This window comes from Mus musculus, chromosome 10 (assembly GCF_000001635.26).
Source record: "Mus musculus strain C57BL/6J chromosome 10, GRCm38.p6 C57BL/6J".
Classification (NCBI taxonomy): domain Eukaryota; kingdom Metazoa; phylum Chordata; class Mammalia; order Rodentia; family Muridae; genus Mus; species Mus musculus.
In genome coordinates this window covers 82,832,815-82,965,514 of record NC_000076.6, presented here as the reverse complement: position 1 = coordinate 82,965,514, position 132,700 = coordinate 82,832,815, and the positions used below count along the sequence as shown (strand labels likewise).

The 132,700-nt window shown below is 47.1% G+C and overlaps 2 protein-coding genes, 2 long non-coding RNA genes and 1 pseudogene across 7 annotated transcripts; 2 read left to right on the top strand and 3 right to left on the bottom strand.

Moving 5' to 3' along the window:
* Nucleotides 10,438-11,187, bottom strand: Gm4799 (predicted gene 4799; annotated as a pseudogene).
* Nucleotides 30,878-38,512, top strand: Gm33781. Its single transcript, XR_380633.3, has 4 exons — nucleotides 30,878-31,086; nucleotides 33,294-33,377; nucleotides 35,222-35,381; nucleotides 38,475-38,512. It is a non-coding gene; the product is annotated as a predicted gene, 33781 (long non-coding RNA).
* Nucleotides 38,513-67,790: 29,278 nt separating this feature from the next.
* On the bottom strand, nucleotides 67,791-131,564 carry Txnrd1 (thioredoxin reductase 1). 4 transcript variants are annotated; one of them, NM_001042523.1, is made up of 15 exons: nucleotides 131,484-131,564; nucleotides 92,240-92,577; nucleotides 90,780-90,902; nucleotides 89,819-89,891; nucleotides 88,130-88,249; nucleotides 86,167-86,309; nucleotides 85,650-85,765; nucleotides 83,567-83,792; nucleotides 81,509-81,601; nucleotides 80,954-81,030; nucleotides 80,417-80,573; nucleotides 80,222-80,329; nucleotides 78,247-78,342; nucleotides 74,997-75,131; nucleotides 67,791-69,538 (listed from the first exon to the last, which is right to left on the bottom strand). In NM_001042523.1, the coding sequence occupies exons 2-15, from the start codon at nucleotides 92,543-92,545 to the stop codon at nucleotides 69,470-69,472; spliced, it is 1,842 nt and encodes a 613-aa protein (NP_001035988.1). In that variant the 5' UTR covers nucleotides 92,546-92,577; nucleotides 131,484-131,564; the 3' UTR covers nucleotides 67,791-69,469. The 4 variants fall into 4 exon arrangements, with proteins under 4 accessions (NP_001035988.1, NP_001035978.1, NP_056577.2 ...); NM_001042513.1 differs by lacking the exons at nucleotides 92,240-92,577; nucleotides 131,484-131,564 and adding exons at nucleotides 104,885-104,991; nucleotides 106,215-106,309; NM_015762.2 differs by lacking the exons at nucleotides 92,240-92,577; nucleotides 131,484-131,564 and adding an exon at nucleotides 106,215-106,309.
* On the bottom strand, nucleotides 97,585-98,889 carry Eid3 (EP300 interacting inhibitor of differentiation 3). The gene has a single exon (NM_025499.2). It carries the CDS (start codon nucleotides 98,806-98,808, stop codon nucleotides 97,681-97,683), a length of 1,128 nt encoding a protein of 375 aa, NP_079775.2. The 5' UTR covers nucleotides 98,809-98,889; the 3' UTR covers nucleotides 97,585-97,680.
* On the top strand, nucleotides 106,507-120,300 carry Gm38560 (predicted gene, 38560). Its single transcript, NR_156010.1, has 4 exons — nucleotides 106,507-106,558; nucleotides 108,258-108,393; nucleotides 114,793-114,986; nucleotides 119,519-120,300. It is a non-coding gene; the product is annotated as a predicted gene, 38560 (long non-coding RNA).
* Nucleotides 131,565-132,700: the final 1,136 nt, after the last annotated feature.

Below are 132,700 nucleotides of genomic sequence, written 5' to 3'. Positions count from 1 at the left end.
GCTGGGGCCATAGCTGGGGCATCACTGACTGCATAAAGCTCATAGGTTCAGAAAGCGGCTTCTTCCAGGAAGACCCAGGAGATGGCTTCACTTCAGCTGCTGTGTGGCCATGCCATGAGCCCAGGGCTGAGAGATAGAGCAGCAGAGATGTGATGGCTGCACACACACAGCAACCCAGGTGTGGCAACATGCGTCTGACAACCCAGTGCTGGGGGGTGAGGATGGAAAGATCTCAGGGGCTCCGTGGCCAGAAATCTGTCTGCAATACTGAATCTCAGGTTTAATGGGAGACCTTGTCTCAAGAAGAAAGGAAAGAGAGAAAGAAAGAAAGAAAGAAAGAAAGAAAGAAAGAGAGAGAGAGAAAGAGAGAGAGAGAAAGAAAGAAAGAAAGAAAGAAAGAAAGAAAGAAAGAAAGAAAGAAAGAGAGAGAGAGAAAGAAAGGGAGGAGACAAAAAGAGGAGGTAAAAGAAGGAAGGAGGAAGAAGGAGGGAGGAAGAAGGAGAAGGAAGAGAAAAAGGAAGGAGGAAGAAGAGAAGGTAGAGAGTGATAGAGAACACCCTTATGTTGTTGACCTTTGGCCTGCACACTCAAATGCACACCTGTGCACACACACACACCATCCCCACAAACACATACACATAAAACAAAATCATAGACTGTCTGAATGGTTTAAACAACCCTATCCACCCGACAGTCTTGAGCTTGCTGTGCAGCCAAGGATAACTTTGAACTTGTGACCTTCCTGCCCCTACCTCCCACGGGATTACAGATCTGCACCACTGTGCCCCATTTGCGTGACACCTGGGACCAACCCGAGGCTTCTTGTGTACCAGGCAAGCATGCTACCAATCGGGTTACATCCCCAGCCTCAGCACGTCACGTGACACTGAAGACTGAAACCCCAAGACCAGGGGACCAGTATGATGAGTTCTGGGCAGGTTTCTCCTCTGCATTGGCAGAAGGATATTAATCCCATTCACAAGGGCTCCACTTTCCAACAACATCTGCTCAAAGGCTCTACCTACAATACCATCACACTAGGGACAAGGGCTTCAATAAACCCCTTTCAGGGTGGGACCCAGATACTCAGTCCATGGCAATTTTTATTACATATCATTGCCTGGACTATGTGTGAAGATTTATCACTAGCTCTTCAGAATGGTCTGGCTGCTTAGATCTAGAATTTTCTGCAAGGCCAGACTATCCTTCGAGGATGAGAAAATGACTCAGTGGGGAAAGGCATTTGCCTTTCCTGATGGGTTCAGTCTCTGAAACCCACATAGGAGAAGAAAAGAACCGGCTCTCCCAAGCTGCCCAATGTGCTCCGCCATGGGGTATGCGTGTGTGTGTGTGTGTGTGTGTGTGTGTGTGTGTGTGTGTATTAGGGTTCTCTAGAGTCATAGAACTTACAGGTTGTCTCTATATATTAAGGGAATTTATTATAATGATTTACAGTCTGCAGTCTAACTAACCCAACAATGGGCAGCTGTGAATGAAAGCCCAAGAATCTAGTAGTTGGTCAGTCCCACAAGGGTAGGTGTGGTCTTCTGTATAAGCTGGACTCCTGAAGAAGTAGGTTCCATCAGATATGCTGTCAAGGAAGTGCAAGCAGTAGAAGAAGAGAGATCCTTCTTCCAAAGTCCTTATGTAGGCTTCCAGCAGGTGTGGCCCAGATTAAAGCTGTGTACCACCATGCCTGGATCTGAAACTTGCTCTGTCCCAGGCTGGCCTTGAACTCAAAGATCTGCTTGCCTCAGTCTCCTGGGATTAAAGGTATGTACTACCTTATCTGGGCCTAAACTTTTCAAAGCCACTATGCCTCAAGATCTGGATCAAAAGTATGCATCATCCCATGGGGAGATCCAGGTCTGAAGCCTGTGTCTTCCAGCCTCAGACAGACCTGGGTCACAGGTGTGTCTTTCATTTCTGGATTGTAGTTCATTCCAGGTGTAGGCTAGCTGACAACCAGGAATAGCAACCCAATGTGTATCTCTGTCTGTGTGCGTGTGTCTCTGCATGTGCCTATGTATGTGTGCGTTTCTGTGTGTATATGTTTGTATATGTGTTTACTTATGTGTGAGTATCTGTTTGTGTATGCCTATATATGTGTGCATGTGTGTCTGTGTGTTTGTGTACATGTGTTTGTCTGTGTGCCTGTGTATGTGTGTCTGTGTATTTGTGTATGTATATCTATGTCTATGTGTGTATGTATGAATGTGTGTGTGCCTATGTGTACATGTGTATCTATGTCTGTGTATATGTGTGTGTGCGCCTGTGTATGTGTCTGTGTGTGTGTATGTGCATCTGTGTATGTGTGCACACTACTATATAAATAAATGTAATGAGACTCTTCTCTTTACACTTCCTCTTCAACTCCCCCGATAGGACCCTCAGAAGCATTTGTGAAACACACATGTTAAAAGAACACAAAACAGACAGGCCTGGGTGAGTTTTAGGAGAGCAAGACAATCAACGCTCCCAGCACCTCTCTCTCCTAGCCTATGCTCTGTTTCACAGCATTTAGAGTGACAGCAGGAAGACCGGTGAGGACAGTGAGGATGGCTGAGTCACAGTGGGCAAATTCCTTCTCCACCTTAACACATCTCTCCTATTTCACATCCCACCCGTGAGTTCCTTGACCCTCTCTGTGAGTTAGGAGTTAGCAGCCTCTAAGGGGAAGTTGAGAATATTGACCGAGTCATCAACCCACAACACCCCTCACCCCACACCCACAGGCAGAGGGAACTCACTAGTCATCAGCAGTTGGTGGCTTCATCTGAGAGCAGACCCCTCTGAGTAAGGGTGACTGTCCCTCACATGGGCGGGTGTTCAAAGCCTTGTCTGAATGTTCCCGTGGGCCTTCTTCTCCTTCTCCCAGGATTCTTCGGGCATTGCTCATCCTCTAGTGGAGTTGCTAAAATTCCTGTCTTGGGAGATATGAAAACAACATCTACCCCTCTTCCCAAGGCCCCAGTTACAAACCAAGGTGCAGGCATGATTCCACCAAAGCTTGACTGGGGGGAACCAATGACATCCTTAGCCTCACTCATAGAGCAGTGTGTGGGGGATTATGGGCAAGGGCACACATCCTCACAGGGGGCCACACTGGAAGGTCTGTACCCAGCAGGGATTGTTATAGCCGGGCTCACCCAAGGGAAGTAGACCAGGACAAGCTCTTTGTGAATTTGAAGTTTTTATGGAGTCACACAGACCCAGCTGCAGGCATGCACTCTTGTGATTACAAGTCTGGAGGTGGTCCTGAGCTGAGTGAGCAGGAGGGTGATAAAGATAAAAACCCACAAGTTTGGTGCATCCCATTGATGGAGCTGTGACAGCTGTCAGCAAGCATGACAGGATATGCACTCTTAATAAGAACAGGGCACAGTTGTGTCACTACGGTGTCTCTAATTGATTGGAGAGCAGAAAGCCTTACCGTTACCGAAGCAGAACAAAGCAGGTTAGCAAAAGCTCTCCTGTAAGTACCATATGTGCCTGAGGGTCAGTCGGACCAAAGTTTTAGCCTAAGGTTGGGTCAGGATTTAGCAAATAGGCTTTTCTCACTTCGCGATAATGACTTCCCCAGGGCTGTGTGGACAGAATCCCCCTTCAAGGCATCCTTCAACACCTTCCCGGAAGATCACGTGCACTTAGGGCAGAATTTTGAACAGCTGGCTGAGAAGACAACTGAGCACTCAGGGAGGCTCTTATGACCTGTGAGGAGAGTCAAAAAGTCAGCGGTCCCAGTTGTGATGGCCTTCCATGAACAGACCTAGCAGAACTCCAGATGATGGCGGCTGTCTGGCTCAGATAGTCCACAACACACTACTCTACTGAGCTGTGCCACGTGGATAGTTTCAAATAAACAACTTCACCAGGTGTGGTGGTTTGAATAGGGTTAGCCCCCATAGACTCCCGTGTTTGACTGCTTGGCCCATAGCAGAGTTGGCACTATTGGGAGGTGTGGCCTTACTGGAAGAGGTGTGGCCTTGTTGGAAGTGCGTCACTATGTGGGTGGGCTTTGAGACTCCTATGGTCAGGCTCCTCTCAGTGTGGAAGAGCGCCTCCTAGCTGCCTACAGAAGAGAATCTCCTGAAGGATCAAGGTGTAGAACTCGCAGCTGCCAGCACACCGCCATGCTTCCTGCCATGATGATAACGAATTGACCCTCTGAAACTTTAAGCCAGCCCCAATAAAATGCTTTCAGTTCTAAGAGTTTCCTTGGTCATGGTGTCTGTTCACAGATAAAACCCTAAGACACCAGGCCAGCATAGTTCTGGAGTCTTGTGCCCCCAACCCTTAAAGGCTGAGCTTCAAGGAGCTGTTTATTCATCTAGGAAATCCACATCTCTTTCACTTGTGGGGAAAATAAAGCTAACGATCTTTGTTGTTGTTGTTGTTTTTATCGTGTCTTGTTTTTTTGAAACAGGGGTTTCTCTGTGTATCCCTAGCTGTCCTAGAACTAGCTCTATAAACCAGACTGGCCTCAAAATTGAACTCAGAGATCCTTCTGCCTCTGCCTGGAGTGCTGGGATTAAAGGCATTGGCCACTGCCACTGATGCCACTGCCACCCAGCTGAGGATCCTTTTGTATTCCAACCTCCCTGTGAATCTGATGTTCTACAGGGTTCCCGAGACATGTGAGTCAGAAAGACAGGCGGATCACCACCATCTTTGTAGTTACCTTAATTATTGCTCTGATTCTACTTTATTATTATTTTTTTTTTTAATTATTACTCTGACTCTACCAAACCCACCTATTCGGCCCTTCTTATTGCACACCCCACCCCACCCCCACCCCGCTGCCGCCCATGCCCATGAAAATTCCCCTTTCTCCACAACCCAGACAGGTGTTAGAACAACACCGTTTGTGCCAAACGATGCAGGGGTAACAGGGAATTCTGGATTCTTCAAGACCTGGTTGTAATCCCACAACAGAATCTTTGAAGAGTTACTTTATTTACATTGCTTTATTTTATTTTATTTTGGCTCCCTGGGTTGTCAGCTTTAGAAACTTCAGCCACAGTGAATTAAGAAACAGAAACAGTTCCGTCAGTGAAGCATGGGGACTAGAGTATTGAGTCTCAGTACCCACACATGAAATGAGGACTAGAGTATTGAGTCTCAGTACCCACACATGAAATGAGGACTAGAGTATTGAGTCTCAGTACCCACACATGAAATGGGGACTAGAGTATTGAGTCTCAGTACCCACACATGAAATGGGGACTAGAGTATTGAGTCTCAGTACCCACACATGAAATGGGGACTAGAGTATTGAGTCTCAGTACCCACACATGAAATGAGGACTAGAGTATTGAGTCTCAGTACCCACACATGAAATGGGGACTAGAGTATTGAGTCTCAGTACCCACACATGAAATGAGGACTAGAGTATTGAGTCTCAGTACCCACACATGAAATGGGGACTAGAGTATTGAGTCTCAGTACCCACACATGAAACATGCAGATGAAAATACCAGGGGCAGGGGGAGATGCAAAACAACTGGGACAGGTGTAGTCTTTTCTTAGGTTAAGTTTGAGACAGAGGCTTCATATGCAGTCAGTCTGCCCTCAAAACTCTCAGTTCTCCTGCACCGGCCTCTGAGAGCTGGGATTACAGATGTTACCACTCTGCCTGAATGTATGACCATGTCTTGTTTAAGGTTTTGAGATCAAGGAGTCTGGAGGGCAGGATGGAAGCTCGTCACACCAGGCTTCCACCTTAGAACGGAAGCTTCCACTGTAGCTGCATTGTGCAGATATGGTGTTATGGGGGGTTTTACAGAAGGAGACCCTTCTTGTGCAGCTGGGCTCCCAGCTCTCTTCTCCAGTGTCCTCCATATTTGTCTCTTTCCAGAGCTTCCCTGACCTTATCTTTCCTAGTCAGCCAGTGGTCTGCTTACAGCATCCTTGACCTTGGGAGTTCTATTGCTGTCAGAGGGCCATTGAAACAGTGCCACAAGCCACATGACTTAAAGCAACAGAGATTCCAAGGCTGGATCCCAAAACCAAGGCTGTTGGCAGGACTGGTTCCTTCTGGAGGATCCAAGTGGGGCAAGGACTGATGCATGCTCTTCTCCCAGATTTTGAGCTCCTGGCCATGCTGGACTTTGCTTGGTTGCATCCCTCCATCTGCTTCCATGGTCATGTGACCTTCTTCATGTCTGCTGCTGTGTCCTCAGCCATACTGTCAAATACATGGTGCTCAGTGGACCCACCCCAACCCCAACTGACATCGCTGTAATTAATATGAGCAAAGACTTTATTCTCTCTCTGTGTGTCTGTCTGTCTCTGTCTCTGTGTCTGTGTGTGTCTGTCTGTCTGTCTCTCTCTCTCCCTCCCTCTCTTTAGTTTTTTAAGACAGGGTTTCTCTATGTAGCCTCTCCTGGAACTCAGAGAGATCCACCTGCCTCTGCCTCCCAAGTGCTGGGATTAAAGGTATGCTCCACCACTGATCTCATTTTCAATTAAAATTAGACTCTGTGGTCCCAGGTGGGCATGAATTTGAAGGGACATGATAATCTATGATGTTACCAGAGTTGTTAGGGTCAGAGCCTGGCCCTGGTAACCCTGCCAAGTCTGGTTCGGACAATAGCCAATTCAACAAACACGAAAATAGCAAGATGTCAAAGAAAAGAGATTTACTCAATGTGGCCTCACTGGGAAAAGGTCTCCAGTCCTAGCTCTATCTTCTGGGTCCTAACATAAGGTCAGGGTTTAAATAGAGGGCAAAAGACAGGAATAACTAAGTAGTCAAATTGCCACACACCCTAGTACATTCACAGTCTGGGCTCTAATCTCTCCTGCAAGGCAGCCTAATGAGTCAGAACTGTGTGGTCCCTTTTGAGAGAAAAGTTCTCCCTCTGCCTGGCAAAGGACCCAGCCTATTCCTTTTCCCAGAAAGAGTTTCTGGGGGAAAATTCTACTTCCTGTTTCAATACTCTGATCGCAAAGGGAGGGGTATGGTGCCTCTTTCAAACAGCTTCATTTCTGTCTCCGTGGTTGCCAAGACAGTGAGAAGTCTGACGTCACAGGCCTGAGAGGATGACCAGCAGGGTCAGGCAAGAGTGTAGCAAGTGACCTAGGTCATTCAGGCAGCTTGGCTTCAACAACAAGCAGTGCCAGAGAAGACACTGACCAATGCTGTGTGCAGCAGGCAGCAAACCCGTGTGCTACGTAAGAAGAAATGGGGAAGAAGGACTCTTTGAGGTTCCTTCCAAGCCCACAGCTCTCAGGTGGCCCCTAGGTCCTAGGAGGAGCTGAGAGTTCTACATCTTGATACACAGGCAGCAAAGCAAGATTGAAAACCAGCTGGGCAAGCCTCAAGCTTTGAATCTCCACGTCTGACGTCAAAACTCTTCAGATCACCAACTGTTTTCTGCTTTGTTGATGACAACAGGCTTCTTCCTCATGGGCTGGCTCTACTCCCTGTTAGCAGCTCTCTTTGGCAGACATCCCACAGATCTGACATCTCCAGCATCTTAGGGTCTCCAAGGAAACCCAGGCTTCACCTTCACAGCTTCACAAAGTGACCTTTCCGGGCCTCCATTGCAGAGCCACCCCTGCTACATGCCTGGCCTCTGACTTTCCTTAGTTATGGAGGGAGGACTTCATAGCCCTTTTCTTCTATCCTTGACTCGAAAGCTAGAACCACATGGCCGAAGCTGCCAGGTTCTGTTGCTTGTTGGGGCTGGAACATGGCCCTCTGTATTAGTCAGGGTTCTCTAGAGTCACAGAACTTACGGATAGTCTCTATATAGTAAAAGAATTTATTGATGACTTACAGTCGGCAGCCCAATTGAACCATTGTTGGGTTGGTTCAATCGCAGCTGTGAATGGAAGTCCAAGGATCTAGCAGTTACTCAGTCTCACACAGCAAGCAGGCGAAGGAGCAAGAGCTAGAGCTAGACTCCCTTCTTCCAATGTCCTTATTTTGTCTCCAGCAGAAGGTGTAGCCCAGATTAAAGGTGTGTTCCTTGAACTCGGAGATTTAATCTTCTGGAATCCATAGACACTAAGGCTCAAGATCTCCATACCAAGATCCAGATCAGAAACTTCTATCTCCAAGCCTCCAGATAAGGGTCACTGGTGAGCCTTCCAATTCTGGATTGTATTTCATTCCAGATATGGTCAAGTTGACAACCAGGAATAGCCACTACACCCTCCTATTTAATTATATTTTCAATAGCTTTAGACCAGACTGGGCTTGAACTCAGAGCTCTGCAGGCCTGTTTCCTGAGTACTGGGATTAAAGGCATGTATGTACCTTCAAGCCTGGACCTGAGCTTTTCTTAAAATTCCCTTTCATAAGATGGAAACTTAGCTGGATGGGTACTTTTCTGAGGTCACCACTTCCTTAATTCCATTTAATATCTTTAATCTGTTTATCTCCTTGAACAATGGATTTAGATTTATTGTACTTCCTGGTACTCTTTAACTCTTGAATAAAGTGGAAATTTCTGTTTGTGTCATGTGATGCAGACTCCTGTGATGTTTTACTGAGGCTAGACCCAAGAGAGAATGCTTGATGTTTGGAGAGGGTATCAGTAGGACACCAACTCTTCCTTGGTTTCTTGTCTTTCCTGATCTTCACTGAGAGAGGCACAGCAGAAAACTCCAGGCATAAATCCAGTTTCTGCTGGATCATGCCACCATTGCTAATTTGTGTTCAGTGACACTTTTAAACTGGACTGTTGTCATCCTGACAAACAGAGATTGGAATTGCCCCCAAAGAACTGCTTCTGAACAGGTCCACATCTCCTTGCCCTATTTACCATCTTTTCCCCCTACCTTTGGACAGTGGGCTAGAAGGGGGGTTGGAGCACTTGAGAATCCTTACTAAAGTAGGTTTTAAAAGAGTCAGCCTACACTAGACCCATACGTTTTGTATTTTTTCCTTGCTCCGCTTTCTTTATCTCATCAAAATGCTCTTCATAAGAGTGAACCACGGGTCAAGCCTATACTAGACTGTTTTGAGAATTCCTTTTCCAATGCAATTAATCCAAATCTCTTCACCTTAGCCTCAGCAGACTCTTTGGACAAGGGCAAAAAGCAGTCACATTCTTCACGGAAATATCACAAGAACTATTTCTAGGCAACAAACTAAAATTCTTCTCCTCTGAAACCTCTTGAGCCAGGCCTCCACAGTTCAAATCTCCCTCAGCACCACTGTCTTCCATGTTTCTACTAGGATGGCCCATTAAGTAGCACTTAAAACATTCCACTGTTTTCCTAATCCAGAGTCCCAAAGTCAGAATTCCTCCAAATAAAAACATGGTCAGACCTATCACAGCAATATCCCAGTCTTTGGTACCAACTTCTGCCTTAGTTAGGGTTCTATTGCTGTGAAGAGACACCATAACCAAGGCAACTCTTATAAAGGAAAACATCTCACTGGGACTGTAAGCCATTACAGCTTCAGAAGTTGAGTTCATTATGGTGGACCTTATGGCAGCATCAAGGCAGGCATGGTGCTGGAGACAGAGCTGAAATTCTACATTTTGATCCTCAGGCAACAGAAAGGGACTGTCCCTAGATGTAGCTTGAGCATAGAAGCCCTCAAAGCCCACCCACAGTGACACACTTCCTCCAACAAGGCCACATCTCCTTATAGTGCCATTCCCTATGGGGCCAAAGATTCAAACACATGAGTCTATGGGGGTCAAACCTATTCAAACCTCCATACCCTCATTCCTAGTACCTGTCTCAGGGGGCGTCTGTGTACTCTTCTCTGTAGACCTATTAAAGTGTCCTCAGGGTGGCAGCTGAATGACATTTCACCTCACGAGAACTCAGGATTGGCCTAGAAATCCCTATCCAGCTCCCTGCTTGGTGGAAGTTAGCCTAGTGTGTCTGTGTATCTGTGTGTCTGTGTGTCTGTCTGCACTGCAAAAGAATAGTCTCTGGAACCTCCTCCCTTCCACTTCACAAAGCCAGTCAATGCCTACAGCCAACTCAGACATCCCTATAAAGTGGCCATTTGGACCATGTATTTATTAGTCAGGGTTCTCTAGAGTCACAGAACTTATGCAATGTCTCTCTATATTGAGGGAATTTATTGTGAAAATACGAAAGCATTTGCCAAGAATGTTTTCATTAAACAAGAACGAAAGTCGGAGGTTCAAAGACGATCAGATACCGCCGACCATAAACGAAGCCGACTGGTGATGCGGCGGCGTTATTCCCATGACCCGCCGGGCAGCTTCCGGGAAACCAAAGTCTTTGGGTTCCGGGGAGAGTATGGTTGCAAAACTGAAACTTAAAGGAATTGATGGAAGGGCACCACCAGGAGTGGAGCCTGTGGCTTAATTTGACTCAACACAGGAAACCTCACCCGGCCCGGACACAGACAGGATTGACAGATTGATAGCTCTTTCTCGCTTCTGTGGGTGGTGGTGCCCTTCCGTCAATTCCTTTAAGTTTCACATACTTTTTTTTTGTCACAATAAAGTTTATTATGAAAACAGGCTCATGTGGGGACAGAGGGAAAGACAAATACATCTGGGTTGCGTGGCTCAGGTGAAGTAGTGCGGTTTCTTCACATTGATGCCATACTCGCTGAGGGCAGGGGTCAAGTCCTCCATGGTTAGGGTGTACTTGCGATCCTTGCTCTTGCTCCGGGAGCTGCCAGAGGCTGTGCCCTTCATTTTGCAGCGCTGTAGGGCATCATTGGCAATATCTGAGATGAATTTCTGGGCAGCTAGTGAGATGAGCCGAATTATGCGTGGGTCTGAAGCTTCAAAGCCAGCGCGGTTCAGGTAGTAACCAGTCACTGCATCTGGGATCGTAGGTGTGTAATCCTCCAACTGCATCAAGAAGTCCACTAGAGGTGTGCTGGACACTACGGGCTTCACTTCTCCGTTGGCCGCGCTCGGTAGGACATAAACCCCGTTAGACATTGCCCCCTCTGGGGGAGCCACGCCGCCCGCTGCCACCGAAGCTGGCCCGCGCAGCTCTGCCGGCTCCCCTGCCCGTGCCACTACCGGGCCCGTGCCCGCAGTGGCGACTCCAGCCACGGGGCCCCCTGCTGTCCCCGCCGGGCTGGCTTTGCTCTCCGCGGCCGTGCTAGTGGGCAGCGCAGGGGGGGCTGACACCGGGGGTGCCGGACCCGCGACCAAGGCGGCACAGGCGGGCGCCGCCTCAGGGTCCGCGCCAAAGCCACTGCAGCTCATGGGGCTGGTGGGAAAGTCTGTAGTCCAACTAACCCAAGGTTGGTCAGCTGTGAATGGGAAGTTCAAGGATCTAGTACTTGCTCAGTCCCACGAGACTGGTTGTTTCAGCTGGTCTTCTGTAGAAGTAGGTTCCAACAGTAAATTCAAGCAAGCAAAGAGCGAATCTTCCTTCTTCTAATGTCCTTATGTAGGCCTCCACAGAAGGTGTGGACCAGATTAAAGGTGTATGCCACCATACCTGGATCTGAGACTTGCTTTGTCCCTGGCTGACCTTGAACTCAGAGTTCTCCTTGCCTCAGTCTCCTGATTAAAGGATTAAAGGTATGTACTAACTTGCCTGGACCTATTTCATGGCCGATATGCCTCAAAATTTCCATCCCAAGTTCCAGGTAGGAAACTTCTGTCTTCCAGCCTCAAGATCTGGATTACAGGTGAGCCCTCTAATTCTAGATTGTAGTTCATTCCAGATATAGTCAAGTTGACAACCAGGAACAACCATTACAGTCCAGAACATTACACTTCTCCATTACACACCAATTTAAGAGCACAGCTGACCCTTGGTTACAGTGTCTCCAAAGGGCTCCTTAACATACCCAAGCATGACAAACATGGCACCCAAAGGTCTTGCCCTCCCCTTCGTTCCCTCTCCCTTGCTAAACCATCGGATTCCCTTATTTAGGCACTTCCACATTCCTGAAGCTAGTCACCGGGGTCCATCTCCTTATTTGGCCACTTCCTTATGTCTGACTCATTCTCTCGACTGATCAGCAAAGTCCAGTTACCAAAGTTCATGCTTTGGCTACAGGACACACATGTCCCATCAGGACTTACCAGCTCACCTCCCACAGGCTTTCCCTTTCCTTTTTTAAAAGCCACACCTGCAGAGACACCTGCTGCTGTCTGCCTGATCTAGAGGCAGTGCCCCTCCCGTCCTGCTCGGGGACCCTGGGGTAATATCTCCCGTGTGCTGAGAATTTGGTGTCTGGGTAAGTTCTGTGTTGACTCCCAGGTCCCTTCCAGTCTCTGCCCGGCTGTCCTGTGCAGGGACCTCTCATGAGCTCCAAAGCCATCTAAAGGTGAGATGTTTGAGGCACATTAGCAACTAACTAACTAAAGGTGTTGCTCTTCGGCTAACATGGTAGCAAGTATACTCGCCACGCCCATTCACAAGACTTTCACGGGGCTTGGCTGGGGGCCTGACTCTGCTCCACGCTGAGTCAATCAGGACTGTCGGAACAGTTGGAAGATGACACAGATCCAGGCTTGTTGTTCATCCTCTCCGTGTTGACCTGTCTGCAGGTACTGTGAGCTCCCTCGGGCTGCAGCGATGTGTATTTCAAGAGTGAGTAACCCAAGATGTGGGAAGTGAGATCTGACACATAAGCCTGGACACCAACTCGGTATCTGTTTACTATTTTTTTAATCCTACTTGGGGTGTATACATTTGAATATTTAAAAGTGGTCTCCAGTCTCATGGTTAACCATTCCATCTAAACATTAACACCCAAAGGCACAAGCTCATCCTTTCCCTACAAAATGTGGATGCAGTAAAGTTTGGTAGTTCTGGGGCCAGGGAGACGGCTCAGTGGCTGAGCTTCTGCTATTCTTGCACAAGCTGAGTTTAGTTCTCAGCAGTGACACTGGGCGAGGCACAGTCACCTGTGACTCCAGTTCCAGGGGATACAACGCCCTCTTCCTACCTCTAAGAGCACTCATATGCACACACACACACACACACACACACTAATAAATCAAAATAAAACTGGATTGTAAAGCACTGAAATTTTGTTGAGAGCTTTCATACCTTGATTTTGGCCGGAACAGTGGTGCATGCCAGTAATTCCAGAACTCCGAAGGCCATTGCAGAAGGATCGTGAGTGTGAGGTCATGGTTGAACAACTGCATAGACCAGACTCAAAACAGGAGACGTTGGGACCAGTTCTTCATGGAATGAATAGCTACTACATGTATGTGCTGTGTGTCAGGCTCAGGGAGATGGGAGGATAGAAAGCACCCATTGAGCACCAGCTGTGTACCGGCATGTGTGCCTGATCTCATTTAAACCTTAGACATGTACAGCATGAGGGATGCTAGACCTCAAAGGTGCTCATACCCAGCTGCCTGGGATCTGTGGCCAGGACACACTATTTATGAAGATGTCATGTTTTAGTTAGCCATGGAAATTAAGTTGCAGGGTATGTGTGAGATAGCTCGGTGGGTCAAAGCACTTGTCATATTACCAGGACATCCTGAGTCCAACCCCTGGAACATGTGTGTGGAGGTTTGAATGAGAAAGGTTCCCAAAGGCTCATATATTTAAATGCTTGGTCACCAGGGAGTGGGATTGTTTAAAAGATTTACAAAGATTAGGATGGTGGCTTTGGTGGAAGAAGTGTGTCATTGGGGATGGGCTTTGAGGTTTCAAAAGCCCATGCCAAGCCCAGTCTCGCTCTTTCTGCATGTGGATCAGGATGTAGCTCTCAATTACTTCTCCTGCACCTACCTCTGCCGTGCCTACCACCACGCTCCCAACCATGATGATAAATGGGCTAACCTCTGACACTGCAAGCAAACCCCCAATTAAATGCTTTCTCTCAGAAGAGTTGCCTTGGTGATGGTATCTTTTCACAGCAAAGGAACAGCGACAAAGACACCATGTTCACTTCTATAGCCCCAGCATTGATATGGCTAAAGATGGGGAATGGGCCAGAGTCTTTCAGACATAGCACAGTAGCAGAATAATAAGAGAGACCATGCCCCAACACACAGAAGGCAAAAGAACTTATTCTTACAAGTTGTCCCCTGAAGGTCAGGAGTGGTACATGCCTTTAGTGGAGCATTCAGAAGGCAGAGGTGGATTTCTGAGTTCAAGGCCAGCCTGTTCTACAAAGTGAGTTCCAGGACAGCCAGGGATATACAGAGAAACCCTGTCTCGAAAAACCAAAAGAAAAAAAAAAAAAGAAGAAGAAGAAGAAGAAGAAGAAGAAGAAGAAGAAGAAGAAGAAGAAGAAGAAGAAGAAGAAGAAGAAGAAGGCAGAGGCAGACAGGCATAGCTCTGTGAGTTTGAGGCCAGCCTGGTCTACATAGGACTGCATAGAGAGACCCTGTCTCAAAAGAAAAACAAAAAAACAAAACAAAACAAAACAAAAAAAAACCAACCAAACCAAACAAAACCAAACAACAACAAACAAAAACCAGGGGCTGGCTAGCCAGCCTGTGGTGGCCAGAAAAAAAAAAAGTACCCAATTGTTCACCGTGGCCACGTCACCGTGGCCACTCTGGCAGCTCAGCTGGAAGTAAGACACCCAAGTTCCTGCTCCCCAAGCTCTTGCCAGGGGCACAATGGGCAAATGTGTGGAGGAGGGTTGGGAGCAACAAAACACACGGGGAGAGATGGGAAAGGACATGGGGAATGTAAACTGGAGACTCACGGGAGTGACGAACAGGCAGATGTGAGGAGGCCCTGGTGAGATCCTGGCCTGGGCTGCCACGAAGGGCCATGTCCGGGCCTGTGGTCCTGCTGCGGCTGGGGTCTGTGTTGATGTCTGTGACCGGAGTTACCACTAAAGGTCTGGGCTGCCACCAGAGACCATGTGACTATCTGCAGGCTGTGCTGCCCTTGGGGTGCATGCTAATCTGAGTTGCCTATGCTGCCATCCCGGGGCCCTGGGGACATTGGGGCCCAGGCTGCTGCTGGGAGCCATGTCTGGATTCGTGGTCCTATGGCAGCCGGGATCTGTTTTGATGTCCCAGGCCTGTTTTAGCACCAAAGATCACACGGATGTTCCTGGTTCGGGCTGCCAACTGAAGCATTTGGGCTAAGCTGACATAGCCCCTTGCCTGGGCGCCACAGTAGAGCTGACCTTGGCAGCCCCACATGGGTAAGGGAGAAATGCCCACCTTCCACCTCCTATCCCTCACCTCTGGCAGACAGATGAACTGCAATGGAAGTCGGGAAAGTGAGAGAGCTGGCCCCGCCCCTCACTGTCTGCAGCACTTAGGCTCTGCTCCTCACCTCACACATCACCATAGAGCTGACCCTGGTGGCAAAGGCATGAGGGGTGGGAAGAGGTGAGCTAACCCGGAGGACCTGAAAGAAGGTCCGTCCCCTAGCTGGCTGCTGCCTTGGGTGAGCATTGTCCTGGCAACCTCGCCATGGTGATAAAGGCACACAGCTACCTCCCAGGCCCAGATGCAGGGCTTTGAGTTGGCCCACCCCAACATCGACCCCATCTATGATCTGCTGGAGCATTGTGTAAAAGCAGGTCCTGCAGATCCCAAAGCTGCATGATCTCCATGACACAGGTCAACAGCAAGATATCGGAGAGGAGTCTCAGTGAGGATTCAGTATTGATGTAGTCGAAGCTGGAGGCCTCAAACCAGACCAGTGTCTCATTGCAGTCAACATGTGCAAGTAAAGACGTGTGGCCAAAGGGTAGACTGTGGGACACACTGTGACACACTGCAGCTTCCAGAAAGACTCTTTCTTTTATTCTATCTTATTTTCTTTTCTTTTGGGGAATGGGTAGGAAGGCTGGAGGGTGGATATGAAGAGGAGAGATGAGTGAGATTGGGGTATGTGATGTGAAATTCACAAAGAACCAATAAAACATCTTTAAAAAAAAAACCCAAATCACCATCTGACCATCGCATAAATGCACACTCAAAGACACGTGGTAAATAAATTGTATTTTTACAATTGTAGAGCTTGTGAGATGGCTCAACGAGGAAGGGTAGTTGCTGCCAAACCTGGTGACCTAAGTTAGGTCCCTGGGACCCACAGAGCAGAAGGCAAGAACCTGCCCACAAATTACCCTCTGACCTCCATACACATGTGCCACATACGCACATATAAAATAAATAACTTTTTTATTTTAAGAAATGTTGCAGACAGAGTCTAGGTTGGCTCTCCTTGAGACAGGAGGATTATCCGGAGCAGGAAGAGGCAGAGAACACATGTGATCACGAGAGCAGGGTCACGGTGACCTGATAGAGAGAGAACAACTTGACCCATTCTGTCTGAAGATAGAGTCAGAGGGGTGTGAGCTAACATGCTGCCTTTCGAAGCTTCTCCTCAGAGTCTGGAGATGTAGCAGGCCTCCCTCCACCTTTACAGTCCTGTCAGAATGTGTCTGGCTGCGTGTCTGAAAGATACCTCAAGCTGGCCGGAACAATAAAGGCACTGAATTATCTGGAACAAGGACATGTTCAGTGGCAGCTCAAGGCAGGAGCCTGGAGAGACTTCCTGTCTCTTCCCTCAGTCACCCTCAGCACGTTGCTTCATGGTAGCAGTTCCAAGTGTCTTGTCGTTAAGCAACTACATTCTAAGAAAGAGATAGGGAAGGGATGGGAATAGAAAATTCATGGCTTTTGTCGGGATGCAAAAATTTGTCCCACATAGAATCTCCATGTCAGAACTCTGTCGTCGCTGCTCCTAACAGCAAAAGGGAGATGGGGAATACAGTCCTAGGCAAAGCGCCCTGCTCAGTTTAGCCCAATCACAGTTTAGGCCTGTGTTTGGGGAAGGACCCACTGTCCTCAGATCTAAGGACTTTCCTGGAGCAAACTCAGGTTCCATGTTCTGTTAGCAAAGAACTGGGGTAGGGAAGAGGACAAAAGCATATGTGCCACACATAATTACGTACACATCACATACGTGCTTTCTGATTTTGGGGGGGCCCTGCTTGATCATCTCCTGAGCGGGACTGCTCCATGGACGGCCACACAGTCCTGTGTCAACAGACCGTGGCTTTGGCCACCTTAAAGGAGAGCTGGCCCAGGGAGAGGAATACAGATCATGAAATGAGAGGCTTGGGTGCCCTTCAGCAACTTGATTCCAGGCGTGGCTCAACTACAACTCACCCTTAAGGGCTCGCCTTTCCAGGGTCTAGTGCTCATGGGCCACTCAGTCAGTTGGCTTTTGGTCTGCTACTCCAGCAGGAGTCCTAGGTTGCTTCCCATACCTCCCGCTGAAGAGAAGCCCACCCTCTCACCTTGAGTCTACTAATCATAGACAAACCCAGTCTTCACATCATCCCTGGTTTGCCTGGGCCTCCTTCGCTCTATGTATGCACCTGCCTCTGCGGCTGGGTTATGAAGGTCCTCGTAGCACAGGGCTCTGCATTACTGCCATTTCCTGGTAAATGCTCCCAAGCACTGGCACCTCCTCTGAGAAACAGGACAACAGTGTACCTTGGGTTCTCACAGCTGCTGTACCAGCTTACCAATTACACTAGTGGCTTTGAGAAAAATGCTCCTTTTCTTTGACCCTTACAGCGAAGTTAGAAATCTGACATGGGTCTCTGTTCACATTCAAGATGAAAGTCTGTCCTTAAGGCTCACAAGATCTCCAGACATCTCACCAACACCATCATCCCAGAAGCCCCTGCTGCTAGGATCCAGCCAGCCACTCACCTTCACCACTTCCTGTGGAGGCAGACCTGGCATCTGCGCCTACTGTTGATAAGCCACTCACCCTCTGACAGAAGGTCCGAACACTGACTGTATCACTGGCTGGGTACTGTTCCCTCTGCAGTACCCAAAGGAATGTGGCACAATTCGGTTACTTGGGGGATATTAAAGAAAAATGTCATGAGAGACTTTTTCCAAGTTCTCTAAACTCTTGTCTTGTTTTTAAGATTTGCTTATTTGTGTTGTATGTGTTTGGCTGTTTTTCCTGCATGTATGTCTGTATATTACATGTGTTCCTGGTACCCACTGATTCCAGGAGAGTTACAATTGTAAGCAGTCGTGTGGGTACTGGGACTAGAACCTGGGTCCTCTGGAAAAGCAGCCAGAGCTCCTAACCACCAAGCCACCTCTCCAGCCCTGGATTGTTTTGTTGTTGTTGTGTTGTTTTGTTTTGATACTGTAAACAAAAAATGGTTTTTGTTGTTTTGTTGTTTTATTTTTTTAAAGACAACCAAGAAGACAGACGTAGTGATGCATGCCTCTAATCCCAGTCCTTGGAAGGCTGAGGCAGGAGGATCTCTGTGAGTCCTAAGCCAGACTGGAGTGAGTTTCATGAGACTAGTCTAAAAAATAATAAAAAGAATAAAGATAACAAAGTCATGTGAGTCCAGCCTTGTACTGGGACAGTCACAGAGCTGGCTTCTGTTAAATGGAGGTAAATACAATTCTATCCAAGATTTATTTGGCAACTTGTAGAGATAGTCACGACTTAACAGATGCTCAAAGCTGATATTTCAGTGGTTTGATAGGGACATGTAATTAACTGATGGAGAGTGAGGTATTTACAAGTTATAACAGAATGGCAACCATTTTTTATCTGAGTGCATGGCTCATGGTACACACAGCCGTCTGGCCCATGTTTTCACTGTATTGATCTCTCTCTCTCTCTTTCTCTCTCTCTCTCTCTCTCACACACATACTCACACACACACACATACACACCGAGGAGATCATTCAGGTTCTCATTGCTTTGAGTTCACTCGTTAGGTAAGAGGAACTTGGAAGTCAGAACAGTGGGAATCTCGACAGTAGAGAAACCAACTGGGTGTGTCACGCCGCTAACCAGCACAACACTGGCCTAGCTAGAGTCTAGTGCCATGGAAATGCTAACATTTAACCATAACAACTAGGATTCCGATGACAGGAAAGAGAAGGCTAGGCATGTTGGACTGGAAAGTGGGTATGTTGAATTATTCTATAAGTCATGGGCTGACAAATTAGTTCATGAATAATAAACTAAATAATAATAGTGTGTGTGCAACAGGAGGGTTTTAAGGATGCAACTAAAACTACCTCTAAGTTTCACTACATCTCCAAATGGAAAGATGTCTGGACCTTAAAGTGCTATCAATGCCAAATCTGAGTTATACAAATATCAGAGACCAGAGACAGGCTAGTCCAGAATACATTTGCCAGAAGACACCTATTTTAAAGGCATTTGCACATGCATTTGGGGACCACTGTAAATCTTCCCCACGACAAAGCAGGAAAATTCAGTCCACCTAGAAGCCCAGAGGACAAGGATAACGGCAACGTTGCCACAGTGTTTAAAGTCCGAGGGCTATGGCTTGGTGTAATGCAGGGTAAGCCACACTCCAGCAATAAACAGGAACTGGATGCTCCTGTCAGGATCTCAGAGCCTCCCTTCTCTGACTCCCAGTCTGAGATGGTCTCTCCTTCTTTCAGTCAACACTTGGTGTGAAAGGAAAGCTTTTATTACTGAGCTGATAAGTCACATCCCTCCTTGTCCTTTACTCTGTGTGACTAAGGGAGAACCAGCCAATTTCTAGCATGTATTCAGCATCTCTCCCCCCCCCCCCAAAAAAAGATATAACAGGCTCGTACCCTGAGCTGTAAAAATCTCTAACCTGCCAATGAAGCTACTCCCAGGGGAGTTTGCTATTTTACACGTGCTACTTAAAATAGAGCAGCTCATCAAAACCAGCCGAATGTTCTAGAGAATGCTACAGAGCAGATATGTAGATCGTGTCTATAGCAGACCAGACTCAGTTCACACCATTTACCACCTCACTGGAGAGAGTGAAATACAGCAGATGTATTGATAAGCCTAGGGGCTGGGGGATAACTCTAGAGAGGTTGCCCAGGAGCAAAAGGGTATGGGTTTCTAAGTATCCCAGTGTCTTATGATTTCTATTGCTTCAATAAAACACCATGACCAAAAACTAAGTTGGGGGGAAATGGTTTATTCTGCTTATATTTCCATATTATTGCTCATTACCAAAGGAAGTCAGGACAGGAACTCAAACAGGGCAGGAACCTGGAGGCGGGAGCTGATGTATCAGCTATGGAGGGGTGCTGCTTACTGGCTTGCTTCCCCTGGCTTGCTCAGCCTATTTTCATATAGAACCCAGGACACCAGTCCAGGGATGGTATCACCTACAATAACTAATTAGGAAAATGCCCTACAGCTAGGTCTTAAGAAGACATTTTCTCAGAGGGAGATTACCTCCTTTTAGATAATCCTAGTTTGTGTGTAAGGTTGACACATGACCAGCCAGCACACCCATGAGGTCTCTTTGGGATGTTCACAAAATACCAGGTACTGCTTACATGGGTCTCCTGCTCCTCTGCTCAAAGCAAGCAGGACCGATACCTGTCCCGGAGACACAGCAGGCTGCCCTCTGCTGATGCTGCCCTTGGTGATGTCAGAGAGGCAGCACAGAGTTAGAAAATGGCTCCAGGGCCAGATGGTGGTGGCGTACTCCGGAAGCAGGAACAGGCAGATCTCTAAGTTGCAGGCCGGCCTGGTTTACAGGATGAGCGAGTTCTGGGATACCTAGGGCTACACAGAGAAACCCTGTCTCAAAAATCATACCACAAAAAGAAGAAAAAAGAAAGGAAGAAAGAAGGAAGGAAGGAAGGAAGGAAGGAAGGAAGGAAGGAAGGAAGAGAGGGAGAGAGGGGAGAGAAAGAGGGAGGGGGAGAAGGAGGAAGAAAATGGTTCAGGACCAGCCAACACCCTTCTCTAACTCTGGGATGGAGACTTTGGCTTTTGACCCTGACCACCGCAGGATGAGGAGGCACCATGCGGTTCCCCCTCCCATGTCCTTTGTTTTTCAACTGGGATCGAGGCTGCTTTTCTCCACCTCACTGTGTTACTCCCCACTGAAGTGGAAACTTAAGGATTCTTTGGAAAGTTGGTTGGATGGCGTTTTGCTGGAGCAAACACATGAAGGAGTGTTGCAATGAAGTAGACACAGTTGAAAGACCAAGGCAGACTCATGAAAGAATGGTTACCTGGAGCAGACACAAGAGAGATGTTCTGCTAAAGCAAGCACGTGAAAGGGCGCGATGAAGGATTCTTTGCTAACAGGACACATGTACTGGCCTGCCTTATATTGCGTAGTTGAGCTGCGTTTGTTGGGTCTCCATAGAGAGAAATGTGTTAAAAAACTTCTGGTGGTGTGCCACGGTTTCTTGCCGCTTCTGAGTACTCAGGCTGGTTGGCAGAATGATGTCAGCTGAGATAACTACCACACTGAGGCAAGACCCGTGGAGGGCACGTGATGTTTGGAGGGTATAACTAGGACCTGACAGAGAGTTACGAAGGCAGAATTTGGCTTGCTTATAGAGCTAGTTGTGCAATGCTTGTGGGTCTCGGGTGTTCACTAATCTTCAATGAGAGAGTGAGAATTTCTCCTGTCCTTTCTCCTGGTCCCTCCTGCTGACTTGTGCCAAGGCCTGACTGTCTCCGCCAGGTTGTGCCACCGCTGCCGATTCATGTTTGCTATCCTGACTCTACCGAACTGGACTGCTGATGTATCCATAAAGTGCTTTCAAGTAGATTGAGCTGCCACTGCCGGCTAACCTGTGAACTGATCTGCAGATTTCCAGACAACATAAACAGGAGTTGCCCTAAAGAACCTTTCTAAACAGGTCCACTTCCCCCACCCCTCACCCCCCACCCCATGTTCTTTCTTTCCCACTACTTCTGGTGGGCATTGGCTATAAAGCAGGTTAAAGCATTTGAGAACCATTGTTAAAAGTAGACATTGACAAAATTAAAGTCACACCCCACCTCCTCCAGAAAGCCTTCGCCAGGCAACCATCCTTTTAAAGCTAGGTCAGATGACTCTACACCAGACTGTGACTTAAATCTGTATTGCCACATAGATGCTTCCAGAAAGGGCTGAGTAAATCTTGAGTCGGGAAACAAATGGCTGGCTGTAAAGGGTGGCTAGGAGTTAAACAGACCGATAGTCACAGGAGGGCTTTCTGGGGATGAATCTACAGGTGGATAAAAGGTAATCTAGGGACCTAGGAAATGTTTTATTCTCTGGGGTTAGGGGTTTCATGGCTGTATACATTTGTAAACATTCATAAAACTACAATACTAGAGAGGGTATACTTGTATATGTTGTATGTAAATTATAGACAACAAAGATTATTATTGTTGTTATGGGGGGGGGCATAAATAAAGCAGCAGGCTCTATTTCACAAAACCCTGATCCAGTGGATGGGAGATGAGATTCAGGGACATTGCTATTTAAATAAAGTACCAGATGTGAGCCTATCTTGGTGGCTAGCCAAAGGCCACACCCAGAGATTCAAGACCTTAGAAGGTCTAAAGAAGACACTAGAAAAGGTGGTGTCCATCTGGTAACCTTTACTTCCTGCACCTGGCTTGCCTTTTCTTATCAGTCAATCAGTCAACAGGGGTTTATTGAACAGTAGAGGTGGTTGGATAAATGCTCTGCCCTGGGGTAGAAACAGAAAGACACTGTTTCAGACAGACCTGACAAGGGTCGGGTGTGGTGTGTGGGGGTGTAGGGGGGTGCTAGAGGAGGAGTGATTATTCAGTTGGTGATTTCCCTCAGCCTCAGCGCACAGGGTGCTTGGTTTGGAGAACCCTATCATTGGCCCACCAAAGTCACTTTTACTTATGCTAAAGCCTAATCTATTTATTTATTCTCTGTGTATCTGTGTGTTGCCCATATGTATGTCTGTTTGAGGGTGTCAGATCCCCCAGGAATTGGAGTTACAGACAGTTTGTGAGCTGCCATGTGAGTGGTGGGAATTGAACTCAGGTCCTCTGGGGGGCAGGGAGAACAGCCAGATCTCTTAACCCCTGAGCCATCTCTCCAGCCCATTATTTTAATATTAAGAATTTAAGCATTTAAAAAATACATGAGATTTTCAGGAAAAAATTTAGGTTAACTCAGTCCTGATTTCAGGAAAGGAAAAGAGTTTTCTTTAAGAAAGCATCACACCTACATGGGAAGGGCTGCCTTGTTTGGCCTCAGTGAGAAAGGATGGCCCTAATCCTATAGAGATTTGAGGCCCCTGGGAAGGGGGATGCACAGGTGGGGGAGCACCCTCTCAGAGGCAAAGGGGAGGAGGAATTGGATAAAGAACTGTGGGAGGGAGAACTGGGGGGAACAATGTCTGGAATGAAAATAAATAATTTTTTCAAAGATTCATTTATTTCACTTAAATGTGATTACACTGTCTTTGGTTTTCAGACATTTCAGAAGAGAGCATCCTGTTACAGATGGTAGTAAGCCACCATGTGGTTGCTGGGAATTGAACTCAGGACCTCTGGAAGAGCAGTCAGTGCTCTTAACCACTGAGCCATCTCTCCAGTCAAAATAATTAATTTTTTAAAAAACACTATAAATATTTTAAAAAAAAGAATGTCTTTTCACCTAAAATCAGTGCAAACCTAACAGGGTGGGAGAATAAATGTGCGGTGCACACATCTAACAGAAGATGGCTACAAGGATGTGTAAGGGACCCGAGATATGGATTTCCTACTTACCTTCTCAACAGTCTGTTTGCCATCTTAAGATTCTACGAGGCTCCTGGTTGTAATTGCCTCTTACACGTGTTCTCGCGACAGGCCAGGAAAGACGCAACAAACCGGAATCTTCTGCGGCAAAGCTTTATTGCTTACATTTTCAGGAGCCAGAGAGCAAGAGAGCAATAGTGCAAGAGAGCAAGAGCAAGAGAGAGCAAGAAAGCAAGAAAAAGAACAAGAACAAGAAAGCAAGAGAGAGAACAAGAAAGCAAGAGAGAGAAAACAAGAACAAGAGAGAGAGAGCGAGAAAGCAAGAACAAGAGAGAGAAAAAGAATGGCAAAACCCCGTCCCTTTTAAGGAGAATTATCCTCCGCCTAGGACGTATTACTCCCTGATTGGCTGCAGCCCATCGGCCCAGTTGTCATCATGAGAAAGGCAGAACACATGGCGGGAAAACTGCCCCTGCACGTGTGCAGATTATGTTTACCACTTAGAACACAGCTGTCAGCGCCATCTTATAATGGCAAATGTGAGGGCAGCTCCTCACAGATCCCCCTTTTCTTTTAATAAGAGCAATAGGCCACCCATATTAATGAGAGTGGAGATAGAGGTCAAATCCCCAGTGTGCAGGTAAAGGAGCCATGTACAGGATTAGCTCTTAGGCTCACAGGCTTTTACCCAGAGCAACCCTGACCTGCTCCCGTGTCGTTTTTCCTGGGGAGAAGGACACTTGGACACTCAACCTTCTTGAAAGATGACATGTCTCCCTAGAATAGGCTCATATGTGCCGCAGAGCCCTTCTACTGCAGTGCTTAGCCGTGCAACTCTCTCGGGCTGCTGAAGCACACTCACTCTATCCCGTGCAATGAGACTAGCCTCGTGGGGTGCAAGAGCTGAATGGCCAGCGACCTATTGCTTAAGCATAGATAACCATATATCAGGGGAAGCACCATGTTCTAGAGCTGCAAGTGCCTGGGCAATAACCACCTTGTCTCTCCTAGTTTGGGCCTTAAGCTTACAGACCAACCAAAGAAGCAACACTAATCCACAGCAAAGTATATCTCCAAATAATCCCACCCATACCCATTCTTTAAAGAAGGAAAATGCTGAGAAGATCCAATTGGGTAATCCTTTGGTCAGGGACAGGTCCAAGCGCGTGGAGTTGACCTGAATGATGGCAAGTCTCAATTCCCGAAGGGTCTGTTCAAATTCAGCCGTCCAATTCTGTAACATATACTGAGAAAGACTTTTTGACAAATTAGCTGCCCTAGTAAATTTTTCATACTGAATGGAAGTAACGCACAATCCCGGAAACTTTTATTCACATCCCAGCTGAGCTATTTGCCATAATACATCTAGTTGTTTCTGGACAAGATCTATGCGTTGATTAATTTCTGCCCATGGAGCATTTTTGGGATTGGAGGATGGCGGCCGCTAAGCCTGCATTGGTGAGAGGTCCCCCAAGCTCCCGACAAACCCTAAGCCAGTCTTGTAAACCTTTGTTCTTTCTTGGGGCTATGGCCGCTCTGCATTCCTGTGTGGCTTGCTCATAAATAAGCTATTCTACCAGAGGTGCGGCTTGCTCTGAATCTCCAAAAATACGCTCTGCTGCCTCTGTCATTCTGGCCACAAAATCTGAAAATGACTCCTGAGGTCTCTGGACGATCTTTGTTAGTTGTCCAGTGGCTTCACCTGCTCCGGAGAGCGCCTTCCAGGCCCTAATAGCCTTTTCATCTGATTCAGAACTATTAAGAACTGGCTCCTTGAGCTCACCTAGTGATGAGTATAGGCTCCTTCTCCTAGAAACCTCCGCTGATTGATCTTTTTTCTTTTCCTTCCTTCTAATCTCTCCCCAGGTATTCTTACCTGACCTAAACTTTTCCTCAGGTTCAAGACCCGTGGAAAGGCCTGTATACTTATTTTGTGTACCATATTTCCTCTTTGCTCCTACTCTCTCTCCCCGCTTTACTTCTGATAGATTGCCCTGAATTTCATCCAGAATTTTCAGCCCTGCCTTAACCACTTGATAACATGTGAAAAGGAACAAAAAGGCTCCTAACACTAGAGAAAGTTCAAGGCCAAACATACCTTGTAAAGCTATTTCCCACTTTACTTCAGATAGACTGTCTTGAATTTCGTTAGAAAGTTCAAGGCCAGGCGTACCTTGTAAAGCTATTCCCCACTTTACTTCTGATAGACTGTCTTGAATTTCGTTAGAAAGTTCAAGACCAGACTTACCTTGTAAAGCTATACTTACGGGTACCCTGTTCCCCAGCTGAAGAGTTCTGAATTCACGCAGTTGAATCCTTCTCAACAGTCTGTTTTACGGGAACACTTCATTACCACCATTCCCCAGCTGAAGAGTTCTGAATTCACGCAATTGAATCCTTCTCAACAGTCTGTTTTACGGGAACACTTCATTACCATGACCCGCAGTTCTGGTTCCGGAATGAGAGATCTTCCTTGCGCCGGTGATGGTAACCGTCCTGGGTTTTCTCGTCCCAGGATTTCTCGTCCTAGGTCTTCTCGTCCCAGGTTTCGGCACCAACTCTTACACGCGTTCTCGCGACCGGCCAGGAAGAACACAGCAAACCGGAATCTTTTGCGGCAAAGCTTTATTGCTTACATTTTCAGGAGCCAGAGAGCAAGAGAGCAATAGTGCAAGAGAGCAAGAGCAAGAGAGAGCAAGAAAGCAAGAAAAATAACAAGAACAAGAAAGCAAGAGAGAGAACAAGAAAGCAAGAGAGAGAAAACAAGAACAAGAGAGAGAGAGCGAGAAAGCAAGAACAAGAGAGAGAAAAAGAATGGCAAAACCCCGTCCCTTTTAAGGAGAATTATCCTCCGCCTAGGACGTATTACTCCCTGATTGGCTGCAGCCCATCGGCCCAGTTGTCATCATGAGAAAGGCAGAACACATGGCGGGAAAACTGCCCCTGCACGTGTGCAGATTATGTTTACCACTTAGAACACAGCTGTCAGCGCCATCTTATAATGGCAAATGTGAGGGCGGCTCCTCACAATTGCCGGCTCCTCTGGTTCATGGCAATGCCATCCGTCACTGTGGGGACAGCCAACGGCTTATGCATCTGCTCGGATCTGTGCTTCTTCTCCCATATGTGATCCCTCAGCAAAGCCTACTAAGCAATAAAGTTCACCATTCGCAGGTGCCTGCTCTGACCAGGCTACTCACAGCCTCTCCCTGAGATTACTGCAGTCAAACCTCTGGTCTTCCCCCTCTACAATTAAATCTCAGCGTAGCAGCCAAAATGATCTCTTTAAACCATAGTAGATTCTGTTTCTCCTCTCTAAAAGAAAAAAGAAAAAGAAAAAGAAAGAAAGAAAAGAAAAGAAAAAGAAAGGAAGGAAGGAAGGAAGGAAGGAAGCTAGCTCCTATGTATTTCCAACTTTCCCAAATGAACATCCAGCTCCCAGGATTGTCCACTGGACGGGATGATCAAACCCTCCCCCATAGACAACCGCTGCGAACCGCCATTCACCCTGTGGCACCCACGTGAGTCTTGAACAGTTGTAGACATGGTCCATTTCAGGGCCTTTGCACTCACTGTTCTCTTTCCCTCAGGATCTGTGGATGCCTTTCTCCCCGCTGTCCTTCAGTCTTGGTTCAGTGAGTCTTCCCTGGCCATTCAAATATCACAGTATCGATCTCACTGCATGACTGCTTCTTGACCCATTCCGACTTTATTGCTCTCTGTAGAACATACACCGCTGTTTAGAATGCATCCATTGTGCATGTAGAACCTATAGAATATCATATACCTATGCCTGATATTCCGTTTCAGATGTCTGTTTAGACGTCACCTCTGCTGGAATCCTTCCGTGACCACCTAGGCTGGGTTACAGGTCAACCCACCCTTGGGTCACACTCCCATTTCCTGCTACTTGGTTTCATAGGAAGAGGCAGACTCTGGTCCATCACTGCCGATCCTCTGAAGCTAATAATAATAATAATAATAATAATAATAATAATAATAATAATAATAAGCTGTAATGCACAGCACAGCAAGGAGCCAGGAGGCAACACCTCCTGCTCAGAGCCCAGTCCTGAACTCTGTCCAGAGCAGCCTAAGGGGACCTCTGCCCTCACTTGCTAAGGCTGGACTCCCCCAAAATAAGAACCGTCCATGACAGCCAGATAGAAACAAAGTCGACAGACCCTGTGTCTGGGGGAGGGGTGCAATTTGGACAAAGTTATACTTTCCTGGGACCCCCCTCCAGACTAACTATCCATCTCTTCCTTAGGCAATCGACGTCCTAACTCTGCCCAACTTTCCCTGAGACCTTTGACAGTCTTTTGCCTCCCCCTAAGTCTGTTGGTTTTTTTTCCGCTTTTGTTTTTGTTTCTGTTTGTTTGTTTGCTTGCTTGTTTGTTTTTCTATAGAAACGATTTTAGACCTAAAGAAGTGTTTTAGACACTTAGCTGCCACTGTAACACATCCTTCTAACTTAATACGGCAGCGCACAACATCTTGGATTTCTAGAATGCTCGCTGCGGGCAACAGTTAGCTACTCTTCTGCTGTCGTACTGCCTGACATTGAGAGTCACAGTTCTCCCAGTCGGCACAGACTTACTTATTGACAAGCACACCATTAATAAGCAGTTCACAACATGTAATTATCTGTCCCTTAGGGCTTCATTTCTCTGAATTTTTAGGTGATCCACTCATGCATGGTACAGTGAATGTTTTCTTGAATGTTAGACAACATTGAAAGATGCCTTTGTTTTGCATAGGGTGGGTATTGGAAAACAAGATTCTCTCCGAGTCTGTAGCTGGACTCATGAGAGAGGTGAATGAAGTCCCAGGTGTGCTCCGTAGGGGAGGAGAAGGCTTTACCGGCTTCTTGGTACCCACTCATCGAAGCATGCAGTGACTCAAAAGGTTCAGCAGGAGCTGGAGACATGGCTCAGCAGTCAAGAGCACTTCTTGCTTTCCAGAGAAGTTTGGTTCCCCCCTCGCCCCTCACACCCATGTCAGGAAGCTCCAGGGGACCTGACACTCTCTTCTGGGTGCACAAACACAATAAACATAATTAAAACAAAACTTTTAAAGTGCCAGCCAACTCACTTTGGGCATCACTAATTGAATAAACAAGAGCCCATTTCTAATAACAAGTAGGTATTAGCCACATGTATCACTTAATCAATTCCCTGCTGCTAATCTCTGGGCCAATTGGTGGCGATCAAGGTGAACAAGAACTTTCAGCCAGCACCTGTGGCCCAACCCGTCTGGTTGCCCAGTAATCATCCACCCCGGGCTTAGCCTACTGCAGTGGCTGTAAGAGCAACCGTAGTCTGTATGCTGTAAACAGCAAACACTTACTCGTCAAGGTCAAGGCTGAAGGGCAGCAGATCCGAGCTCTGGCGAACGCCTCCTTGATGGCTTGTACATTAAAATCTTCTATTCCCACGCAACAACCATCCAAGTACTAACCAGGGCTAACCCTGCTTAGCTTCTAAGACTGGGCACATTTCAGATGATGTCGCCCCCTTCCCCAGAGGCACTAACCTTGCCCACCAGGCTCCTCCCAAAGAGCTCTCTCCCAATACTCTCAATACTATGTCCTTGAAGATTAGGCTTCAACATTTGAATTTCAGGTGGATACTTTTCATTTATTTTCATGTATTTCACCCCATCTACAACTGAATGTCCTAAGGACAGAATACAGATTTTTAACATCAGGACTCCTTTTCAGATCCCTGGGAGTCCATGCATAGAATTCAGGGGTCTGGGATTTGAAGTGAAGAAAAATCACATCTTTTTTTTTTCCAGTGACTTTCATATCTGCAATGCCTTTGACTTTCTCCTCCTGTGTCCTTCATCATATTGCAACTGCCTTGTGTCTTGAGGCAGCACCAGCACTCACTGCTTCTACGTTATTGAACCCACTGACCTGTCTTTCACTAACCATATCACAGTCTCTCTGTAACGTATGTCAGTGCCAGGCTGTCTTAATACTAGCTTGATAGCTAGGCTTCAATAGCTCTGGCTCTATCTGCAATTCCGTGTGTGTGTGTGTGTGTGTGTGTGTGTGAGAGAGAGAGAGAGAGAGAGAGAGAGAGAGAGAGAGAGAGAGAGATTCTGGGCACCTATAAGCATTTATTGCCCAAAGAGTCCATAGTCCAAGAAAGGCTCTCTGACAGACTTGAGAATCCTCATGACTCACGGCTCAGCCTTAAGCACGCTGCCTTCTTTCCAAACTTCTGGGTAGAGAATTTGCAGTATAGTGTTTAAAATTCTGGCTCACCAGTAACACCTGATATTCTCGTGGCTTAAACCATCCTGCCACGATTGAATTGAGAGATGCAGATTTAAAGATGGAGATTCCCATTCAGGAAGTAGAGACTCTCCTGTAAGGGGCAGGATCCAGGGCATGGCATGGGATTGGAGACGAGTTGTGCGGTCACAGCTCAGCTCTTGGCCTTATGCAGACTCCTGGGAAGAAGGTATCCTGGGGTGAAGCATGGGTCTGCAGGATTCAGCCTCCAGTCAGCCCACTAGTGGACAAATGTTTTAATCCTATAGGGTCTTTGTGTCCTACACCCTGATGCTTGCCTCTGTGTCCTATGAATGGTGAACTCAGCCTCACTAGCTCTCTGCCATGCCTTCCTGTTCATTCTCCATCTAGACTCACTACCCAACCACAGAGCAAATCTGAGACTGGGAGCAACCAGAGAGTCAACAGCCAAGCCCAGCTCGGGGTGCTAACCAGGAGAGCTGAGGTCTGGGATTTCCCCGGGGTCTGTTCCCTTCCTGACACCTGCATTTGGCCGTCACAACCAGGCTCCAGGCTGATGCCTCCCTCACATCTCCAGCTACAGATCAAAAGCTTCACCTGGTCTCGACCTCAGACTCGCTGAAGCAAGGCCTTTCTCTATTCTCACCCCGTTTCTTCTCAGAATCTACTCCTTAATTTCACTTCCCATTTCTGATTCGAGCATTTCCCTTTGTAGGGCACCACAGATACTCAGTTCAACTCACTTGGACGCTCCCACCAGCGCAGACCCTCCCACCCCCTCAGGGCCTCCCACCTGTTCGATCCCTCCCACCTGCTCGGCCCCGCCCACCCACTCGGCCCTCCTACCCACTTGACCCCAGCCCAGCCCAGCCCCATATCCCCGCATCTTCTCACAGTCCTCACATCTATTCCTACCTGGTCCTTTTCCACTGTCACATCTACCCCGGACCCTGGTTAACTGTGACCCACGGGCTGCCGTCTCCCTCTTTCTCCCTGTCCCCACTGGCCAGGTAGACACACTGTCACCTGCTGGATCAAGTACCAGTTCCTCCCCAACAGCTCCCTGGGAGGCAGCCCAAGCTTCCACACCACCTCCTTCCTGCCCAGGGTTTCACTTTGCCATGATTTCACTTCCTATACTTTCCGTTACCTGAGCTCTGCAGTGGTTTGCAAACACCATACGGAAAATTCCAGAGCTAAATAATTCCGTTGACTGCCACGCTGAGCCATGTGATGGAGTCTATGAAGTCTTTCTTCCTAGGATGGAACCATGCCCCCACCCCTATCCAGGGTATCCCTATCCTATCTGCCACTTTGTCACTTAGTTGCCATCTCATTCATCATACTGACAGTTACAGTGTTTCATAGTCGGTTGTAGTAGCCTGATAGAGTGTCACACATGGTACTGACACCATCTAATAACAGGAAGGGTGAGTGCACACAGGAACTGGGGTGGGGGAGGAGAAAGAGAGAGAGAGCATATATATTGTTTATTACATTTTTATTTAAAATGACCGCGTGTTTATATGTGCACGCGTGCACGTGAGGTGGGGTCGGGGGAGGGGCACCTGTGCCACAGCACCCATGTGGACATCAGAGGACAACTTTGTAGAGTTGGATCTCTCCTTGCATCCTTCCCAGGATCTAATTCAGGTCATTCCGCTTGTGAAGCAAGTGCCTTTATCTGCTGTCCCTTTATCTGATGATCCATCTGGCCAGCCCTGGTTTGCTTTAAAATTCTATTTATCATTTTGTGTGTGGGCATGATGCGTGTGGGGGCACACATGACATAGTGACCATATAGAGATCAGAGGACAACTTGCCAAAAGTCAGTTCTCTCCTCTCACCTTTATGTGATATCTGAGGATTGAACTTGGGTTGCCAGGCTTAATCTACAGGTGCCTTTACCCGCTGAGACATCTCGCTGGCTCTTGTTTTAGAGACAAGTCTTATGTACCCCAGACGGGCCTTGAACTGAAGCTGACCTTGAACTTCCTGCCCTCCAGCTTTCACCTCCCGAGAGCTGGGATTTCAGACTTAAACTGGTGTAAGCAGTATTGAGGATGAAGCTCGGGGCCTCAGGATGCTAGGTGACCCCCTCTCCTAACTGAATTGCGTCCCCAGCCATACTGATAGAACTTTTTCAATTGTTGCTTTAACAGCAGTTACTGTTCATTTCTTCTGCACCTGCTCTATAAAGAAGGCTTCACTAAGTACGTGTGACTAAGAAACATCTCATATACAGACAGGGGTGAGCGCTGACTCAGCTTCAGACTTCTGCTGAGGTTGGGATGCGGTCCTCACGGAGAGGGCCATCGATGCTCTCTGCTCAAGACTCACATTATTCTCCCATTTTGGCTCCTGATCATTCTTCCTTCCACTCTATCTCACTGGACACACACTTGCACACAGGCACACACATGCTCACACACAGAGCTCACCTTCTCCATTTACGCCAGGGGTGGCTGCTGAGCACTCGTGACAGGGATGCTGGCTGAAGAAGGACACAGAAGTTCTGCCCCTCCCCCAGAACACACAGGGATAAATCAGCTTGAAGCATCAGAGGGCTGTGGGAAACAGTTTGGTGCCTCTTGGCAGAGCTCCTACCATGAGTGGACATAGGTTACAGATGTGCACATCTGGTGCCATGGGCAGCTTCCTGTCCCTTACTTCGTTGGTTCAGGAGGCCAAGGGCATCCTCTGCTTCTTGAGGGAAATGAATGCTGGGAACATCCTCTGTGAGACAGTGGGCGTTGGGACCTGCCTGGAGTTTGACACTGACCGAGAGGGCAGAAGGTCAAGGAGAGACGGAGTGTGAGGCAGGACAGCAGTGTACCAGGCTTCACCCACCCAACCTGTCTCATCTCACCCACATGCTCTCCTCCCTCCAGATCAGCTGAATGAGAGCATGCAAACTGACATGGTTCCCCCACCCCCTCCAGGGCACATGGCACCTGTAATCCTAGCAGTTGGGAGGTAGAGTCAGGCAGATCAGGAATTCAAGCTCAGCCTGGTTTGTACAGCAAGCCTCATTAGCCAGGGCTATCTACATAACACACACACACACACACACACACACACACACACACACACACACACACACACAGAGGCCGAGTTCAGCCCTACCTGCAAAGACCTTTCAGACTGTGAAAAGAAGCTGAAATTGGCTCACCCGCTCCCAGATCATGTCAAATGCTTATTCTTTGGGGGATCCTGTGAGTACCCACATAAGTGTCGAAGCTTTATAGCCCTGTGCACATCTGCCATGCAATTGGCCTTCCTGACGACAGGCTCCTTGATGTCAGGGAATATGTCTTAGTCATCTTCGAAATCTCCAACCTACCTGTGACATCTTAACTAGAACAATTAGGTGATCAGAAAACAAAACAAAAAACACAACACAGTTATGTGCTGGCCTACTTTCACAGAAGAATGTTGTATCAGACAGAATGATGAGCCCTTTCAGGGCAAAGTGACAACCAAACTCAACTGCTTAAGCTAGAGAAAAGACAATTTGTCATTTTCCATAAAAGTATAGGAGAGCTAAGTAAATGACTTCTGGTATGGCTGGATCCAGGTCCTCCAATAATGTGATCAAAAATCTATTTCTGCTTCCTCTTGGCTTTGCTGCGGCCAGTTTCATTTTCCAATTCGTTCCACACATTCGACGCAACAGTCTCCAGCAGTCCAGACCTACAGTGTGACACACTCCCAACTTGAGGTAAGAAACCTTTACAGCTTTCCCTTCAGATCAAAAGGAAGACCTTCCCTACCTTCCCCAAACAGGCTGGAAGTAGAGGGAGGAAAAGATGTCATAGAAGAAGAGAAGACAGGGCCCTAAGCAGGAGGCAAAGCCCTTTGCCACCTTCCTTGTGTGATGGCCCTGCTGTGCCAGCCTCAGCAGGCAGACTGTAGAGAGCTCTTACTTACCCGGGGAAATTTCCTGAAGCCCTCTGTGGAAACCGTGAAGTTGGAGCATTGGGTGTGATGACTCCTCTTGGAGACAAACACGCACTTTCTGACGCTTGTGTGCCTAGAATGAAGATACTGATATAGTGTTCAAACTTTTACGCTGCAAATTAATGGCCTTCAGTATTTTTAACATTATGTAAAAGGATAACATAATGTTTTTATGTGTCAGCTTGACTGTGCCCACCTGCTTGGCACAACATGATTCTGGATGCTTCCGTGACAAATTTTTGTTGTTATTGATGATCGTGGTATTAACACTCAAGTGGATGTACTCTGAGGGAAGCAGATGGCTCTCCTAACTTTAAGTGGACCTCACAGAGTCGTCTGAAGACTTGAGGGAACTAAGTCCCTGAGTGAGAAGGAACTCTGCCAACAGGCTGCCTTTGGAACTCAAGCTGTAACTATTCCCTGGGTCTCCCTTAGATTGGAGCCTTGTCAAGTCCTTACAGTCCTATGATCCAAATATGTATCTGGCCTCTCCAGGCTATACCACACACACACACACACACACACACACACACACACACACACACACACCCTGCCCTCCCCTGGCTCCATACTCCATACACATACATACATACATACATACATACACAACACACACGCACACACGCATGCACACACTGCCCTCCCCTGGCTCCATACTCCATACACATACATACATATATACATATATACATACATACATACATACATACATACATACATACATACACAACACACACACACACACACGCACACACCCTCTCCTGGCTCCACACATATCCATACACCATACATATAGCCCATTATGTTCATTTCCCTGAGACCCTTGTATAGTTCCTGCTTCCTCTCTGTACGAATGGAGCCAGAGGCCTGCATTTAAGCCCTGGACCGCCCCTAACCAGGCAGTCTTATATCAAGCAAACTCATTCATTCCTGAGGCTGGATCCCTTGTGTCTAACACAGATGAAGGACTCCAGTCTCCACCCCAGGATGAGGGTGTTGGAGCTTATGCTATGTTCCTGCTCGATGCTCCCAGAAAGCTTGCTCTCCACTGACCTACCAGCTGCTTCTGGAGGTAAAGCATTGCTGTGAGTTTTTCTATGAGAAATCTGTGTAAAATAAATAAAGAAAGAAAGTCGAACCCAGAGCCTTTGCCACAGATGAGAGACTAAAAGCAATGCCTACTTCATCCACACACTAAAGTACTAAAGTACCTGAGATGTATGCAGAGCTCCTAGCTCACAGTTAGTGTAGAGCTAGGGGTAAAAGCCAGCAGGCTTGACTCTGACAATCAGGGGGCCCTTCCTCTGGAGTTACTCCTCCTCTGGCTTTTTTTTTTTTTTTTCGAGACAGGGTTTCTCTGTATAGCCCTGGCTGTCCTGGAACTGACTCTGTAGACCAGGTTGGCCTCGAACTCAGAAATCCACCTGCCTCTGCCTCCCCAGTGCTGATATTAAAGGTGTGCGCCACCACGCCCAGCATTGCCTTCTTTTTGGTGTTCTTGGTTGGTTGGGTTGGGTTGGGCTGGGTTAGGTTGAAACGTGGTCTCACTATGTAGATTGGGCTAGCCTCGAACTCACAGAGATCCATCTGCCTCTGTCTCTTGAGTGATTACAGGCATGTTACAGCACACCTGGCTGCCTTCGTCCTTCGTGCACTGAATACCCACTGCAACATGACCTGAGTTATTCACTGCAATCCCTGTGGCTCTACTATTCCAGCCGGTGCTCCTGGCCCAGTCTGAGGAGGCAGCCCTGCCTTTGTACGGGTGAGACTCCGGGAAATCTCCAGTTGTATCCTCTGTTTCCCCATCCCCACACGTTCTCTAGGGGCCACGGGGCCACTCAGGTGACTCAAAGGGGCTGTTCAAACAGGAGACTAAACTGGAGGTGGTGGCAGTGCATACCCAGCACTTGGGAGATGAATAGCAAGATGCTGTCTGAGAAAATAAACTAGGACAAAAAGATACAGTAAGTAAAGATGCTTGCTGCCAGGTCTGAAGACCTGGGTTTAATTAACCATCAGGAGTCCACATTGTGAAAGGTGAAAAACAATGCCCTCAAATTGTTCTCTGGCATTCACATTTACCCTATGTAACTCATTAGATCACACACACACACACACACACACACACACACACACACACGCACGCACATGCACAATAGGTAAGTATTTGAAAAAAAAATGTATACCAGAAAATTCTGCCATGCCCTGTCCTTCTTAAATGGGACTGTTCGATGTCCCCACCCCCACAACCAAATAAGAGACTCCAGGGCGTCTGAGAGGTGTCAGAATGAAATTCATAGATAATTTCATCTCCACGCACATACAATCTCAAACGAATCAATAAAATGTCCTCTCTGTAATGTGAAGAAAGAATAAAAGTAATTTGGAATGAAAATAACTGTAATTTAGAATACAATAATACCCATGCATACCCATTCGTTCAATCATCTCACGAATGTTTATAGGCACATGCAGCCAGGCACAGGGGTAGGTGTCCAGCAGCAAACAAGAACAGTGAAGGGGGGAGTGCTCACACAGTTTGAGGACAGGGTAACAGCTCAGGCCAGGCCTGCCTGGAAGTCTTAATGAAATAATCAGGTGCTTGCATTTCATTGATTTGATGAATCCCATAAATATTTATCAGTGAGGTAGGGTCAGGTTCAGTTCTCAGGATGGGAAGTCAGGAGCGGACAAATAAAATTGTCCCAGGCAGGACTGCAGGAAACACCCGAGGAATGAGGCTTTCAGGCACCGTCTGAGATACTGGAGGAGCTGGGGGTATGTGGAGACCCAAGAATAAAAATGAGGATTATCGATGGCCTAGTCGGCCATCACTGGAAAGAGAGGCCCATTGGACTTGCAAACTTTATATGCCCCAGTACAGGGGAATACCAGGGCCAAAAAGGGGGAGTGGGTGGGCAGGGGAGTGGGGGTGGGTGGATATGGGGGACTTTTGGTATAGCATTGGAAATGTAAATGAGTTAAATACCTAATAAAAAATGGAAAAAAAAATGAGGATTATCACAGCCCCCTAAGTAATGGAGGGGGAAAGCATAATGGAGGGGTCTTCTTCTAGCTGTCTCAGAAGCTGCCTTCAACAGTCCCCAGATCTCAGGACCTTCTGAAGCAGAGACTAACTCCCAGACTTGTCACCTCTGACCTCACTACAGGCCAGCCTCTCTTGCTAGAATGTTCTTTGCCCGGCCATTTTGTGGACTCACCCCTTCCTCCATATTCCTGATGATGACACTTCTCAGAGGACACAGCCATGTCCACTATCCAGTGCCCATTCTGATCTGGCTTTACCCCTACCCTTCCTCTTTACCCCTTTCCTGCCTCTGCTACTTTAGTCATGGTTGGACAGAACTTCTGCCTGCATCCAGGGCACCTCCTGAGATGTAAGCCCTCAATATATGTAGCTTTATTGTTGTGGTAGTGCCTTTGTTTGTTTGTTTGTTTGTTTGTTGTAGAGGAATTTTAATCCAGCGACATGGCTGCTCTGGCAAGGGATCACATCAAAAGACTTTCTAAGTCTGTGTGATCCAACTGGAATACAACCCTGCCATTAATCCCAGGAGATAAAGGCAAACAGATCTGAGTTCAAGAGCAGCCTGGTATAGGGCAAGTTTCAGGTAAAGGAAAGCTAAGGTAAAGGGTAAGGCTTTTAACCCCAGCATTCAGGAGACAGAGGCACCCAGAACTCTTGAGTTCTAGTCAGTCAGTTCAGTTGACTCAGTGGGTTGAGGTGTAGAACAGTGATGTGGAATTCAGAGGCAGTTTTGTTTTTTTTTTCTTCAAAATAACCTGTTTATTCTCTTTTCTTCTTATTCCTCTCTTTTTTTAATTTATTTTTTTAATTAGGTATTTTCTTCATTTACATTTCAAATGATATCCCAAAAGTCCCCCAGACCCTCCCTCCCTCCCCTACCCACCCACTCCCACTTCTTGGCCCTGGCTTTCCCCCGTACTGAAGCATATGAAGTTTGCAAGACCAAGGGGCCTCTCTTCCCAATGATGGCCGACTAGGCCATCTTCTGCTACATGTGCAGCTAGAGTCAAGAGCTCCGGGGTACTGGTTAGTTCATATTGTTGTTCCACCTATTGGGTTGCAGATCCCTTTAGCTCCTTGGGTACTTTCTCTAGCTCCTCCATTGGGGGCCCTGTGATCCATCCATTAGCTGACTGTGAGCATCCACTTCTGTGTTTGCTAGGCCCCGGCATAGCCTCACAAGAGACAGCTACATCTGGGTCCTTTCAGCAAAATCTTGCTGGTGTATGCAATGGTGTCAGCATTTGGAGGCTGATTATGGGATGGATCCCTGGGTATGGCAGTCTCAGAGGCAGTTTTTATAAGCACAATTTTACGAAGACCGGTTGTAGAGAAAGAACAAGCTAGGCACAGGTGAAGACAGAACAAGCCAGAGACTCAGAAGGAGCCAGAAAATTAGAACAGATTGCTAGAGTTAGTTTGACATCAAGCAGAGCAATTCAGTCAGAAGCTGAGAGAAGCCAGTTGGAATCAGTCAGCTTCAAGAGAAGTTTGAGCCAGAACAGCTGAGTGGAATCAACCAGCCAGAGATTGGAAAGAACTAGAAAGAGTGAGCTTATTTAGCAGTGAGCCTCTGAAACAATCAAGTGAATAAAAGTTACATTTACAGTTTGTTTGTTTGTTTGTTTGTTTGTTGTCTGTTTGTTTGTTGAGATAGAGTTTCACAAAGCTCAGGCTTGCCTCAAACCTTCTACATAGCCCAGGCTAGACTTGAACTCCTGATTCTTTGGTCTCCACCTTCCAAGCACTGGATTGCACCCAGCTAATACATGTTAAAGATGTCATTTTTTTTTTTTTTAAATCTAGAGATGTTCCGGAACCAGCTCACACATGCCAGTTCCATGATGCTGTGTTAAAATCCTTACAGTCTGCCACATTGTGGAAGCTGACTACTCAGTTAGGAAATAGTCCCCTGGGATTCAAGCAGTAAACATTTCCTAGTGCATGCCTGACCATGAGAAGATCTCCTTTGTCATAGAGCTGGTTCTCAAGAAAAAGGAGGGCTGGAGAGATGGCTCAGTGGTTAAGAGCACTCACTGCTCTTCCAGAGGTCCTGAGTTCAAATCCCAGTAACCACATGGTGGCTCACAACCAACAAGATCTGGCGCCCTCTTCTGGAGTATCTGAAGACAGCTACAGTGTACTTACATATAATAAATAAATAAATCTTTAAAAAAGAAAAAAGAAAAGAGAAAAAGGAACTGCCTTGCTTCGGTCCCAGCAGGCCCTCTGAGAGGCACACAGCCCAGCCAAGAACCTATTTATTCTCCTTGTGCCGGCTACATTCTGATACAAATGCATTACTAATGACTCCAGAGCCACCTCAGCTAAGGGACAGCATTTTTTTTAGTCCTAGTAATTAAAAAATGGCAACCGCTAGTCATTACAATCGGGAAGCAGATAAATAGCTGTAGCAATCATCCCATTTTTCTCTCCAGAGAAAACAGCAATGCTGGACGCAGTCGTTTTCAATAAATATAGAAAATAACTAATTATTGCCAGAACTACTCATTAGGAATCTCTATTCCCAGTCTCACTTCTGCAAACACCATCCATTGTTTGAAATAATCACTAGGAAGGACGAGGGAAACGTCTCATTACCCGCTGACGGGCACGGCTCACAAGGAGGGATGGAGATGCCAATGGAGATGCCAATGAAGATGCCGGGGCTCCTGGGAAGCTGGGCATCTCCGTACTGACTGTGACAAGTCTCAGAAGACCATCTTACCCAAAGTGGACAAAATGAAAAGAACAAGAGGGAGGCGAGTAAGTTTCAGTGTGCCTGCCACAGGCAGTTTAGAGAGAAACTGGGAAAAGCTTGGGTTGGATAGACTCCACCCCCTCAGCTACTGCTTTTTCCATGTCTAACTTTGACTGAACCATGTTTCCCAGGAAGTCTGCCCCTAATGAAAAATAAATTCCTCTGGATCCCAATAGAGCCATTAACGGCTCCCTCCTCAGCTCCTGAAAGATTTATATGCCTTAAAGCTCTCAGGCTCATCTCTATTCTATTGGAAAGCCAAGCCAGCCCTAGCCTGGGGGTGCTTATCTCTAACCAGACTCCTAAGAGGATGCTGGGCTTCCCTCCTCCCTTGCCAGGGCTGAGCTCCTGGGTAGAAGAGATGCACAGGGACCAGTAACAAGAGTGGGTCTTTACAAGGGCCAGTGAGAGGCCCTTCACAGCATCCAATGCCACCATCCCAGTCAGCAGACAGACCCCTCGGTCCCTTGTGATCTTGCTTTCTGATTCGGACAAGTCATATTACAGACCGACAACCCCATCTAAAATGCTTGGGACCAGAGGAGTTGCTGGATTTGAACATTTTCAGACCTTGAAGCATTTGCATGTATATAATGAGACATCTTGGGGATGGGAGTCAAGACCAAATACGAAATTCGTGCATATTCTATACACCTCTATATACATAGTCAGAAGATAGTTTTACACACACACACACACACACACACACACACACACACACACACACACACAGACACACGTGAAACAAAGTGTTGTCAAGAAAAAACTTTTTTATTTGCACCATGATATAGGCATTTAAGCAGCTTTGGCCTTGGGGTTCCAGATGCTCAACTCATATCAACTGTTGGGGTTGGGGTAAGATTATTGAGTAACAATAGAGATCTGTGTCCAACCCAGCTCTGGTATTCTGGCCAGGCTCCCTTCCTCTCAGGGACATAGTTATTCCTATGTCAGATGATGGGTTCACACTGGTGTGCACAGTGGTGTGTGGAGGGCCATAGGAACATCTTTGATGCTCACGATAACTAGAGATGGTGGCATTTGGGGACACTGGCAGGGACAGTGTCTTACACAGCTCAGGCAGCCTTGCACAACAAGCTGTCCACCTTTGTGACTCAGACATCCCAGTGCCTATTCTTGTGACCTTCCAAAGCCACTGTGCTTTCAACTCTGCCCATCCTTGGCCAAGTACTGCTCTCAAGTCATGAGCTGGTTTGGACAGGGAAGGAGTCTGTGCAAAAGATTAAAATAAAAATATTACAGGCACAGTGGTACGTATCTTTATTCCCAGCACTCAGGGGGCAGGCAGATCCCTAAGAGTGCAAACCCAACCTAGTATACAAAGCAAGTTCTAGGTCAATTGGGGCTACACAGTGAGGTTCCCCTGCCCCTCGTACACACACACTTCCAACAGTTCTTGAATAGGTACCACATACCAGGTAGTAGGCTGATTTGGGGCATATACCGTATATAGACAGCATGGGACTCAAGGCCTAGTATATTAAAGTCTGTGTTTCTAGAACAGAAAAACATTAATATTTCACTATCTTGAAGTTTAAAGCTCTCTGCAGGGGCTGGAGAGATGGCTTAGTGGTTAAAGTTACAGGTTGTCTTTTTAGAGGAATGAATTCAATTCCCAGCACCTACATGGCGGTTCACAACAATGTGTAACTCAAGCTTCAAAGGGATATGGCACTCTCTTCTGACTTCTGTGCACAGTGCACACATGTGGTGCACAGACCTGTAGATGTAACACACCACACACACACACATACACACACACACACTGCTTGTACCAATAGGAACAACTGGGTACCAGGCTCTAAGCCACCGCTCAAGACCTAGACAAGGACTATGACCAAGAGTCCTGATCATAGAGGACTAGTAATGCAAGTTTGCATCCTGCATGGTAAGGAGCTAGCCTGGAGATGGCACTGCACATACATGATGTCATGTCAAGAAGCCCATGTGCCACCATTTCTACCTAATACCTATTCTACTAGGAGCTGGCTTGTTGTGGCTGCCAATTGTCTTTAGAGACAGGGTCTCAATAGGTAGCCCAGGCTGGCTTCAAACTCACCGTCCTGCCACTTCTGCGGGAGTAATAGGTGCACAGCAACCTGTCTGGCTACTTGACATTTTTATTTAGCCTATTTTTATTCAGTAAGCCAGTCTTTGTCTTAAGTAATCTCTACATTCTAGGAGCTGGAGGTGGGTTTCTGGGGTTTTATACCGTTGTTATTTCAAAACTTTGTCTGTTGAAATCCTAACTCCCACTCTGATGGTGAGAGACACTAGGTTACAGCTTTGGGAGGAAACTGGACCATGACTATCTCAGGAATGAGGTCAGTTCCTGTATTTGCCTCTTTTCTCGTCCTTGTGACTTAATGCTCAACGGAAGCAACTGGTGGGAGGGAAGACACTTCACTTCACAGTTTCAAACAGTGTGCCATCATCATGGAGTAGAAGGCTGGGCAGCTGCTATTTGAATCCAGACTGAAAGAACCATTCATTGACCATGTGGATCCTTCACTTCCTTTAAACTTACTCATTTCCCCCACTAAGTTGTCTCCTACAGCACAAGAGAGTAAAGCTTTGGGATGGACTCATTTACACCAAATATGGGCTTACATTCTACAGAGACCAGAACTACTAACCATATGGGCCTCTTTTCAAAGCTATTCTCTAGATTTTTCTGATCCATATGACAGTGTGACTGATGGTAGTGACATAGTTCAGGTCCCTGTTCTTGGTGTCAGAGTGTTACACACAACTCCTTCACTGTTCTGCTCTTAGCCATTCTAGTTATAATTTGCTTGCACATAGGATACTACTGCATCAAACGACAACCAGATGTATCTACAACACCTCAAATCAAAACCACTCTGTGCATCTAATTAATTAAACATGGGGAGATGTCAGAACACGATCCAGGAATGGAGTTGTGTGAGGAGGTTTCTGGGCGCTTGTGAGAACACTCCAAGAGACCAAGTCCTGAGTCTTATGACCTTAGTTTCTTCAAAAACACAAAACTGTTCTTGGAATGTGCCTGTGTGCCCCTCCCACGTGTAGCAGATAAGAGTGAGTCTATTTCCGATTACTCGTTACAGCTGGCTAATGTGATTTGTTTATGTGCCTCTATGGAAAAACATGGTTTTGCCACATGTAGCTTGTGTGTAGCTTGCCCACCCTGAGTGGCTTGCCCCTGTGATTGTGAACTTTGTTCACATGACTCCTCTTAACACGCACAGTATAAACTGACTGGATACGGTCGGCTATTGCATGTGACTTTAGTCTGCCTCATTCACTGGCTCCACTCTGTACTCCCAGGTCCCACCACCTTTACAGCAGCAAACATTCTACTTTGATTTTTTTGTTGCCATGTTAAACAACATGAAAAAAAAAAAAAAAAAGAAGAAGCTTCAGGAGGAAAGGCCTTGCTTCATCTTACAGTTTACATCAAAAGGGCAGGCCAGGTAGGAGTACAAGGCAGGAACTTAACACAAAAACCACAGGGATGCTGAACCAGCCCAGGGTCACATTCAGCTTGTTTTCTTATGTGGCTCAAGCCAGCTGGGACCCTCCACAATGGCCGAGCCATCCTACACCAATTAGCAACCAAGAAAATGACCCACTGGGTGGTGGTGGCACATGCCTTTAATCCCAGCACTCTGGAGGCAGAGGCAGGCAGTCTCTGAGTTCAGGGCCAGCCTGGTCTACAGAGTGAGTTCCAGGACAGCCAGGGCTATATAGAGAAACCCTGTCTTGAAGAAAACAAAGGAGGAGGAGGAGGAGGAGGAAGAAGAGGAAGAGGTCAAGACTTTGTTAACAACCAAGATTAGCCGGCACACTGCCCCTAGATTCTCTCCATCAGCTGACAAGTGAGGAACAAAACAGCTAGCACATCCCATTACTCACAGTCTATTCATGTGACACCATCTGAGAGTGGCAGTGCTGAGGTGTGCCACTGGTCTAGAGGTCAGGAAAGCAAGAACTGAGATTGTCTATCACCCCGAAGGAATTCCTCCTGGGTGAAATGGAGGAGGCTGGTGGTCTCCTGCCTCAGTGATGCACGTGTTACTAGACAGAGGTGGGATCCAAACCCAGGTCAGCCCAGCATGGCAGCCGCCTGTTTACCCCTGCTGTAAGGTTTCCCACACCCTTTAGAAGTGCAGCAGGGCATCCCTCAGACAGGCTAACTGAGCACATCTCAAGCCGAGTTCTTCATAGCTCTTCATTTCTCACATCCCCGGTCCCCATCACCTTCTGTATTTCCTGTGTTATACAATGAGTCCATTGACCATACCCGACAGACAACTGGACCTTCTCCTGGTTCTGGCTGCCAGTAACAGAAAATCCATCTCAAAAATAGCTGGAACCACTGGAAAGTGACCCCTTGCTTATAAAAATAAGTCTATAAAGTCAACTCTAAAACCAGAAATCATGGCAACTCAGCTTAGTATTAAGGATGTAAGTCCCAGCCAGGCATGGTGGCACATGCCTTTAATCCCAGCACTTGGGAGGCAGAGGCAGGCGGATTTCTGAGTTCAAGGCCAGCCTGGTCTTCAGAGTGAGTTCTAGGACAGCCAGAGCTACACAGAGAAACCCTGCCTCAAAAACAAAACAAAACAAAAAGGATGTAAGTCCCTTTGCTTCTCTTTGGCCACCTGATTCACCTGTATTCATTACTTTTCTCCTTGCTGTGGCAAAATACCTGGCAAAAGCACCTTACTGAAGGGAGGCTCAAAGTTCAAGGGTATAGCAATAACAGGAGGCCATAACAGCAGGCCAATGAAGCATCTGGTCATGGTGCATCTGCCGTCAGGAAACAGAGAGCACACTAGTGCTCCCTTCATCTCCTCAGGTTCAGGCCAGGACTTCAGCCCACAGAATGGGGCTTCCTACCTCAATTATAACCCAATCTAGCAATATCATCTCAGACATTCCCAAGGAGTTTGTCTCCTACATGAGCCTAAAAAGTTGGCAGTATTACCATCACCAACAATCATGGTCCCAAGATGGCAGCCCTAGCTCCATTTCACATGCAGACAGCAATGTCCAAAGCAAAGCATCCGCCCAATGGTCTCAAAGGAGAAAGTCCTCCTGGAGATGCCACAGTGGAGACCTCTTTTATACCTCCTGTCCACAACCACATGGAATGCTGTTGCTAAACCCGTCCCAGGCAAGGCTTCCGGTAAGATCACCAGAGGTGCCGGGTGCTAAACCCGTCCCAGGCAAGGCTTCCGGTAAGATCACCAGAGGTGCCGGGTGCTAAACCCGTCCCAGGCAGGGCTTCCGGTAAGATCACCAGAGGTGCCGGGTGATTTGAGTTTCCTCTGGGTTTGGGTGCTCTGGGAATTCTGGTTTGACTCCAGAACCAAACGCAAAATGGCGCCATCTTGGAACAGAAGCTGGGGTGGGTGCTGACTCGTATCAGCAGCCTCCCTCATCAGTCTCCTCCTTCCTTCCCCGTCTTCCCCCTCTTCCGTGGCTTGCAGACTCTATCTCCTCCCCTTTATTTCCACACTTGACTTTTGAGTGCCTTGGAGGCCACTGGGCTACTTAATTCACAATCTCAGTAGGTTGGACATATTTACACAGCTTCCTAACAACGTGCCCCTCCTCGGACGCTGAAGTGTAATGCTCTTTCTCTTCAACAGTTGTGCTGTCAGGTCACTCCCCAAATCTCTCCCTTCTAGATACACAACAATCAGTTTCATCCCAATTTTTCCTGAAAAAAAAAATCACTTTTTCTTAGAAGACAAAAATTTTAAAGTGAAATGTCAGGGTTGTGTTTGTTGGCGCTGTATCTAATGTTCTTGGTCTCTAGAAATAATTATGACTCAAATTATTACAGATTCTGATTTTTGAAGCTGCCTTAATTAACTTTGGTTTAAAGCACTCCTTGGGAGATACAGATCACCGATGTTAGTAGCTAATTGCCACTTGAAAACACACACACACACACACACACACACACACACACACACACACAAGCCATAACCACAAAACAGAGCTAAGCGCATATTGCACACATGGTAAACCAACCTTGCAGAACCCTCCCATCCCACACACTGCACCTACATTCATCCACTGTGGTCAACAGTAACTCCACCCTGGGTGCCCAGGCCCCAAACCCTTGTGTATTAACTATGAGCTGTTGCATGACAAGTCACCCATTATTGCACAGCTTGGAAACTGAGGTACCAACTCCTGGCTCCTTGGGTGCAGAATCTGAACCTGTTTTAACTGGCTCCTCTTCTTTAGGATCCTCTCTGGCTGCAGTCCCACACTTAGCAGGTTCAAGGACTCATCTCAAGGCTCACCCAGGGGTAGAACTGCAGCCAGCTCACGGCTGTTCACATGACGCCATTCTTCCTATTATTGGACTGGAAGCCTCAGTCCCTCCCTGGCTCTTGGCCAGGGGCTGCCCACCCACCCCATTCCCTGCCACAAAGACTACTGTAAGGCTGGGGAGATAGCACTTGCTGCTCTTCCAGAAAATCCAAGTTTAGTTCCTGGCACCCACGCTGGATGATTCACACTCAACTGTAATTCCAACTCTGGGGCATCTAGTACCTGCTTCTGCCTCTCCAAGTTCCTGAACACATGTGGCTGCACTCACATACATGCATATGAATAAAAATAAATCTCAGGATGGGGGAAAGGCCAGCCGAGAAAATAACTGAACTCCAATAGGAGGATAGTGCGACCCCCATCGACTTACGATAAGCCAATCAGCACAACAAGCAAGTGGCTGGGTCCATCACCAATCAGCAGTCGGAGAAGCACGCGAGGGCTGCATCACTCACTGGCTGCCGTGCTTGGATGGCCTAACCTTCTCTCCTCTTCTTGTAGCCTAGACATACCTGTGGTGCCTTCAAAACCAGCTGAGCTAGCACCTCTGACTGTTTACACCTTTCTTCCTGTCATTGTCATTTGACTGCCATATTTAAAGTCACATCTGCCCCTCACCGTATCTGCCACTTCACTTCCCGTATTTTATAGCACTTACCACCATCCATACATAGTCTAAGACATTCTGTCTTGGTGCCAGACTTCTCATCTTAGCATGTAAGGTAAGGGTCTCTCTCTCTCTCTTTCTCTCTCTCTCTCTCTCTTGAGGAGGTGTTTTTCAAGATTTATTTATTTTATGTATGTGAGTAGCTGTCTTCACGCCAGGAGAGGGCAACAGATCCCATTATAGATGGTAGTGAGCCACCACGTGGTTGCTGGGTATTGAACTTGGGACCTCAGAAAGAGCAGTCAGTGCTCTCAACTTCTGAGCCATCTCTCCAGTCCCCTGGTTTGTTTGTTAAAAACAAAACAAAACAGAGCTTCTCTGTAGTCCTGGCTATCATGGAACTCACTATGAAAACTAGACTGGCCTTGAATTCAAAAGATTTGCCTGCTTCTGCCTCCCCAGTGATGGGATTAAAGACTTTCCGCCACCAACTCCTGGCTTACACATAAGTTCTTAAGAACACAAGTTTTGCCTATTTTGTGTACTGCTGTGCACCACACTTGAGAGAACGCTGCTAGGAGAGGTGCAATTCAAAGAAATATTCTCATTTTATCTCCCTCTCCCCTTCCCCTCCCCTTCCTCCTCCCTTCCCTCCCCCCCCCCCCCCCCGTCCCCAGTACAATGAAGAGACCATATTGGAGATGTGTGGAGACTCCACTAGCACCAACTTAACTGGCTCCACAGGACTCCCAGGACTCCACAGCAAGAGCGCCACAGGTCTAAGCATTCATCTCAACCCCAAAGGCAGATATTGACCTCCAAATCGAGGGTGGTCTCTGGCTTCACCTTGGAAACCACGCTACCTGGGTCTCCTTGGCTGAAACGACAGGGAACACTCTGCCAAGATGCCTGCGGCCCTGAAGACACTGTCCATCAATAGACAGACGACGGTCATGATGAACAGCCGTGGACGGCAGCCCAGGACAGAAGGAACTGGGTGTGTTTTTCTGCCTAATGACCAATGCCTGAGAGAATCAAGGAGCTCTTTGTGAAAGGAGCTACTCAAACTTTTCCATAGCAGCAGCCTTGAAGCAGGGAAAATGACCACTCAACTCTAGGGACCAGACTCGTTGTGTTTGAGGTTGGCCAGGAAGCCAAAAATATGTCCAGTTGCTTAAGTTGTGCTTTAAAACCCCTTGGTAACATAGCTACATTTGGTTTAACACAAAAATGATGTTTTGTTTGTCTTGAGATAGCCTACTGTGTGGACTGAGTCAGCTTTGACTTGTTTTATATATTTATTTGTGTGTGTGTGTGTGAGAGTGTGTGTGTGTGTGTGCATGCGTGAGTGTGGAGATGTTCATACCACAGCACACGTGTGAAGGTTAGAAGACCATTTGCAAGAATCAATTTTCTCCTGCCAGAAGTGGTCCTGCGGAGCAAGCTCATGTTGTCAGGCTGAACAGCAAAGCACCTTTACGCCGGGCCCCCAGGCTGGCTTTAAACACTTCATCCTTCTGCCTCTACCTCCTGGGTATTGAGATTAAGGCATGTGCCACCATACCCAGTCCCCAAGTAATGTTTCAAATTCTTCATACAAACTTCTTGAAAGTTTCCATCTCCTTCCCCTCCCCTCCTCTCTTCCTCCTCCCTTCCCCTCCCCCTTCCTCCCTCACTGCCCCACCCCCACCCCTTCAGTCAGTGATTACAACACTGAGGTACCAGGAACTTTCAGGGAATTTGGGTGAGGTTGGTGTTGGTGGAACTGGGACCCAAAGCTCCTTTATCTCTTCCAGCATTTACTTTAGACAAACTGAAAGCCCTCACTTAGAACCACTTGTCTAGCCATCTCACCTGTTATTTGGTTGGGCATCTATGACTGAAATAAATTAACTATGTGATCCCCAACTCTTAGTGACTTTCAGCTCTGTCCTGCTGGTGCTGGTGATTTTCCATTGCAAAGTCACCCTCTTGCCATCCGTGATGTTGAAGAAGTCTTTCTACCCACCTGTGCTATCTGGCATAGGAGCTTTCACACAGATGCCTGGGGCTTGCTGGGCCCTGTGGGACACCTTTAATCCTAGCACATGGGAGGCAGAGGCAGTAGGATCTCTGTGAGTCCAAGACCAGCCTGGTAATGTAGCAAGGACAGCCATGACTACATAGAGAGACCTTGTCTCAATTAAGCTAGATTAAAGTTTGTTATGGGAGTTTTCCAGAGCTTGCCAGAAGGTATCAAGCAATGACAACCATGTTATGACCTGTGTCACTGACCATAAGTCAAAGATTGTGAGACATTTTGAAAGCATGGTTGCTGAAGATGTGGAGTGTGGGTGTGTGTGCATCACGAGCATCTCAGAATCACCAGAGTGACTTATTGTCATTGCATCCTCATACAAACTTGCCAAATTCCCAGGGGCCAAGACGGCAAAACTGTAAAATAAAGAACTCTGTCTAGGTCTGGGAGAGATGACTCAGCTGTCAAGAGCACTAGCTGCTCTTCCAGAGGAATTTCCAGCACCTACATGGCACTCACAACCGTCTGCAACTCTGGTTCCAGGGACTCTGAAACTGCATTCTGGATTCCACAGGCACTGCATGCATGCAGTACACATACATACATGCAGGTAAAACACTATGCATAAGACAAAATAAATAATTTTTTTTTAAATAACAACAACAGCAAACTCAACCGGTTGTCCAAATTCACAAACTTGCCATTCACTGGGTTACAGTACAGACTGTTGCTGACTGTTCACTGAAATTAGTTCATGGATGACTCCACCGAGGCTGGGATGTCAGGCCACCATACAAGAGGTTGTAGAGAGAAACCCAGTTGTTTTCCCCAGGTTTGTTTAATGGTAAATTTGAAGGGGGAGGAAGCAAGCCTTAGTCACTCTTGGGTCAGCACCTCCCTGATCTCTCTCTCTCTCTCTCTCTCTCTCTCTCTCTCTCTCTCTCTCTCTCTCTCTCTCTTTCTCTTCTCTCTCTCTCTTTCTTGTGATTCCAGACCCTCACCCCATAGGCTATTGCATGCCAAGGTCCCCCAGGCTGGTGTTAATGCCCTCACCAGGTGAACCAGTGAAAAGGCAAAACAAAAGATCCTAGAAGATTGGAGTAAACCTTGGTTTGGCTCTAGAAATGAGAGCTGGAGATGGCGAGGGGGCTTGTTTGCGGAGAGACAGGGCCTCCCTGTGCAACCCTGGAACTTCATATGTAGACCAGGCTGGCCTTGAACTCACATAGATTCATCTGCCTTTGCCTCCTGAGTCCTGAGATTAGAGGCACATGCTACCATGTCCAGCTAAGAATATGTTTGTAAGAACTGGCTTTTTGTGGTGGTTCTGACAGAGTTTACCCATAATGATTCTTTAATATATATATATATGTGTGTGTGTGTGTGTGTGTGTGTGTGTGTGTGTGTGTATATATATATATATATATATACAGTTAAAAAAAAAAGAGCAACAAAGAGTTATATATCCAAGGATAGACCATGGACAGGGTGAGTGAAGGTGTGGCTGTCTCTGAGGAACTTATTCTTAAATAATGGCTCCTTTTTTAAAAAAACATTTTTTTAAGATTTATTTATTTTGTGTATGAGTACACTGTAGCTATTTTCAGACAGACCAGAAGAGGGCATCAGACCCCACTAGAGATGGTTGTGAGCCACCATGTGGTTGGTGGGAATTGAACTTTAGACCTTTGGAAGAGCAGTCAGTGCTCTTAACCACTGAGCCATCTCTCCAGCCCCCTGGCTCCTTCTTAAAAGCGGTTGTTGATTTTGTAATGCTGTTAAGTTGCCCTGAGAGAGAGGGGCTGGGCAGTTGGCGAAGTGCTTGTCTAGAAAGTATAAAGCCCTGGGTAGTATCCTCAGCAGCACATACAACAGATGTGGTGGTACACGCCTGTAATCTCAAGACTTGGGAGTTGGAGGCAGGAGGGTCAGATCGTGGTTAACCTTGGCTATATAGAAAGTTTAAGGCCAGCCTGGGCTAAATAAAAATATGTCCTAGGAGATATTTAGGAAGAGGGTGGTATGAGTGGAGTTTGGGGCATGAGGCTCAGTCCAAAGTCCAGTCTCTGATAGAAGAAGCGGTTAGGATGGGTGATGTCTCACCAAGAGAGCCTGGGGAGGCATCCATTGGCTTGCCCAAATCTTGAGGCGCCCATCTATCTCTCTCCACGTGCAGCATCTCCTTCATCTCAAGGCTGAAGGCCTATGAGGGAGATCAGAAGAGCATCCTTCCAGGATGCAGACCTTGAGACACGGCAGCCCAACAGAACGCTGTTCAGAAAGCACATGCTCTTTAGAAGACGTGGAATACAGATCCCACTGGGGAGCGGCCTCGGGGATATATTTTAATTGCTCATAGTACAGGCGGCCTTACAAAGGGACCCTTTATTTATTAATTATGGTTTTCTAAATATAACTTTTTTTGGCTTTATGAGACAGGGTTTCTCTGTGTAGCCCTGACTGTCCTAGAACTCCATCTGTAGATCAGGCTGGCCTCAAACTCAGAGCGCCATCTGCTTCTTTCTCCGGAGTGCTGGGATTAAAAGTGTGTGCCATCACTACCTGGCCCTAAAAGTGATTTTTTATAAACCTGCATATTATCCACATAGTCACAATATGTGGCTTCTCTTCCCTTGTTATTCTGTAAATCTTTGTCACATCTTATGATTGCTGTGCCATTTTTAAGTACAGCAGTAGCAGCAGGTTGCTTCTCCTTGGGACACCCACAGTCACAAAAGCTTCGTCAAAACTTTTCCAAGTTCCTTCCTGTTTTTAAGAGCAGATAGATTCAGTTGATAATCTGGGGCAGCTGTCCCTCATGCAGTGACTCTCAGTCCAAGCTGTTTGAATCCATTCCATGAGAAACTTGCCACAATGTTTCTGCTCACTGTCATTGGTCAGAACCAGTCACCACTCATGGGCTCCCACCCAGGGAGGAGGGAAGAAATGGGAATGGCTGAGCCCCGGTCATGTCTACCATACTATACTCGTGAGCGGTTCATTCCTTCAGTAAGTACATTCTAGGCTCAAAGTCAACACTTCTGACTCTTACAAAGGCTAAATGGCTGACAAACCGCAGAAAGATTTGTCCATATTCAGCAAACAGGAAGTCTGGAACCAATACAGGCAGATTTGCTGCCTATTTTTTGGTTCCTTGGTAGCGCCTCTGGCGGTGTCTTCAGAGAGGAGGAGGTGAGGCTCTCTCTGAGTCACTTCTTGAGGTCACTTAGGGAGCTGCACTGTGCTGTGACAGGCAGAGCAGCTTAAGAGAGGGAGGATTTCTTTGGGGCCCCTGTTTAGGAAGGTGCATCAAGGCAGGGAAGACCACCATGGCAGCAGGGACACAGCGGGGACTCTTCACATCTCAGTGTTTCAGGAAGTGAGTGGGAGGTGGAGGGATGCTCATCCAGGACTGGGAAGTGAAAAGGGGTAGGGGTGGGGGTTGGGGGAGAGAGTGGGGTGGGATGGGGGAGGAGGGTGGGATGGTGGGGGAATGCTAGTCCAAGGCTGGCTGCCTCCTCTTTCTCTCTTCTTTCAACCTTGGATTCCAGTCCTTGGATGGTGCCTCCCACACTGAGGGTCAATCTTCTCTCCTCCATATAATCTCTCCCTCACACACAGCCGAAGGCTTGCCCCACTCAGGAGCTGATAATCAGAACTAACTGTCACACCATCTATAAAGCTCTCTGTGGCCTTAGTTAAGCTCAATTATCTCCCCCAAAGCCGCACCTCCTATCATAACCTTGGGGGTCAAGATTTCAACATCTGAACTGGACGGGAAAGGAAGACACAGACATTCTGACAACAGATCTAAAGGCAACCGTGCAGAACACCATATCTAGCTAGATGTAGTGCCACAGGCCTGTAATCCCAACACTCAGGCACTGGAGGCAATAAACATCATGAGTTCAAGGCCAGCTCCCGGGACAGATGTCGCCGTCGCCGAACAAGCAAATCCAAAATAAAACCAATCAATCTCAAAGCATTCTTGAGGTGTCTATTAACAAAGCAGATTGTGGCCTCTAGTCTCTCCCAGCATTCTCTCCAGTACCAGTTATATCGTCCTGGCTCCTCTCAGCACCTACCTGTCACCCCTGCCCCTACCCTACCCTCTCCAGCCCTGAGAGTCCCTTCTCTTACCCTAGCTTCTCTTTCTTATATAACTCAGTCACTGTGGGTACCCGGTGCTTGCTTGGTTCTGCTCTTGACTCGGCTCTGGAACCTATCTTTGTCCCTTTGCCTTCTCTCCTCTTCCCTCTCTCTTCCCTCTCTCCTCTACCTCCCTCCCTCTCTCACTCCCCCTTCTTGTGCGTGGCCCGGTCTGTTCTGGCCATGTTCAGTCTAGACTCTTCCAGTTGCCTCTGGCTGTGCTCTCTCTCATATCTACAATAAAACCCGTCTCCCCAACCACTCCTCGGAGGGATTCTGTCCTCATTTTCATTCAAAGGCCAACTGAAGCCCCCCAGAGAGGGGCACATTCCTGCCTGAAACATGAATATGTTGCCTTGTGCAATAAAAGGTAACGAACATGCAGACATTACTAACTCAGGAATACAGAGATGGACAATCACTCTAGATTGCCCAGATGAGCTCACGTTAATAATGAGGATCCAGGTGGCTGGAGAGAGGACAACAGAGCAAGAGGTTGGAGTGACACACAGAAGAGGGTCACACAGTGAGAGAAGCCATGGTGTCTAGAAGCCCGGTGAGGCAAGCAGGCGGATGCAGCTCTGCTTACAGCCTCTACAACGGTTAAGAGAATAAACTTGACCTCTGTAAGCCACTGATTGGGTAGTGACTCGTCATGGCAGCCATGGGAAGGACATTTCTACTTCCCAGGACACATGCGGTGGCTTACTGGCTCCTCACTTGGACCCATGCAAAGTGGGATGAGAAGCTGACACTGTGACCTCGTTCTGTGTGTGCACCCTGGACCTTGACAGCGTAAGATACCTGGATACAGCCACTGCAAAAACACTTGGATGTGGCTTTCCTGGGAAACCCGCACTCACCCTTACCTGTGTCTCGTGCTGTCTCCGAGTGCCTCTCTTTCTAGTAACCCCTGTGCCCAAGCCTCTGTTGAAATCTCTCCGTAATAAAAGCATTTCCTACGGGCTCATCCTGAGAGCCTTCTCTGCCGTACAGGCAGGAATCCCACCTTCCCCTCAGTAGAGGTCCCTGCAGAGAACTCCTTGCCATTGCACAGTTAGAGATGCGTCTGCCATATTAACACTGTCGAAATGATGTTGGTTAAATCTCAAAGGGTTGCTGAAGTACTCTTCCCTTCTTTTATTATTTATTAATTTATAGACAGGGTCCCGGGTAGCCCAGGCTGGCCTCTAACTCCGTTTATAGCTGAGGATGACCTTGAACCTTGAACCTTCTGCCTCTCCCTACCAAATGTTGTAATTACAGTTGGGCCTGTAATAATACCTGGTTTTATGTCGTGCTGGGGCTCCAACTGAGAGCTTCTAGCATTTGGTAAGTACCAGACCAATTGAGCTACATATCTAGCCTTCCTTCCTCTTTCCCTTCCTCCCTCTAAGCCTCCACGTCATAGAATGGTTCCTGAGGCATACTGAGTAGGATCACAGAGAGTACCTGAGGCACACAGAGTAGGACCACAAAGAGTACCTGAGACACACTGAGTAGGACTACAGAGAGTAATACATAAGGCACACTGAGTAGTCACAAGGGTTGCTCATATAAGCTAAGACATGCTTTTGCTGTAGATGAAGTTACAGCCACATTTGTAAAAATCTTAGGCTGACAGACAGAGAGGAGAAAGGTGGATCGATACAGCCCGTAAGCACGTTCACCGCTGTTCTCACATTCTTGTTTGAGACTGTGAAGTGCATGTTGGGTATAGACCATGCCACAGCCAGTGCTGTTAACTAGGATGGAATCCATCCCTCACAGCTAGCTGGTGGGAGCTCAGACTCCCAAGTGAGGAGACCCGTTCTCTTCCCACATCCCCTTAACTTGCCCTTGTGTCTTGTTTCCATCGTCCTTTTGGATCACCTTGGAATCTAGGAACAACATGATAAAAGTCTTTGTGACAGAGACTGAGGTCACACCCGAGCAGGACAGACCACGAGAGAAATGAGCGTCACCCATGGTGCGAAGGTTTAATCCTAGAGCAGACATTCTCCAGGAAGCAGAGTCGTTCCCTTCCGTGATCACTAACCATTTTATCTGATGTTCCTGTAGGACCTGAGCCTAGAAGGGCATAGGCAGGAGCACACCCCAGCCCCCAAGTCCCAACTCCTCCTCAAAATTAGATCTAATGTTCATGTCAGTTCCCTGAGGATCTGTAGTCCCTGGACTCTGTCTGCCCCTCTCCCCAGGGTGACTGGTGAATATCTCCCCCTCTCTATCCCCCTCCCCCTCCCCTTTCCTTTCCCCCTCTCCTTCTGCCTTCTCCCCCCTCTCTCTGCCTTTCATTACCACTTCTTTCTTTAATTCATTTGTCAGGACAGTTGGGGAAGCTTTTGTGCTACAATCGTGCTACACTGGGAGGTCAAATGATGTAAATGAATAGGAGTGGTCATGCCATCAAAAACACCCACCAAATGCTTAGCTTTTCTCCTGCTTCCCTGGGCAGGAACCCCACAACCCTATGGAGGAGGCTAGCCTTACCTTCATCTTTCAGGTGGACAGAAGGGATAGCTCCCCCTGCTGGCAGGGCAGTAAATAGTCCAGGAGGGATGTGAGCTCAAGCCAGCATCTGGCAGAGATACCATGTATATCTTGCCCAAGGCACACAGCAGAAACCGACTGGGGAAGTTGAGGCAGTCAGCGAGGGTCCCAATTAAGCTTTCCCTCCGTGGCTGAGCTTGTCAGAGCTAAACTTCTGGTTTCTCTTTCCCACTGCAGGCACTTTTATTAGAGATTAAATATTAGTGATGTCTCTTGGAAATGGTTTGCCTTTTAGCTGCTTATTTTTTTGGTAAAGATGTATTTGTTATTTTTATGTTTATGAATGTTTTGCCTGCATGAATGTATGTGTATGTGTGCTTGATGCCTTCAAAGGCCAGAAGAGGGCAATCCTCTGGAACTGGAATTATGAGCTGCCATGTGGGTGCAGGAACTGAACACAGCCAATGCTCTCAACTGGTGAGCATCTCTCCAGCCCCACCTTCTAGCTGCTTTTAAGGATGATCTTTTTACTGTTGAGCTATTTTGATATTCTCTTCCCTCTTGTTGCAGAGTTGGGGGAGGGGGCAGAGCAGCTAATCCCTAGCTAGCTAGGGGGCCTTGGAGGACACTTCGAGACAAACATGCTTGGGTCTGAAATGGAGGCTGAGGAGCAATTCAACTTCCAAAGTTCAAGCAGTGCGTGACAGTTTACCAATATGAGGTTATGTCATAGGCTGCTGCCGCCACCTGACCCAGGTTCAGTGTGGGGACTCCTGTCTGAGCAGCGTTTTTCTGCGCTGCAGCCGGCACCACCTCTCCAGTTTCCTCACTTTAGCTGCAGGAGTCGAGTGTAAGCTCAGAGCTCTAGGGGGTCCTTGCGCATCTCCAAAGCACATCTCACAGAAAGAACAAAATGCCCCACAGACCTTTCTGGCTCAACAGAAGTGTTCCGAACCACAGGTGGCAAGTGTATGTTCAGAGTGCCACCTAGTGGTGATACCCAGAATTCCGGGCTGTTTTGGTTGGTTTGTTTTTTGTTTTGTTTTGTTTTGTTTTGAAGACAGGGTTTCTCTGTGTAGCCCTGGCTGTCCTGGAACTCACTATGTAGACCAGGCTGGCTTAAAACTAAGAGATCCACCTGCCTCTGCTTCCCAAGTGCTGGGATTAAAGGCGTGTGCCACCACCGCTCAGCTAGAGTTCTGGTTTTTGACATAAACCTGGTCTGGAGAAAGAGGCTCCCACTGACTCTCCCTCTGATGGTTCTCTAAGAGGAAGGTGTTAAGTGGAAAGTCACAAGCCCTACCTGGTCCCAGGACACTTCAGCGATCTCCAAGGCTTGACAGTTCTGTGAACTGCCCTCCCCCACCCCCACCCCCACCCCCGCCCCGGCCTCTAGTTTCTTCCTGGATGCTCAGAATGGTTTCTGTTTGAGGTCCAGACTGACCCAGTCTGTGGGGCATCCCCTGGAGAGGGTGGCCAGGCTCCAGGGAAATCAGCATTTGCTTCCCGTGAGAGGAAGAAAGGAGAGCGAAGTTAAAACGATCTCTGAAAACATACGATCGATAATTTAAAATACACCAAATTCTTGAAGAATACAATTCATCCCATATGGGCTATGAATTTAAATATAGCCACAACTGTTAAGGAAATTGAGTTTATAATTTAAAAACTCACAGGAATGAAGTCTCCACTTGCAGATGGCGTCACTGGAGAATTTACCAAATGTTGAAAGAGGAGTCTGCACAACCTCTCACACACTCTCCTTCCGAAAATAGAAGAGGGGGAGACACTTCTAGTTCATTTTATAAAACTAGCATGCCTGTGATGGTAAAGCGGGAGACAGTGCAAAGATCCACAGCTACAGCACCCTGAGCCCGGGCTCAACAGACTTTGAAAGCTAATTAGGGTGGGGCGGACACAAATATCCTTTATAAAGTGTTCAGAAATATGAAGAAAAGTTACACCTCACTGCCAATGGGGTTTGTTCCAGGGATGCCAGGGGTGGTGGTTTTAATAAGAATGGTCCTCGTGGGTCTTGTTGAAGTAGGTGTGGCCTTACTGGAGGAAGTGATTCTCAGCAGATGCCATGTTTGCAGATAGCAGGCTGGCAATGCTGTCTTCAAACTCACCACAGCAAAAGAAACTCTCAATATAACAATCAGGTCTGGGAAGGACACAGCATGTAAGGATGCACAGTCACCAACTGCAATTGTGTATGCAAGCAAGGAGCACACACTGAGTCCCAAGTTAAGTACAGTGGTGCCTGCAATTGCACAGCAAAATTAAGCACTTAAGTTATCAACCTACCAACGTACAGTTTGAGAGTTTTCTTATCCCGGACTGGCCTCAGTCCTCCCCGTTCTCTTATGTAGCACAAAAAGGCCTTGAACTTGTGATCCTCCAGTTGCTGCCTCCTGAGTGCCAAGACCAAGCCAGTTTACACAGTGCAGGGGATCAAACCCAGGGGTCCGTGCATCCCAGGCAAGCAACCAAGTTCCATCCCTAGCCCATATATGGGTCTTTCGTGTTGCCAACTATAAAATATTTATGAAAGGAATTCAAGAAGCTATAAATACATAAAGAGACACCTCATACTCATGATTGGCAGGTTCATCGTCGTAAAAATGTTGATTCTTTGTTAAGCTGCCAGCAAGAAGTGTTTGGCGGTGAATAAGACTATTCTAAACTTTATATGGAAAGGAACGGAAGCCAGAATAACTCAGACAACTTTGAAAAGAACAAAGCCAGAGAACTCTGTTTCCCTATTTCAAGAGTCATTACAAAGCCCAAGTGGTCGAATGTGTGCGAGGCTGGCAAAGCAAGAGACTTAGAGATCAATGGGATGGGAGCTTGAACCCAAAAGGGGACCCACAAATACACTCAGCAGGGTGTTTGTTTGCTTGAGTCAGGGTCTCATATGCAGCCCTGGCTGGCCTGGAACTCACTGTGTAGACAAGGCAGACCTCCAAATCACAGAGATCTACCCCCCACCCACCCTACACTGGGATTAAAGGCCTATGCTTCCATGCTCGCAGCTAAGTTCTGAGAGGCACAGAAGCCATTCGATGGAGGAAAGAAGACCTTTCTGCCCTGGCACAGCTGGAGATCTTGGTCTCCGTCTCTTGCTCTCCCCATCTCTCTTTCTCTCTCCTCTCAGAGCCTGGTCTGTTCTATTGGCCATATTCAGTCTGGACTCTTGCAGATGCCTCTGACTATACTCTCCTTCATATCTGCAATAAAATCCTTCTCGTCAACCACACCTAGGAGTGGTCATGTCCTCACTTTCATTCAATTAGGAAAATTAAGTTGTGTGTGTGTGTGTGTGTGTGTGTGTGTGTGTCTGAGAGAGAGAGAGAGAGAGAGAGAGAGAGAGAGAGAGAGAGAGAGAACCTAGGACTGCACACATGCAAGGCAACCACTTTCCAGCTGTAATACACCCTTTTAGCTTTTCCCCTTCAGCCACTGAGTTAACAAACCGGTTGTTTTTTGCCAGGACACAAGGGCATTCTTGGAATTTGGGACTTTCTGTGCTAAAGCCAGGCATGGTTCCCTCTACCAGAGGCATCTCATCTCTGTGTCATTACTGCTTCCTCTCTGGTTTCCCTGTTAGGTGATAACCTGGAGGGCACAACCCTGTCTTGCATTACAGCCTTAACATCCACCTCGATGTGTTAGATGCTCAATACGTATCTAGAGCTAGAAGAAACGAAGGAAGACAGGGAGGAGATATAGCCAAGTCAAGTGGCTGTCACCCGGTCTTCAGGATTTCCAAACAACTCCCTCATCCTGACTTTCAGAAAGACCCTACGCAGAGTAGAGCTCCTCGCCCTGGCTGCCTGCAGATAGGCACACGGCCTGGGACGACTTTCCAATCAGTCATGCTTTTGTCTGTAGAGTTTCTCACGGCACACCATGGGCTGGCCCTGTGCATGACTGTCCTGCACACGGAACATGATAGAAGGTGTGTGAGTCCAGGTGTGAGAAGAATGGGCTCTGGGCACAGTCGGCCTAAAGTCAAATCCCAGCTCTGTGGGTTACCTGCTGTGGGTAAAGCTTGGACAAGCTATTTTGACATCTTCTATCTCAGTTTGTTTACAGGAGCAGGGTCAGTGATGTGGCTCAGCAGGTAAAGGCGCCTGCCACAAAGCCGGATGACCCGAGTTCAATCCCCGGGACTCACATGGTGGAAGGAGAGAATCAGCTCTTGCAATGTCCTCTGACATCCATGCATGCACTGTGATATGCTTGCACACGTGCCCAGCACACACTTGCACACACAATCAATCAATCAATAAAATTAATTAAGAATAATACAGGATCAGGATTGGGGGGATGGCACAGTGGGTAAAGTACATTTGCTGCACAAATGTCTGGCTAAGTCTGGATCCCTGGTACCCGAATAAAATCCACATTCTGAGGTGCACATCTGCAGGGCCAGGGTGGAGGCACGGGCATCCTGGTGTATGCTAGTCAGCCAGTCTCCCTGAATGGCTGAGCTTCAGAGTGTGACTCACAAGAACACATATGATGCAGACAGAAAGACAGCCAACATCTGTCCTTCACACACATGTAGACACTTACACACATATATACACACTCATATACACACTTATACACATGCACACACACATGTGTGTATGCAATGCACACACTCAACACACACTCAAATATGCACACTCACACATACTTACATACATATACACATTCACATACATATATACACACTCATACACTGACATATACACTCATATACACACACACTCACATCCATATACACACTCATATACACAAATACACACACTCATATACACACAGTCACACATATACACACACTTGTGCATACAATACACACACACACACTCAACACACATACTCACAGGCTTTGCCACAAGGGATTATTGTGAGACTTTAACACGAGTTGCTGCTGGGAAGCTGTCTAGACCAACACCTGGGTACAGAGTGCTCGGTGATGTCAGCTGGAGTTATAGTGGAGACAGACAGAAATCTAAAACCATAGTAGAGAGGCTGAGAGTAACCCACACAGTGACCTGAAGCTGCAGGTGGCCGCACAGTTTGCAGACAGTGGTTTCTGACAAATCTAGAGGTCAAGGGAGGGCATTTGGGGACGAGGAAGGTGGAGCAGGCTGCAGATCACCACTGTCTAACCCTTACAAATGTCCCCTTTATGTGTGTCCATTCATTTCTGTAGAGACAATATGGGCCAGTGGCCCCTTTGGTCCTCTAGGCTCCACCTACAACTACACTAATGCATACCTTGCTACTTGAGGGGGGCAGTGGCTCTTGTGGGGAGACTAAGTGTCCTTTTGGTCCGCGTTGTCCATCAGTGCCCAGACCTGCCTCACACCCTCATCTCCAGACTTGTGCTGAGTAAGACCCTCCCAGCTGCATTCTTCCTGCTGGCTGGGTCACAAACTAGGAAGCAGAATGTCCACACACAAAATGGCTCAGCCTTCAAGCCTTTGACCTGAGAGAGAGGCGGGAACCAGAGCGTGCTGGACTCAGAGCCGGTGTCTAGCTCATCCTGATCACCATCCTTTTGGTTTTGTTAATAATTTATTTTTATTTTATGTGTGTTGGTGTTTTGCCTGCATGTATGTCTGTGTGAGGGCATCAAATCACTTGGAGCTGGATTGCAGACAGTTGTGAGCTGCCATGTGGGGGCTGGGAACTGAACCCAGGTCCATTTGGAAGAGCAGCCGGTGCTCATAACCCATGAACCATCTCTCCAGCCCCCATCACCATCCTCTTTAGAGAGCTAACAAGACAGCCCCTTTGTCTGCAGACCCAGTGGGATTCACAGGCTCATTTTCTCTCCTTCAGGTGCTCAGTAGCCTGGAACACACACAAACACACAAACACATGCAGCACATACACCCAGCACCTACCCACACAACACACACACACTCATAACACACCTACATACACATAACACACAACATACACATAACACACCCACATATAACACACACATCACACACACACACACAGAATTCACCCATACAACAGAGAGAGAGAGAGAGAGAGAGAGAGAGAGAGAGAGACCCAGACTGCTGTTTCCTGAACAGTCACCATTCAGATTTATGGGGGAGTAGACCCTAGAAAGTGTCAGCTCCCTGCAAGGGACAATGGCTTAAGGGAACAGAGAAGGTGGGCACAGGAAAAGGACAAAGTCACCTACTCCAGAGGGAAACTGGATCTGTGTCTGAGTCTTGACTTGACCTTTGACAGGCTAGGTGATCCCAGGCAGTGGCTTGTTCTTTGTAGGGCTCCGTGTTCCCCTGGGTAAGGAGCACATATGAGCCAGAGCTACTGAGATAACAAAGGATGAAGCCTGCGGGATGCTGAGCCTGTCCCTGCCGGGTGCTGAAGACAAGAATATCACAGCTTTCCCTGCCGTGCCAGAATGGACCAGGGCAACATAGAGAACCAACACCCAGAATCTTCTGCACCACCAAAGCCAGCACGGAAGACCCAGGGGTTGGACAGAAGGTTGGTCAACAAGAGCTTCAGTGGTGTTTTTATTGGTGGCCTGAAATGGCTTGTCTGCCACAGTGGCCTGGGCACCCTGCTCCTTCATAACCTAAGTGGGCAAGTACCCAACTAGCCTTGCTTGGACCTCCCATGAGATTTATTTTGTATGGTAAATGAAGGGACAAACCCACAGGCAACCAACAAACCTCAGATTGGATACCCACAGCTCCCACAGAAAGCCAATCTCTCGTGCAGGACACAGGCCTCCTGGAAGAGGCAGTGTGGGAACGGGGAAAGGTTGTGTGTGTCAGCCACAGCAGGGTGCTCAGGAGAGGCCAGCAGCTCAGGTCTGCGGAGACAGAACAGCGTGTTAGAGAGGCAACCACACAGACCTGTGCCCCACAGTCCCCACAGACCCAGGGAAGCACACAACCCCTGGCTGTTAGTGGAAGCTTGGAAGAGAGGAAGTGGGAAGGAAGAGAGAAGGAAACAGACCTTGCCGGAGCTGCCTGGGGTCCGCAGTTTATAGCTTCACCCACAGACTCCAGCAACTGGCCTCATTCTGCACTGAGGGCTTCTTCTGAGGGCAGCTGGTGTTTGCCAAAAATAACTGCCAGGTCAGAATTGCTTTCCACTCAGAGGTGGGGAGACGGAAAGTTCCAGAAGCCCCCTATGTAATGGAGCCTTTCACGGCTGGCCCAACAGACTCTGGAAAACAGTCAACAACCGACCAACTGTTTAGAAAGTACTAAAGGAGCTCCTTCAAGAGAGCAAAAGCTGGAATGGCGCATGCACGACGTTATCCATGCATCTGTGTGGATCCAGAAGCCGCGACCATGGAGCGGCCATCTCTGGATGTACTGTCACAGGTGGACACGGCTACCTCTGAAGCGCAGATAGAATTTCGTCCCCAAGCTGGGGAAATGGCTCAGTAGTGAAAGGCTTATCATGCAAGCATGAAGATATGTGTTCTTAGAGCCCACTTCAAAGCTAAGCATGCATAGCAGTACATACCTGTAATTCCAGAACGCCTATGGCAAGATGTGTGGCTGAGGCAGGAGAGTATCGGGAAGCTCAAGGGCCAGTTATCTTGGTGTTCACAATGGCAGATCACAGGAAACCCTGCTGTCAAACAAGGTAGAACCCAAAGTTGTCCTCTGACCTTCACATGTGTGCTATAGCACACATGCACCATGGCTTGTGTGGACCAGAATTCACAAAGAACTACTTGCATGCGGGGTGTGTGTGTGTGTGTGTGTGTGTGCACACATATATCACTATATAAATATGTGTTTATGTGTACACATACATGTATATGTTAGTGGGGTAAAAGTAACAAAGCGGGAACACAGGGGGATTTTGCGACCCCACAGGAAAAACAACATTAACTGGCCAGACCACCCAGTGCTCCCAGGGACTAGACCACCAACCAAGGAGTGTAGAGAGGGATCCATGGCTCCAGATACATATGTAGCAGAGGATGGCCTTATCTGGCATCAGTTGGAGGAGAGGCCCTTGGTCCTGTGGAGGCTTGGTGCCCCAGCGTAGGGGGAGGCTGGAGTGGTGGGGCAGGAGTGGATGGGTGGGCAGGTGGGGGAGCACCCTCATAGAGACAAAGGGGAGGGAGGAAAGGGCAGATGTGGGAGGGGGGGTTGAGGAGGGGTAATGGGGAAGTGGGATATCATTTGAAATGCAAACAAATGCAAAGATTAATTTAAAAATAATAAAAAAGAAAAAAGAAACAAAGTGGAATTGTGGGACATTGGCATTTTTTTAAAAAACATTGGGTGAGGGTTTTTTTTAAAAAAATATTTATTTATTATATGTAAGTACACTGTAGCTGTCTTCAGACACACCAGTCAGATCTCCTTAAGGATGGTTGTGAGCCACCATGTGGTTGCTGGGACTTGAACTCAGGACCTTCAGAAGAGAAGTCGGGTGCTCTTACCCGCTGAGCCATCTTACCAGCCCGACATTGGCATTTTTAATAATTAATTAGTTATTGTGTGTTTGTGCAGAGGGAGGTAAGTGTGTGAAGGAGTTCAGAGAATGGCTTCAAGGTGTTAGATCTTTACTTCCCTCCCGCGGTCAGCAGGCTTGGCGGTGGGTGCAGTTACCAGCTGAGCCATCTTGCCCATACCTTGGTGGGACCTTTGAGAGATGTCTGGGGGTGACAAGATGAGGGCTCAGTTCTAGCAAGTCATCTGACCATGGATTAGTGGCTCTGGGTCCCTGTTCATTCAAATGTCTGTCCTTATAAAACTCGCTGGTAGTCTGGTAGGAGCTAGCCTGCTGTTCCTAGGGCAGACAGCAGGGGGCAGACCATCTCAGGCGCAGGGGTCCCCTGTGCCTGTGGAGCTCCAGCGTGTGATGGAGCGCCTCCAGGTTCTCTTGCGCAGTGCTTCTCTCCATAGCCCCTCAGGCCTACTCGGAAGTCTTCACTCTCCAGCACGTTTGTATTTCTGAACTGCCATCTTTCAGCACCCTATCTTCAGCTGTCTGGGAACCAGATCCAACTGGCTCCAGGCTGAGAGCCTTCGGTGTAGGCAGTGAAAGAGCGGGTCATTGTGCTTCTTTACTCAGGTTTGTGCCTTCACCTTCAGAAGCATTTTTTTTTTAAATAAGCATTTTGGCAAATGCTGGGCTTTTGTTCGTGGTACTTAGTGGTTGGGATGACCCAGCTGCCGCTATCTTAGCAACATTAACAATGCTCATGGATAGCCTGGCGTAGTGGCGCACACCTTTAATCCCAGCACTCGGGAGGCGAAGGCAGGCAGATTTCTGATTTTGAGGCCAGCCTGGTCTACAAAGTGAGTTCCAGGACAGCCAGGACTACACAGAGAAACCCTGTCTCGAAAAACAAAAAACAAAACAATGCTCATGGGTGACTGAGAACCCCCTGATACCCACTTTCTCTCCTCACTGGCAGACCCTGCTGAGCCCCCACTCCTACCGGACCCTCTGAAGATCAAAGGAGTAGGCACACAGTAACACGTATTGGGTTGTTATGCAATTTGATCAGAATAGTCTGAAGGGATGTTGGAAGAATTGATACAGGCAATATAAATCAGCAAGAGATGCAGGGAAAGTCGGAAAGGGGCAGTTGCCATGGAAACAAGGGGAGGGAGCATTACAATCTACGGTATGTCACAGCGTGCTTTCTCAGTCCCAAGAAAGTGTAAAATTCCTCCATGAGAGTTGGTTGGCAGGGAGCATTGGCGAATTCAAGCACCTTTGAAAAGCCGGGTGGAGAGGGTAAGAGTGGGGCCCTGGTACAACACTTCAGTCTTTCAGCTTCCGGCTCATTACTGAACAAAAGGTGGATCTGTCTGCCAGCTTGCAAAGTATGAGCTCACATTTTACAGATGAGGGACCTGAGGGAACAGTGACACTAAGCAGAGTCTCCATCAGTGGCTGTCCACCGGGAGGCAGAGCTGGGGTTCAGCCCCAGGTGGTCTAGGTCAGGAATGAGGTGGAAACACAATGTGCCCAAAGCTAGCTGGCTGCCTGTCACTTACTGCCCTAGTTTGCTCTTTTGTTGCTGTGATAAAATGCTGACTAAAACTAACGGGGAGGAAAGGCTTACTTCAACTTACACTCGCAGGTAACAATCGGTTACCGAGTGACGTCAGCACAGGGACCTACAGACAGGAACTGAAGCAGAGACTGTAGAGCGATGGCTCTCTGTGGTTGGAGGTCACCATAACATGAGGAACTAACTATGTTACAGGGTTGCAGCCTTAGGAAGGTTGAGAACCTGCGCCATAAGGAACGCTGTTTACTGACTTCCTTACACAAGAGCTGCCAGCCCAGGGATGGCACCTCCCACAGTGGGCCGGGCCATCCGACATCAATCATTTGTCTGGGCACTGCCCCACTGACAAACCCACAGACCAGTCTGAACAGGGCAGTTCCTCAGTGGTCCTCTCGCTCCCCACGTGACTCTAGTTTGTGTCCACTTGACAAGAAACACTAACCAGCAATTCCCCAGTGTGGTGGTTTGAATGAAAATGACCCCCAATAGGCTCATGGGGAGTGGCACTATTCGGAGGTGTGGCCTTGCTGAAGTGGGCGTGGCCTTGTTTGGCGGAAGTGTGTCACTGTGCGGGCAGGTTTTGAGATTTCCTATGTATGTGCAAGCTACAACCAGTCAGTCTCCTTCTGCTGCCTTTGGATCAAGATGCAGAACCCTGAGCTCCTCCAGCACCATGCTTGCCAGAACACTGCCATGCTCCCCATGATAAGGGATTGAACTTCTGAAACCAGAAGCCAGCCCCAATTCAATGTTTTCCTTTATAAGAATTGAATTGGTCATGGTGTCTCTTCACAGCAATGAAACCCAAACTAAGACACCCAGGGCAGGGATTGGGGTGAGGCGGAAGTGTGACCCTCAGCCCAGGCAATAGTGAGCACTCCCTGTATGTGTATCAGTGCTCCTGTCCTCCAGGCTGCTCCCCCCACCCCCTTCACAGCACTGCCACTCAAAGATGAAGTGGAAACGGAAGGGTTCTCTGGAAAGTCGGTTGGATGGTGTTTTGCTGGGGCAAACACATGAAGTGGACACAGGTGTGAATGGCTAAGGCAGACAACATTTAGCTGACGCAGACACAGGAGAGGATGTTCTGCTAAAGCACGTGAAAAGACAAATGATGAAGGGTTCTTTGCTAATGACGCACATGTGTTGGTCTGCCTTACATGGCATAGTTGAGCTGCATTTGTCAGGAGCCTATAGAGAGGAACACACCAAAAAAGTTCTGGTGGTGTGCTGCAGTTTTTTTGCTGCTTCCGAGGAATCAGGCTGATTGGCAGAGGGATATCAGCTGAGACAGACACGAATGCTGAAGTAAGATCCGAGGAGGGCATGTGATGTTTGTTTGGAGGGAGTATAAATAGGACTCCGTGGACAGGAGGAGGGAGTATAAATAGGACTCCGAGGACAGGAGGAGCTAGGAGGCGGAGCTAGGCTTGCTTACAGAGAGGGCTAGTGGATCTCAGAGTCTTCTGGGGTCCTTCCTGGTCCCTCCTGCTAACTTGTGCTAAGGCTGAGGCCTGGCTGTTTCTGCTAGGTCGTACCACCAATGCTGATTTGTGTTTGCTCTCCTGACTTTGATACTGATTTGTCTGGACTGCTGGTGTTGTCTGGGAAGTGTTTCCGAGTGGATGAGCTGTCGCTGCCTGCTGACTTCCAGACAACACAGAACCTTTCTAAACAGGTCCACTTCGCCCCTATCCTTTCTTTCCCACTACCTCTAGTGGGTGATAGGCTAAAAGGGAGGTTATAATGTTTAAGAACCATCATTAAAAATAAAGATGAAGAGCCGGGCGGTGGTGGCTCACGCCTTTAATCCCAGCACTCGGGAGGCAGAGGCAGACGGATTTCTGAGTTCGAGGCCTGCCTTGCCTACAAAGTGGGTTCCAGGACAGCCATGGCTACACAGAGAAACCTTGTCTTGAAAAAATAAATAAATAAATAAATAAATAAATAAACAAATAAAGATTAAAAAAAATTAAAGTTACACCTGCCTGTCAAGGTGTAACAAGGGAACTGAGGCTGAGTTTTGGTGCCAAAGGCTCGATTCTGGCCTCCAACCTGGTATCCAAAAACTGGCTAAAATCCTGAAAAACTGGCTAAAATCCTGAAAAAAGTGACTCCCACCTCCTGTCAGGGGGCTGTCAGGGCACTGTGAGGATAAGCCAGCTGTGTGTGTCCAGCCCTGTGCCTGGCTTTAGGAGCACTGGCGGGGCTGTTACTGATGGTAGCCTGCAGCTGCTCAGGGTAAAAAGCAAATGCATTTTGGGAAGACAGGGTGGGGCTTCTGCTTAATGACTGGTGCTACTGCGGCTCGGCTCGTACACGCAAGCAAAGAGTCTGTGACGTCAACACTGTGGTAGGCGCGGCTGAAATCACAGAGATTACATTTCCAGGGTCTGGGGAAATATTAGGTGGGTGGACAGGAAGACCGCACACCCTCACGGCCACCTGGAGCGAGACGCACCAGCTCTCCATGCACACGTTGCTGGGACACCCAGAAGGTGACTTCACGGTGTGGATGGCTTTGCTTCCCGGAAGACCAGGGTTGAAGGACCAGTCAGAACTGAAGAACCGCCAGCCTGTACGGATACCCTCAGCTGATGCTGCCCGGGCAATCGCATGGCGCCAGAGGTATGAGACGACAAGACTTCAGCCTTCAATACAAAGCCTGACTCAGCCCTGTGCGGTGTCAAAGAAGCCCAGAGCACCACTCAGTCAGAAGGCACGCGTGTGCATCAACATCTTTTATTGGTTCACATTTTTTTCCAGAAAAATTGTAATAAAAATACATGGAATTGGAATTTGCATTACAATACATTGTGCGATTACAGAATATGAACAATGACGTATACTCCTTCTTGTGGGGGTAGAACATTTCATTCCACTAAGAGAATCACATGATTAGTTACCCTACACTGTCTGTTGTTCTGATCTCAGAGACTGGCAGACTTGAAAGGAAAAAAAAACTTAAAAAATAAATAAATAAAACTGAACAGTCAACTCCCTTGGTTTCCCTGGTCCTTTCTCCTCTTCCCACTGTCTTCAACACAAGGACGGGGGGGCAGGTGTGAGGGAGCCTCGTGGGGCAGGGTGGGTGCTGCTGGCTGGACACCAGGCAAATCCCTTCCCTGAGGTGGCCCAGAAGGGTACTGTGAAACGCCACTCAGTACTGCAGGTGGGGACAGGCAAAGGGGAGGGCAAGAAAAGAAGCTGCAGGGCCAGGCCGTGTATGGTGGGAAACCTGGTTTGTGTAGTCCTCAGCCAGCATGTTCACGGTCATGTAACCTAGGAGCTAAACTACACCGTAAACGCCCCAGCAGCCATGCCGGCAGAGTACTGGCTGTCCTGACAGAGTTCCTGTGGGCTCACTGAACAGAAAAAAAGAAAAACCATTTGGTTTTTCAATGAAAAATCCTTCACATCCACCTGTGTTCAATAATAATAATAACTTACGTTATGAACAGCTTCCTTATGAAAGTAATTACCTCAGAAGATGTATAGGCTGTGTGGAGGAAGAGCCACTTGCCTGTGAATGTAGTTCTTATGGGACACAGCTTAAGACTAAATCCACCTCACAAAAACACCAAGTTTAAAGCAAATTAAGCGTTTTCCACTGAGAACCAGACAATAATTGTACCAGGAGAGACACTCACTGCTGGTCTGCCTCTACCCTGCGATGCTCTAAGCTACCCAAGAGCCATGCGATGCAGTTCAAGTAGATTAGCCAAGTCGCCACCTCCCTTGCTAAGCACACTGCAGGAAACTTGCAAAAGTGGCCAATGGTTTTTCTCGTTTTGGACACAAGACTTATTAAAGGAGACAATGCTACACCAGTTAGTAAAAGCAGACAGTGTATTTTAGTCACAGGGTAATTCGTCTTTCTGGGGATAAATTGGTTTGGCTCTCATAAGCCATCTCACCCACTTCCACACAGTAAAGACTGTTGCAGATGGACCAGCCATGACAAAAACTGATTGCTAATATTCCCTATCTCTAGTATCATTAACCCCATGGAGGAAAAAAGAAAAACAGAATTGACATTAGACAGCTTGAAAGTGAGACTAAGACAATCTACAGGAAAAGGTTGAGCTCAACAGACCCGGCAGCTCTTCTGTCACTGCCCACCACTTGGGCTTGAGGCCAGTGACTTCATGGACGCATGCCTGTGATGCTCTGCCAGATGTCAGTCTGAGTCTGTCATGGTGACCCCAGTGCGATGCTGCAGCCTCCTTCGACCTGCCACCTCCTACCCACAAGATCCCAGGGACCCGGTGGCCTTAGGACAGCACCTTGAATTGGCGCCTAGGACCCAAGAGCCTTCCTGAACTTCACCTGGGCGTGGGCAAGGAAGCAAGGCAATGGTCTGTAGTCTTGGCAACAGCATCCACACTGGGGCTTAACCTCAGCAGCCAGACTGGAGGATGTCTCCCCCAGAGCGCTTCGTCACTGACAACGTTGTGAATATCTGCAGGAAAGAGGAAGGAGAGCATTTCAAACTCCAGAGCAAACAAGTTCACAGACAGCGCCACATACATTACAGTGACTTAGGTGATACGTAAAATAAACAGAACTCAAGTATTCCACCAGAGTCCTCTAGTTCTCCAGAGGATAAAAGGAGGAATGCATTAAAATGAGCTGCTTCCTATATGTGCGAATATTTGGTGGTTAAGGGCATTGTCGACCCTCATTCTTATACAGTGGAAGCTAACCCCACTCACTCAGACTGCAGCCCCCGGAAAGGATGCCATCTGTACTACGGGGGAGTTGGGGGGCAGACTGACTACCTCATTCTGTACCATTTCCTGTTGGTCTCATACAACCTCTCCCCTCGGTTTCCAACAGGGCTCCCGTGCCTCTGTCTGTTCTGTAGCTATCTGGTCATAGCTGAGATACAGTGAGACCCTGCAGGCCATGGTCACCTTACAGGCTGCCCCATCCTGACACACAGACAACATGACAATAGCCAGAAAGGGTCCTCGGGGCTGCTCTTGTCAGCGGCTCCTTGAGGACACAGGATGTGTGCAATCTCAGAGCCACACACAGACGACCCAGCACACCTCCCTCCTCGAATGACACTTTACTACAAACTGAGCATGGCGACTGCTGAGCTGCCCTGGGCCTGTGTGTGTGTGTGTGTGTGTGTGTGTGTGTGTGTGTGTGTGTGTATAAAGCTCACCAGGCCATTCCCTAACGACTTTACTACAAAGATTATACATGTAGCAACAGTGGACTGTTTCCATCCTCTAAGTAGATCAAATATCAGCATGAGCCTAGGGACCTTCACACCATTTCCAGAGGCTCCACCTGCCCTGCCAAGAAGTCTCCTTAGCCAGAGGCCACAGTGTATGTGGAAGGTGCCAGAAGAAGCCGATGCAGACTGCACACATCTTTGCTGACACTTGGAAACAAGCTTTTTTTTTTTTTTGCCAAATAATACACTTTCATTGTTTCTTGGAAAGAAAGAAAAATATTGGTTTCTTAGAACACTAACTTATTTATTTGTCCGTTTACTTGAGACAGGATCTGACTCTGGAGCCTTGACTGATTTTAAGCTCAGGGCAATTCTCCTGTCTCAGCCTTCCAAGTACCAGTGTTCACAGAGGAACACCAATATGTAATACAAGAAGAAAGGAGCAAGAAATCCTCTTGATGTACACTGACCAGAGCAACCAGAATGCAGCAAGCATCCTTTGACCGAAAGGGGATTTCTAACCCTGAGAAAAGCCCTTGCTCTAGCTGAGCCTGGAGTAGACACGGGCTACAACACAGCAAACATTCAGACCTGAGTACTTACGGGCCAAATCTTAAAATATGACTAATTCACACTCAAAATCAAGGGACTATATATAATAGGGAGTTCATCTTTGTCAGTAAGGATGTAAAAACCCCTGAAGTCCTCGTCCCTTCTGTAACCGCACAGAAAAGCACAGTCCCAGCCAATCCCACGCGCTCATTAGCACTCCAACAGTCAGCGCTAGCTAACATGCAGTGAGCCAGCCCAACTGTTTTTGAAAAGGAACACAATTCCTTTGTTTAAAAAAAGATGGGCGTTATGGATGGGGGTGGGAGGTGGGGCGACACTCGACAATGTGGGAACTGTCAGGATAGCAGTAATGTGTATAACTGAAGACGCTATCCAACAAGCTCTTCTCGATGTTTGTGATGGAAGAAAAGGAATGAGCAAGAGTGTCTATTTAAACAGACTTGGCTCCTGAAGCCTGCAAGTTTTGTTTTGTTTCTTGGGGTTTAGAAAGCTTTAGAAAGAGGTTTGGATAAGAACTAACCTAAAAAGTGAGAGAATTAAAAAAGAAAAAAAAAAGAGCGAGCTGGCTGTTATCTCAGTTTTGCACTGGTGGCTCCCCATTGCAAACAGGAAGCTGAGGCAGGGCTGGTGCCAGACCAGGGGAAAGATTGAGGGGTTGACTTTACAGATTTCACTCCCGTACCCCTGCTTTCGAATGTTGGTCGAAATATTTACCTGTAAACAGCGACCTTAGAGGGCAGCACACGGAGCACTGGACAGGCACCAGGCTCAAGTGCTGCCGATAGCTCTGCCCAGGACCTTCCAGTCTTGCCTAGGCTCTGTGGTACCCTGCCCATGAGGGTCCCACCCTCTCTTTACAATAGCAATGTACTGAAGGTTAAAAAACAAAACAAAACAAAACAAAACAAAACAAAACAAGACAGAGGCCCTGGCAGGCTTTGTTCTGTTTTCTGGAGACAAGGTCTCACTGTGCAGTTCAGGCAAGCCTCACCTTGCAGTCCCCAGTTTCCTTCCCCTTAATGTGCTTTAAGACATTAGCCATTTGACGGGATCTCTCTGGATGCTCTTTTTACATTAGCTTTTTCCATCACAAGTGAAGTTGATTAGCTGGAACCGCCCTGAATATCACCGACCCCCCCAGGCACTGGGGGATCCCCTGAGAACCCCCCAGCCAGAACAAGAATATAGCTTCCTACAGAAATTCCAGAGGAAGGTTGCACTGCCTAAAGATGAACTCGCAGCTGGAGAGTCTGCCCGGGTCTGTGGGGATCACTCCTGTGAGGTGGACAATGGACCATGCTGTTTCCTGAGTTCCTCTATGCAGAAGCAGAAAGAGTTCATCCCATTCTCTGCTTCAGGGCAACAGATGGCCCCGATGCCACAGCCATTGGAACACTTCACGCTAGCTCAGACCCTGTTCCTAATTTACAATTACTTCTAAATCCATCAATGGATTGACATTTGTGGAATTCAATATAACGTATGAGGAATATGAGAATTTAAAAGGTATGTAAATTAGCTGCTAGTTTTTTATTAACTAAAGCTGTCAAATGTCTCAAGTTTCTGACCCTTCCTAAAAGGGTCAGACAAAGCCAGCCTGAGGTAGTTTTTACAAAACCTACTCTGCTCCTGTCATGCACTGCAAACACCCAGGCCACCTTCAGCCCAGCTGCACCTTCTGTGTGTGAAGGACCCTGGGGAGAAAGAGCTACCTCCTCAGATGCAGCAGTCTGGGTCAGCTGCTATAGTCTCAGACACTCACCTCCTACCTAAGCGCTTCCTGTGGCCTTCCTGTTGCGAGCTCAGCTAACTTTGCTGTAAGCCAAGCTGAGAAGCTAAGACCTGCCAGACTTCAATGAAAAGCAGTTACTGAATAAGATCACGACTCAGGCTAGGAAGCCATGGGCCAAGTCCTTGCAACTTGTTCTCAGCGTCCTTGTCTGTCAACAGGAGATGCTGCCCTCAAGTTCCTCAGGAAAGAAAATGGAGACTCTGACACAGGGAGAACACAGTGCCTGGTGCACACAGTAGGACCTCATGTAGCTAGTCAGTCTTAGGTCTTGCCAACACTGACTCAAATTTGTCTGCAGTGTCGCCACTATACCCGTGTTCCCCTCAGTTCCCTTCCCACAGTAGGACTGCAGCAGGCTGGAGACATTTCCAGGCTGCTGAGGTCGAGATGCTGGGAGTGGGGATAGCGCGGCCAGCATGGGGAGAAGATATATTTCTGTTGTTTCTTTCTTTGAAAAGGGCATTTCATTTATTTTTTATAACCTTAAAAATTATTTATGTGTATATGTGTCCAAATGCCAAGTGTGCAGGCACCCAAGCTCCCTGGAGCTAGAGTTACTGGGATGTGAACCCTGACATGTGTGCTGGGGACTAAACTCTAGTTCTCTACAAAAGGGTCTGTATAAACTCTTAACTGCTGAGGCATCTTGCCAGCCTAATTTCTGTTTTCTCACACTAAGCCTGTTGGTGATACTGTTAATGTACTCGTAAAAAACAAAAGTCACTGGCACCTTTCCCATGCAGGCAATGCAACCTGTGTCACTGTACTGAAAGACTGATACAGCCAAGATGATGATCTAAGCGGGGCACTCGGGAGGCAGGGGTTATCTCTGCGTCTGAGGCCAGCCTGATCTAGAAAGGAAGTTTCAGGACAGACAACCAAGGCTACACAAAGAAATCCTGTCTCATAAATAAATAAATAAATAAATAAATAAATAAATAATGTAGACTCTTCAAAATTTTTTGAAAATAGAAAAATTTTATTTTGACATTTCTAAATGTCAAAACCTCTGTGACTCGCACTCCACTACCTCTCTGCCATGCCTGTTTGAAGAAACTGGTTAGAATTTTATGTTTCCAATCGGGTTAGCACATGTCAATCTGGAGGACACCATCCCTAATGACAGAAATGCAAAGCACACAGAAACACAGTGCTTTCCCACAGCTGTGGTTTTGGTTGTTTAAAATACGGGGTCTGTAGCCTGTGCCGTGTACAAATCTACACTGGAGCTGAGACGGACTCTGAACTTCTGACCCTCCTCCCTCCACCCCAGTGCTAGGACTGCAGGCGTATGCTACCATGCCCAGTTAGTGTAGCAATGGGATTAAACCCACAGCTTTATGCATGCTGAGGCAAGCACTCTACCATCTTACACTCAAGCCGTGTGTGTATGTGTGTGTGTGTGTGTGTGTGTGTGTGTGTGTGTGTGTGTGCGTGGACATGCATAAGTATGTACTCATGGTAGTCTGGAGGCCAGAGTCATAAAACTTCAAGTGTTTTCTTCTGTTGATTTCTACCCTGCATTTTGAGTCTCTCACTGAACCTGCTTCCAGGATCCATCTATCTTCATTCCCTGATCCTTTGACCCTCACCACCCCCTGACTCCACTCCCACCTCATATTGGGGTTACAGAGACATGCCACCACACCAGAGTGCTCAGGTCCTCTTTTGTGCAAAAACACTTTACCCACGGAGCCATTTCCTCAGCCCCCTTCCTTCCTGTGTCTTTTGAAAGCTGATATATGTTCAACCAAAAGCTCAGTTGTATAAGCACAACTGGAAATAGAAACCAACCAGTTACAAGCTGCAGAACAGGACCCAGTAAGAACGCACACACAGACCTCCTATGTGCCTACATACACAAGCACAACAGGATCCAGTAAGAATGCATACATACACACACACACACCACACCTATGTGCCTATACACACAAGCACAACAGGATCCAGTAAGAATGGACACACACATACCTCCTATGTGCCTACTCACACAAGCACAACATGTGGGCATGGCACACAGATAAAAGCTGGCATTATTAACCCATCCCTTGTCCTTCCACGACACTGATCCCTCTCTCTGGTAACAGTCCTCCGGCCTGGCTGATGCTGACAGCGAGCACTGACACTGGTACCCAGAGGCCCAGACCAGGCCATTTCCAGTTTCACTCTCCTTTGCTCAGTGTTTTAAAAACATCACTTTTCAGTATCATTCTTGGATGCCCACAAGCTCAAGAGGCAGACCCCAGAACCAGCCTTGAGGCTTTCCCAAACCACTAAATACTCACCACACACGCACTTTAGGACGTACAGTAATACAAGTAAAAGAGGCCTTTCTCACAGAGCTGCGAGTGCCTGTGCCTCACTCACCTCTGCACAGACCGGGTGGATGCCGATGGTGCTGTCCAGCTGCTGCTTAGTCAGCCCACACTTGAGCGCAGCCGCAAAGCCCTGCGTCACCTCTCCAGCGTTTGGACCCAGCACGTGGAAGCCCACGACACGTTCCTAAGATGCAAAAGAGAGGGACCTGGGTAAGCTGGTCTCTCCCCTCTCTACCCACGGCCCTGGTACTTCCACAGACTGTTCTAAGGAGCCCCAGATGGAAATGGCTGCCTTGCACTGTTAAAGCCCCACTGTGTGCTGGGGAGGGGATAACTCTGTCAGGCAGGTACAGGGGACGTGAGGAGAACACACCAACTTGAGGAAAAGTGTAGTGCCTGCAACTTCTTAGCAGCACAGCCATTCCAGACAACTCTAGCACGGGGCAGTGTCGCAGGTTCTCTAAGAGCCTGACGGTTTTCTGTGGTGACTGAGGCTTAAGGGAAGTCACTCAACTTTTAAGATCATTTAGCTGACATTCTGGGCACAGGAAGAGCACCTCAGATACTGTCCAGACCCTTCCATAGGCACACAAAAGAGAAATGTCCAGACACTGAAATACCTGTGTGGGAATTACTGGTTGTGGAGAAAAATCTAAATCCCAAGCCCAGATTATCTCTTCAAGAAGAGAAATCTCGTGCACTTGGACTGTTGCACGGTTCAGTGGGTGTGCACGGAGCTGACAGACTAGACCAGTCACTCTGCTTGGAACACATGAAGCAACGCAGGCCCATTGGCTGCAGGCCAACGTTCAGTGGCTTCATGAGAAACAGTCCAAGGACAAATAAAAACCATTAAAGAAAAAGTCGTGTGAAACTGGAACCTCTGGGGCTGGAGAGATGGCCCAGTGGATAAGAGCCCTGGCTGCTCTTCCAGAGGCCTAGGTTCAATTCCCAGCAGCCACATGGCAACTCTCAACTTGCTGTAGGTTCAGTGCCAGAGAATCCAACACTTTTACACAGACATACTTGCAGGCAAAACGTCAATGCACATGAAATAAAAGGAAGTAAGAAAATATTAAAAAAAAAATAGTTGTGTGTAAATATTTAGAAACGGTCGAAGACACCTTTGCTTTCGGTCTTGTTACATAATCTACATCAGACGACCTGGAGTTTGGGGTGTGAATAAGGCACCTATGTGCTAAACACCTAAAACCATTGAAAATATACTCGGTTTGCATATCATAATGTAGGAGAAATCTAATCAGTTTTATTTGTGCAGTGCCAGGGAGTGAATCCAGGGCTGTCAGCACACTAAACAAACCCTCTATCGTTGAGCTACATCCCGTCCTCTGAAAAAGTGACATTAAAAGTAAAAGGTGCCCACCTCCATTTACCAAGGATGACTCCTTTAATTAAGTCACAAAGCATTGTGTAATGTTTATGTATAAGTGGATACACAGCAAGTAGAAACCATGGACAGTTGAGAGAGACACCAACTTCCGAAAAGGTAAAAAAGAATAAAAACATAAGACAGTAGAAAGACAATAGAGGCAGGAAGTGACTGTCACTGGCATGGCTGTGACACGGGCCGGGATCTAATAGCTCTACTAGACTGGACTCAGTTTCCTCAGTCACAGAATGGGCAGAACAAGCAGATAGCAATTATCAGTGGTCACAGAGGCGCCCCCTCAGCACAGATTAAACGAGATTCTCAACAGTGCGGGAGCAAGTGTTCCAGACCAGAGCTGCTGTGAACCGTATCTGCACTGCTGATCTCTTACAGGCTGGTGTTCACTGACCCGAGCAGGGAGCAGGAAGTACTTCCATGTGTGTGAGTGTGATTTACACGTAGACCACTGAGCTCTGTTTAAAACCAAGGACACTCGGTCACTGTGAAGTCAGATGATACTTGGCTACATCATGCTTTAATAAAGCTATGTCCAAAGAGATAGAGAGAGTGATACGCCATTGATCCTTATGTCAGTGCACAGTTCACGAGGGGTTACCCTGATCGATTCATTCACCGAACATCTGCCTCAGTGATAACTTTACACCTAAGGCAGTGTCCTGAAACCTTCTGGGTTCTAAAAAAAATCTTTCTCATCTAAAACAATTTTTAAACAAAGTATGTCATTACAGACAAACCCTGAGATTGTTTTAATAATCTAACCAAGTTCTTTGTGTGTTTGATGTAAGGCTTTGGCTTTATTCATATTTTCCCTGAAGGGATTTTTAAGGTCAATATGCTGAATACATTGAAAAAATTCAGTTTCTGGTACAATATTGAATGAGAATATGGGGCTGGAGAGATGGCTCAGAGGTTAAGAGTACTGACTGCTTCCAAAGGTCCTGAGTTCAAATCCTAGCAACCACATGGTGGCTCACAACCACCCAAATGAAATCTGACGCCCTCTTCTGGTGCATCTTTGGGCTGGAGCAAGCAGGGACTGAGCAAGCGGGCAGACCAGAGCGAACAGAGGTCCTAAATTCAATTCCCAACAGCCACGTGAAGGCTCACAACCATCTGTACAGCTACAGTGCACTCATATACATTAAATAAATAAATAAATAAATAAATAAATAAATAAATAAATAAATAAATCTTGAAAGAAAGAAAGAGAGAGAGAGAAGGAGGGAGGGAGGGAGGGAGGGAAGGAGGGAGGGAGGGAGGGAGGGAGGGAAGGAAGGAAGAAAGAAAGAGAGAGAGAGAGAGAGAGAGAGAGAGAGAGAGAGAGAGCGAAAGAAAGAAAGAAAGAAGAAAGAGTATGTGTGTATGGACACGTGTTCTGGAATATAATATAAAATGTATTTCTTACTGTGTGGCAACAGTCAAGTAAGTTTGAAAACTGCTAAGGTAGTCCATCTCTCTCACTATGGGTCTGGAATACCTGGGAGGCAGGAGTTTGCCCTCGGGCTTGGTCACTAGTGTAGCAGTGGGTACATCTCAATCTGGAGCCCAGCCAAGTCTGAGCTCTTCCCACCAGCGCAGAGGATCAAAGCAGAGCATCCGGGGTTGGGTTTGCTTGTGGTTTTTTAAAAGGTAGCTGAGGACTTCATGACTCTCCACTCATCAACACAGAGAAGCTTCAAGTGTCCCCTGACTTCCTTTACCTACGTGTGTTCTGCCTGCCTGCAGCGGGGCCCCGGACCAGGAAAGATGAACAGGCAAGGCAGCAGGCAGGAGAGCCCAGACCCTTGCCTAAGATGCTGCCCCTGGTGCTGTGGACACCAATGGCTGGAATCCTAACATTCATGGTCAAAAGCTACACATCTCCACAAAGACCCGTCGCCGCACTTACATCGTCTTTAAGGTTGCAGATTATTTTTGCATAACATTTGTTGTTATCCCGGGATGGGACTGTCCATTCCAATGGCCAAAAGAAACTATGGTAAACCTGGAAGACACAAGCACAGGTCAGACTTGTTTCCTTATGTGGGATGTTGCCCAGCAGTAGGTGTGGAGGTACTTCAATAATTAGCGCTGCTGATAAAGTTCACAGAATAAACTGACTTCATCAAAAGACAAATAACTTGGAACTTTGTTGTCAAGACCCCTTTGACTAATCTTAGTTCAACATGATTAGTAAACCTTAAGTAATATAACAAAATGACCAAGAAAATCAAGAAAGAAGCCACAAAATTACTGTCTTACATAAGACAACAAGCGGGCGGTGGTGGTGCACGCCTTTAACTCCAGCACTTGGGATTAAAGCGGAAGCAGGTGGATCTGAGTTTGAGGCCAGCCTGGTCTACACAGGGAGTTCTAAGATAGCCAGAGCGACAGAATAGACATATTAATGTTTCAGAACAAGAAAAAGAAAAGAAACAAAAAATACAAAGTGACCTCCTGGTTAGTGTAGGTCAGTGTTTCTCACCCTGTGGGTTGCCTTTGGGGGCTGACTCTTAGATGTCCTCTATATCAGACAGTTACATTATGATTTCTAACAGTAGCAAAATTACAGTTATGAAGTAAAACTGAAATAATTTTATGGGGGTGGGGGAGTCACGACAACATGACGAACTGAACTGAAGGGTCATAGCTTTAGGAAGGCTGAGAGTCACTGGCTCAGAGGAATGAGAGCTGTACATAGCAGGGGCAGCTCTAACAACCAGCTAGCTGGTGCTTCTTCCTGCTTCCAGAAAGTTCCTCCAGGAACCTTACCAGACAGCACAGGAGGAGGGAGAGAGGTGCAGGGGAGCCAGAAGACAGGGGCTCTGTTTGATGTGTCTTGGGCATGACAAGCAAGACTATTTCCTCCTCTGGGGACCCACATCAGTGCTCTGATACAAAAGTCTAACGCATGTAAAATTACTTAGGGAAAGACCAAGGAAAGCCTTCCAAATGGCTACACTACAGACAGCATCTGTGAGTAGTTGATTCCTGCTTCTTTAATTGGGTTTTTCAAAATGTCTCACTTTTGTAAGGAAAGTAGCAAAGCAAAGTAAGAAAATTCAGTCTTTCTGTATGAACACGACTTGCTTACTAATAACCTTAAGATAAAAATACTTACCAAAAAAACTTGGAGAGGTAACATTTGTGCAGGTCTGTTTGTCCCACAAGGATATCAAAGAAGACTACTATTATATGTATAACATAATATAGGGCACTATTACCACTCTCTGCCTTATTCCCCTGAACCTGGAGCACACCACTCTTTGGTGACACTAGCAGCCAGCAAAGGGCCAGCACTCTCCCTGTGCGTACTCCCTGCCCGTCTCTCCCACGGATACACCCAGACCCCACGTTCTATGTGAGTGCTGGGGGGATCTGAGCTCAAGTCCTCCTACCTGCACTGAAGCGCTCTTACATCATCCAGCTGCTAAATACTTCTGATAGACAATCTAGCCTCAGTGATTACAGAAGTGGACAGTGGATTATAGCCATAACCACAGACCAGAGACAATGCTCAGCAGTTAAAAAGACCTAGGTTCAGTTCCCAGCTTCTCTTTAGCTCGTTAGCAACTTCTGCCTATTTGTGGACGGCTGAAGCCATCTTGGTGAGCACCTGCTAGCTCACAACCATCTCTGTGCCTCTTGTCCCGAGGGATCTATCTGATGCCTTCTGGCCTTCACGGCACCTCTAAGTGTGCATGTGGTGCAGAGATATACGCAGGCAAAGCACCCATATACATAAAATAAGAATAAATAAACTTATAAATCCAAAAAACCAGCAGGCATGCTCATTCACCTGTTTACAACTGTACTTTTCTGCACACCGGAAACCATCTTGACTCTTTGAAAAAAGCAATGTGAAAAAGAGGCAAAGAACTTACTTCAATATTTTCTTCCCCAAATTTCTCTACGGCTTTTTCTTCAGAGAGGCCACAACAGCCATATTCCAAAGGAGTAAATACAGTCGTTGGGACATTGTCATAGTCACACTGTGTCAAATGGAGAAAAAATAATTAAGAGAGGCAAAAAATGACAATAGAAACCATTGTCTCAGCGGGCGACAACGCAATTCTCACTTTGACATTGGAGCCTCCATACAGCCTCTGAGCCAGCAATCTCCCCGCCTGGATGGCTACGGGAGTCAGCTCTAGCTTCCCCTCCAGGATGTCACCGATGGCGTAGATGTAAGGCACATTGGTCTGCTCTTCATCCGTGACGGGTATCTTTCCGGTTCTGTAACCATCAATTGCTGCTATTAGTGAAGTAAAACTACATTATCTTCCTCCCCAGGAGAACAACGCTCCGATTACTGACAAAACAGCGCACAGGACTCAAAATGCTTAGCAAGAATCCTGGCCACTACTTTAAAAATCAAATATGAAACATATTTGACAAACAGGAGAAAAACTCCTTTCATATAGTGGTTAAGACTGTCAGTCCTAACTAACAACCCCATACACCCTGACTTGGTAGCGCTGAGCATCCAGCTCCTAAGAGCATCCAGCGCCTAAGAGCATCCAGCTCCTAACGGTAATGCCCAGTCCCGGGGAGATGAGCTTTACAAGCAAAGGCGGAGGGAAGCCGTGAGGAACCACGCTGTGTGGTCGCCTTACTTTTCGTTTATCTTCACGCCCACGGTCTCTAAGCCAATAGTTCTCGTACAAGAATCTCTTCCTACCGCCAGCAACACCTAAAAAAAATAATAAACTGTTAACAAAGTCACCGCATAAACTACTTAAACACAGACCTGAAAAACACCTCTCATTAATAAAAGTCAAGAGTTTAAGCAAAGCAAACCCTTTTACGTTTTAAAGACTTTTGAACGACCAAGCCAACGTCTCTTGGCATTTCTTACAAGAAAGGGAGCTGTTGCCCTAATTAAGTTAGACAAACTTAAAAACAAAGTGCACCATCCATGGCCGAATTATCTCCTAAGAGATCGTCTGCAAAGACGAAAGGGAACGCAGAGTCTAGCTCACTAGCAACTTCTGCCTATTTGTGAGACTCGGCATACAGAAGGAGGGTTGAAACCATCTCTGTGACAAGATACATTCTAATATCAGAGTAACTGAGATGTCTTAGAATGTGCAAAGAGCAGGGGCATTTCAGAGAGGAAAGTCACCCAAAGTCCATAAGAGACCCCAGCCTGACCCAGGCCCGCTCCTTACTGTGTTAAATTCGCCCTCTATGGTCTCCTCGCTGTTTGTGGATTGAGCAGTCACCCTGAGTCGGCCTGGTGTTCCTGCTTCGATCTGTTCAATCTACAAAAGGAAACAAAGAAAGATGCAGACAAGGAGGATATCCCATTTTTTTTTTTCCTATTTCCATCTGCTTAGTCCTCAGGAAACAGAACTCAGCCCTGAGAGGCTTTTACACCATCTCCCTCACGTAGCAAGAGTGGAAGAAGCAACTTCCAGGGACCTCACTAACACCACTTGCTTGAGAGGCTTTTTCTCAAATAATTCTTGAACAGGGAAAAAAGTGGGAAGGAAAGTGGAGAACACATAGCACGCTCCCTAGGACGGAGCCATCACCCACTGCTGTCTGCAGGGTAATTACTGATGAGAGCCACGGCCACTCAACTTCAGAGCATCCTTTTCGACTACAAATCCTCATTTTCACTGACAAAAGAGTGAAGTATGTGAGTAAGGACTTAAAGGTGAGTTAGAGAGCCCTAAGAATCACAGTGGGAAAGATGTGTTTATGCCAACAGCTGCTGTAGGTCCAAGAAAGGAGTAAGCAGCCTCCTGAATTAGCAGGAGAAATAACATTCCCACCCTAATGCACACAGACGTTCATGACAACCTACAGGACGCAGATGTTCATGACAACGACCTGCATACATATTTGTGACAGCCTACGAGCAGGCTAAGGGCACCAGCCGCAACAGTCCACCAGCTTTCTGAGGGGTCCACCACTCCTTGAATCTTGACAGTATTCAGGAAGAGTTTACATTTCAGAAAAGCAGATACTTCCCGCAGCACAACACACACTCTCTCCTAATCACAGCCCTAATGCAAACCTGTTCCCTAAAGCCAGCCAGAGCACTGGTTCTCAACCTCCCAACGCTGTGACCCTTTAGCACAATTCCTCAAGTTGTGGTGACCCCCCAACCACAAAATTATCCCTACTTCGTAACTGTAATTTTGCTACTGCTATGAACCATAATGTAAGTACCCGTGTTTTCTGATGGTTGTAGGGAACCCTTGTGAAAGTTTCTCCCCCACCCCCCACCGCCCCAGGGGTCACAGCTGAGGATGAGAGCCACTGAACTACAGAGATGAAGTGCTGCTAACTTACTGGTAACTCGCAAGAATCCAAAGCTCAGCCCTCACAATATGATCAGACAGGTGGCTAGAGCCTCACTAGCTCCAGGAAATCCAGACCTGCTGCCATTATTCTCAAAGTACAGAAGAAAAGAAGGCTTGGAGAGGCTAAGTAACTCTCCCTAAGTCATTTGGCAACAAATGGACAGTATTTGACCAGTGAGTCTGATCCCAAAACGGCACCTTAGTTGCCAGCACTGAGAGATTCACTCACACAAACCTAATTGACTGAGAGAAAAACAATCAGCCTAGCATTTCTAACTTTGCCAAAACCAAGCCACTTTCAGCCACACGAGAGGGAACTGCTGGTCTGAGATGCTCAGCGACGGACTTGACCTTGTAGCATGTGTGCATGGACTACTGTAGAGGGAACCTAGAGCCTTCTGCTTGTTACGCATGCACTCTTCCACTGAGCTATGACCCCAGCCCAGTGTCACCACTCTTCTAAGGTAACGGTAACAAAGTCATAGACGTAACGTGGTGCATTTTAGATACTTTATGGAGGGGAAGCCAGCCCACAAACAATTATCTCCAAGGAAATGGGATTATATAGTGGCTATGATGACAAGTTTTCCTGCAGAAGGCAGAGAAGAGAGAAGGGGAGAGTCTAGTGTGTGGGTGTGTGCATTCTGAGTTCTAGTGACACAAACAGTCCCGAGTGCAGCAGACCAGGGGCACCGCTATGAAGGGATGCAGTAAAGGTAACAAGGGAAGGGGTCGCTGACGTGACACAGCAATGGTTCTGAGGCAGCAGTCACAGCAGCCAGCGCACGCTCATGCATCAGCACCGCGCTCCCGACGGCCCCTACTGCTCAAAGGTCTGCCTGCTTCTACCACCATCCTGCCGTTCAGCCTTTCACCGTGATGATAAAACCAACGCAGCACAGAAAAGCCACTTACTTTCGTTGGGACGAACTGCCTTATAAACTTGATACCATGTTCTTCCATGTGTTCACCGATTTTGTTGGCCATGTCTTGGTCAAATCCTCTAAGGAGAATGGACCGCACCATTACAGTGACGTCTAAGCCGATACCAGCCAGAAATCCTGCACATTCCAAGGCGACATAGGATGCACCAACTACTAGGGTCTTCCCCGGGCAGTAAGGCAAGGAGAAAAGATCATCACTGGAGAAGGTAAGGGGGGAGAAAAGGAAAAGAGAGAAATGTTCATGTATGAATAAAGATGCAAGTATCTTCCACTTTCCAAAGAAGGAGAACTTTTACTATTTCATAGGACACTATACATATGACAAAATTCTAAAAGGTCTTAGATGCTCGTCTTTGTTGGCAATACCCAGCTGGTCTTTGAATATGCTAGTGGCTAAACAGAGCTGACAACATAACTTCTAGCACCAAACAGACCCCACAGCCATTTTATACTACGTGGAAACATGACCCATTTGTAAACCCAAACCATACTGACCTATGCTCAGTTGCCTTCCTGGGTGGAAAATGTTTTCCTTCTTTCCTGGAACATCCAGGAGCAAAAGTGGGGGTGGAGAGGCTTTGAAAATCTAATCTTCATAATTTAAGAAGTTTAACTCAACAAAAATTTTACGGTTGAGTTTAGAAGTAAGAGACTATAAAAATGCCCAGGTGTAGCAGCACTCGCCTTTAATCCCTGCCCTCAGAGAAAGAGGCAGGAAGGTCTTAGTTTGATGCCTGCCTGGTCTACATAGAAAGAGCCTGTCTCAAAAACCAAAAATCAAGGAAAACAAAACAAAGAACTCTATGTCAGGATAGCTAGGTGAGGGGTTTGTGACTGCAGACCCAGCACTTGGGAGGGAGAAGCGGAGGGTCATGGGTTTCTGATGGCCCTCAGCTGTGAACTGAGCGTGAAGCTCACCTGGGCTGTGCATTGCCCTCCAGCCTATCACCACCAAAGTAATAAGTGTTGGGCATAGTGGCAGATGCTTGTGGACTCAGCTTCTCAGGATCCTGAGAAGTGATGCTGAGGCAGCATCCTGAGAAGTGATGCTGAGGCAGGATCACTTGAGCCCTGGGATTCAAGTTCATCTAGGCAACATTGGCAAACCCTATTTCTAAGAAAATAAAAATCAGGATGGGACCTTGGTAGGGTCTGAATGTTTGTGTGCCCAAATATTAAAATTCCCCATAGTACTCTACCCCAAGTGTGATGGTGTTAATAGGTTTTTAGTAGATGATTAGGGCATAAAAAAAAATCTGGCTCTCACAGACAGGACCAGAGTCTATGAAAGAACTCCACAGACATGCCACCGCACTTTCCACTAAAGGAAGATGCCACCTATGAGCTGGGGATTCAGTCATGGCCAGTGCAAGCTCATGACTGAACCTCCAGAACTGTGGGCAGGCCCCGAGTTAGTCACTGTGTTACAACACCCAAAGACCCTAAGCAAGACCACACATCCCAGGTAGTAGGGACAGAAGCACCAGATGAGTATGACTCCTAGAAGAAGGAATCCAGAAATTCCCAGGCAAAAAAACATCCAAAATAGAAGAAACTGTCAATCTATTTTAATGACGTCATCATTAAAACAGTATTGGTAGTGTTATCCTTTGATGAGAAACATCTTTTTTCTTGACATGTTTTAGAAGGTTCTTCTACAGGGTACTGTCATGCAGTGGACCAAGGCCTCAGAAGTCTCGATGCACAGCCACGTCAGTTAACCCTTTGTTTCCACTCCCCTAGTACTAACAAAGAACATGGTCCTTGCTCTGCACAAAATAAACTCGCCTACAGGAGACCACATTTATGTTACAAAATAGCCACCTGGTTTACAAATACACATCAAGTGCACAGAGAAATGTCACTCCAACTACATCATGCTGCCAGGGTCATGTGCTCACTCTGCCACCAAGGCTTATAGCTTGTAACCTTTAAGACAGTGTCAGTCCCTGCCTCTCTTTCTTTCAATCCCCAAGGACAATGGTGGCAAGGAATTCTTTCCTAATCCAGGAAAGGAACCAAGCAGACGGCCAGTCGGGGCCTGTTTCACCCACCTGCTGATGCAGTACTCTTTGTCTCCAGGGATGCCCAGGTAGCGGGGCCTCTCACCTGTGGCGATGAGGAACCGCTCTGCTGAATAGATTTTTTCTTTACCTTTGTTATTTGTCGCCTGCAAAGGAAACAATGTCAATCCCAATGGAGGACTAGCCCTTAGAACCTGTGCTTAGCAGAGGGCACTTACAGTGTCTCCCTCAGTTCCCAGAACAGTAAGAGAAACTAAAGGCTGAGCAGATGAAGGACCGCCTTGAGGAATAGTGCTACAAGGTGAGGGAGCAAGCCTCACATCCAGGTAACCTGGCCCAGGACAGTGACACGCCCCAGCCCCACAGAAGGCCCCACGAAGTGTAGCAGCAAAGTGACCAAACTGAACAGTTAAGGTCACGGTGACCTTAATTTTTGCACCTTTATTTGATTTCTTAAAACACATTTGAAATGATTTTCTGTGCTAACACCAGTGAAAGCTATTTTGAGAAGGCAGGAGAGGAGCATAGAGTACAGCTTTATAATTACCACAATCCTGTGAGGACCAATGAACCTCCCGTAAGCATTCTCATAGACGACCTTTTTCTCCCGGAGAGCTACGCGGTAGCCCCAGTTCAGCGAGCCGATGTGACTCTGCACAGATTCCGTCATTTTCTCCCAGTCATGCTTCACTGCGTGAGAAGAGAGAGCGCTCAGTCCTTCACACTGCCTGATGACTTAGCTCTTCAGTCACTCGTTCCCACCCAGAAGGACGAGTTCTCTTGGAGCACAAACACCACTTTCTCGTGCCCAGGATTCAAAACCACAACACAAATTCTTCCCTCCTTTACCAAGGAGCGGGCTGGTAGTTGACTTTGGATTATAAACACTGATCTGTGGGGCACAGGGTGCCATTATAACTGCAACTGCAACAAAGTCAAAGGCTCTGCTCTAGCCGGGTGCGGGTTACTACACCGTAACTGGGCATGCTCAGTGTGGGCAGACTGTGGTACATTTCAGTGTGGCCTGACATCATTTTGGTCAATGAACTTTTACTGAAATACAGCCAAATTCATTTGCCTGTCATCTGAAGCTGGTTTTACAATATGAAAACAGGGCAGAGTGATTCCACAGAGCTGTATGTCAGGCCCCAGCGCCTCAAACACTTGCTGGCTCCTTATTCAGAGAAACTCATTGTCCCCAAACCCTTACCTGGAAAAAAGAAAAACTTCTGTTCTAGAACTAAATTAATCCTTAGAGTCAAGACAGTACACACTACATTTCAAAATTAAAAGTGATAGAAAAAAAAGTACTCTTTTTGTGACAGCACGTATCTACAGCAGCACTTAGCGGTGTGCTCCAGGCCAGTGTAGACTATAGAGAAACACTTCAGTCTCAGTAGCAGTACGTGTCTGATCCCAGCACTCGGGAGGCAGAGGCAGGTGGATCTCTGTGTTTGAGGCCAGCCTGGTCTACAGAGAGAATTCCAGGACAGCCAGGGCTACACAGAGAAACCTTGTCTTCCCCACCCTACGCCCCCACCCCACCCCAAAAAAACAACTGCTACCACCAACATCTACCTTTAGTCACTGGTTAATCACTGTTACTAACAACTTGAAGAAAACAGGACACAGGTCAAATACACTCAGGAGAGACAGGAAGACAAGTCCCAGGGAGGTTATGGCAGAGGAGGAAACAACACAGGTCTCTCTCATGAAAATGAAGCTTCTAACACACTGATCAAGGAGCTGGCCACTGAGCACAGGATGGAACCAGGCTCATGGTCCTTAGGTCTGTGTCCTGAATTAGCAGGACTGCACAATAGTTAGCCTGTGGCTTTGTAGCGAATAAACTACAGGCACTTGGTGCACACATCAGGAAACGTTACAACTTTTAAATGAGACGCTCACTTTAGGGGCTGTGGAGCCAAGGTGGCTGGGGGCAGGGCTGCTGGAGGGAGCCTGGAAAAGCCTACCTGGCTGGCCTCTGTTCACCAGAAGAGCAGAACTCACTGTCCACCAGGAACGGAAAAGGACAGTACACACCCTGCCCCCACATGCCAATCACCTATAGTAGTTACCAATATCTTACCAATATCTATTCCTATGTGGGTTGAGTTTGGTTTTGATTGCTTTCTTTCAAACTAAAGCACTGTACTGTAAGTAAATCAGTGGGTGGCGGACTTGTCACAATGCTAGCAAGTGACAAGAGGCAAGCCTGACATCCAGGTAAGTCACTCTAGTCACAGTGGTGCAGCTGTCAGGTAATGCCCCCAAGCCAATGATTCGAACTCATGTGCAATAAATACATTCGACTCAATATTGCCCACAGCCCTGAGTGCGGGTCACAACACCCTGTGAGCTCAAGAAGCGTTTCTCAGACCGGACAACTGGTAGCCCTGGGGCTGATCCGGGCTGACTAGGGATAGGCGGACCTCGTCTAGGTCCAGGTATGTGTAGACTGCACACTGCCAAGACCACACAGCTTTTGAGCCCCTCCTCTTCCCCCACACCTGTGTCTTCGACTTTCCAGCCATAGTTGCGCGAGTCTTTCAGAGCTTGTCCGAGCAAAGCTGCCTGGTGCATCAGCTTCTTAGGTATGCAACCCACATTCACACACGTTCCTCCGAGACCTGCAACAACAGAGAGGTCAGTTCACAGCCCGCTGCAGGGCCTTCAAAGAAGCCAAAGAGTATTAAGATGTAATGAAACGACGATGACATCATCATCACCATCACCACCATCACCATTATTAGTCTAATGTAGCAAGCGCCATAGTGTTTCTAAGGTCACGGAGCCTAATGTACAGAACAAAGTAGTCACTGTGAAACAGACACATTTCCACAATTTCTATAACTTCCTCCAGATTCAGAAATGACCAATAGTGATGCAAACATCGAAATTGTACTCTGTGCAGAACCCTATACCTGCTACTGGATCTACATGCAGAAATGGTGAAGAGGTTGCTATATTAAGCGTAGTTAGATACAGGTCTGAAAATATGTATAAAATTTGATGCTTATGTGAATTTTGGGGGAAGCAGCCTATAGTTTTCCCTGACTCTCCAAGGAATTCTCATGTTACAACTCCTCTCTCCCAAAATAGTAATCGCTAAGACCATCGAGATCACTGCTTTCTATTAGAACGAAACTCAGGCAGGGAGGAGGGAGGTGGCTCCAGAGCTCACAGTTCAAGGCCTGTCCTCTGAAAATACCAGTGTCACCATGAAGTCTAAACTCCACAGGTCAGGGACTGAACGCAGCACCAGGAACAGAGTGACACTTAGTCACTTGAGGATACGTGAGCTCACAGACTGCGCTGCAGTCTTATCTGGCTGGACTGCCACCACCTAGCTAATGTGAGCAGCGAGTGCTCTTTGTAAAAATGCACTAATAATCATTTCTCTTGCCTCTAACTCCTCACAGGCCCTCATTATCTGCCTTCATTGGTCCAAAGTCCTCACCGTGGCCTGTAAAGTGCCGTACAGTTTGACCTGCCTCTTTCTCTCCACTTTTACTTCTTGGCACACCCAGCTCTGACGACCCAGCTCTACAACAGAGGACTCTTACAGCCTCGCCTCGGGGCCTGAGTCTACTCTGTGGGCATGCTATCAAGTACTGCCTACAAGGTCTGCTTCAGCCTTTAGCACGTCTGCACCATTCTCTCCTGCAGCGCCTCTAGTGGGCATCTCTTCAGAAACCCTGGCTTAGAACTCTGTAGAGCTAAAGCCCTCCTCTACCCAGGAGGTCCTTCTTTCCGTACCACTCACCACCATGAGCCAAGTTCTTACTTCTGTTTCCCACTAAAGCGTACATTCCACAGGGGCAGGAACATCTTCCACTGAGTTCACTGCCTCAGCCCCATGCTCCTGGCTCACAAGTCACTGATACACAGTCAATGAATGAGCAGGCAACACGCAAGTCAGCAGGACTCAGATGACCACTGCTGCCCTTCTTAACGATCTGAATGCAGGGGGATTCGAAGAAAGCATCAACTCTCCCGGGTAACAGATTATGCAAAGGTGGCCCTGGAAGTCAGCTTGCGGTCAAGGGTTCTGCTGAACCTAAATCTACAGCACTGAACTGGATCCCTTTAACTCGGTTCACACGGGAGAGCTGGGCTTTGTCGTTTTTAAGTCAGCTTTTCGGAGCCATCGGCATCACCACCAGGGGAAAGCACTCGTGCAGATCTCAAAAACTCACCCCATCTGGTCCCAAGAGGAGTCGGTGTGACAAAATCCAAGACCAGCACTTTCTTGTCAAATTTGGCTGCCTCCTGGGAAACAAAGTACTCAAATGAGCCAGCAAGAGCGTGGAAAGGAGGGCTAGCACCCACACTATTTTTATTATGCTCTAGAGCCTGAGGTACAGCCAATCACAGATCGAAGTCTGGGAACCTCACTCACTCACTTAGCTCAGCTCTACGGCAAAAGCCAAAACACTGACAACATCAACGATTATACAGATTACAGCTGCAAAACTGTTTCCAACAGCTGGCCAGACCTGGCTAACTCCTGCATGGTTCCCCTTGAACATCAACAGACACAGCACAAATCGTGATAATAAGCACCTGGTAAGGCCATCTGAGTGTCTTACCCTGTACCCTGTGAGGCGACACAGTTAAAGGAACTGCTGAGTTTACCTCATATCTATATGGGAGGGGGGTTGTTTTCTTTTTCTGAAATTGTCTTTCTTGTAGAGACTATTTCTTTCTCACAGAGGAAGCGTGGTATACTAGCCACTGGACCTGCAAAGGTTACTGGAGAGCAAGGACAGAGGCTGTGTGTCCTTCAAGCATGCCACTGAGACAGTGACCCGCCGGGTGCTACTGCGGAGACAACTGGGAGACTTCACCGTCACTGGCTGATGGAGGCCAAAACTTGAAGGACTGTAACCACTTTCCCCTTTGTAAAAGTCGTGCTGGCAAGGCTGGCAGGCCTGAGGGCCATCCACACCAAGTGTGCCCTAAATTGCTGGGCTCTGAACTTCTACATGGAGAGGAAACTCCTCAGTCCGGAAAAGTGACCTACAGAGTTGTGTCTTTGTACCCCCTGTCAAAGTTAACAGAATAAACACACGAGCCTGGATGGACAAATGCAGAGGATGCAGAGAGCTGCCTGGGGAGAGGGTACTGCACCCTAATGTCACCAGCAGATAGTCTTGCCTTAGCTGCTGCCAGTCCTCCTGAGCCTCCTCCAATGATGATCAGGTCGAAGTCATAGGACCCAGGGGGATCTTTGGAGCCATTCATTGTTGGCAGCTTTTGAAGTTGGCCTTTTTTGTTCGGCTGCAGGGAAAACAACAGAAATGAAAAGAATGTAACTGAAGAGCAGCAATGCCCGAAAGTGCTGGGCCATCTTTCTTTCAAGGCAATCAAAGGCCATGAGGAAATCAAAGTGGAAATGTAGACTCCCACTTCAGCTGTGTGCAGAAACACCCAGGCTTGCTGAAGGCAAACCAATACTGCTTCACATCTAGGCCATTATCAAAGAGAACTGCATCCCAGCATCTTTTCCCATGCCTGCTCCCCACTCTCAAGTGTTAGACATTCTACACAGACAGCCCATCCAAACTGACTTACAGCTAACCTAAGTTTGATAACGCTCTCTCCCAGAATTTAGTATTTAGCAGGCCCATATTAATTATACATAATGGTTTTCACTGTGATATTTTCATACTGACCACCCAGGAACTTTTTCCCCTTACCTGATTTTTTAAATCTGTCTGTTTGTCTATAGGGAGGGACACCTGCCATAGCACGGTTGTACAAATCAGAGGGAAATTGCGGAGTCAGTTTATCACCTTGGTAACAGGCACCTTTGTCTGCTGAGCCATCTCACCAGCCCCCCTTCCTAGAGTTTTTAAACTAGGTTTTAAGTCAGGTTTCCCTCACTCTGAGGAAAATAAATCACAGAAACACAGAACTTCTACTGAAATTCTCCCAGTTACACAACCTGAGGCTATTAGATGGAACTGTTCGGCGTGGCTTTAATAGTGTCAGCAATACAATTTAGCAATCACCTTTACCTTGTCAAAGACAGATCAGTGGGCTAAGTCGTAAGCTAAGTCTGGTTAACACAACAAACACAATAATGTTAAGACAGCAGTTATACAGTTGGCGGAGTAATCAAGACTTTATTACATTGTGTAGTTGAAAGGCAAAATCTAAAATTGCAGAAAAATCACCAACCAGTATTGATCTACAGATAAACTTAGAAGTCTATGCCTCTACAAGGTACTTTATAGGTCCAGGGTTTTTTTTTGTTTTTGAGACAAGTGTCTTACTATGAAACTTTGGCTGACCTGGAACCCAGTATATAGACCTGGCTCTGCCTCCCAAACACAGGAACTAAAGGTGTGAGCCGCCAGGTTCAACTTCAAACCCATACGTGTACTGTACCCAGCCCTTGCAAGAGATTTTAAACAGGCAGGACACACGGAACTCTCTCTATAGCTAGCTACAGTCTGCACTGGGTTAGAGCACTGTTTTAGCATTACACACATTGTTACTTTATAATAAAGCCCTGGGCTAATGAGGGTAATGACAGAAAAGTTAGCAAGCACAGTAAAAAGATTTTTTAAAATCCAGCTTTACCTTTAAAATCTAAAAAGCCATGAACTTACCAGCTCAGATTGCGTATTTTTTTCCTGCCTACTATCAGGTGTGGAGGGTGGAGGGCAGATACAGGGGTCAGTAGGACAGGGCGTCTGGGATGAGGAGGGGAGTGTCTTGGAGGGACGTGAAGCAGGAAGCACAGCCCCACGAGGGCCCCTCAGCAGCACACGGGGCACATGTGGTGGCCGGGGGACTGGAGGGAGAAAACCTGGAAACCAGCAACAGTTGGGGCAAGTGGGTGCCACCCAGACAGTCTGCACAAAGGTTCTACCTCGAGAAGCTGGGAAGTACAGCCAGCAGTCATCAACTGGCATGGTGACCAGGGCTTCTCCTTCAATGCAGGGCACTGTGGGGGGAAACAAGCTGGTAGTAACATCCACTCAGATCACAGGAGTAGTCAGATAACCAGTGTGACTCCTCCCCAGGGAGTGGCCAAGAGCATGCAATCTGTTGGTTTTAAAGGGTAAACAAAAAAACTTAAACAGATGTTCTTAAAATAATAACCACCACCACCACCGTGAGGCTGAGGCAGTAAATCAGCTGTTGAGCTCGTTGTTCTTGCAGACTCTGGTTCCCAAACACCAGCATTATCATGCGTGCATATACACCTCCTTTAAATAAGGGGCACAGGTATGGCTCAATGGTAAAAACAACAACAAAAAAACAAAACAAAAAAAAAAACCACTAGCTGCTATTCCAGAGGACCCCTGTTCAATTCCCAAGCACCCACACAGCAGCTCATCATTGCCTAAAACTCAAAAGTCACTGGGCACACAAGCGGTGGAGACCCACATGCAGACAAACACCCATACACATGAGGTAAAAATAACTCGTCGCACTTGTGTGCTTTTCTTCACACGGCGGACAGAAGCATAGAAACACAGGCACAAAAATCAATCCTCGCCTGCATCCCAGAACCATGGCTGAGCATAAGCTGTGTGTGACAGACAAGCCTATGGACGCAGAAGATGGCACAAAGAGATGTTGCTGGTAGTGGGCCAGCATTTTCAAGCACAGGTAATAAGAGAACGGAGAGGAAACAGCAGCATTCCCACTTCCATTCACTGGATGAGTATCCCGTGATGTAGGACATGGCTCCAATCACGATCCCCATCTTGCTGCCCACGGTTGCTTGCATCAGAGCACAGTGGCACATCCCAGACAGACAGACAGACAGACAGACAGACCCACAGCATTCTGGATGTCAGAGGAGTGAGTGAATCTGAACTCATTCTTCAGAGACAGATCAATGTCAGCAAGCAGAGGCATATCTAGCCTAAAGTAAGCTGTCTGAAGACACTGGATGCAAAAGATTTTCCAAGGAGAACTCTGCAGAACTCTGAAGTTGTCACAAATACTTTTATTCGCTCAGATAAAAGAATCAGAGGGCTATAGGCTGGTGGTTACACAACTAGACTAAGCATTTGTTCTTTGAGGAAAAAGCTATTTTAGAAATCTTGAACTTCAGTGACCTCGATGGACAACAAAGGAATCACATTTGAAAGCCCAGAAATAAAAATTTACTGACTTAAAAGATGAACTGTTATCATCTCAAATTCCTTTTAAGTGCATGTTCTTGGGGCAGATGGGGAGAACAATACAAACCTCTTGCCCCTGGAGCCAGCCTTTTGTGACACCTAAGCAGACAAGTGAGAACAGGTCCATCCCCAGCACCCCCACATCCTAAAGGGCCACGCACGCCATCTCCCAAAGGTTTCCAGTGCTCTTTCACCAAATTCTGAATGTGGATTGAACATGGACTTTTACAGTTCAAGCATAAAGTCAAATTGTATCAGCCGGTTTTTAACAACCGAAGGGTCCTGAATCTATGAAGTGTAATTGGCAAGACGTGGGCATCTGAAGCATTTGGCTGAGCCTAGAACTGAATGCTGTACTTTCATATATAAGAACTGAACTGGTTGTCAGGTCCCGTTAAACAATGTCTCCCTCAAAATGTAATCACAGTTCCCCAGGAGCTGATTTTAGTTTAGCCAAAACCACTTTGGCTGGACAGCCAACCCCCACGACTCCATAGGTAGTGTGGTCTAAAGGCATCGAGTGTCTGGCAATTTGTTACAGTAGCAGAAGGGAACTCTAGCACACCCACGACACTACATCACTTTCTGGATGGACAGGGCTCCACCACTCCGCTCCTGCACCCAGTGCAGTGTCTGGCATAGCAGGTGCCTGTCAGCCATTGGATCAGTTACCAATGGGCACATCACAATCAGTTGGCAATAGATTTCCCCCTAAACAAGGTAAGGAAGCAGAAAAGGACAAGACTCGGAAAAAACAGACCACTAGAAATGTCAACACACAGAGAGGTGGTACTGTGTGATTCACTGAGTGTTCACAACGAGACAAAATATTGTACTAGATGTGTTTAGTGTATGTTAAATCCCATCACATCCCCACAAAAGTTAAAGTCAGATGTCATTTCTGTTTCAGACAGGCCTAGCTACCGATGACAGTAAACTTGCCCACACTGGTGAGATGAAGCAACAGATAAAGACACCAGACACCAAGCTCAACTTAATTAATCACTGGGACCAATACAGAAGAGTAGAAAACCAACGCCCAGAAGTTGTCCTCTGACCTCCGAATAACCATGCACATCAAATAAATTAATTGATTAAAATGTAATGGGAGTCAGTATAGGTGCTTGCTGCACAAACCTCATGACCTGAGTACAACCCCGGCTCTCATGTAAACGGACCAATTTTCAAAAGCCATGCTTTCACGGTGACACACATATTTAATCTCAGCACTCAGGAGGCAGAGGCAGACAGAGCTCTTGAGGCCAGCCTGGTCTACATGGTGAGACTCTCTCTCCAAAAAGGAGGCGGGGTTGTCTTTTCACTTACACACACACACACACACACACAAGCAGGTACATACATGTGTACACATATTCACATACATCACACTCGCATCTTTTACATTTAATCTCTTTCTCTTTCTGATATAGATAACATACCTAGTAACTACACTTAATCACAACACTTTTCTAATTTCATCCCATTCTGTTTCCTTAGGTGTTGAGTGCTCTGTGTGTGTATGTATGCACTGCATGTGTGCCTGCTGCCATCAAAAGATGCTTTCGGATACAGCAGAAGTGTGGTTACCGAGTACTGGGAACTAAGCAGGACTCTGGGAGCATCTTCTCTCCAAGTCTTTAGAGTAAACTGAAGAGGAAGGTGGAAGAGAAGCCGACACAGGTTAGGTGAACTCAAGAGAGCACGGCTCCAAGGGCTGGCCAACTGAGTTAAGAGCAGCTCAGATAAAACAAAGTAATAACTAGGGGTTATTGATAGGAAAAGTACATTCTAATAGCATACAGGGTAGGTATCTGTCTGCCCAGCTCTTGTGCTGTTTAAGGCTTACTGTAAATATAAAGGTTGTGTGTCTTTTATCTGGGCACTGAATGATCAGGGCAGGGTAGGAGTTCCAGATTGGGATTAAAACCTTCTACAGCAGGAGGGGTTTTCACTTGGTAAACCAACAACTGAGGTTTCCAGGTTAGGGCTGATATGGATCATAAGAGGTCTTTTTTACTCAGTAAAGTTCTAACTTTAAAACAAAGTCCATAAGATCCCCCACTACTTTTACCAAGTCTTCTCATTTTAAGGTGTTGACAAGCAGATCTGCAGTTTGGTTATTTTTCTACAACTCAACTCATCTATGGCCCAATTCTCTTTCCAAAGAGCATCTTTTGGAAACCCCAGGGCGCTGCTGAGATGCCAGTAGGAGGAGCATCGAGGCCAAAGGATGCTCCTTCATCCTCAAGGGTGGCCAGGGCTGGGAAAGGTTTAGCACTCCTTCATGTGAGGAAAGGGGTTTGGGGCTTTTTCCTGAATTCTCTATGCATTGCTGGTATAATGAACTTTCTCCACACAAAGATCCTGCTATCATTTAGACTTTGGATTTCCCTCCTCTGAGCCACTACAGACTTAGTAGGAAAGCTTACTATAAGCGGAACAAAACACCTCTAGCCACATGAGCGGCAGCTCCTTTCCACCAACAACGACTTACTTACATTCAGAAGACTCACATTCAGGGCATGTCCACCGGTTCTTCTGGAATTATTTTCATAAACCAAATATTCTATTGACCATCAGATAATTTGCACGCACAGAGAAACCCCACTCAGGTTGGGGGCAGAAGCTACCTCAGGACTCATGCTAAGAAAACTTAATCGTGAAACCAGAACCCCAGTTATCTGTGATTTACACTCTGAAAACTGCAAGGTACCAAGAGAAAGAAAAAAAAAATCATACAAATATCTGCAACAGGAGCTCCTTCCTGACTTAAAATATTCACAGCACAGCTTCCTCTGATGCAATCTCTCAGAAGCAAAAGGCTACCACGCCAGACCAAGTACTCAAATCAGCACCCTGTTTCCAACTTAGGCCCACAAGAAACTGGGCACGTGGGGCACAGGGGCCAGGGGTGGGTGGATAGAGAATTCTCACTAGATAGGCCAGATACAGAGCAAAACCCCTGGGCCTTTTGTTTATTAAAGCAAGTTTAATTGGGACAATCAGAGTTGTTACATGTTGAAACATCACGGAGGGACACTGCTAGTAAAAATCATGATGATACTGAGTGGTGAAAGATTAGCCAAAGATAAGGCTTGCAACTGGGAGTGACAAATATTGTCTACCTCTGAACACTGGCGAGGTCAGGGACATTCCCGCCTGCTTCATAGTCAAGGGTAAATTTTCTGTAAATCTGCCCAGCCTCTTGGGTCATGACTCGTCTCAGTGGCACAGATTTGATCTTGTTTTCTTCCCTAGGATGCCTTCTCCCCCAGTGTGGTGGGAGGCAGAGGCAGGTGCAGGCAGGTCACTGTGAGTTCCAGGCCAGCCAGGGTTCCATGAGGAGACCCTGTCTCAAAACCAAGCCAGGATGCCTTCCCTATTGTCTAACTTGGACCTGCCTTTCAAGACTTAGTGGCTTCAGTCTTACAGTACACACACACACTTTTATTAAATTCATTTATCAAAAACAAAGTTCAGAATACAGAGATCCACTTTTTGAAAGGAAGCCCGTCACCTGGACTTGAGAGTCTGAACACTACTGACTTTTCTTGTCTTGTTCTCACTCTTGCCCCGACCTGGTGAAAAGCCCCCTTGCCCTTAGTTTTGCAGCGTCAGAAAAAGCAATTCAGTATCCCAGTGAGTCCTGGTTTTTGTGTTTAGCAAGTTGGCTAATTAATACTTTCTAAGAAACTCGGGAGCTTACTGAGAGTGTCATGTGAATTTCAAAAAAACTTTCCCATAAGCATGAGAGTGAACTTTTAAGATTACAACCTTATTAGATTATCAAGTAAAATACACTGCACAGTAGACAATTTCATTTGTTCTTGAAAATAGTTTACTAGAGTTTGTGCTTCTGTTTAGATTCCATTTTTCGATGTTAGTTCAAGATATACTATGAATAAAACTCTTTAATATGAGTTTTTGATCATAGCCTCTGAAATTTCAAAAGTGGAGACAATATTTTTCCAGTCCTGTAAACTCAAAGATATAACGCCTTGTTTCCTGCAGTACGAATAGGAATCACTTTCATCATCCACCTGGCTCACATTAGTTGGCTCTAGAATTGGCAGCCTGTCTTGGTCAAGCCTTATTCTTGCAAAGCCATCCCTAATAATAAAAGACACATAGAAGATATTCTCCACAGTGCGAGAGAATGAGTTTGGATCAATCACAAACTCAAAGTATGACACTGGAGTATCGGGGTACTTTTGAAAGTAGGTTTGCAGCAATCCCAAGATTCTCTCAACTTCTTTTTCTGTCGTCTCCTGATTAGCATGCACATCCAGCCTCCTCAACTTTGTAGGCATATCTCCACTTCCTTCCATTTTGCAAGCTCTTTTGTGACATCCAAGCCGGGGCTTTCGTGCAGAACGTTCTGCCTTAAATGACCCAAAAATGAAGTGGAACGTTTCGGCTTGCAGCATCCAGGAGGTTGCTTCCTCGTGCAACATGCCCCAAAAGGAAAGAACTATGCTATCATCGCAGTCGCTAAATTCCTTACACTCCTCTTCTACCCAATTGAAGCCCACAAACAACAGCAGCAAATCGCAGAAGGCAATGGGATTAAAAAAGTTCATATCGGTGTTTAGCTGCTTCGCCTTCTCTTTACCCAGATCAGAGGCCAAAACCAGGAACTGGGCATCAAGGGCTGCCTCTCTGGTTCTGCTCACTCCGTCAAACAGCACGTTGGCTTCCTCCAGGGCCTCACTCAGCGTGTCGCTGGCCGTGTTCACAATGTCCTCGCGGTTCTGCTGCACGGTGTAGATGAGCTGCCGGTACTGCCTGCGGATTTTGCGGCACTTCTCTCGATCCACCACCAGCTCCAGGAGGTCTGGGTGCATGCAGGGGGGCTCGGGGTTCGGGTCATCGGAGCTACTGTCTGAGCCTTCCTCCTCCTCATCTTCCCCTTCCTCCTTTTCTTCCTTCTTCACTGCCTCTTCCTCCTCCTGTTTCACCAGGTGCTGCCATGCCAGACTCCGGACCAGCTCCCCTCTTTTCTCTTTGCCTCCAGTAAGGGAACATTTTTCTTTAGACATGGTGGTGGTGCGCAGGTAACAGCTCTCCCAGGGCTACTACCATACTACCTACCAACCGTAGCGACGCGAGATGGCAAAGGTAAGCCGTTGGAACAGAGCCTCCTGCCCATGCGCAAGCAACCCCGCCCCCCAGCTCACAGAGACCACACCTCCAGCCCAGGCTCCCGTTGTTCTTTTTCTGCTTAGAGGGAAGTACATGCTAATTCACAGCATGAAGGATGCTTCTTGCCCCCCACCCCCACCATCCCTTACACTCTTAGGAGTGTCTCCACTCAAGGGTGGAAGAACAGTGGGCAGGCAGGATTTTGCAAGGGAAGCCTGCCAAAGGCTAAATGCTTTTATACACTACAGAGGAGGTTAACCTGAATCCTATAAGATGAGCAAACTAAGAAGATTTTTAGTATCATCTCGCACCATCTGTGTTATCACCTACTGGGTGAATAATATGCTTTGGGAACCACACACCAGCTCACCAGTGACCCATGGCGCAATTAAGTGGCTGGAGTTATCAGTGCACAGCGATTTAACAATGTGAGGAGTGTTTTGTTTCTAAGTTCAACAAGCGCATCATACCCAACTCTCACCACAGAAAGCTTGGGGGGGGGGGGGGGGCACGGGACTCTGTCAGTGACAGAGTTCAGCACCCCATGGGGTAGCTCACAGCCACTGCCTGTAACTCCAGTTCCAACACTTCCTTCTAGCCTCCACTGGCAATCATGTGTGCATGCACATACTTTTAAAAATAAACCTTCAAAAAGACGAACCACTCAACGTGAGTGAAAGAATCAACTCCGCAAACTTGTCCTCTGAATTCCATACATGGACCATGGTACTCATGTCTACACATATGCTGTCTTTTAAACTTGACATACAGACCAGGGTACTCATGCCTAAACATACATCATACATATATCACAATACTAATTTTTAATTTTTTAAAATGGGCTGAAGGGGCTGGAGACAAGGTTTAGATGTTAAGAGCACTTACAGGCTCACAACTTTAACTCCACCTCAAGGAATCCAATCTAAAAATGGGCTGGAAGAAAAGCCTGTGTCCCAGTCTTTATCTACTTATATTAACTTAGACGGGTGCTAAATCTGCAAGCCACCACTGTCCCTCATTTATAAGATGGGAATTATAACATATAGAATAAAAATTATATAATCAGTGGTTTTAACTACCGAGTACATACTTACTATGTTCTTTTATATACAAAGCAATGATTTTTTTCATTGTTTTAGGTTTTAGGAAAAGAAAAATATTTTTAGGTTGAGGATGTACATACAGGCCTCTGTACTCAACACGCACATATCCACATTTAAATGTACACATCTTTAAATGAAAAAAAAAAATGCTTCTGTAATTTCCATATACTTGAGTTTCCTCATTTGCAAAATCGGTCTCCTGCGTATTCCACTCTATCTTAAAAACTATTACTGATCTTTTTTCTTTTTTTTTTTTTTTTTTTGGTTTTTCGAGATAGGGTTTCTTGTGTAGTCCTGGCTGTCCTGGAACTCACTCTGTAGACCAGGCTGGCCTCCAAAGCAGAAATTCACCTGCCTCTGCCTCCCAAGTGCTGGGATTAAAGGTGTGCACCACCACTGCCCACTGTCCGACTCCTTTTTTTTTCTTTTGGCATATACGGTGGCTTATATGGGTATGGCCCCCATATGTATGCTTGGCCCATAGGGAGTGGCACTATTAGGAGGTTTGGTGTTGTGGAAGGACGTGTCACTGTGGGGGCAGGCTTTGAAGTTTCCTATGCTCAAGCTATGCCCAATGTGGCACACAGTCTCCTTCTGCTGCCTGCAGATCAAGATGTAGAACTCTGGGCTCCTTCAGCACCACGTCTGCCTGGACACTGCCATTCTTCCCACCATGATGATAATGGACTGAACCTCTGAAGCTGCAAGCCAGTTCCAATGAAATGTTTTCCTTTCTAATACTTTGCCATGGTCATGTTGTCCCTTCACAGCAAGGAAACCCTAAGACAGCATACGTTTTCTAGTAGTGTTGTGGATTGAACCTTGAACTTAGGGCCATGGCAAGCCAGGCAATCCCTCTATACCACTCAGCTTACCCCTAAGTCCTAACAAAAGTATTTTTAAATGTGTATATCATCATACAGATCTGTGTCAGAGATAACAGGGTAAGGCCTAGCCTCACAGTTGCATGATTAACTGAAGTGGCCTCTTTCTTTCTGACAAAGGCTCACCTGCACTGCATGCCAAGCTAAAGGCACTATGACTATCAGATGTAAAATTCTAAGTTGTTTCCCAATGTGCTAATCAGAACCAGTTCTGAACAGCTCAGAGTTTCATGTCTGACAACCCACCTTCAATGAAACCAGAACCTTCAAAGTTAACTCCCTTAAGTGGATCTTTATGTCCCAGCCACTTCATCTATGGAAGGAGGAGACGAATGAAGTGCTAATCTATGGAACGCATATGAAGAGCTAAAGGACAAATGAGAGATGGATAAGCGTTTTATCCTTCTGATGTGGTAAGCACAGGGGAATGAAGTCTCATCCAGTAAGCTTCAAATGAATGGCCGTCCACTCCATGCCAGCAGTATGCTGGGATTTGCATGGGCTCCATCCTGACTCACAAGCACAAGAATCAGAGCAGGAGCAGGCGTGTCTCAGAAGTAGTCAGCAGAGCAGTGCGCGGAGCAGATAGTGAGCTCTGCAGGCAGGTGGTCTGGCACGCAGCCCTGCCTCTGCCTGGTAGCCAGCTGTGTACTCCGGTAACTATGGAGGTCTTCATTTTTTTACCTGCAATACTGGATGACACCATATCCTTCACCAGGCAGTTGTGAAAACTTAGAATCCAGCACACAAACAGTTGTTACTGTCAGTACTAGGCATTTCCATTTAGCTCTGGTTACTAGCATACCCTTGAGAACGCAGGCATATAAAGTAAGCCTACTTTTCCACCTTCATAAGCAAGCCAGAAAATTATCTCTGACAGGATTCCTCCTCTTCCAGAAAGAAGGATTTGTAGGGTTGCGGTGGGAACTACACAAGTAGTTGGCCAAACAATGCATTTCTCTAAATAGGTGCTCACCTGGAAAGGTGGGTCTGGACAGGAACTGAAGGATCCCAGCAGAGCAGGGAAATCTAAGGAACTGAAGGTGTAATACTCCCAGGAGCTTACAGCAGCTTGGGAGTAGAGATGATGTAAAAGAAAACCAGGCTGGCCCTGACCCAAGAAGGCTCATGACAAAGAACTGAAAAGTGAGCCCTTTATCTTGGAAGCAGTCCAGGCAGTAAGAAGCAGGCATGAGGAAGATGGCCCTGGGCAGGGAGGGAGGGAGAGAGAGTTCAGGGTGGGAGGCGTGAGAAGCTTGAAGTGATATAGGCAAGATGAAATGAGCATCCTTCTCTGATGGCTATCGCTTAGAGGCAGGCTGTGGCTAACCTTACAGGGCGGGCTTGAGACTGCCTGCCCCGGGGACTGACCACAACTGGGCTCCATCTGCTTGGATATGAGTCTGCCTCACTGCCTGCCAGTTACCTCTTCTGTTATTGCCTTAAAGGAGCCAAGTACCATGCAGCCAATTGTTAATCTTATCGCCACTGTACTACTGAAGGCTTAACTATGGTAGTATTCCAGTGGGTACCTTTCCACTCAGCTAGCCTGCTCTTCTCCGTGGCACCAAGAGAGGCACTTACACAGGCAGTTTCAGAACTCTGGAACCAGAGCCATGGAAGAAGAGAAAGAGAGTTGTCACTTGACCTTCACATACACACCATGGCACGCACATGCAAGTGCACACACAAGCACATGCACGCACACACACACACACATACACACACACAGCAAGTGCACACACAAGCACATGCACGCACACACACGCACACACACACACAGCAAGTGCACACACAAGCACATGCACGCACACACACACACACACACACAGATAAATGCAACAAAAAAATTTTAAAACCTCTGGAAGCCTATAAATTCTGGTCCTTGTAATCTTGACTTAAAGATAAAATAAAATGCCGCCAGGCCTGGTGGCACCCCCTGTAATGCTAACACTCAAAAAGGCAGAGGCAAGAGATAATTGGTAGTTCCTCGGCCAGCTTAGGCTCCATAGCAAATTCAAAGCCACATAGGGTCTACATAGGGAGACTGCTTCCAAAAAAGAGGAGGAGTAGGAGGAAGAGGAAGAACAAGAAAAAAAAAAAGGACTACCTACAAATATGTTTGAGGACCTGGGTTCCACTCCCAGCATTACCCACTGAAGGCTGATATACCTCTGTGTTAGAACACTTACCTAGAATGTTTACAGCCCTGTTCAATCCTGGCACTTGCACCAAAAAAAGTGAGAGAAAAAAGAGGGAGAGGAAACATTTATTCAAACTCCCCCCCTTAAGAAGTTAGCTGTGGGTGCTGGCGAGGTGGCTCAGCGGGTAAGAGTACTGACTGATCTTCCGAAGGTCCTGAGTTCAAATCCCAGCAATCACATGTTGGCTCACAACCACCCATAATGAGATCTGACGCCCTCTTCTGGTGTGTCTGAAGTCAGCTACAGTGTACTTATGTATAATAATAAATAAATTTTTGGGCCGGAGCAAGCGAGGCCGAGTAGGGGCTGACCAGAGCAAGGGGGATTGACAGGAGGAAGTAGAGGTCCTAAAATTCAATTCCCAACAACCACATGAAGACTCACAACCATCTGTACAGCTACAGTGTACTCATATATAAAATAAATAAATAAATCTTTAAAAAAAAAAAAGTCAGCTGTGCCCACTGAGTCCTTCCAAAGATCTCCCTCCCTCATCTCCTATAATGGACTCACTGTGGCTAGCAAGTGGCTCAAGAGACTCAAGCCAATCAGTCGCCTCACCTGTTCTGTCTCTTTCCACAGTTTTTTCTTAGCACTCATGAAAACCAGGAGAAAGTAGGACACAGAACAGCTGGTTTACTTAAGCTCTACATATGTAGCAAATAGGAAGTACAGGTTACAAACGCCACTCATGGCCCCGAAACTAAAGTCAGAGAAACAGGACAACAAAGTTCATCCCAAAGCTTATAAAGGCTTTTTTTTTACTCCCACCCCACTGGTGTTAAAAATCATGGGGGGGGGGGTTAAGGTTATGGAGAAACTTCTCAATATACATTTACAACACAGGCAGAATCCCCACCCCCAAGACCTCGGCCAGGTCTTTGTTATTTAACTTGAAAACTGAAGGCCTAAGGGGAGCAAGTGCTTTAACTAAAGGAAAAGCCTTTTAGCTCCCTTAATTAGTTCCCACCCATTTGCTATTCACCTTTGAAATCTACTTCCAGTCCCTATATTCACTCTTCAAAGATGTTTCTGGTAGAAGACTAAATAAAAATACAAAGTAATTGTTAATGTTCTTCTTAGTGACACATACATCTAAGTGTTTTTACACCTAGCAGGCCTCAGGTTTACTAAGAAAGCAAATGTTCCTGTATCTTTTACTTCTGAAAAATCACAGAGGGGCTGGCGAGATGGCTCACTGAGGGAAGGTGCTTGCAAACAAGTGTGGCGACTGGGGTTTGATCCCCAGGATCCACATAGGGACGTTAAGAACCGACTCCACAATGTCCTCCGACTTCAACACACTGCCTGGTGTCTCATCATACATTTTTGCAATTCTGCAGGCTGTCACCCCTCCACCGACGGACCAGAAAATGATGACCAGCATACTTGCCACAGAAGGGTAGATCTAGGTTCTTTTATATCCACTCAACTCTGAGCTAGAGAAAGAAATGCCTGACGGGAAACAAATTCAACCCATGGGACTCGTGGTTGTTTCCCAGAGCCTGTGTTTCTTGGTACCCCATGCCTCTGAGAATTAAGAGGAAGGTGATAGGGCGGCCTGATGAGGAAGGGGTAAGTATTTCCTGACGCGTTTTTTTCTCAAGACTTCCCCATACTATTCACCCTGACGCTAAAGAATGTAAGAGGGAAAACCCGAGCAAAGGGAACAAAAGAAGAAATGGCTTGGCTTGGCTCCTCCCGGTTCAGAGATCTGAGCACGTGGGTCGCCAGCCTGCAGTGTCCCAGCGCCGGAGATCGGGGAACCTGCGCAGCTCCTACCTTCAGGGCTGGACCATGGCCGCCCTCCGCCGGTCGCACCTTCCGCTGGCTCGCCGCCTCCCGCGGCCTTTCCGCTCGCCCGCGCCGCTGCAAGGCCCCGCCGCCCTCTGTGGCACAAAGCAGAGCGGCAGTGAGCCTTCCTCCGGGCGGGGCTTCCGGGACGCCACGCGCCCTGGGTCACTCTCGCCAGTGGACTCCGACCCTTAAGCAGCCGGGCCAGCAAGACTCCAGGACCCCCAGAACTCAGAAAAGCTCTGCATGGCGGCTAAAAACACCAGCCTCGTAGCCACCTAACATTAACACTGCGTGGTCTGGTTTTTGATCGCTGCGCCGGGTGAATGCAACACCCAGGGCTTCCTGGAATCTGAAACCGCGGGCAAAACGAAGGTCCACAAAGACGCTATCCATCCGCTCTGGATGACATCAGAGGAGGATGGTCCTATTTCACAAAGTAATGAACTCGGAAAAGTCTGGAACTATTGAAAATGTAGCCCACAGCTAAATGAATGAATATGTGTGTGTGTGTGTGTGTGTGTGTGTGTGTGTGTGTGTGTGTAGTGTCAGTATGTCATATATACTGACACCAGCACTTAAAAGCATAGTTATTCAGTACTAGTACCAACAGTGAGATATATTTACAAAGTGCTATAGCATTATATATATATAAACATTTAGTCTTCACAATGTACTTTTAGATGTATTACCAAATTACCATGTCCATTTCATAGGTAAAGGAAACCGAGCTACATATTGTCAACCAACTTGGGCAAGTTCGAGCTGCCGGTCAACATTGGAGGCGAGACTCAATCCAGGCAGGATTGTCTCTGCTCTGTACTAGTCTGCACCGCCTCCTTCAGTTAGGGAAAGGCTGTGCTGTAGTCCCAGCTGCCCTGTTTAACTGCCTGGGTCAAGAAGGGCAAGCCACTAGGAAACATGCGATTGCCAATTCCAAGGAATTTCATGGGGCTTAGGAAGTGGAAACATTTGTAAAGGCATGAAACTCCTTAATGTTATCACGGATTTATATACTTACTCGTCACAGTGTTATATATACCTCAAGATCACTGCTCTACAAAGAATACCCACTTTCTCTGGTTGCCAGGCATCAGCAGACAAGGGCCAGACCCAAGTCCTCATATCCTGAAGCTTGTGACCCGGGCTGTCTTCTGCTTACCCTAGCTTGTTCCCAGCCTGCTCAGTCGCACATTAAACGATCCCCTCCCGGACATTTCCAAAGCACCACCCCGGAGCGATGCTCCCAGGCCCGCCAGCGACCGTCCCGGGCATCCCAGGTCCCCAGCGGTCAGCTCCACGCTGACACAGAGCTTACATGAACAAGGAAGGTGAAACCACCAGCTCTTCTCGCCCCGCGGTGTCGGCGTCCCGCACCTCCCGCGTGGACGCGAGGCCTGACGGAAGCAAACTGAGGATAAAGAGCTGCGGGTTCCTAGTGGCTCCGGGAAGCCACGCCCTGCTCTTAGTAGGCGGGCGAACTGCCCGTGTCAGAATGACAAAGCAAAAATCCAGTCCCCGCGCAGCCCCGGCAACCTGTCCCGGTTGTCCCCGCAAAGTGAGAGCTCCTAATTGGACCGTACAACATCCTCGCTGCTCGGAACCGCCCCCCGACCCAAAGGCCGCGGCTGCTATTCAAAGAATGTTGGGAACCAGAATCGAGTAAGAGTGTGGAGTGAGTAACCCGGGCTCAGCCCTAAGGCGCTGCTATCTACACAAGCTTGCGTTAGTCACATGAGGAATTTTAAAAATATTGACGCCCGGCACCCATACAGACGATCTGATGCCCCTGGCACTGGCTGTGACCCTGCCAAATAGTTGTTTTCTTAAAAAAAAAAAAAAAAAAAATCCAAAAGTTAATCTAATTGACTGCAAAGGCGGCAGTGACCTAAGGTAATGGATTAGTCAAGTCTGGTGATTCTCTTAAGGAAGTTCCCTGGTTTTTTAAAGCTATGCCTACTTCATCCTGAGTTACCCTGAGAAGAAATGACTAGTTCCCCTTACAATACTTCCTCCTCGTCCCAATCGGGCTTGGGGGTTCACCTTAAGGAAAACACTTGGCACACCACCACCAGCATCGACCAAAGAAGGCCTTGTCCTTTCATGCCTCCTGCCTCTAGGCTACTAAGAATGCTTGGTGAATGAATGAATGAATTGTCTGACCCACTATGGAAAAAAAAAAAAAAAAAAAACTAGGTGAGAAGGTTGCCAGCCTGAAGCCACGCCTTCTGAGAACTGGCCTCCCCACTTTCCTTCTAGGCTCTTCCAAGGTGACAGTAAGAAACTTGCATAAACGGACACACAGGCTGCCAGGCTGACCAGATACTTAGCCCACACTGCCCGCTGCTCATTTCTTGTGTGTGTACAAGCAGTGCTTGAACCGGAGCAGCCCCTGATACGCAAGTGTCAGGACTGGCTACAAAGTGTCTAGCTCCAAAGTGTTCAGGGCAAACGTAGTTAAGGACCAAGGGATGGCAAATCTGATTACCCCTGGCTCCCCAGCCAAGCTCTGTTTGCCGTATTTCAGGCACTGCACATTGGGACAGTCTGTAAAGGAAGGTCATGAACACCCCCTTCTTAAAAATACAGACAGTGCAACTTGTTTCAAGAGTACGACAGGGTAGAGAGAGGCTCTTCTATCACTAAGTTACAATAATGTACTAATGCTGTGATTATAGGATTCTAATAGCTTGACCCTGAAAGTGTCTTACATGGACTGGTCAGAGAGGGATCACAGTTGAGATGTTACTTTTTCTTTTTTTAAAGATTTATTTATTTTATGTATTTGAGTACACTGTCACTGTCTTCAGACATTACAGATGGTTGTGAGCCAACATGTGGTTACTGGGAATTGAACTCAGGACCTCTGGGAGAGCAGTCAGTGCTCTTAACCACTGAGCCACCTCTCCAGCCCCAGTTGAGATTTTTTTTTCTAACAGCTTATTAGAAAAGACTACATATGCCACTGCAACTCCCCACTGCTCTTAAGATAAGCAGACTATAGCACAAGTGGCTAAAACAGCTTCCCTGTTGTGAGGAGATGCAGAGAGCTCTACCCTGGTCCAGTTTAAAAGCAGTTCCTCCTTACCTTTCCCCATAGCTCAAGGACTGCTCATTGTCTACTCAAACACCTTAAACGGCTTTGACTGTGCACGTTCTTATCTTTCTTCCTTGAAAACCAATGTCTAGTCTGTCAATATTCATTTGAAAAGTCACCTCCTCTGGGTGGGGTTCCCACGGAGGATTAACTGTCCCTTGCTCTCTGTGGTCCCCAAGTACCTACTAATAAATAACTGCACATCTTCTAAATCTATCCAAACGTTTGTAAAGCAACCCCGTGTTTGATTTCTTGTCTCTCCAGAATGCGGTATCATAGCCCAGAAAACAATGCGAAATCCTTCTGTTTCTGAACTGTCATCTCAGCTGAGATAGATGATCGGGGGCCCTACTGCATCAACAGCAGTATAAAACACCCCACCTAGAGAGAGCGCACTCAGGTACAATAATCACTGCTCACACCTTCATCTCTCTAGGGCCCCTTGAGATCAAGGCTACGTTTCTCAATGGTCCAGACAAGGTAAGACCCACCCTTGTTTGGAGAGGTTTGTTTGTTTTGTTTTGTCAAAACAGGGTTTCTCGGGCTGGTGAGATGGCTCAGTGGGTAAGAGCACCCGACTGCTCTTCCGAAGGTCTGGAGTTCAAATCCCAGCAACCACATGGTGGCTCACAACCATCCGTAACGAGATCTGACGCCCAAATAAATAAATAAATAAATAAATAAATCAAACAAACAAAAAAAAAAAAAAAAAAAAACAGGGTTTCTCTGTGTAGCCCTGGCTGTCCTGGAACTTGCTCTGTAAACCAGGCTAGCCTCAAACTCAGAGATCCCCTTGTCTCTTGCCTCCCAAGTGCTGGGACTAATAAAGATGTGTGCTGCTGCTCCCTGCCCCCACCCCCTGGCTAAAACCCACTATTGTTAGTGCTAGCTGTCCACATAGTCTGCACCCTACTTAGGCAGCAAACCATTGTTGGAGAAACACAATTGCTGGCCCTGCCCAGCAATTCTTTCTTCCTGTCATATTTCCCCAGCTGCCACGATGCCTCTTTTATTTTTTCCTTCTTTTCTCGAATTTCTAACATCACTACCGCATCTTGCCCTCCCTCTGCTCATGACCTAGTTTCTGACTTAAGAAACCAGAATCGGCCAGACGGGACTCCCCAGCATTCAACACCCCCACCCCCACAAACACCCCCACCCCCGTGGTCAGCAAACCACTGAAGTCTTTACTATGGCTCCCAGTAGAAGAAAAGCAAGGTTCTCACAGCTCTTGCTTTCTCCATACAACACCTTCGCCTGCAAAGACAGCCCTTGGTCACCATCCATTTCTTGATCTGTACCTGATCATTATTTCTGTCATGCAGACACATTGTGTGCCTCTCATTTCAGAGGAGCTGTTCACTGCATCCTTTCACAGAGCAATGGCAGTGGGATGGGTGCTGGGAGAGCTCCCTGTACTCAAGAACAAGAAAAGGGAGCAGGGAGGTAGGGACTATCTAAGGATGTACCTGTGGGGGAGGAGGCTAAAGGGAAAAGGCAGCACGAGAGGGCCAGAGGGCACAAGACACAAAGAAGCACCAAGATGTGAGCTTGCTGCACTCACCCAGCCAGGCAGCCAGAGAGTCAGGGAGAAATGGTAGAAAGGACAAAGGACGCAAGGGCCAGGAGGAAGTCTGAAGGCAGAAGCCATAAAGGCTCAGACTAATGAGGCAGCAGCTACAGCTGAGGGTAAGCACAGGATGTCAGACGGTCCGGTCGGAATGAGAGATGCCAGAGGAACATAAGAACCTACCATCCAGATCCAGGCCGTGGCAACTGGGTAAGTCAGTGGTGGCACTCTTTGGAACAGGGACAGTCAGAGAAGGAAACAATCCAGAGTCTAACTTGAGAGCTCTATTTTCAACTTTCTTTCTAAATGGAGATTTTCAATAGGCAACTGGATATATAGATCTGGAGGTCAGAGCTAAAAGTAAAAATCAGAGAGAAATTAGGGGAGTCCAATATAAAGGACAGAGTGTCCATACACTATATGCAACAGCTGGGCGTGGTGGCACAGGCCTTCGGTCCCAGCACTCAGGGGCTGTAAACAGATAGATCTCTATGAGTTTGAGGCTAGACTGGTTCACAAAGTGAGTCTGAAGGCAGCCAAGAGTCTCAAAAATAAACAAACAATAGGATAAAAAAGCAAACCCAGCAGTGGGGTGTGAGTGTAAAGGAGCCATGAGATTAAAAGGGCATCAGTTAACAGTTAGGGCTCTTGCTTGTAGCAATGCTTGAGAAGTGAGGCCAAGATCACGAGTTCAAGGTTATCCTCAGGCTGGGAGTTTGAGGTCAGCCAAGACTACAGGAGACCCTGTCTCGAACTCAAAGAACTGGCTCAGTGGTTCAGAAGGTCCTGTGGGCTGGAGATTCAAGTGGCACTCTGCAGGGGGGTGCTTTCTCTCCAGTGGGCCTCTGGCGCATGCTCGAGTTACTGAGAGGGAATCTTCACTCTGGGTCTACTGATTTCAATGTTAATTACACTTCTAAGATACCTTCCCCAGCAACATCTAGTGTTTAACTAAATGAGTGGGTGACCATAGCTGTGTCAAGTTGACACACAAAGTTAATTCTCACACTCTGGTACCACATGAGGTCACCCAGGGAGTTAGTGTATTTAGGGAGAAGAAGGTGGCCCAGAGACAGCCCTGAACACCAAATTACAGAGAGAAAAAGGAACCGGCCCAGGTGAAGGAGCTACAGGATGCAGGAAGAAGACAGAGATGATAAAGTCTCTCTCTCGGAAGCCAATGGAAAGTGCTCCTGCTTAAGGACGGGGAATTCAGTCCAGGAACTGGAGCTGGTAGGCTGGGCCAACTCCTTCATTCAGTGAGAAGCACAGAGTGGGGACGCAGGATGGGACCAACAGTGCTGGGGTCTTCTGCTTGTGTTTTTGTTCCTCTGAGAAAGGGGTGATTAGAGCGCACTGTCATACTGACAGAACTGAGGGAATAATCCAGACAGCGTAATGTGCCCAATCCCATGGAGGAAAGGACAAGGTGACTGCAGAGCCACCTTCTTTAAACTTATTACTCAGGGGGCTTTGCAGTAAAACCCAGGCTCTGTCTAACTAGAGGCCAATTCCTCGGCTTCCCGGCTCCCGTATCTCCTTTGCACAGGGTCCTCTGTGGTCCTCCTACCTCCTCATCTAACCAAACCTCCCCTTCACCCCAGGCATTAGCCCACCCTCCATCCCTTTAATTACCATGCTTCCTGGCTTTGCTAACTCCCACGTGCTCCACAAATCCAGTTCCAACCTGTCTTCCCTCAGGATGCCATCAAAGAAGCCAAGTCCTCTGAAATGTGCCACAGAACCCGGCATTCATTCCACCTGGGATCGCACAGTTGTGATTATATTTTATCTGTGATTATTAGATCAATGTCTGCCTCCTCTAGAAATAGCAGGGTCAGTCAACTCTTGTGGTGACAGAGGTGTTTATCTGCGCTGTCCCACCTCAGTGCACAAGTGACTAGTGAGCTCTTACAAGACAGTTTGCAGGAGTATGGATCTGTTTATTTTATTTAAATCCAACTGATTTAAAGGTAAACAGCCACAAGTGATCAGGGGCTGCAGTTACTATTTTAACCACCATATGCCCAGCACCTAATACAGTGTGCACATATAGCAACCACTCAGTAAATATTTGTCCAGAGGCTTTATCTGTAGATTGAGGATGTCACTAATTAATTTATATACATTATATCTTTTCCATATAGGAGGGATTTTTTTTAAAGATTTATTTTATTTATGAGTACACTGTTGCTGTCTTCAGACACATCAGAAGAGGGCATCGGATCCCATTAGAGATGGTTGTGAGCCACCGTGTAGTTGCTGGGAATTGAACTCAGGACCTTTGGAAGAGCAGTCAGTGCTCTTAACCACTGAGCCCTCTCTCTAGCCCTGGGGGGAATGTTTTTAACTTGACAAATGTCAGGGGGGTCTCCTACAGTTCCAGGGACTTAAATTTCACTTTTAAGAATGTGGTCTATCTCAAGAGGAAGCTGGGACAACAGTAAAAACATACTGGTTGTCTGACTAGAACCCGGTCTGTACTCTGCTTGGGAAGTGTGGTGAATGCCCAAATGTGGTGGTTCACAAGCTCCATTGAAAACACGGAAGCCCGAGAAATAAAGGAGGTAGGAACGGCGAATGGGAACCCTCAGGACTTGGTATGTGCCAGGTTGTACGTGACTAATTTAGTTAGTCCTTCCAACTATCTGAGAAGAGGAATAGTCTTGTTTTTCCCATTTTACAGACAAAAAGAACAGAGGTAAAAGAAGTTAAGTTTGTTGGCCCCCAGCTATAAGAACAGGGCCAAGACTACCCCAATGCCATAATGCTGAGCTACCTCGTGAGCAAAATGTTCCAGGCACAGCAAGCAATATGCAAAAAGGAACTGAGGTCTTAGGAAGGAAACAATACATCTCTGTATAAAGGGAGGTGAAACAGAGACAGTCTAGATTCCATCTGTGGATCAAAGGCAAGAGAGTGCTTGGCCCATTTCCACATATGCTCAATGGATTCCCACAAGACTCTAGAAACAAGGATTGCAGAAAGTTAAAAGAGTTTATCAGGGCTGGAGAGATGGCTCAGCGGTTAAAAGCAATGACTGTTCTTCCAAAGGTTCTGAGTTCAAATCCCAGCAACTACATGGTGGCTCACAACCATCTGGAATAGGATCTAATGCCCTCTTCTGGTGTGTCTGAAGACAGCTACAGTGTACTTACATATAATAATAAATAAAATAAATCTTTTTAAAAAAATAAAAGAGTTTATCAAAGCAAGTAACACTAGAGTTGGGTAAAACCCAGGGCTCCACTGCACATGGTGGTGCACACCTTTAATCCTAGCTCTTGGGGGGCGTAGTTCAAGGTCTCTATGAGTTTTAGGTCAGCCTGAGCTTCAGTAAGTTCTAGGTCAGGTAGGGCTACATAGTGAAGATCTTGTCTCCAAAATAACAAGGCTAGAGCGATGGCTCAGCAGTTATGAGCACTGGCTGCTCTCCTGGAGGCTTTGAGTCCCAGAACGCACAAGGAAGTTCACAACTGTCTATAACTCCACTTCCCGGGAATTTAATGCCCTCTTTTGGCCTCCATAGGCACCAAGTCCACACATGAGGCACAGACAAGCATGCAAGCACTCAGCCATACACATAAACATTTTTCTTTCTTTAAAACAACAAAACAAAAAAGCCTTAGAGATTCCTATCTATAAGTCCATTGTTTTATAGTTAAGTAATATAAAAGAAATAGATTATAAAAAAAAAACACAAAAACAAAACAAAATCAGCAGGTAACTATCTGATGAGGGTCAGAGAAGATTTGGTCCACACAGCATCCATCCTGGGAACTCTGAAATCCTACATGGTGACCAAAGACATCTCCCCTCAAACACAGTCCAAGTCGGTCCCCCTCGTTTCTCCCATCAGGTTGCATTAAGGATGTCCTTTCTTACTTCTCTTGCTGCCTGAGGGCCTCCATGCAGGGCCTTGACAGCCTGGCCACAGCCCCTGGAGAGTCTCAGAATCATCTCCATTCACAGATGACTAACTCCAGACTGGGTGACTGGCCTGAGATCCCACAGTGAGTCACCTCTCTCTACCACGCACTATCGGCTTGAGGGGCTAGTCTTAGTTTCCCTGATGGCTGGCACGGTGCACACTCCCCGCAGAGACACACTCCAGGTTTGAATGCATCTGGCATTTTTGGGATTGTGTGTGCTTTTAGGTGTTAGTGAGGAGAACCCTGCAGATGAGGGTGAAGGAGTCCTGACCTACAGCACTTGCCGTTGTCTGGGCTATAAACACTCCAAGCTACCAGCCTAGGCACAAAAGCCCTGAGTGTGTAGTGGTGGTTATCCTGGCTGGCAGGAGCTCTTTGGGTACCAGCTGTCTTCCTCTGTGTGTCTGTCTCTCCTGGTGGCTCTGTACTCCACCCTCCCTGTATCCTTAGAGAACACGATGCAGACTGCTCTCCGGAGGCTCACCTTTAACTTCCAGTATGCGGCACTATCCCAGCTCCAAATGTGCACCGATATCCTGCTTTCCATGGGGCCCAGTTCCCTCTGCACCAAGCCCTAGGCTGAGCCCACTGCCCTGTCTCCTTTAATTTTCTACTGACAGAGCAGCAGTAGAGGGGGAGCCGGCTCTGCAACCACAGTCTGGCCTTTCTGCTAGCAAGCTGTGTGCCCTTGGGCACATCCTGGTACATCTCTGTGCCTCTGTTTACTCAACTGTGAAGTGCTGATAAATAAATAATGTCTCTACCTCATGTGGCAGTTGTGGAATGAGGTTATTGGAAGGCCCAAGAATTTAGAGCCGGGCGTGATGGCGCATGCCTTTAATCCCAGCACTTGGGAGGCAGAGGCAGGCGGATTTCTGAGTTCGAGGCCAGCCTGGTCTACAAAGTGAGTTCCAGGACAGCCAGGGCTATACAGAGAAACCCTGTCTCAAAAAACCAAAAGAAAGAAAGAAAGAAAGAGAGGGAGGGAGGGGGGAGGGAGGGAGGGAGCAAGCAAGCAAGCAAGCATGTGGTGGGTAATCAATATTTGCATCGTACGGCATTCTTCTGACATGGTCTCAAGCTGGAAAGCTTTCATATACTCCTTGCATGACTCAGTCACAGTAACTATCAACAGTGCATTACATTACACCAGACCCTACCCATGATCCAATTCTAAGGATACATTCCCAGGCTATATGAAGCATGCCACTTTAATTTTTTTGAGACAGTCTCACATAGCCCAAGCTGGCCAATGTCGCTGATGATGACCTTGGTTCTCCTGCCCTTGTCTCCGCAGTACTGAGGTAGAAGGGGCTGGAGAGCAAACCCACAATTTCTTGCATTTTGGACAAGAACTCTGCCAACTGATCTGGCCTCTCAGTCCCAAGGGATTTCCTACAGTGGCCACACGCTCACTCCAAGGAGCTGGTCCTTCCGGGGAGAAGAAAAGGCATGCTTTCCTCAGTCAACTTTCTAGAAGCACTTCAGGAAGTAAGTGTGTGTTAGGCGTACATACAAACCTCAGGGGTTCACACTACTGGAGCACGCAGAAATTCTCCTGTGAGCTATTCACTGACCTACTTCAGTTTTAAAGGAAGGGAAATGGTTTTGTTGTCTTTGTTTTGAGACAGGGTCCCCCCAGATAGTCCCCATCCCCTGAGCTCTCAATCCTCCTGCCCTAGTCTCTCAAGTACTGCCATTCCAAGAGGCACACGCCAGCCGAAACATCCAGCCGGGCGAGAAAAGTTTTTAGTGTGGAAACCCCCTGGCCTGAAGAGCCTCAGGGGGTGTGGGCTCCATTCCAGTTAACTCTCAGATGTTTCAGCTTATAAAACTGGAGATCAGTCATGCTCACCCCAGCCAGCCAGCCATGTACTAATTAGTAATGGTAGCCGGCTTTTAGGTCGTCTAGATCAAAGAAGTATCCTTCCTCCTGAAAAGCCCAAACTGCCATGGTCACCTGCTGAGGGGGGGGGGGGGGCAGAAGGAGCAGGATCTTCCTGCCATGGTAGCTAATAATCTGCTAGTCCAGCCTTGTAACTCGACGGCAACCTGATGTGGTCATCTAGAAAGCTCATGCTAAAGAACCAAGTTACTTTAAAAGCTTGGGGTTTCATATGGGCCGCTCGCGGCTGGACCTGCCTGCTAGGCCCTGCTTTTACGTGAGACGGATCTAACGCATGGAATACATTAAGATCGGTTTTCTGGGCTGTAGCTTAGTGGGAGAGCTCATGCTGGGCATGCACACAATTCCACAGCACCAAACCTCTCCACTAACAGCAGACAAGAGCCACAGATATTCCCACCTCGGGTTTTTTTTTTTTTTTTACTTAATTAATTTATTTTTTATTAGATATTTTCTTTATATACATTTCAAATGCTATCCCGAAAGTTCCCTATACCCTCCCTCCACCCTGCTCCCCTACCCACTCACTCTCGATTCTTGGCCCTGGCATTCCCCTGTACTGGGGCATATAAAGTTTGCAAGACCGAGGGGCCTCTCTTCCCAGTGATGGCCAACTAGGCCATCCTCTGCTACATATGCAGCTAGAGTCAAGAGCTCTGGGGTACTGGTTAGTTCATATTGTTGTTCCACCTATAGGGTTGCAGACCCCTTCAGCTCCTTGGGTACTTTCTCTAGCTTCTCCATTGGGGGCCCTGTGTTCCATCTTATAGATGACTGTGAGCATCCACTTCTGTATTTGTCAGGCACTGGCATAGCCTCATAAGAGACAGCTATAACAGGGTCCCTTCAGCAAAATCTTCCTGGCATATGCAATAGTGTCTGGGCTTGGTGGCTGATTATGGGATGGATCCCCAGGTGAGGTAGTCTCTGGATAGTCTATCCTTTTGTCTTAGCTCCAAACTTTGTCTCTGTAACTCCTTTCATGGCTATTTTGTTCCCTATTCTAAGGAGGAATGAAGTATCCACCCATTGGTCTTTCCTCTTCTTGATTTTCTTGTGTTTTGCAAATTGTATCTTGGGTGTTCTATGTTTCTGGGCTAATATCCAATTATCAGTGAGTGCATATCTAATGACTTCTTTTGTGATTGGGTTAACTCACTAAGGATGATATCCTCCAGATACATCCATTTGTCCAAGAATTTCATAAATCCATTGTTTTTAATAGCTGAGTAGTACTCCATTGTTTAAATGTACCACATTTTCTGTATCCATTCCTCTGTTGAGGGACATCTGGGTCCTTTCCAGCTTCTGGCTATTATAAATAAGGCTGCTATGAACATAGTGGAGCATGTGTCCTTATTACCATTTGGAACTTCTTCTGGGTATATGCCCAGGAGAGGTATTGCTGGATCTTCCAGTAGTATTATGTCCAATTTTCTGAGGAACCGCCAGACTGATTTCCAGAGTGGTTGTACAAGTTTGCAATCCCACCAGCAGTGGAGGAGTGTTCCTCTTTCTCCACATCCTCACCAGCATCTGCTGTCACCTGAGTTTTTGATCTTAGCCATTCTGACTGGTGTGAGGTGGAATCTCAGGGTTGTTTTGATTTGCATTTCCCTGATGATTAGGGATGTTGAACATTTTTTCAGGTGCTTCTCAGCCATTCGGTATTCCTCAGTTGAGACCACCTAGGGCTTTTTAAGTCACTTATCTACAGACTGAAAATGTTTATTCAATCTTTAAGACTCTCAGGAACTCTAAGTCCGTGGCTGTAGAGGAGGAGACCTGACTATGTGCTACTGGTCGCCATGGGGCTCAAAGTTAATCATTAGTGGATTTCACCTTTAGCAGGAAAGAAAAACAATGTCCTGGGCTCCAGTTCAGTGTGCAGTCACTGGCTTCTCCAAAAAGACAAAAGACGCTCACACACAGGCAACCCTGCAAAGTGTCCACATTTGTGTTTTGTTTTGAATTTTGTTTTGTTTTTGGTTTCTATTTTTTGAGATAGGAGGCTCACGGTGTCACTGTGTCACCCAAGTCAGTCAGTCTGTCTCTAACTGGAGCTCCAGTGGCCTTTGTTCCCAGGCCTCTGCACCTGCCTTATACTTGTGGTTTAAATTGGAGGCATATATGTCTCCACCCATGTGGGAACTGTTGTGCTGTCTTTTCAGATGAGCCGGTCTGAGCCATTACTGGCGTCACTAACCGGACACCACGCATACAACATCCTAAAGTGAAGACTTCATTTCTCAGCCTCCCTTTGGATGTATATGGCTAAGTGATGACAGTCTGTCCAATAAGTCTAGGCAAGTTGTTGTGCGTAACTGCCAGGAGATAGTCTTACATGGAAGGGGTGTGTTCTCGTTCACCCCTCTTCCCAGTGCTGGCTAGGTTGGGCACCCACCTTAGAAAACAGGTGGGAAGACAAACGCCGAGGGATACAGGATATCGGATTTCCAGTGCCAGGCTACCGGTGCCTAGACTGACTTCAGGAAAGGAAACTATGCTTATACTACTTTAAGCCATTTTTGTCTGGGGTTGGAGGATATACGTGGCCAAACTGAACCATAACCAGATCATGTATGTTGCACTATAGAAAATCTTAAAAGGAAGGACAGCTCTCAGGATCTGCATTCAGTGAAGATCTGGGTTCTGATCTACTGGGCAGACTTTCCCAAAGCTTGAACCTTAACCATAGACTAAGCCTTCTCCAGCCCGCACCCCCAGCTCATCCAGACGTGTACATGCCCGGCTACTATCTTCATTGGACCCCACAGCATCAGGCATGCACATACCCGGCTATTATCTACCTTGGAGACCCACAGCATAGCTATAATAAGGTCACTGTGTTGCTTACAAGTCTCACCATATCCATCTCTGGGTGAATGGCACCAAGCCCAAACTCCATGGGTGCAATCTCAGTCACACCCTTCATTTTTCCTGTGTTCTTTCACCCCAGACTGTGATTCTGTCTTCTACTAGAGTTTTCTCCTGGGGATGGAGATGGCTGGGTGCTCCTGCAGGGGCCTAAATCTGTTCCCCAGCATGCATTTTAGATGGTTCATGACAGCCTAATTAACACCAGTGCCAGGGAGCTCCAAGGGCTCTGGCCTCGACAAGGCACCTGTGTTCACATGTGCTTACCCCATACAGACATATATGCATGCACAGAGTTATGAAACATTAAAATAAGGCTAGGCAGTGGTGGTGCATGCCTTTAATCCTAGGACTCAGGAGATAGAGGCAGTTGAATCTCTGTGTATTTGAGGCCAGCCTGGTCTACAGAGTGAGTTTCAGTGTAGCCAGGGCTACACAAAATAACCCTGTCTCAAAAACCTAAAAACAACAACAACAACAAAAACTAAATAAATAAATACATTAAGACTTTTTTAAAAGGGTCTTGTTTGTCTGTATCGCCTCAGTGCCTAGCACACTGAAGGATGGGGGCACAAATGCCTATATTTTTCCGTTTTTTTCTGTGCTTTCAACAATTTTTAAATTCCATATATATGCATGTTTTGCCTGAATATCTTTATATGCGCTACATGTGTGCCTGGTGCTCATAGAAGGCAGAAGAGGGCATCTGACCCCTGGAGCTGGGATTATGAGCCGCCATCTGAGTGCTGACAACAGAATCTGGGTCCTCTGCAGCAACAAGTGCTTCTAACCACTGAGCCATCTCTGCTTTTAGCCGCTGAGCTGTCTCTCCAGCACTCCTCTGTTTTTAGCTTGCTTAAAGAAAAGACATGAAGCTGGGCAGTGGTAGTACACGCCTTTAATTCTAGAGGCAGGTGGATTTCTGTGTTTGAGGCCAGCCTGGTCTACAGAGTGAGTCCAGGACAGCCAGGGCTACACAGAGAAACCCTGTCTCGAAAAAAACAAACAAACAAAAAAAAAAAGACATGAGATTTCACAAAAATTAATTTTAAATGTTTTTTCTTGTTTTCACAAAGGATGTGAAATTTTATGGTGTAGAAATTTTCCCATGCTATTAAGCTTCTATGAATCATGTTTATGGATGCCTAATGTCGCAGGAGCTAGCAGCCATGCTATGACTATGTATCAGGAGCTGTGGGAGGCATTTTATATGTACTTTCATCCCATCTCCATGTTTCAGATGAGGAAATTGAAGCTCAAGAGCCCTCGACTTGTGACTATGACTAATGGTCGCCGCAGAGCCGGACTCGAATCACTTTAATGGAAGAGAAGGCCCTTCCTGCTCGTTTAGCAGCGAGAGACCAACTGACTAGGGTACCAACTAAATAAAGTTTATACTATGAAAACCTTCATCTAAATCTGCCCAATTCACACCTAAACAACCGGAGAAGGGGCACTGCTTAATTACCACAGTGTATACAATATCACCTTAATTTGAATCTAACAACTCAACCACCGTGGACAATGGCTGCATGTACCTCAGGGATAAAGCACTTGCCTGCCGTGTACAAGCTCCTGGGTATGGCCCCCAGCACCAGAGGAAGATAAAACAAGGATAACCTGGATGGGTCCCACCATTTCCTTCTGGCATGCAGTGGACCTCGGATATGTATGAAACAGTGATATCTTTTCTTTGTTCTATTTAAAAGCATCCTTTTGAGAAATATGAAGGTTGTTTTCAGCCCTACTCCTTGTACATTTTTGGAAAACAGAAATGTGCCTAAGAAAATGAAGATCTATGTAAATTCTTATGAGTATTATGTAATCACTGATATCCACGCCCCCCCCCCCCATCCATTTATATAAGAGCAGAACACACACTGGAAAAGCAGAGGCAGGGGGATGATTGTTTGAGTCCAGCCTGGGCTACAAAAGGAGCTCCAGGCCAACCTAGGCTACAATGTGAAACACTGTCTAAAAAAAAAAAAATTAAATAAATTAAAATAAAGAGCAGAGCACATACTGGAGGTCCCAACAAGTGTATCAATTATGCCCAGGAATATTACTGATGCAGTTGTGGTGTGTGTGTGTGTGTGTGTGTGTGTGTGTGTGTGTGTGTGTGTGTGTGTGTGTGTGGAGGAGTTAGTGGCGTATACTGCGTGGTGTGTGTGTGTGTGTGTGTGTGTGTGTGTGTGTGTGTGTGGAGGAGTTAGTGGCGTATACTGCGACCAGCACTTGTGAGCATCCGGAATCTAGAGGCATATTCCTCAGTGGTAAGTCCCAGCTGTCTTGCTGGTTATGTAACCTTGAGTGACTTATTTAACTCCTGGAGCCTTTCCTTCTCGGTGACAGGGAGGTGACAGCTTCACAGAACTATGACTGACTCGTTCAGTGCTTACAGAGTCTAGGGCAGGGCTCATGGCCATCCCTGTTTAAGGTGTGTATTGCTAGTATTCCACGAGGAACATACAGAATAACAGATAACAAAATGGAACAGAACACAGTTCCAACCATTGTATGTCATCAATAATCCCCAAAACACAGCTTTCCGCCTCTCAAGTTGCAGAGCAATGATCCTTAGAGACCTACTATAATTTCTTCCTCACCCACCTCTCCGCCCCTCCTCTTGGATTCTCTCCTGCTCAGTGGAGAAGCTATGATACTTTGTTACGAGTTTCTGCTTTTTGCTGAGGAATCCCAGCCTCTTCCCTTTCCCTGAAAGGATTCCTATCTGACATCTCCCCACACTCCTTTACAGATAGCACGTTACACTGGGATTACAAGGGAGGCAGATTCTGACAAGCAGGGTGGTTGTAAGAATGAGGCCAGGCGTGCCTGGCTCACCTTTTCTCTCCTGCCAGCGCCTGCCGCCCACCCACCCACCCACCAGCACCCTGCACTTGAGCAGATGCTGAAGGAACAAAGATCTGAGTGGTTCAGTCAGGGCTCTGCTGGGATGTCTGTGCTTGTGAGGAGCTTTCTTTGTTTAAGGAAAGCAATCCCTGCAGAGGCAACCCGGAGGGCAGACAGGTCTGGACATGACCTGAACAGGCTCCCCAGCCATCCACATCTCCTTCCCCCTCTGTAAAATAGAGTTCGGTCTAACAACTCCATAAGGCTGTTGGGGGACTAAGTGAGAATGAGAGACCCAGAGATGAAAAGGGACTCAAGTAATGGGCCCTCCCTCTCCCCTTGCTATACTGGAGCCCCCAAGCTGGTGACATGTCTGACCAGATACTTTGGGGAAACTGTCGCCTAAGTACTCTCAAATTTTAAATCTGTTTTCCACACTGATAGCTGTGAGATGGCAGCCAATCTGCAACAAAATTAAGTTCATGTTCACTGATGTTAATTGAGGGTCTGCCTGTTCAGGCCAAAGTCATTAGAAAGCTATCCCAGGCAGACACATGGCTTTCTGCATCAACAAGCCATTCGAGAGGCAGCGCATCCACAGGTATGGCTAAGATGTGCCTGGCACGGTGGTCTATTGCACAACCTCCAGTTGCAAAAGCGCCATGACTTTAGGGAACACCTATCACAGCACGAGTACCACAAACATCATGCCTAAGGCAGGTGGGGTGGGCCAAAGGGTTTCTGAAGAAGCAGCCAGAGGAAGCTAGAGAACTGACTGGGAGCCACCAGTGTGCTCACCAGAGAGCTAGCCACTGTGCACAGTAATGTCTCTCTACCTTTCATTTCCTCATCGTAAGAAGGTGATATCACCACCCACGCCACTGATGGCATTTCAAAGACGTAGTGTGAGAATATGCAAGAATATGCCTAAGTCTCTGGCACAGGAAGGGCCATGTTAATGATGTAAGCCATCATGTGGGTGCTCGGAATGGAACCTGGGCCCTCTGGAAGAGCAGCCTGCCACTCTTAACCACTGAGCCAAGTCTTCGGCCCCAAAAGGTAGCTTTTATCATTTCATGAAGACACCATCTTCCCCTGCTTCAGTGGGGAACACCATGACTCCCGGGCAGGTGGCATCCTCGCCTCACTTAGTAGCTACGAGCAGTTTTACCACAGCTGCTTCTACACAATCAAGGCCAAAGCAGGAGAGATAGCAGAGAGCATCTTGCTATGAAAACAGGTTTGAATTTGAGGGTCACCAAAGGTCATGGACACCTTCAGGGTTTTGCAAACCATACTCTACAAACTCTGCTCTGTTCCCACAGCAGCCGGTGCTCGCCCTGGCAGAGAGGATGTGGGGGAAGAGCACTGTTTATGCCGGTTGACTCTATCCCTTGGTAGGCGTTACCTTCCTTTCTCCACATTGGAGATCCATCTGTGGGAACTGCCACCCATCGGCTTCCTCCTGACCCTAGAAATGAACTTCACCCCCAAACACTCCTCTATCCTGACTGTCATCTATTTCTTCTCTAGCTGAGTCCCTTCTCTGTTGTCTTACTCCCTTAGAGTCTAAATAGACTCTATGCCCAGGCCTCCGCTGCCCTTTGAGCTACTAGACTCAAAGGCTACTAGCTAGGCTCTGAGCACTGGGCATTTGGCTTGAGTCCTTGGAATATCCTGACCCACCAACGAAGCCATTAGCACCATGATTTTAGTAGTGCTTTTCCATTTTCCTCCACCAACCGTTCTTGCCGAGAGAGTGTAAACTCATAAAACGGTTTCTCACGACTCCTTCCACATAGCTTCAGCCTAGCTGATTTTCATACGTCCCTGACGTGACTCCTGAATCCATCTCAGTTCGTGTTTGACTCAAATAGTTTACGGAATTACTTGCTAGAAGACAGGTTTACAAAAGCTATGAGGTCACTACAGAGCCAGTAAATACCAGACCAGGAACTAGCTTAAGGGTGGATGTGACTCTCCTGTGGGCAGACCTTCTTAACAGTCACAGAGAGGAGGTATCAGCCTTACAAAAACCAACCAAACAAGCAAACTCACACGCCACGGGGGAGAAGAGACAAGATACAGCACACAATCAGTATCACAGCTCATAAGGCCAGCATACTGTTACCTGTCTGGTCAGGGCGAAGCACAAAACAAGGGACTCATATAGACCTAAGTAATGTCTTTACCTGGAAGAGGTTGGGGAAAATGAGGGAGAATGACAAATGAGGCCACGCCCAACAGACAAGAGCCTTCCCAGCTCTGGGATTTCCTCTGGGGCCGGCCGGCCTTCTCTAAAACGCCATGCAGCTCAGTAGAGAAGGCTAACCGCAGATCCTTATTCACATGTGTGCACTCACGTGTGTCACCGTGCCTGTGGGGTCACAGAGTAACTCCATGGGAGGAGCGGCTCCTCTCCTTCTGTCAGGTGGGTCCCGGGGATCGAACTCATAAGGTCTGGCTAGTGCTAAGGACCGTCCCCTTGTGGAGTCACCTTCCCCTCCCCGTCCCCAGCTCATTTTTGTGTAACTCAAGAGATCCTCCCAACGGAGGGTGGTGATCTTTGAAATTTCATTTCAAGTATGCTGATTTTAGTCTATTGTATTGATTTACCTATGTGGCTTCATAAAGGTCATTTTACATGTTTGGTGACTCAATCTACCCCACCATCAAATGGGTTTAATAATGACCATGTTGTTTTAAAGCATTAGGATAGTTATTGTTTCCAAAACACTACATAATATTCTGAGGCAGGGGGGTATACACATTCTTAAAATATTCAAAATATTTATTTATTTTTGGCCAGGAAGACTTCAATAACACATCTCTTAAAAAACAAACAAACAAACAAACATATGCTCTTCCAAGTATGGTGATGCATACCTATTAACCGAGGACTAGGGAGGGTGAAGCAAGAGGATTATAATATGATCAAGGTCCGTTTGAACTTCATAGCGAGTTCCAAACCAATATGGGCTATAAAGAAGGAGCCTGTCTCAGAACACACAACAGGGTCTTGAGGGATGGCTCAATCGGTAAAGTAATTGCTCTGCAACATAAGAACCTAAGCTCTGATCTCCAAGACCTGCATAATGAACTAGGTACAGTAGTAAAAGGCTGCTATAGGATAGACAGACAGACTTGGCTGGAGTTCACTGGGCAGCCAGGAGAGTGAAGCAGCACACTCTGGGCTCAGTGAGACCTCATCTCTAGAAATGAGGGGAAAGCGACTGAGAAAGGCATTGGCCTCTGTCCTCCACACAAAAGCTTATATACATATGCACACTTACACTCATGTGCACATGTGCACACACACAAACATGTACATACACATAACCACACACCAACACATACACATGCCACAAAACAAAATAAGCCAAATAAAAAATGTATGCTCAACATTGTGAAAAGTATTATAGTACAAAACAAAATTTTAATTGAATAAGTAAAAGTTACACTTGCCAAATTTACACAACTAAATATCATTTGAGTATGTGATAAAAGAGACTGTGCCGTACCATTTACAGACAAGCCAGGAATAATCTATCAATAATACTTTAGGAAACTTCAGAATCATATCCCTTTATTATACAATAAAATTTTTTAAAGGACCAGAGTGCCTAGAATTCACGGAAATCATTAATTAGGAGATTGCATTCCTGGAGTTAGAGAGACAGCTCAGCAGTTAGGAATACTTGCTGCTCTTCCAGGGGATTAGAGCTCAGTTCTCAGCACCCATGACAGGAAGCTCGCAACTGCCTGTAATTCCAGCTTCAGGGGACCTAACCTTGCTTGCTTCTGACCTCCACAGGCATGCACATAAACAGCATTTTCTCTCTCTCTCTCTCTCTCTCTCTCTCTCTCTCTCTCTCTCTCTCTCTCTGTCTCTCTGTCTCTGTCTCTGTCTCTGTCTCTCTCTCTCTCTCTCTCACACACACCAATAATACCAATAATAAAGATGCTATACATGTCCTTAATTCTGTACTTGGGAGGGAAAGACAGAGAGATCTCAGCAAGTTTCAAGCTAGCCTGGTCTAAGAGGCAGTTCCAGACTAGCCAGCTAGCCGGGGGTATGCAGTAGACCAGATGCTGTCACAAAAGAATTCAGGGAGGGATGAGGCTGGAAATATTAAGAACACTGCCAGCCCTTCTAGAGGATCTGAAGTTGGATCCTAGGATCCCAGTCTGGTGGCTCCCAACAGCCTACTCCTCCAGCTCAAAGGAATCTGGCATTTTCTTCTGGGCACCCACACATGGCACCCACACACATGGCAGACACACACACATGGCACCCACACACATGGCACCCACACATGGCACACACACACACAGCACCCACACACACATGGCACCCACACACATGGCACCCACACACACATGGCACCCACACATGGCACCCACACACACATGGCACACACACACATGGCACACACACACACACACGCACACTTACACATAAATAGAAATATTACTTTTTACGTGATAAAATAAAGTGAGAGAGAGAATACATTCCTGCCCTATTCTAAATTCAACCACGCACACAGCCAACTTCTTGTACGGAAGCAGGGTAGCATACGCTGCCCGAGCAAGTACTACAACATCGTGATAGAGATGGGAGAAAGGGCGCAGACTCACCACCTTGGAGGCGTCCCTCTGGCGCTTAGATGACACCCGAGTCTAGTCCCACTTCACCTCCCTCAACAGCATACATTTAAGGGGAGAAATTCCTTCTGAAGAATGGCTAGCCAGGAAATGGGGCACAGAAGGCTGGAACTAGGAATCTCCTGGGGCAAAAGTCAAATCGTTTCCAGTGGCCACTTTCTAAGATTGAAGTGTAAAAGTGGTATATATATGGAATCCCAGAACTTGGGATGTGGAGGCAGGGTGGCCAGGACTTCAAAGCCAGTTTCAGCTACATAGACACTTCAAGGCCAGGCTGGGCTACACAAGAGACCCCCACCCCCATCTCAAACAAACAATAGGCAGTGAACAAATAAAACGTGTTGCTATCACATGAGACCACAGACTTGCGGTCTGGAGAGACTGGCTCAGTGGTTAAGAGCATGTAGGTTTGGTTCCTAGCATACATCTGCCAGCTCACAACCTGTAACTCCAATTCTAAGGGGATCCAATGTGTCTGGCCTCTGTAGGTACCTGCACTCATGTGTACAGACCTACATACAGACTCACACACGTACATATAATTAAAAATAATCTTAAGGAGACCACAGACTCTTGCGACATCCTTAGCCTTTTAGAAACAAAAAGTATATAGGCTGTTACTTTTAAAAAAACAAGCAAGCAAGCCGGGCGTGGTGGCACATGCCTTTAGTCCCAGCACTCGGGAGGCAGAGGCAAGCAGATTTCTGAGTTTGAGGCCAACCTGGTCTACAAAGTGAGTTCCAGGTCAGCCAGGGCTACACAGAGAACTCTGTCTCAAAAACCAAAGCAAAACAAAACAACAAGCAAACAAGATTTTTAGTTTCAGGGAAGATGGTAAAAAGAGCTTCAAAAAGTGAGTATCACAACTTTTTAAGTGAGATGGAGAAAATATTATCTTTAGACTCCAGAGTCCACACTGCCCCACCTCAAGAAACTGTTACTGTGTGGGTTAGTGAAGTTTAGCATAGTTCCATACTACAAGATTTAAAGATCTATATTGAATAATGCCAGTGACATGTTCTAGAATGTGCTAGTAAACACAGCAGTAGACCTACGAATCATCTCTGTAATGATTCATCACTGATGCGCATGTTCAGTGAGCTGCAGCTAGCATCTGAAAAGATAGAGCGGACCTCTGCACTTTAACCCCACTTTTCTGAGTAGGACTATTTCGAAGCTTGGTGACGTGTTATGCAACAAGTAGAGCTCTACATCCCTGTGGAAGCCAATTTCCTTACCCGCACTTCCCACCTTGAATTAATGCAAATGATATTGCTCACCGGGGAGACTAGGATTATGTCCAGACAAAGCATAAACATGAAAAAGGAGTTCCTCAATGACTTACTCAGATCACAATCGCTAAATGAAACGATTAAATCTAAGAAGGAAACAACTTGGGGAAATTCTACTTCAAGGTCATTTTTTTTTAAACTTTTAAAGCTGGGTGTGGTGGCATGTAACTGTGGACCTAGAGGTAACTCAGGAGGCAAAAGCAAGATGATTGTGAATTGAAAGCCAGTCTGAGCCACTTTGGGATAGTATGTCTCAAAAACCAACAGCAGCAGCAGTGAAAACGTTAATAAGAATGGCTAAGTCTATACGTACATTATATCTTTATTTTATATTTTATGTTTTTATATACATAATATCATGCCCTGCAGGGAAAAAAATCACTATTTCTGCCAGGGGAAGTATTTAGCCATCTTTATTTTATTTATTTATTTATTTATTTATTTATTTTTGGTTTTTCAGGACAGAGTTTCTCTGTGTATCCCTGGCTGTCCTGGAACTCATTCTGTAGACCAGGCTGGCCTTGAACTCAGAAATCTGCCTGCCTCTGCCTCCCAAGCTCTGGGATTAAAGGCATGTGCCACCACTGCCCGGCATATTTAGCCATCTTCATGGCCAAAGACCTTGAAAATGAATCTTCATTATTAATTGGTATAAATCTGGAAATTGCTTGTTTAAAGCTAGGCATAGGGGTGTCCAGCTGCAAGGCTGAGACAGAAGGATTGTCCTGAACTAAAGGCCAACTAAGGCTATATAGTGAGACTGTCTTGAAGAAGAAAAGGACGAGGAGGAACAGGATAAGGAAGAAGAAGAGAAGGAGGAGGAGGAGGAAGAGGAAGAAAATAGTTTGTATACCCAGAACAACTAAAGAGCTGATATTTAGAGCAGCAAAACAGGCAGGCAGCTTCAAGCACTAGCCAGTACACTCCCGACCGAGGACCTCAGTTTTGCTCCTTACAGTCTAAATCGAAGCAGAAGAGAACTGCCTGCACAGATGTCCTCTGACTTCTACAAGCACATGCCCCCCCACAATAATAACAAATATATTTTTAGAAGTAGGTAGTTGGCTTGCCTAGGATTATTCAGATAGTGGTACTAATTGAGGTTGCCATAAACCTGTACTTTCTAAGCATGTGCTTGACCAAAACTGCTTTACAGGAGAAATCCCTCATCATAAGAGATTTGGGGTGAACAAAAGGGCTAGCCCTGGCTAACCGGGAGAGCAAGGAAATGGCAGCAGCAGCATAGAATCAAGGGATACGAGATGCTAAGGGTGAGCGCTATTAGAGGTCAAAGATCTGGGACCTGGACCAGCTCCCTAGGAATCCACCACTACTGGATCATCACTAGTTCACCCACCATCCCGAGCAGACCAGAGCAGGGCCAGAAGTGGTCCCCTCTGATTTCCTCACAGAGTTTAACATGAAGCTGCAACAAACAGGTCAGGTTTGAGGCAAGCCAGCTCCGCAGGTGGCTTCTGATCCATTCCGTCGGGGCTACTGTACTTAGGATCACTTGTATTTGGAGTTGGCGCTGATTGGCTTTAATTGCAATTGGGGGAGGTGGCTCAGACAGTACACTGCTTGCTGTACAACCATGAGGACTCAAGTTCCAACCCCGGCACCTACCGAAAAGCCTGGCTGAGAAGGTCTAAGACCTCCAGCACTGTGAGGGTAGAGACAGACAGATACCTGATAGAGACAGACGGATGCCTGGAGCTCATCGGTCAGCTGGTCTAACCCAACTGTTAGGCATCAGGTTCAGTGAGAGACCCTGCTCCAAAAAAATAAGGTCAACGCGGTTGAGGAAGACTCCTGATCTCTACCTCTGGCCTCCATACACATGTGTGTGCACATATACATGTGTACACACACGTACACACATGAACAAATACCCACACACATACTCGCGCACAAACACATACATATAGCTCACACAACAGTCAGATACTGGAATTAAGTCCAAGGTTTTCAGTTCTAATAGGAAAACAGGAAAAGTAAGCAGGGTTTGTGGTGGTTGTTGTTGTATTTATTTTTAACAAACACTTCCGTGGCATTTTCTATGTGCTAGGCATGTTTATGGCTTCTATAAGTATTAACTCACTTAAGTTTGACATTACAGTCATGACATAACCACTATTATTATACACACTTACTGATGTTGAAGCTGAGGCATATCATGGTCACATGGCTAATAAAAGGCAAGCCGCAGAGCTCAGAGCCAAACTCTAACTTTGAAGTCTAGGCTCTTACCTATTATTTGGTTAACAAAAAAGATTAGAAACCTTAGTAATTACAGAACTGAAAGAAACCAGTAATACATTAGTCTAGGCCCGTCAGGCTTAAGTTTGGGTTGTTTTTTTTTTTTTGTCTTTTTTTTTTTTTAAGGTGAGAAATTGGGGATCTTTAGGCAAAGCAGACAGCGTCACCAGAGCTAGATAATTCAGTGAAGAATTGTACATCAGGTTTCTAGTTCCCAGCTCTAGTCTAACACTGATAACTTGTACTGTCTGTATCCCTCACTCAGTATTCAGCGTGTTATCCTGTCTATGCCCATTCTCTCCCTCTCCCCCTTCCCTGTGTGTGTGTGTGTGTGTGTGTGTGTGTGTGTGTGTGTGTGTGTGTGTGTGTGTGGTGTTTGGCTGTGTGCTCGAGTGGGTATAGAGGCGAGGGGTCAAAGTCCAATGTCTTCCTCAGTCACTCTTTGCTTTCTTTCTTATTATTGTTATTGTTGATGATAATGTCGATGACTGCTGTTTTGAGATAGGGTATCACTATGTAGCTCTGGCTGTCCTGGAACCCAGTATATAGACCTGACTCTGCCTCCCAGTGCTGGAGCTAAAGGTGTGTGCCACAACACCCACTTCCACCACACTTTTTGAGACCGAGTCTCCCAGTGACTCTAGAGCTCACCAGTTAGGCCAGAATGGCTGGCCACCCAGCCCAGGATCAGTGTAGGTTCTCTGCTTTCCCAGCTCTTAGGTCACACATGTCATCAGGCTTTGTACACAGGGGCTGAGTGTTTGAGCTCAGGTCTTCAAGCTTATGTGACAAGCACTTAACTGCCCGAGCCATCTCCCCAGTCCCCATTTTCCTCTTTACATTCTACCTTCTTGGTTTGAATACAGAGCCTCAGGATGGGACTTACATCTTCTCCCTCTGTAACCTTATTCTCAATACACTGCAGCCCCCTGCCCCAGCATCACTGCCAGGTCCAGGTGGCAATGATGTGGCTGTGATCACAAGAGACAGATGAAAGGCTCCAGTGAGCACAGGTGTTCTCAAGGCCCAGACACTTTCCCTTTTTCTTTACTTGGAAAGAACACACATGCACACACACATAGACACACAGGCACACACACAGGTGCATGTATACACATGCACACATGGTGGGGGGGGGGGAAGGTAGGGAGAGAACAAGATCGTGCAAACACACACCAGTTCCTAAGGCCAAACCCAGGCAGATGGTTAGGCTCAAGTAACCACTGGCTTGCCAAGACACAGTGGCGCACACCTTTAATTCCAGCCCTTGGGAGAGGCAGAGGCAAGTGGTTATCTGTGAGTTTGAGGCCAGCCCAGATTACATGGAGTTCCAGAACAGGCAGGGCTTCATAGAGAGATCCTATCTCAAAGCAACACACACACACACACACACACACACACACACACACAAAATAGAGATCCTATCTCAAAGCAACACACACACACACACAAACCATCAGCTTGCGAGATTAGGTCATCCTTGGCTACACAAGAATCTTAAGGTCTGTCTCAGCATGACAACGACAAAAACTGATCCTTTGGGTCTGGGGGTTGGGGAGGAGAAGGAAAACGGGAGAGGAGAGGGGTAGGAGGGGAGGGGGCACTGACTGAAAGTGAGAACTCGTGACAATTCAGCACCCTGGGCCTCCCTCTGACACAGCAGACCAGTTTGTCTTGAAAGCCTCGCCTCTGTCCTTCTTTCTCTCTGTGGCTAATCCAAAGCTCTATTAAACCAGCCACCCTGGAATGTGATCACCGTTCCTTTCTCCCTGATAAAAATCTAATATTGTAAACCCAGCAAAGACACAGGCTCTCTGTAAAGTCACTTGCCCCACAAGAAGAGCTCATTAAGAAAAAGCCAAAAGCAACCCAAAACCTTAGGAAATATTCCCTAGCAACAAGATCAGAGAATATGTGAAGCAAACCCCAGCCCCAGCCCCCTGGCCTCTGTGACTTACCACACTGTACTGTGAAAAGGCTCAGAGAACAACCACTCAAATCAATATCCACGATTCCTTTGACGAGAGTTACACACGCACATGCTCTTTCAAAGATGCAGCCCAGCTGTTTTCGCTCGTCAAGTCTAAGTCTGCCAGATCCCCAGCCCTTTCTCATCACCCTGGGTGACAGCCTTACCTTAGTAGAGTGTCCACCGCACGGCTGTTTATGAGGCCAGCCGCCAGGCTCTGAGGTCTGCAGAAGCACTGGTGGAGCCTGCCGGGTTTTCTGGCAGAATTTGGATGGGGTGATGAACCTTAGCTATAAGCAATGTGAGCAAAGATGGTAATTACCAGAGAGGAAAAGCAGGATGACACGCTGGCTAATACCAGGGTCACTTGAGAGTCTCACAATTTTAGCCCTAGGCCAAAATACTGGACCTGAGGAAGGACTCCAAAGTGTAAGGTACTTGGAACTCTCCATCCATGGAGACCTCTAGCAGCCCACTGTTCTGGAGTCAGCTTGCCACTCTGAATCAGGAGCGCCTGACAGGACAAGGTGGAACCTTTCCTAGGAGCATATAGGAAGGTCTAGGAACCAGGGTTCCACTGAGCCCACCTAGTCAGGGGCAGGGATGGGGGGGGTAGTGCAGAAAGGGCAAAAGGCAGACCTATTCCTCGTGAAGATGTAGAAACACACAACGGAGTCACTATTTCCCTGCAACTAACTTCCAGACAAATGACAGGGTCTTCAAGCCCCAGAGAACAAGACTGAAAAGCAAAACAAAATAACAACAGGAAAAAAAATGCTGTCCAATTTTCGGTGTCCTCCCCAGGATCCTGATCAGGCCCCACCAGTCATCATAATGAGCAAGATGTGCTGGGAAGACAGCGTAAGATGGAGATGTGCCTACCTCGCAAGCATTAGGATGCGTTCTGACCTCTAGGGCCTACATAAAAGGCGGCACAGGCCGGCACATATCTGTAAGCCTTGCACAGGGGTGCATGCAGAAACAGGAAGATTTCTGAAGCTCACCAGCCGTCTCACCTTGCCAAATGGATGAGCCCTAGGCTGGTCCCCTCCCCCCCCCCCCCGCCCAAAAAAAAGCTGGAGAATGAAGAAGACAACTCTGGCTTCTACACACATGTGCAGGTGCATCTACATGCACACATGAACATACATACCCATATGGACAGGTACATACACACACATAAACATGAAAAGTGAGCACGGACCAACAAGATTAACCCAGCAACGAGAAGTGCTTGCTGCCAAGCCTGACAGCCTGAGGTTGCCCTCGGAATCCACGTGGACGGATGCTTCACCTCATGCACGCCCACAGCTATACATAATAAATAATAAATAAATACTTTCTTAGAAGCGAGCTTGGTGGCATGCCACTGCTACAGATAACA

Bases quoted from the DNA above. Each gene is read 5' to 3' on its own strand.
- Eid3 (NM_025499.2), bottom strand. From the start codon at position 98,808: ATGTCTAAAGAAAAATGTTCCCTTACTGGAGGCAAAGAGAAAAGAGGG.